Source organism: Populus trichocarpa, chromosome 2 (genome assembly GCF_000002775.5).
Source record: "Populus trichocarpa isolate Nisqually-1 chromosome 2, P.trichocarpa_v4.1, whole genome shotgun sequence".
NCBI classification, from domain to species: domain Eukaryota; kingdom Viridiplantae; phylum Streptophyta; class Magnoliopsida; order Malpighiales; family Salicaceae; genus Populus; species Populus trichocarpa.
In genome coordinates this window covers 22,807,878-22,920,086 of record NC_037286.2, presented here as the reverse complement: position 1 = coordinate 22,920,086, position 112,209 = coordinate 22,807,878, and the positions used below count along the sequence as shown (strand labels likewise).

General features: G+C 34.2%; 7 protein-coding genes across 14 annotated transcripts; 3 read left to right on the top strand and 4 right to left on the bottom strand.

Moving 5' to 3' along the window:
• Nucleotides 1–576: 576 nt before the first annotated feature.
• Nucleotides 577–4,758, bottom strand: LOC7462443 (protein TIC 22-like, chloroplastic). Of its 3 annotated transcripts, none has more exons than XM_024595488.2 (8): nt 4,137–4,758; nt 3,969–4,043; nt 2,569–2,625; nt 1,454–1,513; nt 1,282–1,362; nt 1,164–1,199; nt 835–931; nt 577–719 (listed from the first exon to the last, which is right to left on the bottom strand). In XM_024595488.2, exons 1-7 carry the CDS (start codon nt 4,644–4,646, stop codon nt 851–853), a joined length of 900 nt encoding a protein of 299 aa, XP_024451256.2. In that variant the 5' UTR covers nt 4,647–4,758; the 3' UTR covers nt 577–719; nt 835–850. The 3 variants fall into 3 exon arrangements, with proteins under 3 accessions (XP_024451256.2, XP_024451255.2, XP_002301750.3); XM_024595487.2 differs by having other exon boundaries at nt 839–931; XM_002301714.4 differs by having other exon boundaries at nt 577–931.
• Nucleotides 4,759–6,539: 1,781 nt separating this feature from the next.
• Nucleotides 6,540–12,364, top strand: LOC7488595 (uncharacterized). The gene is made up of 5 exons (XM_002302973.3): nt 6,540–6,701; nt 6,953–7,153; nt 7,362–7,586; nt 9,061–10,968; nt 11,414–12,364. Exons 1-5 carry the CDS (start codon nt 6,659–6,661, stop codon nt 12,112–12,114), a joined length of 3,078 nt encoding a protein of 1,025 aa, XP_002303009.2. The 5' UTR covers nt 6,540–6,658; the 3' UTR covers nt 12,115–12,364.
• A 1,343-nt stretch (nt 12,365–13,707) lies between these two features.
• LOC7488594 (cysteine proteinase inhibitor B) lies at nt 13,708–14,438 on the bottom strand. The gene has a single exon (XM_002301713.4). It carries the CDS (start codon nt 14,314–14,316, stop codon nt 13,909–13,911), a length of 408 nt encoding a protein of 135 aa, XP_002301749.2. The 5' UTR covers nt 14,317–14,438; the 3' UTR covers nt 13,708–13,908.
• A 1,172-nt stretch (nt 14,439–15,610) lies between these two features.
• Nucleotides 15,611–34,301, bottom strand: LOC7488593 (stromal processing peptidase, chloroplastic). Of its 5 annotated transcripts, none has more exons than XM_052450508.1 (26): nt 34,107–34,301; nt 33,816–33,987; nt 33,392–33,635; nt 30,987–31,228; nt 29,280–29,493; nt 28,197–28,244; nt 27,934–28,041; nt 27,652–27,840; nt 27,242–27,541; nt 25,444–25,545; nt 24,731–24,865; nt 24,111–24,335; nt 23,281–23,484; nt 22,991–23,161; nt 22,446–22,595; nt 21,297–21,434; nt 20,921–21,148; nt 20,680–20,832; nt 19,683–19,809; nt 18,712–18,862; nt 18,144–18,264; nt 17,978–18,058; nt 17,558–17,659; nt 17,297–17,447; nt 16,717–16,869; nt 15,611–16,000 (listed from the first exon to the last, which is right to left on the bottom strand). In XM_052450508.1, exons 2-25 carry the CDS (start codon nt 33,977–33,979, stop codon nt 16,778–16,780), a joined length of 3,840 nt encoding a protein of 1,279 aa, XP_052306468.1. In that variant the 5' UTR covers nt 33,980–33,987; nt 34,107–34,301; the 3' UTR covers nt 15,611–16,000; nt 16,717–16,777. The 5 variants fall into 5 exon arrangements, with proteins under 5 accessions (XP_052306468.1, XP_024451118.1, XP_024451121.1 ...); XM_024595350.2 differs by having other exon boundaries at nt 34,113–34,301; XM_024595353.2 differs by having other exon boundaries at nt 18,712–18,844; nt 34,113–34,300.
• Nucleotides 34,302–41,766: 7,465 nt separating this feature from the next.
• On the top strand, nt 41,767–51,477 carry LOC7488589 (kinesin-like protein KIN-12B). 2 transcript variants are annotated; one of them, XM_024594304.2, is made up of 17 exons: nt 41,767–42,249; nt 42,735–42,875; nt 42,976–43,059; nt 43,161–43,286; nt 43,381–43,440; nt 43,535–43,588; nt 43,675–43,767; nt 45,244–45,339; nt 45,689–45,834; nt 47,126–47,275; nt 47,360–47,489; nt 47,575–47,926; nt 48,042–48,796; nt 48,899–48,997; nt 49,078–49,230; nt 49,302–50,102; nt 50,966–51,477. In XM_024594304.2, the coding sequence occupies exons 1-17, from the start codon at nt 41,938–41,940 to the stop codon at nt 51,281–51,283; spliced, it is 3,870 nt and encodes a 1,289-aa protein (XP_024450072.1). In that variant the 5' UTR covers nt 41,767–41,937; the 3' UTR covers nt 51,284–51,477. The 2 variants fall into 2 exon arrangements, with proteins under 2 accessions (XP_024450072.1, XP_024450073.1); XM_024594305.2 differs by lacking the exon at nt 41,767–42,249 and adding an exon at nt 42,482–42,623.
• A 5,744-nt stretch (nt 51,478–57,221) lies between these two features.
• On the bottom strand, nt 57,222–60,326 carry LOC7488588 (transcription factor bHLH77). Its single transcript, XM_002301707.4, has 8 exons — nt 58,964–60,326; nt 58,668–58,880; nt 58,503–58,568; nt 58,301–58,369; nt 58,135–58,206; nt 57,821–58,045; nt 57,648–57,726; nt 57,222–57,555 (listed from the first exon to the last, which is right to left on the bottom strand). The coding sequence occupies exons 1-8, from the start codon at nt 59,903–59,905 to the stop codon at nt 57,518–57,520; spliced, it is 1,704 nt and encodes a 567-aa protein (XP_002301743.4). The 5' UTR covers nt 59,906–60,326; the 3' UTR covers nt 57,222–57,517.
• Nucleotides 60,327–77,504: 17,178 nt separating this feature from the next.
• LOC7462440 (15-cis-phytoene desaturase, chloroplastic/chromoplastic) lies at nt 77,505–97,537 on the top strand. Its single transcript, XM_052450335.1, is given in 15 exon segments — nt 77,505–77,978; nt 78,068–78,200; nt 78,430–78,518; nt 79,714–79,771; nt 80,132–80,287; nt 91,857–92,005; nt 92,928–93,047; nt 93,962–94,175; nt 94,267–94,369; nt 94,868–94,915; nt 95,729–95,774; nt 96,302–96,489; nt 96,822–96,934; nt 96,937–96,983; nt 97,239–97,537. Coding segments are annotated over 15 exon segments (1,854 nt in total). The 5' UTR covers nt 77,505–77,648; the 3' UTR covers nt 97,299–97,537.
• The last annotated feature ends 14,672 nt before the right edge of the window (nt 97,538–112,209 follow it).

Here is a 112,209-nt window from a genome sequence, read left to right as displayed (position 1 = left end):
GTAATCACATTAGTTTTTTCTTGTTTCTAGAATTAAATTGACCAATCTTGAGCCTTAAACATTCAATTCAATGGCGTGATCGAGTTTCTTATGTGGCAGCCACAAGAGAAGAAAATACTTGGCAAAGATTTGTGTTGAATTGGTAGGATGAAAGATAAGATTCTACCTCCAAGGAGAAACTCCCATGTCTGATGGCAAGTACCCTGGAAGCTGGATTTTGGAGGTTCATTCCATAACTAGAATCTCATAGAGGAGAGCGGACCATGTCCCATAGTTACCTTATTTTGATAAGGATCAAGGTGCAATCCAAAGCAAAACCTGCACAAAACCTGGCCCAAAGGGGATGGCTTTGGATGGCGTTTTCCATTTGACAAAAAGCCTCCCCACTGCTCCTTGTGACAGAGGGCGTGCAATAGTGTCGCATTTGTGTAATGAGATTAAGATCTAAAGTTTCAGCTGCCACCCCATCATACCAGCTTATAATCAGCCTTCTCAATGGGGGCAACCATATAGATATGAGTTACTAACTCAAAAGGGGCTCGTACTTGAATATCAAAAGAGGAAAGCTACCGCTAGTGCTTAGAATTTTCATATCCACCCTTTTTTCATTTGCTAATACTCATTACATTTGGAGTTCAAATGCCTCATTCAACCAAATTAGATTCAACACACAGCAGCAGAATACATCAGTCTGCACCAAGTTGTAAAACATGGGTAAACTGGAAACAAAAGAAAGATGAAGAACAAAAATAAATTGATCAAAACCGCATATTTTATAGTCTGAATGCTTGGCTGTATAACTGTAAGATAGTTAACTGACAAGAAAACCATCACCTACATCTGCTGCTGCCTATTGCTTGGCAGGAGTAGTTGAAACATCAAAACCAGGAGGGATGAAGACAACATCATCCCAAGTTGTAGCAGAACCCTCCTGCAAAATTTTATTTCTTGTCATTTTAGCCTCAGAATTTAAAATCTTCCGTGTTATATTTCCAGAAGATAGGCAAAAGAATTGCTGTGACAGAAATGTGGATGAAATCATCCCAAATAAATGAGAAAGACTGTTATTGAAGCTCCTTTGTTCCTTGTATTCTATACGATCACCCACAGCTTGAAAATGAAAAATTAGTATCATGCCTGTTTTATTAGCTAAGTCAACATACCTTCATACACTTAATTATCTCTTCGAAAACAGCAACCTACAAAACAAAGTTGATAATACGAGTAAAAGCAGCTAAGAAAATGAACGATGCTAATAAAAGATGGCTAAGAAAGCAATACCTCGATATCCCCCTGCTTGAAGGCAGGATTTACTTTATGCTGCTCACGGGAAGCTCTTAAAAGTGATTTTTCTAAATCCTCCTAGAAAAACAACCAGGACAAGAAAAATGAATCCACTACATAATTAACCAGAATAGTAGTAAATAATAATAAGGTCATCTTCTTTACTAACCTTTCTAAAAAATACTGGACGATAGCTTCTGTTTTGACTTTTCAATACCAAACTCCTTGACTGAAAAGAAAATATTTAAATGATTCAAACTTTTATAGTCCAGAAATCTCTGAAAGAAATATGAAAGAAGGCTTATGTCCAATGACCAAAGGTAAGTTCAATGAAAAGAGAGAGAAAAAAAGAAAGTAATCTTCTAACAAGCCATGGCGGAGGAAGAGCAAAAGCCAACTCATGGCAACTCCAAGGCTTGACCAAGCATTGACCAGATTCAAATCTACTAGGATAAAAAAAACTATATAGAAACAAAAGGAACAAAAAAGAAAAAATCGTGTCACAAAGAGTAAAGAGGAATATCAGGACAAGCAAATTACGATTTTTCAATTTTGCAAACCTCAACAGACCCATTTCCCAGTCTGAAAGTGAGGAAAACCTCTGTGGCAAATGGACACCAAACTCCAGAGGTGAAAGCCATTATTTATGTGATCATGCAAATGCCAATAGAATGCTCACACAACACTCTACGGGTATTCATTATTGTTACTCCATGGACTCATCAATCTCAAAATGAAACCTACTAACTGTGGCAAGTGGACAAACAAATGTATATTTCACCGACTAATTTAGTTCAATATCTTCAGTCTCAACTGAGGAAAACTGAAAGAAATGGCTAGCAAATATGATCATGTACTTGCTAGATTTTAATCAAGAAAGCTTTAAAGTAAAGATAGGAAATATACTGGTACTGTTACCTTGCCATGAAAACATCAGATATTTACAGAACTAAGTTATCAGGCCCAGAGCAATCTACTTTACTTCGTCTAATTCTAACCATAAGAAACTAGTTGTAAGTAGTACAAGGATGAAGTTAGTTACTGGATTCTTACCCTATGAAGGATGCAATGCAGTTAATGCATGGCATGAGTTGTTCATTCCCAAAATTGATTCAGTTTCCTCAACAACAATTCATGGGACATAAATGCTTCATTTATCATTTACTCGATATAATTATTCACTTGATCACAATCCCAAATTTTTTATGCAGCATCATAGTTATCCAAATAATCAATATATCAGAAGGAGAACACTTATGAGAAGACGGGTTATGTCCTTGGAACCTGGAAAACTGGAACCCCGGAGAAGCAATCATCAGATAAACCAGCTCGCTCTCTTTCCTACAACAAAATAAGCACAATACAATCAATAAGTACATTTACACAAACAGAGACCCCTCATTTATAAGAAAAATTAAAAGAGAAGAGTAAGTTGGTAATTATAGATTTCATGAATAGCACACACAGAAAAGAAGTGTTCAAATGAAGGTCTGTATGTTTTGCATATAACATTTTATAGAGAGAAAATTTTACAAAAAGATTTACATTGATAATATTTAAAGATATTTTTGCAAGCAATGACAAAAAGAATATAAGTTATGCTTCAAATTTGGTTATGATGGTCAACTGGGTAATAATACTCATGGTGGTGATTGTATGTTGGTAATAAGATGATGGTGGTGGAAGCAGAGAAGGTGGGCTACAGTAAAGATATAAATAACAAAGTGATAATAGTGGTAGTGGACTGATAATGGTGATAAGATGGTGGTGGTAGCAATACTGATAACATTGCGGTGGTTTGATGAGATAATGAAATGAAGTCTGCAATGGCAGTGGTGCGGTGGTGGTGGTGATGCTAGGAGAGATAGTGAGCTGATAGTTCTTTGTAAAATATTTCTCCATCTTCATGAGGTAAAATATTTACCCAAAATAAACTATGTTTTCAAGCTGTCTATTGAAGTAGTATCAGTTAACCGATTTTCATTCCTCACCAGACACTGAAAAATGCAAATATATAAATTCTTGCAAAATATTATATGAAAAACAAATGCACTCCGCAATTAAAGATCATATGATAACATGCTTTTATCCTTGGAAAAAATATCAGCATAAATAATGTGGATTATTAAATACTTTTGTTTGGTATGCACTTGCATGAATATAAAACATATGCATTGAGATTTGACAAGGAAGTACATCATCTTAAAGTGAGCACCTGGGAAAGATGATCCCAATTTGAAATTGTGGAATACTACACTTACTCCAAGTGTTCTATGGATAAACAAATTCAAGTTCATCAGACTGGCTAATTCTGCTAATTATAGCATGCTCCTACTAAATAAATATTTTAATGAACAAAATTATTAATTCAAATAAATCAATTATACCAAGTGGTTAAACCTAAATGGATCTTCAACTTCAGCTGATTAACTCTAGTTGCTTACAAGAAACAACACATGATTAAGTAAACTAATTTCTAAACTTTTTTCTCCTAGAATGCATAAAAAAAAAGCTGATTAACTCTAGTTGCTTACAGACATGCAAACATCCACAGGTTAAGATCAAGATGGTAGCAAAAGTGCTGAAATGCTGGAAATTAAGTTTTACAGCACATACTAGAGCTTTCTTCTCATTAAGCAAAATCCAAGCAGAAGTAAAGTGAACAAATTTTACAGAACACCCACCATAAGTGCATTCTTGACTTGTGAAGGTTCCGGTATCAACCTAAAGGCCACCCCATCAACTTTTAACTGAAAAACCTGCAAAAGCTCACAGAATTAGAAGGAAAGAAGAAGAAAAAACGACAAATTGAACAGAAGAGGCCAAAAAAACACAAAACAGAAGAAACCCACCTTGTTTAACGCAACAGGAACAACTTTAGAGCCGCCTTTTCTCATTCCAGGGTCCATGCTCTTCATTTGCTCAAGGAGTGCCTCTGCATCCTCCTGTTTGAAACAAAACAACCCAAGAGACTTCCCCGTTGAAAGCCCAGAAACCAACACGAATTCTTCATTGGAATTACTCAAAGCATACACAGGCACGCCAGCCAATCTCTCTTCAATGGTTTCAGTTGACATGGAAGTGCCTGGTTGAATAACGGGCTCGTGAGGAATTCGAGCCCACAATGGGTTCTTGGAGGACAAGGGAGAGTTGGGGTTGAGGCGTGAGATAAGAGTGTCGAGTGATTGTTTTGCGTGGGTTTGGAAGTTGGGATTGAAGAGAGGGAATTGGTGAGAGAGGTTTTGGAGAAATGTAGAGCAGTGGTCTTGGAGAGTGGTAAAGGCATGGTGGAGGTCAATTTGCGGGGATTGTTTGGATGCTGGGAAAATTTGTTGGTCGTTGGACTTAGGGAGGAAGTTCATGATTTTCTCTGGAGAATTTGAGAGAGGAGAGGGGAAAACAGGGAGGGTTTATGAAGGCAGAAATTTCAGAGAGATAGGGGGTTCTGCTGCTGGGTTTTAGGTGTGGTTGTCGTTTTTCTTTTTAAATTGTTTCTTTTTTGTTTTATCTAAAAATATTAAATTAATTTTTTTAAAAAAACTTTTTGTATAGTTTTAACTTGAAAATATATTTTTTTTCTTTATAAAACATCATATACTTTTACTTGAAAAACATTAATATCAAACATACTTATATTATATTATTGTGTTGTGGTTATGAACTAAATACAACTTCAAAAGTTGAATTTATTTTTAAAAAATATAATTTAATTTCTTTTTCAAATTACAATAATAAAATTATGAAAATATATTGATTTTATTTTAAATAATTTTATTTTAAATTAACCCGCATAAATCTCATGCAAGTTTAATCGATAACTCAAATTTAATCATCAATATTTAAAAGAATTTAAAATAAAATATTAGACTAGACCCCAAATTAATTAACCACAAACCAATATCATTTAGCTTAATAATTATGATTTTATATTCGATCATTTTTTGGACAAGCGAAGCCTAAAATTCTTGAAAAAAGTGATGTCAAATATTATGAAAAAGAATATACATATTCATTAAATTAGGGAGTCTTATTATTTTATGGGATGATTATTTTTGTTTCGTTTCTATTTTTATAAAAAAAAAATTAAACTGAATTTTTTTTAAAAAAAAATCGAAACCAAACTGACCGGTTTCAATTTGATTCGGCTCGGTTTTTTAGGAAAAAAACCGGTTTGACTTGGTTTTTTCCGGTTTGGCTCGGTTTTATTCCAGTTTTTTTCGGTTCGGTTTTTTCAGTTTCAGGTTTATAAAACAGAAATCGAATCAAACCGGTCGGTCTTTTCAAAACTTTAATTGATTTAATTGGTTTTTTAACAAAAGCTTCGGATTTTTGGCTCAAGAAAACTGCCTTCATCGTATTATTTCACCATATTATTGTTTTGTGGGGGTGTTCTAGTTTGTTTTTAAAGAAAAAGAAGAGAGAAGCGAAGCCATGAAAATAAAAGATAGTCAGGAGATAACAAAGGTGTGTGGATATAGCGATTGGAACTCTTTTTGGGACTTCCAAAGTGTGTGTCGTGTCATGTCTGTGTTTTCATATGCTTTTTATATAGAGATGAAAGAATTCTTCTCTGGAGATAGGATCTTGGCCAGAAAGCCACCATAATATCGAACTGTGGATGTGCCGGACATGTGGTTTTCTCCGGAATTTGTTTGGGAAATAAGAGGTGCTGACTTTACAATTTCACCTGTTCACTAAGCTGCTGTAGGTTTCGTTCATCAATCGCATGGCATCTCAGACTGATTCCCAAGATTTACTCGCTCCGTATCAGACAGAAATCCAGAGGAATGTAGCACAGCAGCAGATATAGCTGAAATGTTTACTTCTCAAACAAGGAAGATGGACGTGACAGCTGAAAGATGATCATTATTTCAACAATCTTGTACACGAGCCCTTGTTGCTGCTAAGGTTTTTTTCTAGGCAGTGCGTGAATAGGCTATTCCAATTTCTTGTTTATAAGATGGCCTGTTGCCATGTTTGGCTGTTGCATAGCCCTGTGATGCTGCAAACATGATGCTTAGTCAATTTTTGAATCATTATTGATTGAGTGCTTTCTGCTGTGCATTATTCTAAAAAAAAAAAACTAGCTTTGAATTTTATTGAGTTAAGTGGAGTAAACCAAGAATGATTTTTTATTATTATTAATAAATGTGTGTTCGTTGGTATTGAAATATAATAATTTTTTTTTATAAATATATATTTTTAATGACGAATAGCTTATTGAAGATTGTTACGAGAATATCTTTATATTAAAAGAAATAAAAGGGACACACATTTATTTCTTATTTATAAAAATATCTGCTTTCGCTTATAGTCAACTGTTTTGTCTTTCTTATACTACACACATTCACACTTTCTTTCTCCAACTGGGAAAATGGATAGCCAAGACCCCAGAAAGAATCATACACATACACCAGGTTCCATTCTTGATTTTACCCTCTTGCTTTTCTGTTTTATTTATTTCCATGGATTTTCATTTTCTTTAGTATTAAATCTTGTGTCTTTTTTTGGGTTTCTTCAACTTTTCTGTGGAAAAGGATTTCTGGGTTGTGTTTTTTCTACTCACATTTTGTGGAAATTCACTTTCTTTGTTTATTTTGTGAAGTTGTCTTGGGGTGGTTGGTCCCTGTGGATGGTTGGTGATGTGGGTTTTTGCTGAAACTTGCAGGGCATGGGAGTCATGGAGTTCATGTGTGTCACAGATGTGGGTGGCCCTTTCCGAAACCACATCCAAGTGCAAGATGCAAGCGTGCACACAATAAGATATGTGGAACTCTTGAAGGATACAAGGTTGTTGACTCTGAGGAGACTTCCCTCTCGGCTCTTTCTGATGATGACAATGTTTCTGATGAAGAACCTGAAACCCCTAGTGAGAATTCTTGCTATAGAATTATGTTTTTTTTTCCCCATAAAACTTAGGAAGAGAATGGATTTACTGTTGTGGATGCTTGACTTCATTGTAGGGAGCCTTAGACTGCTCAAGGTTAAATTGAAATAAAGATTCGCACTTCGTCTCTGATCGGGAGAAGCATTGCATTTTTTTTCTTAACTAATACTGGTTAATTTGGCTGCGCAAGGTCCAAAAGGTTTGGAGAGAAGTAGTAACGAGAAGGGTAGTGGCGGAGTAGGGAACATATCAAATAGATCAGAAGACGAGGTCTTTAAGGATGCTGTTGCGGAATTTCCTGAAAGTGGATACAGTTCGGTGACGGGAGAGCATACTAGGGATGTTAAAGAACAGGAAATTGGCCTGGAGTTCAATAAAGCCACTGCTCAAACATCCAAGGATGGTTCGATTAATGGTAAGCTTTCAACGGGACCAGATAATTTATTGATTTGAGCTGTTTTTTCTGCATCTGAGTGTATAACATGATTGGTTTGTACTTGGATAGCTGCAATATTTAATGCTTGTCTGGAGGTGTCCTGTAATTTATTGTGACTCTCTCATGTAAAAGATGCTTCGATCTATTTTTATTTTTTATTAAATATGCTTCATTTCATAATCCTGTAAGTTCATCACTGAGTGCATTCTCAAGTATGATGGAGTCATTTTAAGTGATGGGTAGGATTGGGTCAAATAAGCCACTAGGCATCCATGGAGCGTGCTATATGGTGGTAAGTAGAATTATTTATTAGGACATAAGACAAAAACCTCAATTGAGATCTTGGATTGATAGGTGGGGTACTTGAGAAATTTCAGTTGTGGCAAACACCTTTTGGATTCAAGAAATTTAGATATGACCATTGAGCTCATTGGTGGATCTTGTTTGACAAGCTTCGTTTCTAGCTTTTGGCACAATCATGTGTCACTTGGAAGACTGGTTAACGAGAAGCCATAGGGGTTTTATAGTTGGATTGTATATATTTGGATTCCATCTGGTTTGCTGTGTGTAACTAATTTCTCTCAACTTTTGTTGTCATATTGTAACTTGGTTGTAAAGAGTTCTGATAGCACAGGATTTGAGTGGTTTGCCTAGGAAAACTAACAAGTTAAGGTGTGATTAAATTAAATAATGGAAGGGAATCAAATGGAGATATTTCTTTCTGAAAATTGTGTTTTTTCATGGAATATGTATACCTTCACGTGTAATTTAGGCATGTAAGAACTCTCTGGGGTGATTTTAATCTTATATCTTCACGTGTAACATGGTGCTGTGAGACATGCTTGTTTTAGCTTCATTTCACAGGGGAGGTAAATCATTTGTGCATGCATGTAGGACACAGGACAATATCTGTGGATTCCATTTGTTTTTTTTTAATTGAGTTAAAATAACTTCTGATGTGGGCTCGTTTTGGAAACTTTCTCTTGTACTCCACCATCGATATTTCTTACAAATTTTAATTTTTTGAACATCACTTCTGACCATAGATTTTCAAGACGATTCTGGGAAAACTCAAATCATCTTGTATTTCCTTGAATGTGAATAATTTTGTATTTACAGTGTGTTTTGAATATGATGCTTCAGTCATTAACTGTCCATATGACATTTATTTAAACCTACGGGTTTAGACGATTGTGAAACTCAATTATGATTTCTTGCTTTTACCCTTTCTTTTCCGAGGAAGGAAAATAATGAGATTCTGAGTGTATGTGCACGAGTAATTCCATGTGTGGATTAATTGATATCCTGCAGTCACTTAACAATGGACTCACTATACCCCCCTGCCAAAAACAAAGGGGGTAGACAGATTATTTGTGGATATAGGATTGTTAAAATTTATATCAGCGAGCATGTTGTCTATGTATGAAGATTGTTGCTTTATGAAATAATGCAGTTACCGGCCCACCTCCTAGCAATTCAGCCGACCCCATCCAAATGCAAAGTACTGAAGCTCCAGTATGCAATCTGTCTGGAAAAGCACAAGAGTCCCTAGATCATGACTCAAATTCTACCATTGGCTTCATGACTAGACCTTTAATAGATTGCAGAGATGAAGAATCTGGCTTTGAGTATAGCCATAATAATGAAGGTTCAGCATGTGACTCAATCCCCATCAAACTTGAAACACAAACAGATGCATCACAAGAGAATAAGAAGATTGGTGCTGGAAAGGATTTGTCAGAGTCTGATGCAAAAGGATATGAAGGAACTAAATTTGATGCAGGGGAAGCATCTGAGATGGTATCCAAGTTGCAGAAGATGGAGGATTTAACTTCAGAGCCTGTGCCTACTGCAGAATCCCTTAAATTGAAGGAAGGCCATGCAGATGTTTTAGCCTCTGGAATGTCTTTAAATGATCTCTCCTCTGAAGTTAAATCGGATGAACCTGTTGATTCTTCTTTTGATGCTGCTCAGACCAAGGGGGGTGGTGTTCAAGAAATGGACTTGACTGATTATGTCAATTCAACAGACAGCTATGATAATAAGGGAGAAGGGGATGAAAATGTACATGTGCTTATAGTTCCCCATGACTTTCCTGTGGTAGCCGATGCTGAGAACATGGTTAAAGGTTTTAAAGACCATGAAGGAGGGAAATTACCCCAACTTATAAATGTGGATTCATCTGAAGTATTTAATAATGTTAAGGATTCTGGCACTAAGGACAATCCTTCTGGTTTTAATTCAAGGCCATTGATCAAGGACACCAAAGTCTCTACATCAGATTTGCATGTTTTGGATGATAATGTTGAACCCAGAGGTGTGGCCAGCCAGCTTATTGTTGAAGAATTGCCTGATGAAGCAGAAGATGATGTGCCCCTTAAATCAGAAGTTGGTGTAACAGATGTTGTGGTAGGTGACCTGGAGAAGAGCATTTCTGTTCAATCTCCCGAAGAAGTACCTCGTGATCATTGTGAAACTTCATCTCTGACGAGTTATCTAGAGCACACTACAAACGCCATATCTGTTACTAACACCCTGGTAGTGCCAATAGATGCTGAAGTCAGGCAGACAAACTTAGATGATACTGGTAATCATGATAAAGATAAAATTGAAAGTTCCGAAATAGCTGTAAATGACATAAACAAAAGAAATGCAGTGGAGAATTGTGCAGAAAACAGAATACCAACTTCTGGACATGCTAGTATTCCCGCCGAACAAGTTGATCGAAGGAACAGCATACTTGGAGATGTCAATGCTGATGCTCATGAAGAGGGTAAAATAGAAAGATGCAATGTGTCTAAAATTGAAACTGAGGGTGATTCTGTACCTGGATTGGGGGAGGAAAATCTCCTGAGGGAGCCAAAAGCAACACCTGAATCTGCTGCCAATGTTGAATACCATTTTACCTCAGAGAATGAAATTAATGTGTGTGGGGGTAAGCTCTCAGAACATCAACACATAGATTTAGGTAGAGTGTTGGAGCTTCAAGATAGCAAAAAGGAACCTGAAAGCAATAGTATGGCCAATCTACAAGAGCATGATGGCAAAGTTAGTACATTTGCTGAATCAGATGGCCGTGGAGATGTTGAGGTATTATGGGAGTCTTCTGAAGACAAAATGGTGAGAGAGCCTCCTGTTTCTCCTCCAGAGATTACATCTTCCCTTCAAAACCCTTCCCCTATTGCAGATAGTCATGCCAGAGATTTCCTTGCAGTTGCATCTGGGAACACATCTGACTTTTTGCCTGTTGAAGGTGATAATAACTTAGTTACACAACAGGTTGTTGCATCTGCTACTGACTTTTCAGTTGATTCAAGTAGCCAAACTGATAGTTTGGAAGCTCATTGGGGTTCCGTTTCAGGTACGTTTGCAATTCAATTTTGTTTTAGTTAACTCAATAACAGATTACGTTGGATTTGGATCTACCATCTCTATCTTTCTACCTTTTGTAGGTGTGAAATGTAGGGAGTAATTGGGACCCAGAGCCCCCTAATATCTTGCATTTGCATAATATAAAGTGTTGTATAGAATCACCATAGATTAGTTAATTTTGTTAGGTGTTTTAAATGATAGTTCCCAAACAAACACTTGTTACAATTGCTACCTTGTTTCATTTTATTGGTTAAAATTGATTAGGATGAGCTCCTTGAGCATTGATAACATGTGTTGTAAGCATGTTTGCAAACCATTCTTTCCATGATGCTACTAGTTATATGCATATGTATTTTATTTTTATACATTAACAGAACAAGTTGTCTTGTTTTCATTAATTCAATCTATTTTGTGATTTTTAATCCTTGAAATAGTGCTTTCCACCCAATCGGATATACCGACTATTCTTGATGCTGAGACTTTGCCATCAAATGGTTCCCAAGCATTATCAGAAGCAGAGAAAGCCACCTTGAAGATGCTGAGAGCTGCTTCTGAGACACAACATGCTGATAAATCAGATGTTTTTGAGGCCCCTTCTTTCATGACATTGGTTGAACCTACAGATGGGATTAACCAGAAAGCCGATGCATCTGAAGCCCAGACAACACAGAACCCTCAACAGCCAAAAGCTGCTTCTGTACAAGCTGGTTGGTTTCCATCCATTACTAATGTTGTTAATGATTCTCCGGGGAGAAAGAAGAATGAAGAGATTATGGCCAAGGTCACGAACTGGAGCACGGGGAAACAACACCCTCCCTTGAAGAGCCCACAACATGCTCCGAAAATCCTTTTGGGTAAGGCAAACATGGAAACCAAATCCAAGTCTCCAGATGCTAAGGAAATCCCAGTTGACAAAGGTGACCCTGCAGCTAATAGTAATGGCACTTCACCTAAAACATTGAGCCCGATTCTGGTTCCTCAAGAGCCTGTGGGTGAGCCTGTCAAGGATGAAGAGAAAACATGGAATCTTCCAGCAAGGCACCCTGCAGATATTAAGAGTGAGAAGAAAAAAGTCAAGGGAAGACCACACTGGGCACAATTTGTTTGCTGCTCATCTGTAAACGAGGACAGTTAGAGCCTTTGGCTATAGAATATAGGAATGTTGATGCATGCGGGATGGTTCCCCACTGAACTAGCTATAGTAAAGATTTGTGCTTGTTGAACTCTGACCACCATCACAATATTATCCTACATGGTGCTCGGTGTAATTTTGAACTTCGGTGGACTTAAAAGTACATATGTATGGCTCATCAGATTAGTACTAGCATTGAAGAGTGTTCTAGTGCCGGTAGCGTCGTTTTACCAGCAGTTCTCTCTTTTCTTCCTTTTCCCTTGTTCCTTTTCCTTCTAGCAATGCGATATGACCCTTGTGGAGTCATGCCTGTGTTAACAATTATTGGTGGACATGATAGCGTCCTAGGTGCAGGATGCTGTAGAGGAGGTTTTTTCCAGATGATTTGTGATTTTATCTGAAGTCTTCAATTTCATCGTCATCATCATGGGATGAAACAGAACGAGACTCAGCAGTGTTTTTTATGTTCAATGTTTTCCTTGGTTCATATCTCTTTGCCTCTTGACTATAATTATAATTCAATAGGCAGTTCCTGATTCAGTTAATTTCCCTAATATTCTTTTTAATTCCTCATGACTTGTGTTTCTTTGTTCTGATAATCATGTGATGAGCTCCAACAGGCAGTATGAAGCTACAAGCTTGACTGGAGGAGACCCAAAATGCAGCAGCCTGCACAAGTCATTGCAGTGGATGCTGACCTTGGAAAGCGGCTGCATCCTATTTGAAGGATTGAGAAAAATTTTGCTTCAAATAAACATAATTATTCAACCTTCAATTTTACTTAATAATTAACAAATGTTTTTTCTTTAAATTTTTATAAAAAAAATCCAGGTCGAATGGGATACTCCGATAGGTATTCGAGTAAAAAGACATCCAACTCAATTCAACCAAATGCAGCTAAAAAAATCCAAGTTGAATAGAATACTTGATAGGTATTCGGAGGAGTACGACATCCAACTCAATTCAATCAGATATGAGCAATGATTACAATTTTAAAAAATATATTTAACTATATCGCTATTTTAGAGATAAAAATATATTTAATTAAAAAATATATAATAAATCAATTTTTAAAATAATTTTGAAGTTAATATATGTAAGACAAGAACATATTCTTCTATTGTAACTATCTCTATTTCCGTAGTATAAAGTTTATTCTAGAGTGTTTTTTTTTTCGTTTTTTTTATAGTAAAAATCTCTGTATTTTTTATTTTTATTTTAAAAATATGATAAAAATTATTTTTTAAAATATTTCTTGTTTAAAAACATATTAAAATAATTAATATAAAAGTATCATTTATATATTATATACTTTATAGTTTATAATATTGAGTGCAACATCCAATCCAATGCAATCAAATACGAGCAATGATAATTTAAAACTAGAATTTTTTTTTTTAGATTTTTAAAATACATGATTGGACATAATAAAAAACCGAGTCTGAAACTCGATGCAAATAGGTTAAAACAAAGTCGATTGCCTGAATTTCACCGGGTTTTACAACAGTGGTAGGATGCATGCTGCTAAGCCTAATTAAGATGCTTGGCTAATTATTTAAGAAAGAACAGAGAGATGGATAAATTAAGAAGAGAGGCTATAAATAATTATTTAATTTATTCATATAAATTTCTTGAGCACCCACAGTTAACATGTATAAACATGGTTATTACATACAGACTCGTAAAACAAAGACAAAAGATCAGATTACTTAATCTCTTCAACTCATGTTGTTGCAGTTGATTATCACAGTTGAACACCTCAAGATCTTGATTATCTTCGTTTTAGTTTCTCATTTTCTAAACCCTCAGTCCAATGGAAGGCTCAAAGGCAAGCAACTCCTTGGATCGGAGCCAAGGCTTGACCACAAGCACCGAATCAAACATAAGCTTCTCTTCACTCTGTGTGGTTGCCTCAATCTTTAAATAATACTTGACCCCAGAAACCACCTGCGTCTGTGCCTCCACCACTTCAGACAACATCAGCTCTCCAACCTCACCACCTTTCCCGTACGTGCTCCTGTGGTTGTTGAACTCCTTCACGGAGAACCTTCCCAGCTCCTGAATCTCCTTGTTAGTCTTCACATCACTCACCTTGGCTCTCCCGCCTACCATCCCTCCGCCGTTTCCACTCACTCCTGACACAAGAAGCGTGTAGAGAACGAGAAAAACAAACAAGGGTGCTGAGGACTTCACAAGTCTTGCCATAGCTAGCTGGTGTGTTAGTTTGATGAGAATGGTGAAAAGACCAGATGAGCTATATATATATATATATATATATAGAGAGAGAGAGAGAGAGAGAGGAGGGGAGCAGGCGTGGGTGTCTTGTAGCAATGAGTTTGTGGGGACGACGGAGATCAGAGGCTGACACGCAAATTAAGAAGCTGTACGTGTAGTGGGTGTGCATGCACCAACTGCGTGCCGCGTAATTGAAAGATGCATGAGCTAGGTGAGGTGGCTAGACGTAGTAGGGAAAACGACAGAAGGGTGGGTTGTTCTTTGCATGGTTATTAGTTATTACCTGGTTACATGAGTCAATCTGGTAATTTGTTGAACAAAAACTTCATTTGAATTGAGTTTTATTTCAAAAAAATCCACCGTTAAGTTGGTTACAAATTATGTTTATACAATTTTAGTCTGAATTAGGTTTTTTTTTGTTTTTTTTAAACAATGTTATTTCTATTTATTTTTAAATAATTATAGTTTGAAAATTGACCCGTAAATCTCAACTCACGATGAGTTCTTGAACCGAGTCGACCTCCTTTGGTTTTGGATGGGGGGAGGAGGAACTAGGAAGAGTGTGCGCGCGCTAATTCTTATCGTCTAGGGCTTTGCTGCGTTGTTGTGTTGTGGATTGTGTGACTCGTTTCCAGCTGGTATATGTTCTTCTGAGGGTAACGTTTTCTTTTCTGAAAATAAAACAAAAAAGCAGAGCGTGAAATCATACATGTTCATTTTGACGACAGGAATAAAAATAAAAGAAAACAAGAATCATGTGACCTAGCTCGCTAAATTTTCAGTTAGCAGGGATGGCTAAAACCAACAATCTTAGGTGGTATTTGGTATTCCCTAAAAAAAATTTAGTCTTATTTAGTTTTAAATTATTATTTTTCATGCTTTTTTTTTATTATTTTAATATGTTAATATTAAAAATAAATTTTTAAAAAAATATTATTTAAATAAATTTTTAAATAAAAAATAATTTAAAAAGTAACATTTATATCACACTGGAAAATAAGCCCTTAGTGTATATATGCCAACTAGGCCAATAAATAAATTAAAACATCATTTAAAAAAATTAAAAAACAACCCTATAAATTAACCTACCAGTCTTGTCCGAGTTCGACCAGGTCAACCAACTTATAAGTTGAAGTTGACCAGTCGGATCACTAGAACTTGACTAGGTTAATAACCAAACTGGTTTGAGAGGAAACCTGATTTGGCCCAAACCACGGTTCAGGTTAGTGGATCAACTAGTCAACCCACCGAGCCAAGCCAAGCCTGAGTTTAACAACAATTTTTGCATGAAAATCATACAGTATATAGACCCCATATCAAGTACACAAAATTGGTTAATTTACAATAGAAACAATTGGCACTGGTGTAGACTGTAAACTATAATCAATTCAAGCGGCTAATGACACCATGAACAGAATCTATACAAACATCTGTAAAAATTTTGGTATCCCAGTGATTGAAATTGCTAGCAATCAAAATAACCCTATCAACTTGCGCAACTCCACAACTACTTTTGTTGGGCATCTAATTTGACATACCTGAACCACTCGATAGGACATTCTAGACCGTTCTGAAAGTCCAGGAGAGGCTTTATGGGACAGCTCCATCAATTGTTGATCGGACCTTTAAATCAGGTAGAGAGCTGCCCACGATCCTGCAGATGATTTTACTTCTTGTTAACATGTAGAAACAAGAAATGCAGCATACTATCCTTTTATTATACCATGGAACTGTGAAGATGGAATTCTATGGCAATTTTCAGCAGCATGCTCAAACTTGAGGTGTTCAACACAGGAAGAGATATAATTAAAAAAAAATCATCATAAAGGAATGCAGGGTGGTACAAACCCTCCTCCCTGTCCTGATACACCTTCCCCTTTCTCCCAAGCTCAGACCCTAATTAACCCGAATCCTGTGACAGAGTGACAGACATGGATCGGAAGTTCGGAACCCTTACACCTTACATTCAACTTCGCTTGTCACTAATTCTAATATATGACCTTATATGATTAACAGAAGTAAAACCCTTAAAAGGTTTAACGTAGTCTTTTATTCAAGGCAGCTGGTGATAAATTACAAAGTGGGTTGACATAAACCCACATTCTCCACACAAGGAATATCATATTTCAGGACTCGGAAAAGAAAAGCAGAGAAAAAACATTGGTTCTTCTCTAACATTTCAACCAATGACATGATATATATGCATCTGCCTTGGCATGTTTGAAGGAAATTTCCAGACCTTTGAATCAAAATTATTAATTTCATTGCATGGGCCCAAGCCATACATGGACGCAACTTGCTATATCTGTTTGCAACAGGCCTTGTTGTATAAATAATTAATATAAGATTTAATGCCAATAAGAACCATACCTTCTAACACTAACCAAAAAAGGTTTCACTGCAATCAATGATATTAAATCATCCAGGAAGATCAGGTTGTTGGTCGTGTCATTGTAGACAAACCACGTCCCACAGGTATGCCTCCCTGCAAACCATCATCTGTTTCTTCCACTTCTAATGGAGCTGCAAAGTATGAGTTAATCAAATGGGGAGAACAATTTAAGAAAAGCTCTTAAATAAATGAAGCAAAAAGAGAGGACAAAAAAGAGAGAACAAAAAAAAAAGAAGGAAAAAGAGACAGATGCAAGCAGTTCAAAGAGAATATGCCACCAAAAATCCAAACATGAAATGGCAAAACAAGATAAGATGTTCCTTGTGCCTGATGTCCAAGAAAAATGACATAACAACTCATTTATGAATTAATGTGCTATTTTAAGTAACCTTGTTAATTGGCTTCTAAATCAATACAGATTTCAATTATTTCAATTCAGTTCATAAAATCAATGATCATTGCATTCTGTTTATTCTGGTTTATATTAAATCAAATACACTGTAAATAGGAGGAAACATTGGACAGGGAAATTGAATAATTTCAACTATGGCTGTTTACCATTAATCTCCTCTCCAGCTTGTGTCCCAGCAACCCCAATGCATGAATACAGAGAATCCTCATCTACTTTCAATTGTTCATATGCAAGGTATATGTCCTCAATTGTGGCAGCTTCATAGAGTGAAGTGAGATCTTTAATACATGAGACGTCCTGAACCCCAGAACCATAAAGAACAGGTCACATGAAGTCATACTTTGTTTCTAGTTGGAAGATGAGAGCTAAAGGATGGAAAGCTAAGCTTCAAACATATTGTTTTTCACCTTTCTCGGAACAGAAGAGGCTTGCAAATGAGCAAGCAATCCAAGCCAATAGGCATTGGACTTAATCTCAGCTTCATGTCTCATTAGCAGCGTCCGTCTTGCCTGTAATTGCTAAGTGTTAAAATGGAAACATGCTACACGTGCATCAAGACATAAGATACATGCGGATATAAAAGACAACTCTACTCCATTATGCAATTAGATATCCCCTATTAAGGAAAAGTAAAAAACAAATCCCAGCAGGGAAGTTAATTTAAGCAAAAGCTGTTATGAAGGGGGATAACAAGAACGAACTTCTAGAAAAGTTTTTCATCATTTCCATTAAACATGTTTGTTTCAATGAATCCTATGTTCCGAGTATAAATGCTGTCAATCACAGAAAAACACAAACAGCATTCTAGTAGTTGAATAATATCTAACCCTGTCCAACTCTCTCTGGGCAACCTTGTTGCTATGCAACCCTCTAAGAACACTTTTGCATGCATCAACCGCTTTATGTACCTGCATGTTAATAGAACCCAAAGCTAGTGAATACATCAGAACTAACAGAAAATATTAGATGGAATATAGGGAAATGAACCCCCACCTTGCCTGGAGTTGATGTTACTGATACAACATACCAACCAAGCTTAAGCCTATCAAATAGGCTTAACTCAAACGATACATCATATGTCAACCCAAGAGAATCCCTAACTGTGGTAAAAAGCCTGCACAAAACAAAGAATTGCTGCATGAAAATACAACAATTCATAGCTATGGTAGCTACAAATATTTTAGATTCAAGGCTGCATAATTTTCAAAACTAAAAGATTACTGCCTCATCTGCTAGTCAAGAAGTGTTAACAAAGAGTAAAATGGACAGATCATCCATGGTACAATATTGAATTTTATTAACTTCCCAAAGTAATTTTACAGCATTAGATGGGTACACATTTTTATTTGTTTGTTTGTTCTTAAGGTAGCAATCCTATGGAGAGGCAGTTTTGCAGAGTATGATACAACTAGACTAAATTCCCTCAGGAACAGTCCAGACAAACACTAGAAAGAAACAAACAATAACACTGGTTAATGCACGCATGATAGTGAATTGCTAAACTATGCAGTGATATCATATAGATGAAATGCTTTCTAAGCAAGCCTGTCAGGAAAATCACCGAGAATTTATGATCTCAGCCAGTAGCCCCATTGTTATGCCAAAGAAGAGTGGATGACAGCGAAGTTTTCCTTGCATATCCTTCTGAACATCCATCCCGTCTATCTGTTGTGTTTCAGATATTGGTTGTGCATCTGCAAAGCATTGGCCAGCTGAGATTATGAGTCACACTTCAGTTTTTTGGGAAAAAATAAAGTTGTTTTCCACTTTCTATGCAGAGAAACAGTTCAGAAGCGAGCCAGACAATGTTCACAAAGGTAAACCTGAATAAATTTACATTTTCTATAACATGTCAACCAGCATCTTTTATAAGCAGACAAGACTCGACAGTATTCAATCCAAAAGAAAAGCAACATGAAAATTGAATAGACACATTGGAAACCAAACCAAGTGGTTATCCATATAATCCATGCCTTCTGAAAAGAGACCCATTTCTTGCAATACTTTGAATGCTATATTAAAAATGCAGTGAATTAACTAAGACACGTATCCTATTTACAAGATTATCTGTCACAATTAATTTTGCACACAGATTTTAGAAGAGCAATTAAAAAAAAAAAGCCCGCGAATATAAGCTTAACATGGATCATGATAGAAGGGCTAAACAAAAAGGAATTTTTGCGGATATATTTTTTAGATAAGAGAAGATTGTAGTAACAGCAAAAAGAACTACAAAAGCTTGCTGGAGAATAAGTCGTCCTCCCAAATAATAAAGCAAAACGGATATCATTAATGAGCAGCCAAGTTCCACTGAAAATCAGCTAAAGAAACTCCCTCGAAGCACCTGAAAAAAGGAATACTATCCTATCCCCATCTTTCCAGCCATACAGCTTATCCAACCATTTGCAACTAAGTTCTTCCCTTTTTTATTTCTCATTTCATTCCATTATTCCCTCACAACTCTTAAGAAATCTTACAAGAATCAAAATACACATCAAATTTATTAATTTTACTTATAGAATGAAAACTGACCAGCTGAAACCGAAAAGCCACTCATTGACTTGAACAGGTCTGTTCCATCAACAGTGAAACCCCAACGATTTGGTGCAGGACCAGCAATATATGCACATGCTCTCTCATCAGTATCCTTCAAAAACACCTGCATAAGAGCACAGATACTCTAAGCGCTCTTGTCACATAAATGCACAATGACCCAGGTTACTTCCATAAACTTCAAAAAGAAAAAATCAAACTAGGAATCTGGTACGCATTAGGGCTTCATCTAATAAGCCAAACCAATTAGTACTTGCTTGCAGGGTTGGCTCAGTCACATAGATGAAATGCCCAAACTTGCTCGAGCTCAATTTGAGCTCCAACAAGCCAGCTCAAGGTCAAGCTCAGAACACATCAACTAGCATGTTTTAATGACCAGCCTCCACAAGCACAAATTTGGAACTTAGATGTGGGCAGCTCAACCGAACTTATTTAATTCACTTGTTGTTAATCTTCAATCAGAACTTATTTAATTCACTTCTTGTAAATCTTCAATCAGTCATAACCTATGACTGAATCTCAAATGGCAACCCAAAACAAGGATACAAATTACAAATAACAAATGAAAAGTTGAAGACTATAACCACTAGCAAATTAAATTACTAGACAATCTTCGCCAACATAAAAATACTCAGTTTCAATCCAACACTAAATCTCACCCTCAAAAGGATTCAGGACAACAATCACTCCAAAAACAAAATAAATTCAAGTTTTTAAAAAAAAAATCAGAGAGAGCTGTTTAATGAGTAACAATGCTTGCACGGAATGACATCCATGAGACTTGAAGTAAAGCACATGCTTGTTTGATTCAGCCTTATTTCTAAAACAAGCCGTGTTTACAAACCAGCCGAGCAGTGTCGTTAGCAAGCTCAGCTCATTGCAAGCATACTAACAATATTCTGCATGAAGATTTTCCTGGCATTTTAATTCTCAAATGTGAGAATTTTCAAGTAATAAAAATTGTTTTGATCCTCACTTGTTGAAACTGCAAATCAGAAGGGGATGGTCGAAACATGACAGGATTAAATTCTTGTTCCTGATCAGAATCTCTTGTTGCTCTAACTGTGCCCAGGTAATCAATAATGCAAGACTGAACCTCCTCCTCTGAGAAATCTCCAACAATACTTACCTGAAGAATGAAGACATGCACCTTTTAGATGATGAAATATCTGTTTCCCGATGTGATATGCAGGATTAACAAGCAGATAATCACACACCTCCATGTTTCCACCAACAAACTGATTCATCACTGCATCTTTTACGGATTTCAGTGTTAAATTTTGTAATGATTGTGGGGTTGGCTCAATGAACCGCTCATCCCCATTCAACATTGCTGTCATGAGCTTGTGAGCAGTTGCCCGTTCTAAGCTTTTGGGAATGGACCGGTAATATGACAAGTAGAGTTGCCTTGCTCTGTCAAATGCATCATCCAGCCAGACACTATTCTGGGATTCAGCAATTTCAGGTATCAAAATATCAGTATATGAGGTCAACAATGTGGCATCCATCAAAAGCAACCAAAAAAACCAAACACCACCTAAAAATGACACTAAACTTTTACTGGTCAGCATATATTGGTTATTGATGGGGTACCTCAAGTACCATATGAAGTAATTCAAATGCTGCTTGCATCCCATTGTCTCGCAGAGTGAAGCGGAACTCCATACAAATAAATTCCTCAGTTGACTCCAAAGAGCAATTTATTAGGTGATTCACACAAAAAAGTTCTACCTGAAGAAGCATATAGCACAGTAATGAGGGTAAAATGAACTACTGAGAAAACTTCCCAGCACGCATAAAAAAAATGATTGCATGCAGCTAACTTCACATAATGCAGCAGCAGTTCTAAAAAACTGGAAACCCATTATACTTAACACACTCACGCCTGATAATTGAAGATTTTGACTATGATTTCATCTTTAGAATATTAATTTCTCAGTCCCATAATGAATTATTAAACACAAGCATATTCATATACACAGATCACATTCTATATATGTTTTTCCTCCAAAATTCTTCATGTTTCATAAAGTATTTAACTGCAATAAATCCTAGTCTGCAAATGATTCCTTATCAAAGCTAATTTACTGATAAAAAACTTCAAAAGATCTGCTCTGTAAAAAAAGCGTATATATGCAACATGAAATCATATCTGAAGAAAAATGTCACCTATAATTCAGACAATTTATTTATTTATCTGTTTTGATGGCTTTGATAATATTCTTGACAAGCTATCTAAACTGCTGCTTAGTTTCACTATGTTTTGAGATCTCTCTTTATTGCTTTTCATAACTCATACAGCCTCATCCTGGTTTCAATTTTTTTTTCTTGATCTAAAAATATAGGGGAATTTGCCACAACAAAGGTCCGTGTTCAATTCTCAAGTGCGCGCTCTACATTAAAAACCATAAAGGGTAGGAGTGTCTCCAAATTCTCCCTTCCAAGACTGTAATCTAATAGGACCATGACTGTGTAATTTCCTTTAGCAAAAAGATTATCCAAGGTTTCCTCAAGTCTAAACAACCAGCCTGCACTACCATTTAACCTGATTTTTTTATGGCAGATCTTTCAGATAAAAATTGAAAATTCTAATAAGACGAAATAGAGGACAAGCACCGCTAGTAAAAATGATATTGATGACTTCTTTTTGACATTCATTTCATAATCAATAGTCTAACCCACACAATGAACTTTCTAATATTTAATTTTAAAAAGAAACATAATATATAGTACTAGACTTACCTGCTCTCTCGAAAAGCTGCCAACACGACCACCCTCACTGAGAGTTCGAACACCCACAACAACAGCTCCTTTAGACTCGGAACTTTCAGCTGCTCGGCCCCCACCCACAATAAGCCGCATGACACCTCCCCGGGATTCACTTTTGGATATCTGTACACAGCGTGGGATTAAACTAAAATTGAAATAGGTGGTGCTATATTAAGCATATTCCCAATATGTATATATCAAGTTTTTTATTACCATCCAGATGCAAAAAATGAGGATGAAAGATGGAACAGACAAGAAGTATTGTTTTGCTTTGAAGTGAAGATTAAAACCAAAATGCAACATGTCTTCATAAATAAATACCGCAAGCACTGTTACACTACAGTAACAGATCGTTATTAGGGATCACCTATATATATATATATATATATATATATATATATATATAATTGAGTGGAATTGCAAACACGAAAGGAATCCAAATTCAATGGCATATTAAACAACATCAAAACATCAGTATAATGAAGTGACCAGCTGAATATAAACATGCATAAGGATACCTTGTAATTTACAGCAATTCCATTTGAAAGACGACACTGAGTGATGCCTGTTTCTTGGTCATGCAATTTCGTATAGCCTGCATCTGGAAGTAAGGGAACAAAGGATGGCCTACGTTCTAACCTTAACTCCTCTAACTGTGTTGAAGATATCAATTCTTTTGGCACTTCAAGCTGCACATAGAATCAAATAAATGAACTTGTCAATGAAGTTTATTTCAATAACTGGCTGTTTATATAAAAACCAAAAAAAAAGTAAAAAGAACAAAGCATGCTAAGTTCCATGTGGACACCTCTGGCTCAGCCTCAATTGCTTCCTCCAATCCTGATTTTATGGCAGCTGTAATCTCACTTGAGGATATCTTGAACTCGGTTTCACCCAATCCATCAATATGCACTTTTGTAGGAACACATGCAACGATTGCTGCAGGAATGGGCGCAGTAGGTTTTCCAAAATCAGAGATAAATTCTAATAACTTGGCACCAATAGAATTGACCTATGAGAGAGAGAGAGAGAGAGAGAGAGAGTTAAAATAACTAGAAAAGGTCATGAAAAAATAATAATTTCACAAACAAAAGAGTGAATATACAAAGGAACCTCAAAATCCTCATTCTCAACTTCAAAAACTTCAGAAAGCACACCAGGCTATGCAAAAAAGCATTACATTCACAAAGCATCTACTACCAAAGGCAAATATATCACAATAATAACCACGAATATTTCCAATAAAACCTCATCAACAAACAAATTAAAGTTAAGAGACAAGAAATCAAGGCATTAGATAAATGTTAATGGCAAAATTTGTGAAGCATCAAAACCATTAGAAAAATTAAGTATCTTCTAGAATATAGTATTTTGGCACAATACTAACTATGGCTCTGTATTAGTCTCTATACTAATAATAGCATGGCAGTTCTAAAGCAAGTTCAGGCTATATACTGAAACATAAGGGGGGGAAAAGGCGCGACAGTAAGAGTCAAAATCAAAATATAAGCACACATGACAATGATGAAGTTATGACTTCCTGGATTACTAGCACACACGTTACATAATTTCATTTTACAGGAATAAGAGTGTGCACAACAGGCAATAATAGTTAGGGCCACTATGGGTGAAATTTACTTCTTCAAGTGTGACCATTCCAGCAACAGCAAACAAACTCTCATGTCCTTGTCTCTGATCCATCACAGTATGGCCAAGAGCATCACTCTCCATGATAAATTCCAAATTATCAACAGATGATACATTATCAATCATAGCTGCCAGATGTTCGCTATCTTTTAAAAGTGCATCCATATAGCGAGTTAATTCACCCTTTGTGACACCAAATTCTTTAAGCCTTCGAACCTGCATCAAACAAAATCTATAAAATATTTTAACCAGGAAAAGATGAGAAAAGGAAGAAGATCTAAATTTGATTGAGCAAAGTTGGTAGCAGCATCAAATAAGATTCAATGCTTTCTGTCTCCAGAATTTTTGCCAAAAAAACACAAATAGATGCATGGCCCACTGAAGACTACTATTAATAGTTGCAACTGCTAATGTAATCTTATTAAACAAAAAACCATGCCCTCTTCTACAGTTAGCAAATAAGGGAAATAACAACAAATAGAAAAAAAAAGAGCTTGTTATCTGATAATAATTCCAACCTGAATGAAAATAGCAACGAAAAAATTGATGCAATGGAATTGCATTAACAGTAGCAATGAGAGTGAAGACAGTAAGAACAGAAAAGTACGAACCTCCTGAACAGCAACTTTAATTGCATTTTGCCAATTCTTGGGTTCTGCAGTCACTGTAAGAGTTGTGACAGTGCATCCTTCCCTTCCAGAATCACTATGATCCAATTCAACTGAAGTGAATGGTGGATTTGAACTCTGAAAATTTTAACAAATTAACAAAAAATTTGGGAGGGCTAATGAAACTAAGAGATATGGACCTACACATACAGAAATCAATACAATATAGACAAATTTCCAGCTTGTCATTTTCTTTACCAGCAGTCTGCAAAATTACTATATGTTTGAGTTCAAATCTTAATTGTTAAATTTGCACCGACTTTCATCCTGACAATTTTCCAGCTTCCATAATTTTTTTACCAGCAGTCTGCAGAATTACTATATGTTTGAGTTAAAATCTTAATTGTTAAATTTGCATTGACTTTCATCCTGCTCATTGAAACAAAAGCATAGCTAAATTCATGATCGATAGTCAGAAGAAACCTTAAGCATTTGTCAGCAATAAAACCATCATCATTCATAATCTATGTTTACTAAAAGGCAATTCCCAAACAAACACGCATGTAAAGCAACAGAACAAATTAAAATTGATATATAAGGAAAAAACAATTAGAGACCAACCCAATCACAGGTTAAATGGTGACCAATAGGAAAGCAAAGGAAAGAAACAAGTGCGGCAAAAGGCTCAAACTATATATAACATGACCAGCAGAAACCTTGTATCTTGTATTAATTCGGAAGTGCAGTGCAGATAGAAATATTCTCTTCATCAAAACACTGCACAAGTCACCATTCGTTTGGACCTTGCTCACCGGAATCTGCAGCAAAATCCAGAGCATGATGTCAATCCCAAACCCGAATAAAGGGGGGAAAAAAACAATGAATCAAGCCCACTTTTCCAAAGGCTAGTATTTCTGCATGTTGAACATTGAATACTAGTCCCAAAGGGAGAAACACATAAGCAAAATTTTCCACATGCTGATAAAGAATTTAACAGCATATAACTGCAAGTGTCTTAGACACACCAGATTTTTCTTAAATTACAAGAAGGGAACCAGAGAAAACCTTCATGTTTTTTTTATGTTTATGTGAATGGAAAAGTGTTCTTCAAAGTGGCGTGCCATGAAAAGTGGCTAATGGGTACAGAATGAACAGCATGGGAAGGCGAGATTATTAGTAACCAATTGATTTTCTTTCCTTTGACTAAGATGTAAAAATGATATTCTCCTTTCAAACAGCATTACAAAGACTTGCTTCTATATATCATGCATCAGATTGAAATATGACATATATGAATGAATAGAATCTAGAATCCATGTCCTCTGTGGGGAGTTGACAGGCAGTTATCTATAATAACACTAAATCCAAGGCACACTTTATTAGTGCCAATGCTTCACAGTCTCACCATTCTAAAGTATGAAATAAAAAATAAGTGGCATAGCACAACACTAATGCATATAAACTTGGGTTATTGAAGGGTGTTAACAACCATCAAGAGACCAATTCAGAAAGAGACACAATTTATTACTGGAACAAACTCGTGAAACACACATAGGTGGTAAAACACTGGAAAAAAATAATCCAAAGATCATATATCATTTGGTTTGGAAAATTTTATTCATGTTCATAATAAACTTTGTTCTTTGTAGGTCATCAATTATTCGTTGGGATAAGCAATGGTCTTCTTAATTTTTACAATACCCAGCTTGAAATCAAAAGCAAGAAACAAATTGCAAAAATGATTCCCATAATAATCAATTTGCACCGACTTTGGTATAATTTGTTGCTCATGAGTTGACTTAAAATGGCCTGTTACAGAATTCAGAAGATGAATTCAGAAGATAAACTTTATTTTGTTTCTATTCTATCAGAAGTAACAAGGAAATTTTTATTTCAGCTCAACTGCCATTTTGTAGAATTCAATTCATTCCTTCAAAAAAGTTCCAAATGGAAAGTAGGGGAAAAACTATCACAAACTGCAGGGGGCAGAACATATGGAGACCCAGACACAACACTAAATTTTTAAAAAAAAAAAACACACCCGAAAGATCTAGAAATCAAGTGGAACTAAGATTCAACTTAACAAGCGGAACCATAAAACTTTAAATCAAAGCATGCAGTCCAACAAGTTTCTGAGATGATAAATAATTGATCTAGTCATAGCACTGTCTCAAGTAACGCGTTGAGACAATGCAAAGGAAGTCCTTCCTAAACAGAAACACCACTCAATGGCTTCACTTTCTGCCAAAATTCCCTTTCCAAGTAGCAAGAATCCCAACAACTCTTCAATTTTACTGTTTGTCATCACAACTTGCACATGAAGGTGGAAACAGTGATGCAGATAAAATGATGTTTTTTACTGAATTTGCTCTGAAGTTAGAATGCGGTGAGATACACACAATAGCAATCATCACCCCAAGAAGTAGGAGGATAAAACAAAACAAGAGCATCTGCAAAAGAACCAGCACACAGCAAAATGCTGCAAAACATGATCACTACTCTTGTTGTCCATACCTTGCAGAACATATTAATTGAGAAATTCTGAAGAAACTCATGCTGAAATATCTGTGGTGGCTTCAAATTTGCATTGCTTCCAGGAAGAGACCAATAATGCTCGACAGGAGGACGGACTGCATGCCTTTCCCTTTTAATGATTTTGGATTGGTCTAGAGAACTAGATGACTTTTCACGAGATGAACTTCCAGGGAGCCCAACTGAGACCTTAGGAGCAAGAAAACTAGCCATTGCACCAAATGCACTTGGAGAAGGAGCAGAAACTGTCTTGTTTTCCAGGCCAGTTTGTCCAAAGACATTCTGCACATCAAGAAGTAATTATAGTCCTTGTTTCAAGATAGATACATAAGTTACTAATCCAGACACTGATTAATTGCTACAAATTACGATCAACAAGTTTTTGGGCATACTTCAATTTGGTGAACCGTCTTTGAAATGTTATCAATGTCACCAACAATGTATAGAGTTGCATTTGCTGGGAAGTACCAACGCTCATGGAATTTCCTAATTTTCTCTGCATCCCACTTCTTAATCTGCTCTTCCAATCCTATTGGGAACCTTTTGCTCAGCTTGTTTTCTGAATGTAGATGTTGTAACAACTACATTCAAAAGAAAATCATCAAACATTGTTATTAAACAGAAATATTCAAACATTAACTAGTTTCAATTTATAAGCAACACTGAGTCTGTACCTGGCAGTCAACACGATATTCTATAGTATTCATCATCTGTAGTTCTGAAAGTATAGCACGCCTTTCCTTTTCAACTCGAGAAGCGAGGAAGCTCGGGTGGAAAGCTATCTGTTCAATGAAACGGATACATTAAATAAGACATTGTAATTGTCAAATCTTTACTCTGCATGCCATCATCCTAGCAAACATTTGTCTTCTTGACAAAAAAAAAATCCAAACTAAGGGAAGCATCTCAAATACAAGAGCAATTCCTTTATCTGTACCTCATTCAAGGCATCCAACACAGAGGGGAGTAGATCTCCATCAGCATCCTGGCAAGCACCATTTGCCATCAATAAATACCACATGGTGGAATTTAATCAAAACGTATTGGTGCAAGAGGCAAGAAAAAGATAGCAAGACATAAAGATAAGGTAGTTTATAATGCAAGCATTCAATTACAATAGGCAAGCATGGAGACACAATATTGCAAGACATACTAATGTATCTCCCTAATTCTCTCAACAAGTCACGCAGATACTCATTCTATAGTATCATATGTCTACCATATTGGGTACAGATAACAATCAGCAACTCCACCAAAATTCAAGTGTACTCCACCAAATTAATGAAACTTATCCATATGTATGTTAACTTCCATAACTTTATCAGATGCTTGGTGCACACTATCCCATGCAAAGGACATATTGAACAATAAGATTTTTAGAGTTGTTTTCATTGTGCAAAAATAAATAAACTCTAATATGTTGGGTGCACATTCTGAAGTCTTTTTTTCCTTCCAGCAAGGTGCAAAACATACTAACAAGCAACTTAGTTTGAATCAGATGAAGCACATCTACAAATGCACACAAACACACAAGTTTGTTCTAGTAATTAAAATATCTTCTATTAAACACCACATATATATATTGTCTAATACATATGTATATTCCTTAATTTGTAGTTATAATCCTTGCTTTGTAGAGTTAACAGTCTTTTGCTGATATATAAGATATCAACTATATTATAAATTTGCAATCATAATCCATGCTTTAAAGTGTTTAACTACTACTCTCTTTTTTTGGCTCACTATAAAAGAACATTGAATATTTTGATGGCTTTTATTTTTTTATATTTCTCCATCATGGCATAGAATTATTTATCTTCAAACAATACTTTTTTGAACCCATCAAAAGTTACCAAAGAGCTGCAAGGAAAAAACCAGATCAAAAGAATATCACAATAAAAGCACACAACAGAGTGAAAGGAAACAGTTGGAGCTTAAAAAGGTGTTAAGAACACAACAACCAAAACCATTAAATTAAATCAATTGTTAGTGTAGGAAAAGATTGAGAAAAGTGACAAACCTTTGTACAAGTTGGTGAATGAATGTGGAACACTGTATGGTGGAAATCAGTGTAAGCATTAGATCGGGCCCCTGTTCCAAGAAGTTTCTCACGTTTCTTACTTCCAAGGAATGCAACATGTTCAATCATATGTGCAATTCCTTGCTCATCATCTTCCTCGTCTATTGATCCTACATGAACTTCCATGTGTGCCTCAAACCTAAAAAATTGAAAGCTAGTTTTGTATATGAGAGAAGGAATGGTGAGTTTTGACCATACCAATTACCACCATCGAATTAAAACCCTTAACCATGGATGGTATCCTCTCTTTCCAAATACCACTGACTAGATGAAATGAGAAATTTTAGGGTACTGCATAAATGGGAGTTAAAGAATTAAAAGAAAAGATTTCAGGGCCCTCTAGATTTTGAGTAGAAAAATAAAGCAAATATGATTTTGAAAATCCCACAACTATACATCTCTTGCGAGAGAAGAATTTAACATTCAGTAAGAAGTTCTAATATCATTTGGTGAGCTAAAGAGAAATTCAATGAATTGATTTAGTATCATAACCATGCAACTACTATATTCTTCAGCATGGTCATGAATTCAATTTACTTTAACTTACACCTAGTTCAACACATTTCATGATAACTGGAATTGGCCTCTAATATGTCTCCCCTTCATAATGTTAGCTTTGCTCTTGTGAAATACGAAGTTAATGTATTGTCATAATGGAAGCTTTTGTTGGATGTGCTAACATATTTCAAATTTGTAATCCATTAGACTTCCATAAGTAAAACACCAAATGCTAGTTACATCTAACTTGCAAGAAAGGTTCAAACAATACGTTAGTTGTTAGCATCATGTGCTATAGAAGAATGAACTTATGAACATATGGAGAATTTAAGACAAGCATCTATAGTCAAGAATACATGGAGCAACCCAATTCCTCAAAGAGTAGAAGTCTAGGAAATTGCTTATTAAATTTTGAAAATAACCTTTCAATATCACATTAATGGATTAATGGATGGGTTATATATGTCAAAGAACCATCTCAACCTAATAGCTTAAGCTTTTAGGTAAGGTCCCAGGATATGATTTATATTATTCTCTAATACACTCCCTCAAGTGAAAGCCCTTTGGGCTTGAAACTTGCACATGCCCACATTACCTTGTACTTAATTTTTATCAAATAAATGGGGATGGTGAGATTCGAACTCGTGACCGCTTGGTCATCAAGACTCTGATACCATGTCAAAGAACCATCTCAACTCAATAGCTTAAGCTTTTAGATGAGGTCCCAGGATATGATTTATATTATTCTCTAATAATATATATACATATATAAGGATGCTTACTGTTCAATGATCCGAGGAAGAGCACTTAGTTTCCTTATTTGTTATGAATTGTTATTGTAGTTTATCTTTCCTCATTAATTGAAGAGTTTAACCTTGAATTATGCCCTAAAAGTCACCTTCAGGTCCTCTCACACGTCATTTGACAAGGACATGTGGTAATAAAATGTACAGGGATGTATGTAATGATATTTCAAGCATTTACAAGAAGTAAATATAACTTTTTTGAATGAACCATAGAACAAGCATCTAGCTCCTATCATGCGGTAACTATCTTATATAATAACCATAAGATTTTAGAATTCTTAAAGTGGCATGCCCTGGAAACATGATGAATAACATAAGTCACACAGGAGTGCATGAACTATACCTGTTTGGTGGAACTTTATTTGGTAGAATCAGATAACAGAGTCCATTTTTCAGTTGTCCTCTGTGTAACTTGGGGTGACATGGAAGTTCAGAATTCAAAAACTCAAGTAGTCTTGCTCTTTCTAATTCAGAATCTAATAAATGGGAATCTTGTCTCTCAAGAATACCATCTGGGCAGGCTATACTTGCTGCATGTGGCTCATTTGGACCCATTGATGCACATGGGACATGAACATGCTTTGCCTGGAAATTATGCAGACAACAATCAGCAATCTAGAAAAATATGCATACATCATATGCATGAAAAGACTACAATAAGTTAGTAGCAATTATCTGAGGCAAGCGTAGAAATTGGTGTACACTGGAATTGAACAGACATTGGAACGAACACAATTAGGGATAACAGTCATGCAATTTTCATAAATAAGGAAATACTCTTCAGATATGGTCATTAATTAATCCCTGATCACAGTGAACACACTCTAGTAATGGTGAGAGTACCAAACAAATCCAGAAAACCCATGCTTAAGCTCCACTTGAGTAAGCAAAAGCTTATGATTGTTGGATCAAAGCTGATCTAAAGAACAATTAAGGCAAGCTCAACCTTGGCATGAACTCCAAATAAATTTGTAGGAATCCAAACCAGCTCTAATTACTTACCTTTCTTCTCTATTCTTTTTCTTTTCTTTCTTTCTTTCCCTTTTTTTTATAGATTAATCTATAAACGCTCATCAATTAACTTATGCACATGCCATTGAATTCTAGAAGATATCACATGTCAAAGAATCATCTCAACCTAATAGCTTAAGCTGTTAGATGAGGTCTCAGGATATGATTTATATTATTCTCTAACATCACATAGAAGAACCACTGAACCAAATGCTTGATGCAAGATTAACCTTCTTTTCATTCTTTTTGTCCTCAGAACTAATGCAAAGTGAACCTTGAACATGCAAAGAGTGCAAGGAGTGTGCTCCATATCCAGAGTGCTCAGAAATACAATAAGAGCAATGGAATACTTAGGATTTGTATTGAATAACAGATAGCTTATTGGCAAGCTTAGCCTATTGTAAGAACAGGAAAGGTGGTAAGAATTTGAGGACATGTACAGATTCTATGGTGGTTTTTCTTCTTTCTATTGCCACTTTGGATTATTTGTAGTAGGAAGGAGGTTCATTAATCTCTCTCTGCTGCTTCCATCCGAGATTCTAAATTCTTCATTTCTAGCATATTGACCAGGTTGTTTATGTCAAAGCAGCTCTTTCACTGCCCTTTTTTGATGTGTTGATGTTCTGCATGATCCATAGCCTTTCCTTCATGCTCTAAACCAGTATTTCACTGAGCTTCCAGAAATTCAAAACTATTAGGCCCTTTTACAGCGCACATAGTGTCCACCATTCCCTAAGTTTATGGTGCAATGGAGTGTAAACATGTCATAGTATCACTGCCGACACCTTCAAAAAAGAGTTTTTGTTTTCTTTTTCAAGGATGTTGTGTTGAGGCAAGGAAGTCACTAAAGGTTATTCAGTTTTTGCAGCTTTGACACTTTAAGAGCACAAGTTTAAGATTTCTCCAACCAGGAGAGAACAATGCAGTTGAAAAAAAAGAGAGGCAGAATTCCTGTATTCTTATGTGATTTTCAAATAGAGGGGTATTTTTGAAATTTCCAAATCTGATGGATTTTCAGAGTTTAGGTTTTACTTTATAAGTCCTAAAAATTTTGTTTCAGTTTTCCTACACTAATTATGATTTTAGGAATTGTTATTTTTCTTATTCAGGAGTTCACACCCTTAAAAGAGTGGGAGAATTTGGAACTATATAAAGCTATTAGATATGTAATATTTCAATATGGAGAAAAAGAATTATGAATAAAACTTCCAACAATTTATGCTTCCATGGTTGTGAGATTTCTAAGAATCCTAGCTATGATGCTTAGGTTTTTCTCTTTGTAGGTGTACAAGCCTTACTTCCCTTTCTCTTTAACCCAAACCTTAAAATCCCCAATTGTCCGAGCCTAAACCACCATAGAGAACGAGGACAGAAATCTCAAATGCATCCTGCATCATAGAAAACACGAGATTCGAAAACATTCTGTTCTAAAAAAAAAAAGATTCTAAGCCTCTCTTTATTGAGACAACTGTTGGGATATAACAGCATTTTGGCTTATTTTTGTGCCATTCTGGGATCTTTTAATGATTCACAGTAACCGATAATCGATAGAACTAAAGAGCTTTATTTGTCCAACTAATAAACACACTTCATTTCTGTGATCGTGTTTTTGCCTCCTTTTTAATATAATCTTCTTCTTCCATCTAAAAGGGGAAAGGGGAAAGGGGGATAACATTTTGACACCTCAAAACAGAACAGATGGTCATCAAAAGTAGGAAGCAGGAGATGTGTACTTACAGAAGCAGTATCGAATGAATGGCCAGACAAACGAAAAGCAGACTTATCAATAAAGGCTCTAGGTATAGATCTCTTGATGCTATAGCGGCTTCTACGGCGGTTAAGGGAGCAAGACATGCACTTAAATTGTTCTGGAAAAGATGCCTCAACCACTCTCTCACCAAGGAACGAACTACAATGTTTCCAAGCATTATTCTTCTTTCTACTAGTACCTGATCTACCGGCAGCAAACTCATGTTTCCACCTTCAAAATAAAAAAAATAAAAAACTAGACTTGAGCAAACAGAACAATAATGTTCATAGCCAGCAAGAGAAGCAAGATAAAGCATAAATTTCATCAATTCATCATAAAAAACCCTCAAAATTGTACAAATTGTAAAATCTCAACTACACAGAACAGTTCAAGTTCCAGAAATGCGATTACCTTTTGGAGGAAATGCAATGACAAGATTGATGATGGCTGGCTTGGAATCGAATCAAAGGGGAACGAATTAGGTTTATCCGGTTCTTCCTTGAGAAAGTATCATCTGTACGGATTTGAGGCAAGCTCGTCATCAATACAGAGCTTGGGGCAGCTGTACTCGCCATGACTAAACCTATAGAAGAAGAAGAAGACGTTACAGGATACGCAAGTAAAACAACAGTTAACAACATTGAGTATCCATAGAAGAAAGCTGAAGCAGATAGAAGAAGAAGAAGAAGAAGAAGACGCTACAGATACCGTATGCTGCCGGCTGAAGAGAATTGATTGATTGACAGGCCTTTCTCTTGCTATCCTTCTCTTCGTCTCTGCTTAAGATTTTTTTTCCTCGGGGTGGGCTTGGGGTGTTCTGTGTTTTTCTAGCGCATGGCTCTGGCTCGTTAGTGTGTGTGTGTTATTTGAGACGGGTGGCTAGCTTCTTTTCCAGGCAAGAGAATTTGGAGTTTAGACCGTTTGAAGATAGAAGGATATGTTCGGCAACGTGGTTTAATAGTCTTTTTGAAAAAGAAAAAAAATAATTAATTTTTTTAGTATTTTTTTATTGTTTTGACATGAAAATATAAAAAAAATAAAATATATTTTTAATATATTTTTAAATAAAAAATACTTTAACAAATAATATTTCTTATATTCTCAAACAATGACAACTTGAACGAGGGTGAGTAAATTAAATAATTAATTGAATTATTCAAATTATTTGTAAAAATTGATTCCAAATTGATTAAATTAATTGAGTTGAATAGTTTTTTTAGGATAATTTCAGTTAGAAAAATTTAAAAAATAATTTTTTTTTATTCGGTTTTAATTTGAAAAATAAAAAAAAATTGAATTGAATAAAAAAACACTCATTATAAATTAAAAACTTGTTAAGCTAAAATTAATTAAAAATAGCATAACTAAAAATCCCATAAATTAAATTAGATTTATTCCATTTTAAAAAATTTAAAACTAAACTAATAGATTTGGTCCAATTTCGGTTTGGCTCAAAAATAAACAAAAAACTTAAAAAACAATTTGGTTGATTATTTTTTTATCCATATCAAATCATTTTATAGAGTGTTTTGGATGGTAATAAAGGTTGTTTTTTAACTTAAAAATATATTAAAATAATATTTTTATTTTTAAAATTTATTTTTAACATTATAGTAAAAAAAATCTGAAAAATAATTTTAAAAAATAATTTTTTTTCAAAAATATAGATAGACTACAAAGATAAACACAACCATAAATCTCACCTTGGATACATTTTTGTTATATCAAGTTCCTTTTTCTTCTCACATCATGTCACTTTTCATTGTCATTTTGCAAACTTCTTTACTCTATCTATATTTTTTATCAAAAATTATCAAAAAAGTTATATTTTTAAAATTATATTTTCTTATTTGATTCAGATTTTGTATTTTAAACTCTCTCTCATAATTTTCAGTTTGAAAGTTGATTTTTAGGGTGCATGTCTCTTTGATTTTTGGATAGATTTTCTCCTATTTTTTTAACTTAAAAATATATCAAAATAATATTTTTATTTTTTAAATTTATTTTTAACATTAGAACATTAAAATAAAAAAAAAATCTAAAAATAATTTTAAAAAATAAAATTTTTCAAAAATATAGTTAGACTACAAAAATAAACATAACTATAAATCTCACCCTTGACACATTTATTGTTATATCAAGTTCCTTTTTTCTTTCACCTCAAGTCATTTTTCATTATCATTTTGCAAACTTCTTGACTCTATCTATATTTTTTTTATCAAAATTTATTAAAAAAAATTATGTTTTTGAAATTTTATTTTTTATTTGATTCAGATTTCGCCTAAAAAAAAAAAAAGAATTTGTCATTTTTTTTTCTATCAATGAATAGAATGTAAAGACAAGTTAAGTAAGGGTTTACTATTCCTCGTCTATAAATATCCAAATTTTTATACCTAAAACCCGATAAATAGTTCTAACTGTATAAGAACAATAATTAATTTTAGCTCGAAGAGTTTGTAAAGGAACTCTGCCCTCTCTAACCCATTCGGCGCGTGCAATTTTTTTTCCATCAAGATGCTTTGCAATTTGTACTTGAATTCCTTTTGAATTGCTCTGCTCAGTTAATTCAATAGCCTTTTTCATTGCTTCGGGAAATGAATTCAATTATAAATAGTTGAATTTAAAATAGTTAAATTAAAAAGTCTTTGCAGAACGATTTATAAACGAATTGATAGAGTTTTATTTCTCAACTCAATTAGTAGTATCCCTATAATCCACTTCTTCCCCATACCACGAGTGAAAGGGAAGATGTAGAGACTACCATCAAAGCAGCCCAAACGAGACTTACTATATCCATGTGAATTATGTCCCCTATCTCTATGAATATGAAGGAATTTTGCTAGTATTGTTCAATTTTTCCCATTATTTTCACTAATAATAATATAAGTCACTAGTAATAATATTAGTATCGCTAGTGTGGAGTAAAAAAAAAAGATTTTATCCAATACCATTGATGAAACAATCCAAAAAATCCAATTCAGGTCCGTTTGCTTGCTGGAAAGTCATTTTCTTTTGGAAAATGGTTTTCTTGAAAAGTTGATTTCTAGAAAGTAAATTATTTTTTGATGTCTGGTAGTGTCATGAAAAATAAGTTAGAAAATATTTTTCAGTGTTTAGTTATGTCATGAAAAATTAGTTGGAAAATAACTTATTAATGTTTATTTTGAAGTTTATTAAAATAATAAGGAACAAATCTTATAAATTAAAAAGTTGAATGAGAATGAAATTTTTTTAAAAAATCTAATTTCATAAATTATCTCTAATAAAATAAATAATAAAAAAAATAATGGAGATCAAATCTAATAGATAAAAAAAATTAAAAAATGATAAAATTAAAATAATAATAATTACAATTTCATAAATTATCATAGTTTTAATGAGTTTATTTTAGAAATGAAAGTTGAATTATAATAATTTTACCGTTTAGTCATGTTGAGAATATAGGTCAAGACATATAAATGTTTTTTATTCAACTTAATTGTTTTATATTTAGAATGATTATAAACTATTACGGATTTGGAAATAGGATGATTGAGGATTTATATAATATTTTTGGGTGTTTATGGTAAAAACAAATAATTCATAAATTAGATCTAGGAATTCAAAAACTCGGCCCGAATTATTTGACCACCAGAAGCGCCCAGAAATAATTGCATACAACAACAATAATGGCATTACATTATTCATCATTATCTTTTTTCTAATTTATCAAATTCCTCTCAAAACTATACAACAAAGGAAAAGTCTATGGAGTTTCAAATCAAATATTTATGTTTCTCTATTTTATATAAAAAAAAAATCTTCCTTCTCTTTTTAATTCTAACATGTCTTTTTAATATTATTTAATTTTTTCCATTGATTTTGTTTATATTTTTTTGTTTTTATACGGAAATTTTCCAAAGGCTAGAATGGATGGTATTTTACGGGATCATAATGGCTCATAGATTTTGAGTTTTTCAATACTCAGGATTGGTGCATGTAGAAATAATTTAAAATATTTTTTATTTAGAAATATATTAAAATAAAATATTTTATTTTTAAAAAATATTTTTAATATCAACACATCAAAATAATTTAAAAAATAAAATAAAAATTTATTTTAAACAAAAAAAATTAATTTTTTTAAAACATGGTTTGCACCGCGTTTTCAAACACACCCTACAAAACTTCAAGCCATTTATATCTGATTGTTTGATTGCATGAAAACTTTGATGCAAAATGTAATTCTCGAATCCAATTAACAGAAAACACAAGATTTATTTCATTCTTGTCATGCAATTTGCCAAGCATAGGTTTAACCAGCATATTTTTGAAAAAAATTAAGTTTTTTTTGTTTTAAATTATTTTTTTAATATAAAAAATAAAATTTAAAAAATAAAAAAATATTATTTTATTACAAAAAAAACACTTTAAAAAAATCATTATTACCAAATAACCTCTAAAATCAAAACAAACACGATTCAGGGCATGATTTGATCACCGACACTATCAAACACCAAGCAAGTGGCCAAAGTATTTTTTTTTCATTTTTTTATGAAAATGCCAAAAAAATAGCTTAAATATGCAAGAATAATACCTTTTGCTTTTTTTTATATATATATATAAAAATACCAAAACAATGCTTAGAGGACTGACCATAAGAAAAAATTAAGAAATTCCTTTTCGTTTTTTTTTCTTTTAATGTACACGTAATGGCCAGGGTGGGACAATACACTAGCAATGACCATACTAAATCCTATATTTTGTCATCCATACAAGAATATAGAAATGCAAAATGACTTATTAAAAAAATTGTATGCGTAATCTATTTTTTATTAAAATTTAAAAAGCTTTTTATTTTAATATTTTTAATATACTAATATCCAAAATAAATTTTAAAAATTAAAAAAATATTATTTTAATATATATTTCAAATAAAAAATATTTTAAAAAACAATACAATAAAAAAAACAATAATAATAATAAAAAAAAGCGTAAGCATCTGACATGCTGGGCAACAAAGCGTCAAAATATTTATTTAGTACCGACAAGTAAACCAAATGAAACTGGAGAATGACCTCCTCCCGTGACAAATAGACAGTCAAGAAAAAAACAAAAAGAAGAGAGCAACGGTAACAGGAGGAGCGTCTTGGCACCCAGCCCAGAGTAGTTCTTTGAACTCCAGGAATCAACCCAAGACTCTGGCTCAATAATACCAATGTCTTCTATAACTTCGTGTTTTTTTTACTGTTGCTATCCAAACCAAAACTAAATCACCATGCACATGTTACTGCTGCAACAACTTTGGACCGCCATTAGTCGACCTTTATATGAACATCGTTGAGGTTCGTGATCGATGAAGGTACGTAGCCAGTACGCCATATACTCTAGAAAGGACCAAGGCACTTCTCTTTCTGTGAACTTGAGATGGTTAATTTGTGAGTCAAATGGATGGCCTTGGGAAGAGTTACTGTCTTGATACCGGAAGAAGAGGATGAAAGGTGAAACAAGTTTTCGTTTGAATATTTCTTAGTGTTCCAGGGTGACTGTAACTTGAGAGGGAGGCTTGGGTTTATGGCTGAAAGTTTGGGAGGATAAGTTCCTGATGGCTGAGATGGTTTCGAGGGCTGGTAATTTGATGATGGCTGCTAGAGTTTTGGAAACTGAAGGGTAGTATTTTTTAGTGTTGGTGCGTGGTTGTGGCTTCTAGGACCCCCCCAAAAAGCCTGGGTTAGGGTTTTAGGGTGAGCTTGTGGAATCTCTACTTTTGATTGCAAGAAAGAGATCCTTGACCTTGCTTGAAAAGGTGAAGATCCAAATTAAGTCTAGCTCTGCAGCCGGCTAGTGACAAGGGAAGCAGTGTGGTAGTATTTTCAAGAGAGTATTTGCAGCTGGTTTCGGTACAATAAGGGCTGAATTTTTTTGCTGAGATAGCAGTGGGTGTGATTATTTTCGGTTTTAATTGGTTTTACTTATAAAAATAATCAAATTGAAAATTTGTAAAATATAAAAAATAAAACCGAAATTGATTCAAACCGAACGGTTTTAGTTTGATTATTTTATATTAAAAATCAAAAACTATATTTTTTTAGGGGTTTTTTAGACTTTTTAATGAGCTTGGTTTCGGTTTGATTTGTTTTTTTGTTTGGTTTTTTAATTTTTTTTGTTCGGTTTAATTTTTTAATTTAGACTTATAAAACCAAAACTGAATCGAATATTATTTTAAATATTCTAATTAATTTAATAGGTTTTTTTTTTCATGCTTCTATGTTTTATTATTTTTTTTGTTTTTTTAATTTAATTAGTTTTTTAAATTTTTTTCTCGCACTTCAACTATGGCGGGCGAGGTTCCTGAAAGAAAGCCCGCGAGCTCATGACCTTTGAAAAATAGGGCCCCTTGATAGGAGTATGAATGATAGGGTCCGAGGGGGTGAGAATTTTGTTTGCAGTGGTGTAGAGATAAAAAGGAGAAAGAAGGGTTCAAAGAAGAGGGTTAAACCAGATTTTGGTTTTTGAAAGAAAATAGAAGTGGTTACAACCTCTTTCAATCTAGTTCTTGAACCTTTGAACCTTTACAATTAAACCCCAGTCAACCTTGATCTTTTGAAATTTTTACAATTTCACCCATTTTCTTCTTCAATTAGATTCTCGAATTTCAACGTCTTTTACAATATGGTTTTTGATCTTGAAATTTTGCTATTTAGTCCCCAATTGACCCTGAAACCTTTTAATTCTCTCAATTAAGCCCTTGATTGCATAATTACGCCAATCCAAAGTTCAATTAAGTCTTGCAACTTCTAGATTTTACAGATTCACCCTAATCTTCAATATTTTTTTTTATACAATTAGGCCTCAATCTTCAATGTTTTTCTTCAATAAGGTCCTTTATCAGTACAATTGAATTCATACAATTGAAAAACAATTACTATTATATTTTTAAACACCCCTAAATATGACTCTTTTTAGAGGTAAAGATAGATTATAATGTGTTTGATACAAGGACTTCTTAAATTCTCTGTATCAAGTAATCTTAAGATGTCAAAAAATATTGCCTATTTTGTCTATATAGGCAATAAAATGTTAAATCTTAAAAAATATTAAATCCTAGGAAATTTAACATTTGTAGGAAATTAATGTGTTTGTTTTCGCGTGATAATACGCTTTTTAATATATTTTTTAAATTATTTTTTCATTTAAAAAACAACAAAGTATTGTATTTTAGGAATTTTTTTAATGATTTTAATGGTTTAATATAAAAAATATAAAATATATAAAAAAATATTTTAATATATTTATAATTAAAAATTATTTTTAAAAAGCACTTTGTATCGTAGTAACAAACACAAATGCATTTTTTAGGGATTTTTTTTATGATTTTAATATAAAAAATATAATATATAAAAAAATTATTTTAATATATTTTTAATTAAAAAATATTTTTAAAAATCACTTTGTATCATAATAACAAATACACATACATTCCCTAAACTTGGAAATGTAATTTTATCTTAAGATGAGGGGAATCTCAAATTCTCTAGTGATGAGAATTATAGTTTTTTTTTAATAAAAAAACTTAATTGAATCTAATTTTTATCCCTTGTGGACTTGTATATCTTTATGTTTATAAACAATAACACAATTATTTTAAATATAATTAATCTGAATAACTAATATATGTTTTAATAACTCTATGGGAGTACCAACATTATTAATTTTAAATGTTTTTAGATGTAACTCGTTTTTTCCTTCAAACACTTATTACGTTATCAATTGATTTTGAAATAAATTCAAAATAATTATTTTATTTTCTATCAAAATTTGATCAAGTTTAATTTATAGTATACTTGAAATTTTTTCAAAAGCTATATTATAATATTTTTATACATTTTTAATTTTTATTTTTATTCATATCTGGGAGCGATAATGAATACCCATGGTCAAGTTTCATATTATTTATACCCGAATTCAATTACCAAACAACCATCCAAATTCAATTTAATTGAGGTTTCGAATATCTATCGGGTAATTATAACATGAATTTAAGTACAAACCGAATGCTATAATTTAAATTTTTTTAATATATAATTAGCTTAATATACATGTATTTTTTTAAAATTTTAAAGTTATTATTTAATTTGATGAGTAAATTAATATCTATACCCAATCTAAAATCGATATTTTACTTTTAGATTTTACCCGAACCCTGCCTAAATCGCCATCTGAATGGCGGGGACACCATCTGAACCGTACAAACAGTAATAATAAGCTACTCTTGCATGCACAGGATCCCCGCCACCTCAGATGCAACAAAATTCAAAAATCGCCATACCCCTCTCCCCTTCTCTTATAAAAAATTAAAAACTAGAAAAAAGAAATTCAAACTCCTACTTCTCTAACGGCTACATTTCTCTCTCTACGCTCCCTTCTTGTCTCTCTTCCTCCTACTCTCTCGCTACTCTGCCCAAACCCTACTCTCTCTCTCGCTCTCTCTTCTCTCTTTATAGAATCATAATCCACTCACTCTCTCTCTCTCTAGAAAACTCTGTAGCTAACCATGAAGCACTTTATGCTACCAAGAAACCCGATCTTGAGAGAAGCAGCAGCGCATAATGAGCAGTCCCCAATCCCTAGCTCTCACAAGACGAAACCCTCGCCGTCGCCATCGCGGAGGACCAAATCGTCTAAAGAGAACGCTCCGCCTCCAGATCCGAACTCTATTACTTCCGATCTAAAGCCTTTGCCGTCCCCTGCCTCCGCTAAGTTGAAGAGTCCCTTGCCTCCTCGGCCTCCGTCTTCAAATCCTCTCAAGCGCAAGCTCAGCATGGAGACCTCGCCGGAGAACTCGCTCTCCGATTCTGGCGTCAAGGTAATTTATGCTTATTGTTGTTGTTATTATTATTATTTTCCTGAATAAATAGAGCCTAGTTTTTTCCTTTTGGTTTCTGAGAAAATTTTAGCAACTGAAATTGAATTGATTTTTTTCTTCTAATTTTCTGTTTAAACAACGAGGAAATTTTAGTTCAGCTTTAAAATTTATAAATCCTAGTTTTCTATTTCTGGATTGTGATCTTAATGTATCTGTGATGATAAATCTTAGTATTCTATTGCTTGATTCCACTTATTTTCAAATTTTGGGCTGATGAGAAACGGCTTCAATTCACTTTCAAATCGTGTTGGTTACTGATAAGATGAAGGAACAGATTGGATTGGAACTTCGATCTGTTATTAGCCAAAGAAAGAGTAAGAACATTTGCATTAGGATCACTCGGCTTTAGCCTTTTTATTTTCTCGGGTTACATGTTGAATTTGAGATTAAACATTTTTCGGTAACTTAGTGTTACAATATTTCAGGTAATAGTGCGAATGCGGCCATTGAAAAAGGATGACAAGGAGGAAGGAGAGACGATAGTTCAGAAAATGTCTAATAATTCGTTGGCAATCAATGGACAGACCTTCACTTTTGACTCAGTTTCAGACACAGGGGCCACTCAGGCATGATCTCTATCTATGTGTTCCTTTGCAGTGTACTGATTGATGATCATGGTAATTAAATAATACTCATTTAAGTTTTATTCATTCTTGTTTTCCACAGCTAGACATGTTCCAACTTGTAGGAGCCCCTCTTGTGGAGAATTGTCTTGCTGGGTTTAACAGTTCTGTATTTGCCTATGGACAGGTAGCTTCCCAATCAGTTTTGTTAGTTCCTACCTTTTCTTTTATATTGCACAAGATGATGTTTCCAACTCTTCTTTCTACTCTTGAAATTGTACCGTTCAGACAGGGAGTGGAAAGACATTCACAATGTGGGGCCCAGCCAATGCTTTATCAAGTGAAAATTTATCAGGTGATCTACAAGGTTTGACCCCCCGAGTCTTTCAGCGACTTTTTGATCGTATAAATGAGGTGAAGCTTGATTCTTTACACACTCAAGCTGATTGAAGATTGTCTTATGTTGAAGATTATCACCGTCAGCACTCATCTTTCCTTTCCTTTGCAGGAGCAAATTAAACATACTGACAAACAACTTAAGTATCAGTGTCGCTGCTCTTTTCTCGAGGTTAAGTAATTCTAAATGCTCCTTCTGGTACACACTTGGCTCTTTAACCGTGCATTTTACACCACTTGATAATTAAACTTTTTTTTTTTTGCAGATCTATAATGAACAAATAACAGATTTGCTGGATCCAGGTCAAAGAAACCTTCAGGTAAACAGGACAATTTTGCATCCTAGTCTGTCCTTAATAGAATTAAAAATGGTTTTCTTAGATTGTCGGTCTGGTTTCTTTTCCAGATAAGAGAAGACATGCAAACTGGTGTTTATGTTGAAAATCTCAGAGAGGAGTACGTATTTACAATGAAAGATGTGACTCAACTCCTGATAAAGGTTTGATTTCAATTTTCTTTTGCTATGAAGAATAATGAGAGTGCCCATGAATTAACCTCAACATGTTGTTTAGACTACTTTCTACCTGCACTGAACATAAACTTGCTGTTATAATCACTGCTCCTGCACAAATTTATATGAAGTTCACAAATATTGATTGCGGCTTAATAGTTCTCAGATACAAGTTTCAATGCTCCCATGGAAAAACATGTTGAGGTTGACCTCATTTTACACTGTAGCAAACGAAAGATTTGTTGGTAGTTTAGGTTGTAAAAGGTAGGGGGTCTTTCCGCTGATGCTTTTCCTCTATTTGTTTCTCTTTAGAGAGTTTCTTGACCAGCAATGAACTCTTATGATTTCTTTTGCTTTCCTGGAAAGAGATGAAAATATGGCTGGAGCAAGGACACCTCTTGTGTTCCTTCTGTTCTAGAGCATAAATGATGGAAGGGAATGGTTAAGCATGGTTGTTTTTCACGTTCCAAACCTGGTTCAATTTTTCAACTCTTTTTCAGAAGGTGAAAACCATCTTCACCTTTTAAATTATATCCTAGGGTGAAAAACAGAAAAGTGAAAAATGATTGAAATCTATAGACCACATCATGTAATTTCAAAATCTCATGTACAAGGCTTAAAAAGTTTCAGAATGCTGTTGCATGGTTGTTTTTCACGTTCCAAACCTTGTTTAATTTTTCAACTCTTTCTAGGAGGGTGAAAACCATCTTCACGTTTTAAATTATATCCTAGGATGAAAAACAAAAAAGTGAAAAATGATTGAAATCTGTAGACTACATCATGTAATTTCAAAATCTCGTGTGTATGAGGCTTTAAAAGTTTCAGAATGTTGTTGCATGGTGGTTTTCACATTCCAAACCTGGTTCAATTTTTCAACTCTTTCTATGAGGGTGAAAACCATCTTCACCTTTTAAATTATATCCTAGGGTGAAAAACAGAAAAGTGAAAAATGATTGAAATTTATAGACTACATCATGTAATGTCAAAATCTCGTATATGAAGTTTCAGAATGTAGTTGCAGTCTTATACAGGGAAGTCTGCATTTGTGGAGAAACGATATTAAAAGGGAGTAATGAAGATTGGAAAATAGCTGAAGTTCAGTAAAAAGTGTTTGTATTAAAAATGAATTTGGGTTTTCGATTCACTTTATCATTCTAAGAAGGAATCTGGAGGTAGACTGTTGATGGAGTTGCTCCTACAGTGCACATGCAAGACTAGCCGTCAATATCAACCATTAATTTTGTGTTTCATATCCCTTGAAGCAGGATACACACTCTCACTGCAGTCTCTGTTTGTTATTTAATTTACCTTAATCACCTGCTTTCAGTCTTACATTTAAGGATGGAATTACCTCATATTCTTGTTTCATTTTTATTTTCCTTTTAAACTTCTTCCTAGTTTGAAATTTTAATTTTCAAAATGAACTCTAGCATTGTGTTTATGGCTGTGAAATAAACTACGCAGGGACTATCCAACAGGAGGACTGGCGCAACCAGCATAAATGCAGAGAGTTCCCGTTCACACAGTGTTTTCACCTGTGTTGTTGAATCTCGATGCAAGGTAGTACTTTCACTACTCATGTATGCATCTATGCTATTTATTCTTCATCCTATGGAATGAAGTATGTTGTCAGACTTCTATTCTTTTTCTTGGTTTTTTCCTTTCTGGTAGAGGTTCTGATTCTGTTGGTGGGATTCAAACTTTATTTTTCCTCTGAAAAAGATTTGCCAGCTGAGCAAGTTGGGATATTGTGAAGTCTGGTTACAATATTTGCTCATGAATATAGCAATTAGAACAGAAAGTAGCAACATGAACAAAAATTTGTAAATTATTGAACATGTTTCTTCTTTGTTGATTTTGTCTTACATTTTCTGCCAGAGGGATTCTAAAGTAAAATGTTATCTTATAGAGCATGGCAGATGGAATGAGCAGCTTGAAAACAAGCAGAATAAATCTTGTTGATCTAGCTGGATCAGAGAGACAGAAGTTAACTGGCACTGCAGGGGAACGGTTGAAGGAAGCAGGGAATATTAACCGATCTCTGTCACAGCTCGGGTATGGTCATATCTTAGCTATCACTTTCATTCCTTTTTTTTTGCCAAGTTTGAAGTTGTTGTAAAATCAGTGTAGCTCCAGAAAATAACATTGCTGTCAAAAAATAAATCTTGTGATTTTTATTCGGGTCTGATATTACAACATTTATGATATTGAGTTTACCTGAAAAGTAAAACATAAAATAATCTGGCACTTGTCTGAGCTCTTAATATAGTACTGCAACTTTGAATTGTAATGATATATGCATATACTGCCTCTGAACAGTTGTCTGAAGTTAATTTACCTACAAAAAAGGCAAAATCAACTCTCTTCAATTATTTGTTGTTATGCTACCATGTCAAGCATATACATATGATGGGAGAGTTTTTACAGATGGAAAAAGTTTTGGTGCAGATAAAGAATGAGCTCAATAAAAGAAATGAGATCTTATTGGTACATATGAACGTTCAAGAAAAAGCTGAACGTAATGCCAGTGTAGAACTATGGATCATGGATCATCCAAATTAAATTATTGTCCTTTTCTCTTAAGACAAATGAACCAGAGCAAATCAACATGAGGATTTAGTAATGACTATAAGAAAGGAGGTGTCATTTGGTTTGGTTTAAAGTCTATCCTGCTCAGTTCTATGATTTTTAGAAATTCTGAAATTGTGATAGTCTATTTCTAGCAAATTCACAACTAAACTCGCTGGTTTTGAAGCAAATGATTAAATTGACAAAATGCAAAATGTCATTTAAATTGGGATGAAAATAGTTAGCATTAGGAGCCTTTTCTCTCATTGTACACCCTTCATTTTGAGAAATTCATGAAAATGAAGATTTGCTTTGTCAAAACCTCAGCCTGGATTTTTATTTGTTTATAAAACAAAAGGAAGTGCACTGTAAATTAAAGAATAATGTAGGATGGTCTGGAGGTAGAAGTTTTAAGAGCTTCTTCTTCTTCTCTCTCTCCCTCTCTCTCCCTGATAAGCTATTAAAAGTTAAGAGCTAAATGCAGAATACTTAAATATGGGAATCTGTCAGAATACTTGAAGGAAGTTCAGGAATGATAGATGCAGGGAGGAGCCTGTCATAGAGTCAAATTCATGGTAGAATCATCTCATACACATATGAAGTCCAACATAGATGATAAAATTTTTGTTTGCCTTTTGTTCTCACAATCTGTTCCATGATGTATTTCCGAAAACGAGTTTGAGCTGCTTCAAAGATGCAATTTCTAACGAACATGTTCATCTTACCACGCATCAAGAGAGACATTTCCTCCAATTGTGATGAATTATTATATTTGCAGGAACTTGATAAACATTCTTGCTGAGATTTCTCAAACAGGAAAGCAAAGGCATATACCTTACCGAGACTCCAGGTTGACGTTTTTATTACAGGAATCACTTGGTGGCAATGCCAAATTAGCAATGGTGTGTGCTATTTCTCCAGCACAAAGGTAAACAATGCAGACACTGCTGTCTTAAAGCACTCTTTTCTTCTTTGCTCTCATAATGGAAGTTCATGTGAATAAAAAATGCAGTTGTAAGAGTGAAACTTTCAGTACATTGCGATTTGCACAGCGTGCTAAGGCAATCAAGAATAAGGCCATTGTTAATGAAGAGGTGGAGGATGATGTGAATCACTTGCGAGAAGTAATACGGCAGCTAAGGGTAGACTCTTATTTTCAATTATTAATATTCTTGTTTTAATAGCTGAGAAGTTAAGCAAATACATGACTCTGGATAAATGCAACAGGATGAATTGCACCGAGTGAAAGCAAATAGCAACAATCCAACAGGTTGGGATCCCCGTAAAAGTTTGAATATACTGAAAAGCCTTATCCATCCGCGTCCTCTATTACCTCAAGTAGATGAAGATGGTGATGAGATGATGGAAATTGATGAGGAAGCTGTTGAAAGGCTCTGCATTCAAGTAGGCCTGGGACCAGCAGGCTCTGCAGATGAGAATTATGTTGATGAAGGTAGATCTATCATCGAACAAGGGACTGAGGATACAGATGTTGACATGGAAGAAGCAATATCTGAACAAGCTGAGAATCATGAAATTCTGATTTCGAGTTGTGCTAAACCTGCTAGAAACACTTCAGGTTTTTTTAACGTTGATGTTAATATTTGTCATGAATTTACAGATTTAAATGAGAGTTTCACTGTTACAAATACTAGAAAGTCCAGTTGATTTACTTATTGACACAACTGATGCAGAATCCTGTGAGGAGCCAGTTGAGGAGAAAAGGTTTCTTAGTTCCTCTGCCAGTAAATTGATAACAGAAGAATCACCAAACGAAATGGTGGTGTTTGGGTCCTCATGCACTACTTCTGGTTCTGAAAATGGAAATTCCACTGGCATTTCTGCCACAGGTGAACCCAATGGTTCTCAAAATGAGACAGTGAATTGCATGTCTCCTTCTAGCCTCAGTATAGTTCCTTCTGAAGTTTCTCCTGTTCTTAAATCTCCAACTCCAAGTGTTTCGCCTAGAATCAGCAGCAGCAGGAAAAGTTTGCGGACTTCATCAATGTTAACTGCTTCCCAGAAAGATTCCAAAGATGAAAGCAAGCCAGGACCAGAGAACATACGTATTTCTTTCACAAAATCCAACTCTTCTGCTGCTCTAACTGCTCAAACCAGTAAGAGTTGTCTTGCACCAACTGAACATTTAGCGGCGAGCCTTCACCGTGGCTTGGAAATTATTGATAGTCATCGCAAGAGTTCTGTATTTAGGCAATTGTCATTCAGGTTTGCCTGTAAACCTGCAGAATCTAACCCAATTCCGCTTGTTGATGTCGGTGTGCAAACTTTTCCTCAAGATGATGAGATATTAGAAAGAGTATTCTTGTGTGCGAATTGCAAGACCAAAACGCAGCTAGAGGTGAAAGATGTCGATGACAGCTCAAACCTACAGCTAGTACCCTTTGTTGGCTCAGAGTCTATTGACAAACCCAAAACGCAAGTTCCTAAAGTACGTTTGGTGGCTTCATCTTGATGCTTTGGTTTTAATGGTTGTGCTTCCCTATTTATGCGTACCAACTGCATCATGTTTTATTATTTTGTCAACACACAGGCAGTGGAGAAGGTTTTGGCAGGAGCAATCAGGAGAGAAATGGCCCTGGAAGAGTTTTGTGCCAAACAAGCTTATGAGATAACACAGCTCAACCGTCTGGTAGGTTACCACTTTGGACAACAGCAATGTAGTTTGTTATTTTCTTACTGTCGAAATGATTTCTTGGTCATTGTTTACAGGTTCAACAATACAAGCATGAGAGGGAATGCAATTCCATAATAGGGCAGACAAGGGAAGACAAAATTCTTCGGCTTGAGAGCCTCATGGATGGTGTTTTATCTACTAAGGATTTCATGGAGGAAGAGTTAGCAGCACTCATGCACGAGCACAAGGTATGGCTGTTTTACTCAGATTTTCATATGTGCTTATTAGTTTTAATATATATCTAATTTTTTATCTACAGATTTTGAAGGAGAAATATGAGAATCATCCCGAAGTTTCAAAGATAAATATTGAGCTGAAAAGAGTACAGGATGAGCTAGAACATTATCGAAACTTCTGTGATTTGGGTGAAAGGGAAGTCTTGTTGGAAGAGATTCATGATTTAAGAAGCCAGTTACAGTACTACACAGACTCTTCATCCCCATCTGCTCTAAAAAGGAATTCACTGCTGAAATTGACCTACTCGTGTGAGCCCAGTTTGGCTCCCCTTCTTAACACAATCCAGGAATCATCTGAGGAGAGTCCGGAGGAGAAACTTGAAATGGAGAGAACACGCTGGATGGATGCTGAGAGCAAGTGGATTTCTCTTGCTGAAGAATTGAGAGCTGAACTTGATGCTAGCAGGGCGTTAGCTGAAAAATTGAAGCAGGAATTGGGTACAGAGAAGAGATGTGCAGAAGAGCTGAAGGAAGCAATGCAAATGGCCATGGAGGGACATGCACGCATGCTTGAACAGTATGCAGATCTTGAGGAGAAACACATTCAATTACTTGCAAGGCACAGGCGGATACAGGAAGGAATAGATGATGTCAAGAAAGCAGCTTCTAAAGCTGGAGTTAGGGGCGCCGAATCCAAGTTCATAAATGCTCTTGCTGCTGAAATTTCTGCATTGAAAGCTGAAAGAGAAAAGGAGAGGCGATATTTTAGAGATGAAAGCAGGGGACTTCAGGGTCAACTGAGGGACACTGCTGAAGCTGTACAAGCAGCAGGTGAATTGCTTACGAGGTTGAAAGAAGCAGAAGAAGCTGCTGTTGTTGCCGAGGTCAGTGCCAAATCATGATACCCTAGTGTGTTCTTTGTTAAGATCATTTTTCTTATCGTTCCATGATATGCATCTTTTAGTCTGAAAGTTTCATTTCACGTGCTTAGGAAACAAGTAAAGGAAGGCCCTTCAAATAGTCTTATTACCTTTTCTGGGCTTATCACCTCTACATAACGTGTCTTACATAGTCAAGCAATTCCAATTGCTGTTTTGCTAAATGATAAGTCAAACTGTTTTAAGATAAAAGGAAATTTCACATTCAAAATGCCCCAAACACCAGAAATGTTGCATGCAAACCTCTCGAATTAATGATGATCATCAGCTAAATCAGTTCTTCATTTTGCCTACTCAAGTACCTTCTACTCTATTGCATTGTGCAATTACTTTTTCAGTATATTCATTTACTTAATCTTGGTTTTCTTTTGGAGCTCGAATGCAAATCTCATATCATTGTCTCTTCAACATTGTGAATTTATCGCATAATTTTTAACATATGAAATCAGTTTTAGATTAGCTTCCTTTACAATTAACTCATCAATATTGGGTTTGTCAACACCCGTGCATGTCACTCAGCTAGATAGAGAAGAAGCTTCATGAAGCCTATAGGGGAAGCATGGTATATTTTGATTAATGCTGCTCAGTACCGCGAATATTAATGTGCTAGATATGGTCTGTTTCGAATTTGTTGGACAACGCTGAATAATGTGCAAGATAAGATTAGGCTATCCTGTGTTATAGTTTGCATGAACCAATTTAAAACCCTCATTTTGGACAGGATAGAGTTTCTACCTGAAATTATGAACTTCGATTATAGTTCTTAGCAATTATTCAACATCACTCTTTAACTAGAAATTTTCTGGCAGAGGCGAGCTATGGAGGCAGAGCAAGAAGCTGTAAAGGCGAATAAACATATTAATAAGTTGAAGAGAAAACATGAAGACGAGATTAGTTCTCTAAAGGAGCTAGTGGCAGAGTCTCGTTTGCCCAAAGAAGCAAGACGACCTGCTCACAGTGATTGTGATATGCCAAAGTATGATGCAGGCGAGCCTCTTAGCGAAGGTGATGAACGATGGAGAGAGGAGTTCGAGCCGTTTTATAACGTGGAAGATGGTGAAGGTGAATTGTCAAAACTCGCCGAACCCTCAGCATGGTTCTCTGGTTATGATCGATGCAACATATAGAAAGTGGTACGTTTTACTAACTCCCGTGTGATTTATTATATAGCTTGTACCGCTAGTTTTTGCCATTTTATAACGCACACACACCCCATTTGTTAGGGCCAACCTCTCGGCTCTCTTGTTGGGCCTTGTATTCCATTCAGATTCTTGCAGAGTTCATAACAGTTGAATGAATGAAGAATATATTCTTTTATTCACACCTACTTGCATATTAACATGTACCCACTTTTTTATTCACACGTAGGCACATGTTTATACGTACATGTATAATACGTATGTGCGCGCACGTATATCCTTGAATTGGTTGTTGCGTATTGAAATTAAATCTTTGCTCCATGTTGTGTCAATATGGTTTACGCGCATAGACGTTTATCCTGCCCTCCTGCATGTAGCGTCAATATAGACCAATGTCGATGCGTGAGACTCGCATGAACACACGCCGTGCTATATGGGAGTAACTTGCTTGCCCAAAAACGTGGGGTTGAATTGAAAGAAAGGAAGGAGACTGTTATTTTGTACACAAATGGGACTTTCGGATGTTTTGGTGTAATGGATATGGTGGGCCCCTGTTGCCTGGACACTGGGGCCTGTGCAAAAAGATCTGAAGGAACTAAAAAGATGTAGTCAAGCTCATAGATCATTTGTTTGTTTGGTTTGGATTATGTCAAGAGATAGGAGGCAATAATCTTCAAGAGAAGTTGTCGAAAAACAAAAGCAGACGTCCACAAGTACTTTGGCAGCAGCCCCTCCCTCATGGTATTAGAGGGAGGAGGGAGGAGTCTATCATATCATGGAGACCATAAAACAAGAAGCTTGTGGCCTTGTCCTCTGTGACATGAAACTCCCCATGGCTGCATATGAAACAAGTAGTGTTCGGATTCATGTTCCATTTAAGAAGATTAGAAACTTGCCTAGCCTAGCCACTCGTTACAGCCTGGAGGGGGAGATGGATTTGAAAGTGACAGCTACGTAACAACACTAGCCATTAGAGAAAAAAGAGAAATCTCTCGGAGCTGTTAGGAAATTAAACGAGCTTTTATGGTTATGTTTGGTGAAACGAAATGATACTGCTCGATGGCCTCTGTTGTCCACCTCCCCTCCTCCATCAAAGGTTATGTATACCAACCGAAGTTAAAGTTCGTCATTTTTGTTTTTAGATTATTTTACTTTAAATTAATATTTTTTTAAATAATTTTAGATTATTTTGATTTACTAATTTTAAAAATATAAAATATAAAAAATTAATTTATAATGAAAAAAACCAACCGAAGTTAAAGTTCGTCATTTTTGTTTTTAGATTATTTTACTTTAAATTAATATTTTTTAAAATAATTTTAGATTATTTTGATTTACTGATTTTAAAAATATAAAATATAAAAAATTAATTTATAATGAAAAAAATAAAAAAATTAATTAATTTTAAAATACAAAAACAATATGAGTTATAATAAAAACCCATGATTGTAGATTGACAGCCTGGTAAAGGGGGACCCCTTGCAATGATCATCAATAGTAAACCCCACAAAAAGAAACACATTCCATCAATCATACGTCCTAACTAGGGCCCCACTGGCACCAAATTTACTTGTTGGAAGTTTCATCTTGATGTGTCTCTTAGGTGTGCATGCAGTAAAGATTTGACACCTTTTACTGTGTTGTCACCTAGTTGAAAGAAAATATGCAGTGATGTTAACAAGAACCCGACTCCTTTTTTACTAAAAGGTGAGACAATGACGGTAAGATTCACTCCACCTGAGTATTTGGTTTTGCAATAAGAGGTGTTTCTATGCCTGGTGTGAAGAAGCTTCTTCAGATTTCACTTCTGTAAAGGGGGTTGGTGCCTGAAAAATCTATTTGAATTATTTTAATATATTTTTAAATAAAAAATATTTTGAACTTTAATTATTATTACAATTAAAAAAATAATAAAAATTTTCTACTAAATTTCTATATAATATGATTAGTTTTTTTCTTTTTTTTTAATCATAGTGGGTGATGTAACTAATGTCAGTAAGTGAATAATAACCTTATTTTTTAATTTGTTTTTTTTTAAATTGTGGTTAAAAATACATGAAAAAATAAGAAAAAGTAAACTCAATTTACAAAGATCAATTTACAATATATCAAATATTGAATAATAAAATTAGAAAAATAAAACTAAGAAAAAAAATCAAAGTGAAATAAAAAAAATTAGGTTTTCCTAGGCGATGTGCTGTTTTTAGATTAGAGATTGCTGCAAAATCAATGAGCTACACTTAATGCTCCGTGTCATGGATTTAAAATCATTTGGTAAAAGTCTTTCAATCTCTTCCATTATTTCATTTGAAATTGGAAGACAAATTCAGTTTCCAGTTAGTGAGTTTTCGTCAAAAGGACTCTAACTACATGATTTGATTTGTTTTGACTTGAGATGCACCCAATTACTCCATACTTACCATCAATTATATTACGCCCAATGAGATTTCAACAGATGATTCGCTTGGACATCACCATCCAAATGATGCCTGAAATCCTGGCTGGTGATATGAACTGCTTTTTCCACAATCTTCCTTGCTGGCTGCGATGGAGAACAAGAAACTGTATAACCCTAGCTAGTCTGTCACCGGCTTGACATGTGGATACGGTACTTCGTTGGTTTAAGGTTTAGACCAATCAAAATCTGGGTTGATTTAAGATTTAGACCTAAGAAACTGCTTCACAATATCAAAATGCATGTCAATGATTTTTTTTATTTTTAAAAATTATTTTTGATATCCGCACATTAAAACGATACAAAACATATTAAATTTTAGTAAAAAAAAAATTGAATTTTTTTGAGAATATCAAAATCTGGGTTGATTTAAGGCACAATTAACATGGGTAAAAACCTGATAAGAAGTTCATTAATTTTTTTTAAAAAAATTAAATTAATTTGAATTAACCCTATTGACCTGTAACATCACCATCCAAATAATACCTAAAATCCTGGCTAATGATATGATCTGCTTTTTCTGGTCCAATTTATTTCCACAATCTTCCTTGATGGTTGCGAAGGAGAACAAGAAACTATAACCCTAGCTAGTCTATCACCGGCTTGACATGTGGATACGGTACATCGTTGATTTAAGTTCTAGACCGATCAAAATCTAGGTTGATTAGTGACATGATCAACATGGATAAAAATACAATAAGAAATTTATTATTTTTTAAAATAATTAAATTAATTTGAATTTACTCTCCCAACCTATAATCTTTACTTTGAGAGTTAAATTTTAAAATTATAAAACTCTTTTTTTAATTTGACTAGCCAACAACAAAATCACAAATTTACTTCTTGTTATTAGGATTTTTCTCTACACAAGTAATTTTAGTCTAATGGTTTCTCTCCATCCATAGTAATTTTCATAGTTTCGAAACTCGGCCCAGCCCGGCAGATCGATCTGGAGCTGGAACTGGGCCGAGTTGAAAAAAATAGGAGAAATAAAAACCCGGTATGACCTGATTGACCTAATTGGTTGATTCAGTGACCCGGCAAGACCAGGTCAAAAACTCGATTGCAACCCGTTAACTTTTGTTTTTTTATTAAAACGACGTCGTTTTGATTAAAAAAAAAATTGACCCGGGCGACCCGGTCAAAACCCAGAACCCCGACCTTGGACCGGACCGAGTTTGAAAACTATGGTAATTTCAATTCATTTTTTCTTTGGGTTTCCCCGATATGGGTATCTAAATCCTTTTCTTTTGACAATTTAGCCCCTAATATATTATACTTGAAGGGGTGACATTGTCTAATATTGATTATGTTTTGAGGCAAGTTCAATAAAATCGAAAGATTTAGGAGTCAATTGATTATGAGATAATATATTCACATTTAAAAAAGGTATATACTTTTTTCTTATATTCATGCTTAGAACACAAACCCAAATAATAATTTTATAAGAATTATTAGTTCTTAAGACATTGCCTCATCAAAGCACACTCAGCTTTGCATTTAATCTTTCTACTGTGCAAATTAATGCTCAAATCAGCTCAAAGATCATTTTACCAAAAAAGAAAGAAAGATGACAACGCAAACTTCTTTTGCTAAAGTATGGAAATTGGATCTTATTCACAGCCTTGCATGATATGATAGAAGAAGAAGAAGAAGAAGAAGATGATGTCTACATCCTCAATCCACTACTTTACCTCTGCTTTTGATGCTCCTCCAATTTCTCCATATATATAAAAAGTCTGAATTAGTAAAAACTTGTTTAAAAGTGTGGTTGCGGTTATTTTTCAAAGTGTTTTTTACGCCGAAATACATCAAAATAATATTTTTTTATTTTTTTAAAATTATTTTTGAGATCAGCGCATCAAAACGATTCAAAATATACAAAAAATATTAATTTTTAACAAAAAAATTTAAATTTTTATGGAACCGCATTTCTAAACGGTGCCTAAAACTATCTTTGAAGGATATGAAAGTAATTTTTAATTTGATTATTGGATTGAGATTTTACTAGTATTTGAGGTAGTTTTTTTTTTCTTGTCATTTTTGTATTCAATTTTTAATTTGGTATAAAATATTTATTAAATTTAGATTTTATTAATTTGGTTGGTTTAGCTTATTATTCAAAAACAGTTTTGTAGGTTATCAATATTCAATTATTTGACCTTCACAGTTTATTAAATCTCTATAGTTTAGTACAAGATCTTCTCTATAGTTTAGCTGTAATTTTAAAATTTATAAAACCTCAATTTCCTATGCTTAGCGTCACTAGGGTTTTTTTTTAATTTTTAAAATACATTTAAATAGTTCATAAAATATATTTATACGTACAATATACTAAAAATAACATTGTACACAACACAATCTATTATGTATACATTATTTATTATTACTATAAAGATTTCCATCAATTTGATGCACAGTGAAATCCAAAACGACATTGGATTCTAGCTAAGAAGATTAAAATCAATCTTAATCATCAATTTGGACTTAAGAGGCCATTTGTCCCCACTTAACAGCCACTTAAACAAGTAAGAATCTATTTCCCCTTAAGTTACGCAATTTTGTAATAATAATAATAATAATAATTTCATCATCCCATAGCAGGACCAGATCCCACCCCTCAAATATTTTTCCAGCTAAATCTGAAAGCAATGTTATACAAGTTCCTTATCTTTATACTGTTTTAAGCATGCTTATTAAACATAATATCCCGGATTGATCTGGAATAAGGTCTAAGTCATTAATAAGATAGTTTAATCTATTTTTTTAAAAAAATTTAATGAACTTTTAACCGAGTTTAGTCTAAATCAATCCGTCAGGATAATCTAGGTTTAATAACCTAAACTTTTGTTTCGAGGATGAGAAAGTTGAGAAAGAAAGTTATCTAAATTTGGGAGTCCTGCAACTACTTCAAATATGAGATAATTATAAGCACTAATGAGAAAATAATTAGTCCTTATAATATTAAAATATAGGGAATAAATAATAATGTTTTAAAATAAAATGAAATTGACCAAGGGACTGATTTGTTAACAACTCTTAAGATATAAGGATTAAATAATAATAATAATTTTTGAAACTATAGAGAACTAATTGATTAATTTTGTTAAACACTAAGCTATAATTAACCTTTCAAAGATCAAACATGTGAGATATATATTAAAAACATGGTCTTGAAAAAAATAATTTTTTTAAAGAAGTTAAAAGGGTTTTGATTGGGTCAAAAACTCGTTTATATTTTTATCGGATCAAATCAAGTCAACTCCTTTAAAATTTTATAAAACTCATCTCGAACCCGGATTCTAGATCCCACCTACCAAGTGAAGCCAGGCTTGATGGGAGTTTATGTCAACTGAATGAATATTTGATAATATTTCTCAATGGTAAGGTATAATACACAAAGTTGGAGAAAAAAAAAAGCTTACAAAAAACCCCCTCTCAAACCTCCATCACACCTTAATTTGTTACACATTAAATGTAATTATAGGCTATATTGTAGAATAAATAGTTGGATAGCACCAATGACTGCAATTAGTTCTAGATTTTACAATGTAAGGAGCTCTATATAAGAACTCTCCAAAGAATCAGTTGCTTAAATCACTGAAAAAACATAAATATATATAAATATATAGATGATGAGTAAGTTGTCTTTCTCCTTGCTAAAGAGTGATGATGCAAACTGGAACCTGGCTGTACATTCTGAGGCAGGCCTCTCTCTCTGGGGAGGGGGGGGCCTCAGTGGAATCAATGACTGTTTATTGGTTAAATCATAGCTCAATTTTCATCTGAGTTGGTGGCACTGAGCCTGCATCATACAATTTATGGATTTCAGCTTTTTGGACTGTGAAGCTACCAAAACTTGATACTTAACCAGACTTTTCTTGAAATTCTGCTTACCTTGAAAGTCCTGCTGCTGATTCTGACCATATCCCATCTGCACAACACTTTGAAGATCATCTTGCCACATTGCTGAGGCCTGGAGAATAAAATTCTAGCTGTGATGAGAACATGCAGGTGTAGGCCATCCAAAATGGTATGGGGATTATCAGCAATGTTTCCTTATCAATTACCTGATGAGAAGCATCACCAAAGCCATCAAGGGCAGGCAACTGCATACTCGAGCTTCGCCGCAATGCAGCATTTAATGGGTTCATAGAGAACTGGGATTCTGCATTCCTGGACATGCCATCTTGTAGGGCTAACCCTTGCTGGGATTGGTAACCATAAGGGAATGCCGGCGTGGAGGAATCTAATGGATAAAGACCATGTGGCATGGATCCACGGGATTGGAAAATCTGCAACATGAATTGAATGCAGTGATCATTAGACATGAAAGTTCAGACTGGTTGTCACAGACACAGAACAGGTTGAAAGATCAGCTTACATCCTTGGACAAGAAAGTTTCCATGTTAATTTCCATCTTCGGGTTCACAGTTGCCATCTTCATTGACAGAAACTGCAAATGGCATCAGCAAGTGATAAAATCCAATCAGAAATTAACCATGTAAACATTAAATTTAAGGAGGGAACTATGCAGACTTGAATATTACCTCAACCTGGCGCTGTAATGACTGCACATAGTTTATAATCTCATCAAGCATCACTGCTTTCCCAGTAACCTGCAAATCAACAACATTCAAGCCAAAATTTAGAAGATTTTACCCCATCTAATTTCTATAATTTCATTGCAGGAAAAGTGCTTTATAATAAATAAATAAATAAAACCCCACAAATTTAGCATGTTATAAACACCTTATTGCATCCAGGAACAAGATCCTGAAGAAACTTCATTCTTTCGCTGATTTTTTCTCTCCTAACCTGGCCATTCAAGAAGGGCAAAAAATTCAAGGACATGTTAATACAAATCTATCAGTGTCCGAAAAACAGATGACAGAACAAAGTTTAATCAATCCGTACTCTTTCAGCAAGACTGTGGCTATCTGTAGCCTGACCCCTTCTGGCTCTGACATGGATATAGTCCTTTGGTGGCTCTGGCGGGTTTGAATTGTCTTTTTTCTGTTTGTGATTTCCATTTTCTTCTTCCATGGCCTTTGCTGAATCCTTGTCACTCCCATTAGTGTCCTCTGATTTGCTTTTTTTTGCACTCGATTCATCATTCTCTGCTGCAACCTGAGAAACGAAGCTGAACCATTAGTTTCCCGAAGTAAATCTCAACAGAGGTCTGCACAGAGAAACAGAATTGTGTACATTACCTTGACATCAGAAGCAGAGGGAGAGGGAGAGGGAGTTTCTTTGGCTTTTCCTCTGGGAATTGATTTTCTTTTCCTGGAATTGGCATCAGTCTGGGATTTCATGCTCAATTCCCCACCCGGGATCTGCTCGGACACTGAAGATTCCTCCCTGGAATCTCCATTCTCTGGTGTTGAAGGTCTTGACAACCGACTGAATTTCTTATCAGAATTCAAATTCCCATCCTGGGGTGAGCTCTTATTGCTTTCTTGAACATTTGCTTGCGATCCAGCGACCTTCATTGAATTGTTACTCGAAACTCTCGACAGCTTACCAGGTTCTACTCGGGGCATCATCCTATTGATCAATTCTGATTCATTCAATCCGAATTGTCCATTTAGGCCTCCAAGATTGTTGCTTCCAAAGCAAGAATATCGAGCAGCCCTCTCTACAAATCCAGGGTCAGCAGGAAATGGTGCTAAACTTGGATGGTTTACTAAGCTGTTTCCAAGAATTGGCAGATTTCCTCTCATCTGTGAATCCATCATTGAAATACTCAGCTTTGGAGGGGAATTCAATGGGGTACTATAACAAGAAGTGTTGGTGCTGTTGTTATTGTTGTTAATGTAGGATTGTGGAGACATGTCGCCGGAATTGCAAATGTTTCCTAGTCTTCCAATAAGTTCTCTGATCAAAACACTGTCACCACCAACGCCAGCATTAGAAATAACGTTGGCATTGACACTGGATGCCACTGGAGATGAGACAATGGAGCTCAAAGCAGACTCAAAGGGATCGCTCTGATCCAATAAGTTGTCCCAATTGGGATTGAGAAAGCAATTGGCAAGTTGCCCTGAACTGCAATTCAGCTCATCGGTTTGCATTTCCATTCCAAAACTGCAAGAATTCCAAATGGGAGCTGCTGTGTTGGCTCCCTCGCTCATAAACAACTTGTCTTTTTCCATGAGAGGAAAGAAAACAACAAGCAATTATCTTGACAGCAAGAGAGGAAAAACTGAAGGGAATCTCAGAAAAGTTTAGAGGACCCAGATGAAGAATTAGAGTCAAAACTAAGAACCAAGAAAGAAAACTTATAGAGGAGTGGAAATTAATTTGCCTGACAAAACAAAACAAAAAAATCTATCTTGAGGGAGGTGTGTTGCTATGCTTTCGGACATATAAAGAAGCGAAGGTGAAAGTAGATTGGAGTTAAAATGACATGTAATGATGATAAGAAGAGTTCTTGAAGGTTGCTCAATTCAGAAGTATGGAAAAAAAACAGAGAGAAAAAAAAAAGTGGCAAGGAGAAAGAATGCGGTGTGGATGAGCTCAAAAAAGCAGAGAGAAAAGTAGAGTGCGTGTGGAGGAAAGTGGAGAGGAAGCAAGAAAGATAAAGGAAATGTCTGTTTGACCTTTTTTCTATATAAAAAAGAAGAAATTATTGAAAACATTATGATTTCAAGGTTACTGTATTTCTTAGAGAATAGTTATGATACATAGGTTAAGACTGTATTATGGAATATAATTGCGGTTATTTTTTAAAATAATTTTTATTTGAAAATATATTAAAATAATATTATTATTTTTTAAAAAAATTATTTTTGACATCAGCACATTAAAATAATCTAAAAACACCAAAAAAATATTAATTTAAAGTAAATAAAAAAATAAAAAAATATGAATTTTTTTCAAAACGCTTTTAAAATGTAAAAACAAACAGGTCTGTCCACTATAAACCTAGTTCAAGTCCTGTTTTATATGGATCGGTAATTTATGTTTTTTATGTATTTTAAAAACATGAATTAATTGAAAAAATATTAAATTAAATTTTTTTAGTTTTTTTTAATGATTTTGATGTGTTAATTTTAAAAATAAAAATAAATCTTATTGCATATTCAAGCAAATTAAAAAATATTATATACCACAATACCAAACATTATCTGATTTTTTTTTTTACTGAAATAATGTTGTAAAAACAAAACAATATCTTTAAAAAGAAGTATTCAAAACCTCGATCAACACTCGCTAACCCGTGAATTAACTTACATAACTCGAGATTTGAGTCTTGAATTGAGTTATAAATCAAGCTGGGTTTATATTAGATGTTTTACTATGCACCCATTATGACAAAAAAAAAAAAAAAAAACTACAGTGATGGTAAATATTACTATTTATTTGAGCACGTTCATGGTTTTTGTCATATATTAGATGTAAGATGCTGGCATTATTATCTCTTGAATTAAGATCTAGTCTGCGTGCGCCATTAAGCATGAACACACTAATCTCTGGCTAGAACTCCATTGAAGACAGTAGGGGAGGTGGGAATGCTGGGCCTCGAACGTCAAGCTAGGCATTGCCTGTCATCTATTTATTGAATTTTCAATGTTTTTGTCCGAGTAAAACTCACCTCAAAGGAGATTTGAGCGAGGGAGAGCAACAAAAAGCCTTGGTTTCTATGCTGCACAGAGGAAGGTGGGTGTGGCTTTCTGCTGGCACAGAACACCTCCACTGTTTTGTTGTCCATAGGGTGTTAATCACCAATGATTAATGCAGAGGGAAAAAGGATGGAAGAGGTTTTTTTTAATATGCTTTTATGTCTGGGTGATTAATTATGATTGATTACTTTAGGTGATATCTTTATTATTTTTGTTCTCTCTGTGGTTGTTAGGAGTTGTTTGGATCTAATGTGAAAGGATGGTAGTCTTCAGATCCAGAATAATTTTAAATATTGCTATCTTTTTTAGGGGTTTTCCCTTTTCTTTCTTTCTTTTTTTCTAATCAAAAGGATGCAGTACTTTGACAATTTCTTTTCCTCCTGAGGGGTGCAAAGTGACAGTGCACAAAAAAATTAACTAAAAAAAGAAACTCTAGCGATTTTGGACATGCCCATATGGCTTGTATTTTGGCCATTTCGACCCGGCCTAAATGATCCCTCCCTCATCCACCCGTAAATCATCTTGGGTTGTTTAGTGTTTGCTTTGGGCACACACCTCAATGTATTTTTTTTTCAAGTTTTAAGGAGTTGCACACCACTAACCGATGCACGCACATCTCGAGCATACAAATTCTCCGTACAGGCATAACTAGCACCTCCACTAACACACAAGCACCTTGCACACACAAATTCTTTACACAGGTACAACGAGCACTCAACGCACCACAAGGTATCTGCAACACCACTCATCATGAGATAAGCTGGCGTGATCAAGGTCTATATATATTTTTACTCACAAAGTAAAATAAAAAGCTAAGTTGGGTAAGTAAAAGTCATTCACAACTCATATTACTCTTACTCCTTATATTAATTTTTTATCATATATTTACTGATTTAAGCATTAGAGAATCTCTTATTCTAACAAAGGACTTGTGTTGTAAGAAACATGAAGCCTAAAGAAAAAGTCTGCACACTTTAGCCTAAGAGGTAGCTCATGAAAAGACCAATTTAATTAATCCTTCTAGACATATCATCCAAAAGCTACTTAGCTAGCTCTAAAGCATTCATCAATTTAATAACAATAATAACAAGTTATGTTAGCTATGTATAATGTTAACTCAAAATCATTGAAAGAATGCATCTTGTGCCTATTGTTTTGGCCAATTGGAATATCTTATGGATAAGTTGAACATAATATTATATTTTTGCATGAAGTTTAAAGACTTGACTACATTATCTTTCTCATTCGTTTAAGATATTCTTTTATCTGCTTATTATATAATTGATAAAATCATTTGAATTTTCTAAAATGATGTGAAATCAATTTTGGTTGCTTTGGTAAGGAGAGAAATAATGAATGTACTGAGTAATTTAATAAAAAAAAAAAGAAAAAAAAAAAAGAAAAGCTCATCATGTTCAGTTTCGCTTAAACCTTCTTTGTTACAATTAAACCTTTTTTTCCCTTCTAAAAGGGTGGGAAAAGAAGAAGAAAAAGTTATTTTCTTTCTCTCTTTTTGGATTCAAGGAAGGACTGAAATGTAGCTACCACCTAATTGGTGCTATCTTCCTACCTCCTTTATTCATGGTAAAATGCTATCAAATGTAACCACTACTCTAAAATATGGTTGTTAAGCTTAGTTTAATTTAATGAGTTGATTCAGAAAGTTTTTAATATGAAGTCTGATTCAGATCAAGTTTCAAGTTGAATAAAAAAAAGATATTGACTAGATAAAAACTGATTGATCCAAACAAATTAACTTAACTAAACTCGGCTTAAACTCAACTTGGTCACTCAAAAAGATTTTAATAAAATAAAATAAAATGACATTATTTTAAATAAAAATAATTGACTTGTGTTAACCTGGTGATCCACGAACAACTCAGAAACAACTCAAATTTTTTTGAATCAATTTATAAATTGAATCTGACAACTATGTTATAGAGAGTAGTCTTAATATACAAATATTTTAAACAATTAAAATTCTTCTTGAACTCTTGAAATTAGTTTTCAATTCTTCTTACAAAATATCTTTGAACTGGGTTTAACAATTATACTTTAGAAATTGCTCGGTAGTCTTAATTTATTAATATTTAAAATTCTTCTCAAATTTTTAAAATTAATTTTCAAGGGATTCTCACAAAATATCTTTGAAAAAACCTCTAAATTCTAGCTCCCAAATAACTTTTAACTCTTGATTCATCAATGAATGCAGCAGCCATGGAAGATAACACTTAAACAAAAGAAAATTGAAGACAAACAACACAACACTCGATCAAAGTATCTCTCTAATAATTCATAAAATACAAGTATCAATTTCTTTGAAACACGAGAGATGCTTCTCAATGTCGGCAAGGGAGGCTGAATAAAATTTTACACCTCTTGGAACTAACGTGACCTTCAATCATTGAGGACACACATTCATATGCATCTTCTTCTACTATTTTGACCACAATTTTAATACTCCTCGGGGCCAAGTTTTGCTTCTCAATTGGTCAATGGGTTCAAGTTTCGAGATGAATTGTTTTTTAATCCCCAATAAAAACTAATATATCTGACACTCTGCAGTTGTTATTTATCGTTTGTGCTTGGTTTAATGTTAATTAATTCTGTCTGAGGAAGTCTCTTCCAACCAAAACTTGAAAGATATCATATGGGGCAGGATGGTTAATGATGGGTAGAAAATTACTAGACATGTTGTTGCCGAGGTCCGAATAAATTTTATTTTTAATACAAAAAAAAGTGGTAGATTAAGAAAAATTCAAATCTCATGCCATTAGTTAGTTAAATTAGTAATTTAAATATTTATGAAAAACAAAATAAAAACAAAAAAACTAACAAAAAAAACAATAAAAAAACACACTCGAGCCTAATTGGATTATTAAACAATCAAATATTAATCAAACCGAATAAAAAAAGTGAGCCAAATTTCAAAAAAAAAAAAACATTAGCATAAAAAAAGAAGGGAGACCAAGCAAATATAAATGAACCTCTAAATCTAGTCTGATCTAAAAAACTTGCAACTCGTTAAATCATGGATCCGAGTTTAATCAAAACTTAAATATAATCTGATTTAATTTTGAAGGTTATAATCGTTGAAAAAACTATTAATAAAAAACTTGCAAAAGAAAAGGAACAATAAAAAAAACAGGGCTAAAATCTGACATGAAAAAACTTAATGAGAATAAATTCTATAAAAAAATTATCACAAATAAAAAAAAATACAATTAAAATAATTAGGATCAAACTTGAAAGATTAAAAAAATCATAGGGGGTAAAATTAAAAATTATTTGTAACGTGATAGATTATTTATAGATTAAAAAATAAAAGGGTGAAATAGAAAAAAAATTGTTGAGGGCTAACTCAATATAGTTAAATTGAAGAAAATAACAAAACAGAAGTAAAAAAAAGGATAAAAAATAAAACAACGTCAATTAAGAAAAAAACATGGCATACCTCTTAAACTTAGTCAAATTTCTAAAAGTCGCATCCATAAAATCTTTTATCAATTTAATTTTAAATGATGAGATTGGTTGAAAAGTATTAATAAAAAAACCTACAAAAACAACAAAAAAAATAAGGATAAAATTTGATAGAAAAAACCCAATGAGGATACAATTCAATGAAAAAAATAAAAAATAATTCCAAATAAATAAATATCAATTAAAAGAATAAGAATCAAATTTTAAATATAAAAAAAATCAAAGGTGGTGAAATTGAAAACATCTGTAAAAACTAAGGAAACCCAGACAAAATCCTAAACATGATCAAATCTTAAAAAGTTTGCAACCCATGAAACCTTGGATTTGAGTACTATCAAGAAGTTTATTATAAACCAATTTAAAAATATAGATTTAAAAAACTCGTCAAAGAAAAAAATAACAAAAAAAAGTCTCAAGCAAACCCAGCAATCAACTCGGGTCAACAAATCAGACACATGACCTAGGACATGAAATTGGAATGACCTTATAAATACAAAAGTGAAAAAACACCGGAAAAAAATAAAAAATTTGCTTTAAAAAAAATAAAAGTCAATCCAGGCTAATCATTTAGATTTATTACTCGATTCATGAGACTAAAATGACCCATTAAAGGTAAATCCGAAAAAAATAAAGAAGTAAAATTCTTAATCAAACAAATATTTAAGGGATGAAATTGAGAAAAAAAATTAATGAAAACAAAAAATGACAATTAAAAGAATTAGGAATAAATTTGGCATAAAAATTAAATGAAATTAAATGTTTTGAAAAAATCAAATGAAATTAAATGTTTAGGGATGGAATTGTAAAAAATAAATCCATTAAGAAAATGATTAAAAAATAGCAATTGAATGAATTAGGACCAAATTTAACATAGAAATTAAATGAAAATAAATGCCTAGGGGTGAAATTAGATAAAAACAAATTAATCAAGAAAATGATTCAAAAAAAAATAAATATAAATTAAAAAAATGAGGACCAAATTTGTAAATAAATTAAAAAATCAAATGACCATGGATAAAATAAAAAATAAAATCCAATTAAAAATAATCAATGCAAATAAAACAAGTGAAAATAAGAGAAGATGGACTAAATCAAAAGAAAAAATAAATTGAAGGGTTGATATGAATTTCTGCATGGCCAGCACGCAATCTAGGAAAGAAAATGAAGGAAAAGAAAGAAAGAAAAGAAAAGCAATTTTGGGTCAAACCACATTGAATCACCATACACGTGCCACCCAGAGAGGAAAAAGACACTGAGACAAATCAAATAGTATGTTGGAATTACGGTTCCAACTGTTGGAGCAAGCTGCATGCACTCTCAGAATGCGGCGGAGTGATTGACGCGTGCAAGGCAAACATCAACAGTTTTTTTTTTATTTTTTTATGCAAAAAAAAAAATCCCTCATGACTAAACAATATTAACAAATAAACCATGATGAAATTACAACTAAGCCTTAAAGCCAAGGTTAAAAAATTTAAATTGTAAGGGTAATGTAGTAATTCAACTGTTCTATAAAATATGAAAATACAAAAATACCCTTGCAGAAGGCATTAGATTATTTTATTCAAGGATTATGTTAGTAAATTTACTGTGTATAACAAAATGCAATCACCGAAACAACATCGCATAATCTTCAAAAGACATTTATGTCATGGTGAAAAGACCACCTGACCCAGAGCGAATGTTAATGATAAAATAACCAAGGGGTAAATTTCAAATTGATGTTCTATAATTATTGTGTTTCAGATAAGCGACATTTAAACATGTCGTGTTTTAGAACTATACTAACTTAACATATTATACTTTTAAAGTGTGACATATCATAAAATCTAAATATTTTTTTTAAATTTTTTTTAATTAAATTGATATCACGGTATACAGCACTACATCAATAATTATATATATGTCGCAGATCTGAAATGTGAAATCCAAAAGTGTGATATTTCTTGCTGCTGTGTTGATTAATCATTTCTTTATACATTAATCGCCCGATCCGTCCAATAGCAACCGACTTTTCCACCCTGATGTCTTCTGCATGCTTTATTTATTTTTTAGTCGAAGCAAAACCAAGGAGGAGGAGACATGGATTGTGCATAACTGTAACTTGAATAAATAATTTCTTTTCATGGAAGGAATATATTAAAATAATAAAGAAGACGAGGGAGGGCTGTCCGTCCTTTGCATGGGAATATTACGTAGGGGTTAAGGTTAAGATGATCATTGTTACATGGAAGCATTTAGCCGACAAGTCGGCAACCCTCCCTGCTCTCCTGGTATTACTTTATATATATATATATATATATATATATATATATATATATATATATATATATATATAAAAACATTAATCTAATACTAAAGTCACCTCTTCCTTGCCTGCACAAGAGCTGAGAAAAAATGGTAAGGGAAAAAAAATAACAAGCGAGGAAAGCGAGTGGAGTCCCTCAAGGTTGCCATGTATTTTATTTTAGAAATGTTTGACTTTTCCCTTCTTGGTTGCTTGGGGTTGGTGCCCTTGCTCGTCGTTGTAGCAAAATGTAAATAAATTTTCTCCCATTTCTTAAGAGAAAATAAAAATAAATAAATAAACTTACTTCATGCTCAACCAGAATATTAAAACGATATCGTGTTGTTGTTTAACACATTAATTACTAGGATTTTTCACTTTCAGCCTAATAAAAATAAAATCATGTTCCCAACAAACATATTTCTAGCTAGCAATCACGCAATTACATTTCAGGAGGACATTTAAGAATACGCATATCAAACTCCCTAGTAAAATATCTTAGAAATTTATATATAAATTATTTAAAAACTTGATTTTTGACATAAAATCTCTCAGATTAAACATAAAATATTTTTTAAAAAGAACATTTTATACCAAAATGCCTCCATTTATAACGAAAATGCACATATAAAGTTCAATTTCAGTGTTTGATGATTGAAATATAAAAAAACAACCTCCAGCCTAGTGAAGCACTTGTCATTATCATATAATATATTCAACGTGTTTGAGAATGTTGTAGTGGTTATTTTTTAAAGTTTTTTTTTATTAAAAAATACATCAAAATAATATTTTTTTTTATTTTTAAAAAATTATTTTGGACATCATCACATCAAAATATCTGAAAACATTAAAAAATATTAATTTAAAGCAAAAACAAAATAATTTTTTTCAAAAACACTTTTAAAACTAAAAATAAAACATACCCCTCATCATTGCCCATTGTTATCACACTGGGATGAGTCTCCAAGTATTACTTAGAGTGGACCGTTTTGCATAATTCAAGATTAGTTTTTGGGTCTTTATATTAACTATAATTAAAATTGATCAGTGTTTCAATGTATCGCGGGTTACTGTACATTGTGAGTGAATTTACTATAGATTGCATTGTTCTATACTGGGGCTACGGACATCTAGTGTATGGGCTGCCTTGCCTAGGGCGCACAACCTGACCCGCGCGCCACATGACAAGACCTGGCGCTTGGGTTGCCCTGCTTATGCATTGGGGCCACAAATAATAATATTTTTTTAGTATTAATACTTTCAATGATAATAAAAATAATAATCTTTGTACCACAAATAATAATATTTTTGATATTAATACTTTGAACTATAATAAAAATAAATATTATTACTTTCAATTATAATAAAAATAAAAATATTTGTACCGCAAATAATAATATTTTTGATATTAATGCTTTGAACTATAATAAAAATAGTAATATTTATAACACAAATAATAATATTTTTAATATTAATATATATCTTCAAGTATAATAAAAATGATAATATTTATGGCACAAATAATAATAATAATAATTTTTAATTTTATCCTTCAAATCAACTATATGGTTTTTCTTTGGTGGTAATAACATGTTGGACTTGGACGCGTCAACGCCCAACCCCATGTTGGATCTGGACGCGACCGCATCTAACTCCATTTTGAACCTGGACGCATCCACGCCCAACCCCACGTTGGGTCTGGATGTGACCATGTCCAACTCCAAGTTGGGCCTGACACGTTCGCGCCCAACCACATGTTGGACCTAGACGCGTTCACGGCTCCACGCCCATCCCCACGTTGGGTCTGGACGCGACCGTGTCCAACCCCATGTTGGGTTTGGACCCTACTGCGTCCACACCTAACCCCACGTTGGGCTGGACACGACCGCGTCCACCTCTATGTTGGACCTGAACAAGTCCACGCCCAACCCCACGTTGGGTCTGGACGCGATCGCGTCCAACTCCAGGTTGGGTTTGGACAAGACCGCGTCTAACGCCATGTTGGGTCTGAATGCGACCGCGACCAACTCCATGTTGGACCTGGACGCGTCCACGCCTAACCCTATGTTGGGTGGGGATGCGATTGTGCCCAACCATATGTTGGACCTAGTCGCGTCCACGCCCAACCCCACATTGGGTCTGGACGCGGCCGCGACCACCTCCATTGTGGACCTGGATGCATCCCCGCCCAACTCCATGTGGGGTCTGGACGCGACCGCGGCCAACTCCAGGTTGGGCCTGGATGCGTCCCCGCCCAACCCCAGGTTGGGCCTGGATGCGTCCCCGCCCAACCCCATGTGGGGTCTGGACGTGTCCACGCCCAACCCCACATTTTGTTTGGACGCGGTCGGGTTTAGATGTGACCATGTCCAACTCGCTTAACCCCATGTTGGACCTGGACACGTCCACGTCGAACCTCACATCGGTTTTCTTAATACAATAATGTGTTATAAATATTATTATTATTTGTGTTATAAATATTATTATTTTTATTATAACTCAAAGTATTGATATAAAAAAATATTATTATTTGTGTTATAATCATCATTGGAATTCTTAATATAATTATTTATGTGATAAATATTATTATTTTTATTATAATTCTAAATATGAATATTAAAAATAGTATTATTTGTGTTATAAATATTATTATTTTTATTATAATTAATAGTATGAATATTAAAAATATTATCATTTGTATTATAAATATTATTATTTTTAATATGATTAATAAATTTTTAAAAAAATATTATTAATATTAAAAAAATTTATTTTTTCTATTATAAATTTTTACAACATTTTTTATGAATATAAAAAGTAAACCCGCCAATAGTGCAGGCATCCATCTAGGTCGAAAAGAAAAGGGCTCAGTCATTCTTCAACCTTCTGAAGTCCAGTCCAATCCATTCCAAGCCATTGATGTATTGCGAAGGCGCACACAGATATACAGGCATGCATGTTTTCCTTCGAGCTTAGCTGCTTTTCAGAGAGAAAGTGGCCTCTGATCGATAGACTTTTTCCTTTTCTTCTTCTTTCTGTTTTCAGAAATGGAAGTCGACGCCGTAAAGAGTCTAAAGACTTCCATTTTAGAGTGGGTTCTTCTTTTCCATCATATGGCTAATTAATACAATGAAAATAGCATGTGTGCCAAGTTGCCACCAGTTGGCTCGATATTTTTTAAAATTCTTAAATGAATGGAATTACTTTGGTTTTTGTGAACTTGTAATTGGTAAATGTCTTGGGATAAAAACAAAATGTATGTTATGACAGAGTTCAAGGTCTTGATTACAAGTCTTGAAAGTGTAGGATGAAGTCCAAGAAATCTGACGAGGCCCAATTGAGGCGTGGAACCTTTGCTTAATTGTTTTAAGGCCCGTTTGTTTGCTGGAAAGTAGTTTCCTTTTGGAAAGTGAATTCCGGGAAAAGTGAATTCCGGGAAAATGAATTCCGGGAAAGTATTTTCCGATGTTTGGTAGTGTAATGGAAAATAAGTTGGAAAACACTTTCCAGTGTTTGGTTATGTCATGGAAAATGAGCTGGAAAATAACTTATTAATGTTTTATTTTTCTCAAGTTTATTAAAATAATGAGGAACAAATCTTACAAATTAAAAAGTTGAATGAGAATGAAATTGAAAAAAAATATAATTTCATAAATTATCTCAAATAAAATAAATAATAATCAAAATAATAGAGATCAAATCTAAAAAATTAAAAAAAAATGAAAGGTGAATAAATTAAAATAATAATAATTAACATTTCATAAATTATTTCAAATAAAATAAGTAACAATCAAAAGAATAAGGACCAAATTTAATAGATAAAAAATTTCAATAAAAAAATGATAAGGAAAAAGCAAATAGCAATTATAAAAATAAGGACCAAAATTAATATAAAAATTAAATTTTAAGAGATGGAATTGAAAAATAAATATACAAAACAAATTATATATAGCAATCAAAAGTTTGAGGATCAAATTTGAAATAATCAGCAAATAATGACATTTCTAAATTTTTCACAACTTCCGGAAAGTGTTTTCCGCCCAAATTTTCCAGGAAAACACTTTCCTGAAAACCAAGCCAAATTTTCCTTTGACTGGAAAGTGTTTTCCGTTGACCAACTTTTCTAATGACAAACAAACACAGGAAAGTTTGGAAAGTGGTTTCCCGGAAACCACTTTCCGGAAAACAAACACAGCCAAAAGGGAAAAAACTTTCCTGAAAACTAAACCAAATTTTTCTTTGACTGGAAAGTGTTTTCTGTTGACCGAAAAGTGTTTCCGTTGACTGGAAAGTGTTTTCCGTTGACCGGAAAGTGTTTTCCGTTGACCAACTTTCCTAATAGCAAACAAACACAGGAAAGTTTGGAAAGTGGTTTTCCGGAAAGTGAATTCCGGGAAACAAACATGGCCTAAATTTCAAGAATCTCCTTTCCCTTAATTCCCTCCATTTTTATTATACTACAATTAGCCTGTTTTTTCAATTGAAACCACTGTTAAAATGAGGAAGAACAAGAATATAGAAGCGCAGTCTTCTGGAGAAAAACAAGAGCCCTGCAAAAGGGACTGCTGTTGTCTCTTCCTGGCCATTGTTTGAGGATTTCCAGAGCCTTAATTTCTTATGGATTTCAAGGGTAGTCTAGTGGATTTCTAGGTTTTTACACTTCCCTTTAATCACTCTATTTTGTTCAATATCAATTTACCATACTGATTGTTAGGAAAATTTAGGATGGAAACAAATATGAAGTTGGCTTAGAGGCGTGAAAACACTATCTTTAAGGTGTTTATTTGTCCCACACAGAGACAATACCTCCAGGATAAAACTAAGCCCTCTAAACCTCTAAAAGAATGAGAAGATAAGACCAAGAAAAGAATATGTCTCTTTTTTGTTGTTATTTCTTTTCTGTATAGTAACATGCTTTTATAGACTTGAAACATATCGATGAAACAGTATGACTGTTCATCAAACATTATGACTATTGATGAAACACTATGGTTATTCATCAAACATTATGACTATTCATATTAAGTTTCAAGTTCCAAATGATATTATAAATATCCATATAATAACATTAGGAAGCCAAATAGAAGAGTTTGTTCATCATGGCTTAATTTACTACACAATAAAAACTCACACTTAGAAATATTAGGAGGGAGTGTTTCTTTTCAATATAGGATAAACATCTTTTCTTTATTTATTTACAAACTACACCAACACTGATTTCATAGAAACGATACTCTTTAGTAACTCTTGACTGTTCTCTTTCATTTATTGACTGCATTCCTCGTTTTCTTAAAAGTTCTTTTCTCTTCGCTTGCCTGTTTGGGGCGGCAAAGTGTCTGCATGCATCTGACTGCAGTCTATTTTTATTGCAGATGCAAGCAACTAGTAGTGCTGTTTATTTACACGGTTTGCTGCATAGTTTCAAGCGCTTCAACTGCAGTTTTCACCGCGTAGACAAACAAGTAGTCAGATCTTCTTTCAATATGGGCCGTGTCAAATTCCTATCCTTGGGTTACGTGTACAGTGATATTTGCAGATTACTACTTTTGAGCCAGAAAGGTTTTGGCCTTTGCGCCAGCCCTCACACAATGGTAGATGGCTACGAACTTCAACTAGAATGGGAACGTCACAGATTATTAGACTTAGAGCGTGTTTGGTATTGTGGTTGCTATTGTGGTTGTAGTTTTAAAAAAGTTGTTTTATAAAAAGTACTTTTAGTTGAGGTTGGGTTGGAAAAATATATGTTTGGTTAAAACTGTGGTTGAAATTGAGGTTGAACAAAAAGTAGTTTAATGTGTTTGGTTAAAAAAATGCTTTTCAAATTGAGGTTATAAAATAATTAAAAAATATTTTTAATTTAAATATTATAGATTTAACTACTATTATTACATCATGAAATAAATAATATTGATATCATTTTTTTTTATTATTCCATTAAACTATATGCAATGTCATCACATACGAAATTTATCCAACAATGACTATATTTTTCATGGTTTCTTAAGCACGCAACAACAAAAACTGAATTTTTTGTTACGTCATCAAGCGATATCTTTCTAATTTTTTGAATAAAACACAATTAAAATAAAAATAAAAACTGAATTTTTTTTAACTGGGTCGAACCCGGCAATAACATAATTGGAATTGCGATCAAATTTCACAAATGCTACGTCATCATGTGATATCCTTCTAATTTATGTAGTGTTATTAAATAATATTAAATACTAGTTTTTCGAGTAAAACTCAATTGTTTTAAAAAAAATTTACAATTTCATTACGTACAAAATTCATTCGACAAGAACTACAGTTTTTATAAATTTTTGAGCGTGTAATAAAATTAGGTAAAATATTATCAGGAATAAAATTGAGATTACAATACGAGTAAATTTAATTCACCTTAAACTAATTTTTAAAAAAAACAATATTGTTCATGTTCACATGAACAATACGAGTGAAATCAATTAACTATACTGGTTTTTCGAGGAAAAAAAAACTAAACTTTCTGCCATGTTTTTCAAAAAAAAAAAAAAAAAAAACAACACTGTTCACTAAAGTGAACAGTGCAACAGTGGAGCATGGCTCCACTGTGGAGCCATGCTCCACTATTCTGCTTTTTTCCCTACGAGAAGCAGCAAAATGCTGCTTCTCATGAAACTCCGGTTTCATGTGGGTCCTACCCACCAAAAGCAACTTTTTTTGGGTTACCAAACGTTAATTAACGTGGCTGCGGGTGAACCTCGCCCGCAGCCACGTTCCCAAACAGCCACTTAGAAGTGGGCTTCACCTAGATTTTCTCAGTCTCAGCTTTTATCTAGAAAGAAAAGCCTTTTTCATATTTCTAGGTTGCTTTGATGTTCCAAAAGCTGGTGTCAGAGGATAGAATATTGGGAGTAATTACTGATCATATGTTGGAGAAACAGGAAAGCAAAGGCCGTCCTCCTGGTCTAAACGCACTGAACTTCTAAAGGTTAGAGAAACTTTGGAATTGAGAAAAGAGTCCTGCTAGCTTGTTTTTCTTGGTTTGGCTTGTTTTTCTGGCATCTTCACTTCCCAAGCATGAGCTAAACTCTGCTACGATCTGTTCATGAACTTGCAAGTGCAGCTTGAATGTAATTTAATTATGACGTTCAGTGTTTGAAGTCATGAACATTTTTAACACGGCATAAACACTTAACAGGAGGAATGGATAAAACTAAGAACACATAATTAATAATTAATTAATAATTAATGATGGTTGATTAAAGTGGTTTGGTATTTATTTATTTTTTTTTAAATTTTGAATTTCAATTTTGTGTATGGCAATATTTTCATCCTCTCACGCATTAACAAAAAATATTTAACATATATCTAAAACTAAAGTTTATGACATGAGTTTTTAATCAATTTAATTGTAAACAAATAAAAATAACTATATTATAAGAAATTATGATTCAAATTTTTTCATTTACAGTTTTTTTCACAGTTTTTTTTTTTAATGAGACACATTTATGTTTTAGTTTTTGTTAATACATGGTAAGATATTATTAGTTGGTATTTGAATCCACAAGTACATATACAAAGGAATCCAAGTAAAGGCCGTTTGTTTTTCACTTTTCACTGTCAAAATTGCATTAAGGTGAATTTCAAAAATGTATTTGGTAAGAAAAAAATATTAAATTAATATATTTTTAGTTATTTTGATATATTGATGTTAAAAATAAAAAAATTTAATTTGAAAAATATTCATGTTAATATATTTTTAAGTAAAAAACATTTTACATTACAATACCAAACAAACTATAAGACTAAATGTTGTTTTTTAAAGCGTTTTTTATTTGAAAATATACTGAAATAATTTTTTTTTATTTTTTTTTAAATTTATTTTTTATATTAGCACATTAAAACAATCTAAAAACACAAAAAAATTAATTTAAAGCAAATAAAAAATAAAAAAATTAATTTTTTTCAAAAATATTTTTAAAATACAAAAACAAACAAGCTATTAGTTATTTATAATTACATCAACTGCATTTTATAGGAGCTTATATTTTATAGCATTCTGTGAAGATGCATGGTTTTGTTATCATTTTTGAGCAAGAGAAACAGAGAAAATCAAAAAAAATATTTTTGAGCTAGGTAAATATTTTTTTATCATTTTTAATGGGTATATATACAATTTTCTATTTTCATCATTTATCTATTCGCTTTTCAAAGTGAATTTATAGAATAATGCTAGTAAAAATTACTTACAAGTACTCTTGAAATTATCTTTTCATTTAAATACTATTTTTTAAACAATTATAGTTTGAGATTTTTTATCGCAACCTTATGAGTGCAATTTGATGGAGGATTTTCATATAATTTTTTTTATTTGATTAGTCCAAATACTCAAGCGAGATTTTCTTTCCAAGTATAATATTTGGCCAAATTCAGAGAATTAAAATTAATTTTAACCAAATCTTATTTGGAAATGATTTTATATTTTAATTCTCTAAACTAATCTCAACAACCCAAAAAATGAATGCAAAATGCTGTAAAAAAAATCTCAATGGCATCACAAACTGAGAGATTGGAGATTCACATCCACTCCCACTGTATCAATAAAATATTGATCTAACGGTTAAAACATTGTTATATTTTTGTAAGAGTGAAAATACAAGTTCGATCTTTAAAAAACGTATTTATTAGGAGAGACAGTCACGAACCTCGAACTGAACTAGTCTCACCATTTAAAAGGATGTGAGGATACCCAGATATGAACAAAAAAAAATCCAGTCCCAATATCCAAACGCGTCCTTAAAGAGAGTTTGTAAGAAATGGTAGTAGAGATGGACTGTTGTGTCCTAACATTTCCAGCTACCCATCACAGAATATTCCTAACGGTGACCAAACAAATTCTCAATTCTGAAACCTGACAGAAGTCTCTCTAATTTTGCTACCTGGCAATTTATTTTACAGCGGGACTGATTTTTTCCTAGATTAATGATTTAATCTGTTAATCATCAAGATCATGTTTATTTTTATGTTTTAAAAATATTTAAAAAAAATAATTTTTTTTATTTTAAATAATTTTTTTTAAATTTTTTTGATATATTAATATCAAAAATAATTTTTTAAAAATAAAAATATTATTTTGATGTATTTCTAAGAAAAAACCCTTTAAAAAACAATTATTGCCACACTTTCAAATCAATTATAATTAATTTATTTTCTTAAAAAAAAAACTTAAAATATCAAATTGATCTATATTGTGGTGGCTTTCACCTTTAGGTGCTTTTTAGAAGTGCACTTACCTTGAAAAAAAATATCAAAGTAATGTATTTTTAATGTTTTTTTTTATGATTTTCATATACTGATATAAAAAATAAAATAAATTATTTTGATATATTTTTAAGTAAGAAGTACTTTACACCATAATACCAAATACACACTAAAACAACCAATTTTAACCAAGTTAATGTATTCTTAGTTCAAATAAAAACATGACCTAAATTGGTTTTCAAGTTTTTAATTTCCCGGTATATCCACCAAATCAAATCAAGTGAGGGATAAAAAACCGCTAGTAGTTGCTGGTATGTTTGGGAATGTGGTTGTGGTTATTTTTCAAAGTATTTTTTACTTAGAAATGCATCAAAATGATTTTTTTTTAATTTTTAAAAAATTATTTTTGATATCAGCGCATCAAAACGATTCAAAAATACTAAAAAATATTAATTTTAAACAAAAAAATTCAAAATTTTTTGGAACGCGGGTTGGACCGCGTTCCCAACCAGTACCATAGTAGGATGTTTTTTTTTTTTTTTTTGCTATTAACTATTGATGTTAATATTAGAGTTATTTTGAAAACATTTAGCAATAAAAAATCATGCTATAAATTGAGATTTTTTGTAATCTACAATCTTATTCTAAATTGGTATTTTTGACAATAAAAACCAATAGTAAAAAATTCAGATATGTTTTTGGAATTTCTTTGTAAAATGCTTCAAGTTTCCATAAAGATTTTCCCTTTCTTTATTCATAAAGATATAAAAAATTAATTCATTTCATTTTTTTAAGATATTTTTCTATAAAATATGATTTTCTACATTTGAAAAGTACCTTTATTTTCCATCCATTTTCCTTCTTATTTATCCAAATATAAAGAAGAACGAAATTCTCCCCGGTCCCCTCCCCTTCTATCACAAGTGACTCCAAAAGTCACTACCATACCAAACAAAACCTTAAATACTTTACGGACAAAAAGTACATCAACTGTTTTTTAGCTCCACCAGGTACTATCTATCTAGTTGCTTCCCCAACTCTCCCTCTCATTCTTGTCTGGACCGATTTCTTTCCATTTCAAAGGGTAAGTGGAATTGCCTCTTCTCTCTTGTCCCATCTCTCTCTCTTTCTCTCTCTCTGCCTTCTTAATTTGCTATAGCAAAACTGGGTATACAAAGAATCACTTTCTTCATAGTTAGTTTCAAACTGCATGAAAAATTGAATTTTGAGCTTCTTCCATCAAGAAAGAAAAGAAAAGGAAAGAACATGGATTATGGGTTTCATTTCTTGACTTTCTTGAATTTATTGCTTTTGTTGTCCCACCATCTTTTTTCATCTTTTTTTCTGTTTGTTTGCAGGGCTGTTGTTACTGTTGAATTTGGTTTTGAAGAAATGAGTACATTGAACTTGGGCTGGCACTATAAATCATTTGATCCTCAAACTGCCTTGAGATGTGGCGCTTATCCTGCTTTTTCTCACCAAGCTAATGCACTAGCTTTTAGAGGTAGTGAATCAATGGGCCATGCTTTGAAAATCCCTTTTGGAAATACTTCTGCTAGAAGAAGACTGATGAATCATATCCACCCTCCTTTGCGGGTGCGCAGTTTTCTACACTACAGGGTATTATGTAGTTTTCTATTGTTTATATAAATTTGGGGTGATGTGATCTATTGCTTATGTTGCAGGTTGTCTGTGTAGACTACCCAAGACCGGACCTTGATAACTCGGTGAATTTCTTAGAAGTTGCCTTGTTATCTTCATCCTTTCGCTCTTCTCTGCGTCCATCTAAACCATTGAAGGTTGTCATTGCTGGTGCAGGTGATGAAACTCTATCCTTCTCTTTGGATGAGAAAACTTTGTGGGTTAATAATTTAGACTTCGATTTATATAAAAAAATTTCATTGACATATTCTCATCATATTTAATAATATTGAAGCTCGTAATTTCATAAATTTTGTATATATACTCTTAAGAGATTGTGCAGTTCTAGAATAAAAAAAAATGTTTATCGTTAATGTGTGATTAAGAAATTTCCTTATTGTTTCAGGTTTGGCTGGTTTATCTACTGCAAAATATTTGGCAGATGCAAGCCATAAGCCTGTATTGCTTGAAGCAAGAGATGTTCTAGGTGGAAAGGTTTCTATTCTGCTCTATTTTTAGCCTGCTCTCAAGTTGGCAACATACTTGTGCTTGCTGATTTTTCTATTCATTTGTTAATTTTCTTATTTTTTCTTGTCCTGTCATCATTGTCATCATCATATAATTCATGGTTTCTTGTTGAGCTTGATGATGCAAATGTTAATAATCTGAAGAAACACGCTGTGTTCTTGCACTCAATATGTGGTTGTCAACTTTTTTATGCTGATTTGATTAACTTTTAGATTTGACTTGTGGCTTTTAAAGTGCTTTTAAAGTACCTGGCAAAACTCTGAGATTTGTTGTCCCTCTGTCCACTCCACACAAGGTAATTGTGTAGATATCTCTTGTGAACACTAAACGGGTTGTCCAGAAGTTTCAACTCAGGCTGATGCTTCTTGAAGCCTAGAGTACACGATGTCCCTTGGCCTTTTATGTCAAGGCTATTTGTTTTGTTTCTTTGATCAAAACAAATTTTTGTTGGAGGGATCATTATTGTAAGATGCAAGTACAGTGAATGACAGAATTGTCATGTTGGTTGGAGGGGAATGACTTTTGTAATATACTCCAAGTAGATTTTTTAGTGAAAAATATGATCTTAGTAAATTTGTCTTTCTCAGTCAGAGGAACAACTTTTTGGACCAGAGAAACTCTTAATCATTCTGTCTCTGGAGCAGAGAGAATTATATTGCAGTAGATGGATCTGATCATGCCAATAATAAATGGCAACCTAGAGCTACCATCATAAAGATAACAACAAGCTGTGCCATGGAAGGAGAAATCTTCTTGTTTGTATTTCCATCGGTTGTTTCACATTAGTATCTTAAACCTTTGGCAAGACGTTGTAACACATTATCCAAAAGCTACTGGTTTCTTGTGCTCTTGTTGTAATTGTGTATAAACATGTTGATATCATTTATTTTTTTGTTGGGTCTATTATCGTGTGCTAAGTGGTTTTGTGTACAGTCAATATGAGGGCCGTGCTGAATAATCTCATATTGGTTTTGTCTAATGTCTGATATGGTCTTGTCACAATTATGAGTCTCTTTGTATAATTGCTTAGGATTTTAAGATGGATGCTCATGCACATTTAAACGATGTACAGTAGGTTTTAGTAACGAAGTAGGTTACTTTGTTCATTAGATCTATCTCTTTGTTATTTTTATCCACTAATGTTTAGCCTATTTTCTGGAAGGTGGCTGCATGGAAAGATGACGATGGAGATTGGTACGAGACAGGCTTGCATATATTCTGTAAGTTCTCATTACTAGTAAAAGAAAACTGGGGACAAAATTTTAAGCTCACTTTTTTTCTGTTACTTCATATACCTGTTCATTAGGTAAGATAGGTTCGAATTCCTTCATGAGTTCTGCTTAATGTTAATTTTATAATGTTGTTTCCATTCATCATTATCTTATTTGCTCTGTAACGTGTCTTCATGGAAAGTTTTAAACATCTCCCTTCTTTATGGTTTTTCTGCATCTAATCTGGCTATTGTAATCTAGTTGTTGATTTTGATGCTTCATGAAGCTGTTTCTTTCTTTTCCGTTATAGGTGTACCTTTGGTGATTTTATTGCTGCTCTTACTGATTCTTTATTTTGTTGCTTGTAAGTTGGGGCGTATCCAAATGTGCAGAACCTTTTTGGTGAACTTGGTATCAATGATAGGTTGCAGTGGAAGGAGCATTCTATGATATTTGCAATGCCAAATAAGCTAGGAGAATTCAGTCGATTTGATTTTCCTGAAGTTCTCCCTGCACCATTAAATGGTAAGCAACTTGTCTGTGAAAATAAAGAATTAAAACATCTTTTGTAAACCTGTTATGTTTGATATTGTTTCTTCAAATATTGAGGTTACTTGTTTAGTAGCAAAAGGTAAGACGGACAAAGAATGCATTGTGAATTTCTTGAATCAGTGAAGCCTTTATCATGAAAAGGACTTCTTAGCAGATGGTTGGTGATAGTCAGCCTCAATAAAATCATCATGTTCTCATAATCAACACATTTGAAACAAGATGAACTGGTAGAAAGATCAGAGGTCTGGTTTTCCAAGCTTTAGGGTTTTGAAGGAGTTGAAACAAGAAAGACTTACCTCAAAATATACAAAAAAAGAGGTTTTCCAAGCCAAATTCCAGTGCAAAGTTGTGTGTTTGGATAGATCCCAATTTGAACCCCTAGAGGCCCTATTTATAGAGGCTTGAGAGTCAATAGGAGGTTTAAAGGTACTTTGATGGTCCAAGAGTTAAAAAATCCCTCAAAATAAAAGTTGATTAGAAATAAGGAAAGAGTCAATAAAATGAAGTCCAAGTCATATTAGTAATAGGAAAACTTGTCAGAAAGGGGAATAGAAGAAACTATTGTTTGCCTGCCAAGGTAGTCAGCCAACTAATTGAGGGCTGACCAGTGTGATGGCCAGCCAAATGGGATATGTTTTGGGCGTGTTCCTTGCTTCAACTTCTGCATGTGAGGGTCTTCAAACAGCTATAAATCTCTCACAAGGATGATATTTTTTAATTGTAATAAATCATTGGAAAGCTATGGATGTCTAATTCATAAAGATGATCAAAAGACTGAAAAGAGCTCAAGTTTGACTAGTAGCTCAAGTTTCCTTCCTAGAGCATTGTGACCAAACATAACACGAAATAATTCCATTTTTAGTGAGATTAGATTCTTGTCCAACCTTAGCTTGATACCCTTTGGTTTCATTTTTTCTCATTCTTCTTTCCAATTCTTGTTTTTTAGGAATTCGTATGCACAATCCTTCCTCCTTTTGTTTAAGAATAGGCATTTTTATGCACAATCCTTCCTCCTTTTAGCTTAGGAATCTCCATACACCCTTCAGACTTTCAAAATAGTGTTCAAAATCAATTTTCCTAATTGTCCTTACCAAGTATTCATTCCAAGTAGATTCCATGTGGATGCTTCATTACCAATTTTAAAAATAAAACACCTGTTCTGGGGAATATGCCTCATAATACAATAGTGATTGGCGTAACCTGCTAGAGGTATTGCTACTGCATATCATACAATCAATGCATTTTATGCTTGTTTTCTGTGCTGTTAAACCATTCCACTTTTTACATGGTATGGGTAGGTGAATCATAATCCTTACATTGAGTGATTGTACTTCACATCAAAAAGATGTTTATTCTTATCGCATAATAGTATTTGTTGTAACCCATTTTTGGGTCCCCACAAAATATATAAAAAAATATATAGCCAAATGAGGTTAGAAAAATAACAGGAGGCAGAAGCGCTCAGAAAATGGTTGGAAAATTGGTCGATAAGGTTAAAAATACAAAGATGGAATTTTTGATAATATATTTTTGAAGGAGGAGAGCCCTGTTGACAAGGAAAATTTGAAATTTGAGGAGAAAAGCCCAAATTTAGATGTTTATGGACTTAATTTGATTTTTAAATGAATTTAAAGGGGATTTGATTGCAAGAAAAATTGATTTTTAAGTCAATTTGGGCTTTAATTAGAAGAAATTTAAGTTCTGGGGCCAAAATATATTTTTTAGGAATTTATTAGGTCAAATCAGGGGCTTAATTGCATAAATATTGAAGTTTAAGGGCCAATTGGGGACTTAATTGAAGGAATCCGAAACCAAGGACCAAATTGAAGAAGGCGCGTAAGTATAGGGGCTGGAATTAATTGATTCAGGGGCCTAATTGAAGAAATTGGAAGTTTATTAATCAATTAAGGGCTCAATTGCATAATTCAAAGGCCAAGGACCAAAGTGAAAAACGCGGCCAAATATAGGGACGGGGTTCGAATTCGGCAGGGATGCAATTGAAGGGACAAAAGATAATTGAGGGCTGCTTTGCAAATTGACGCGTTTTGGCGTCTTGTAGGATTTAAATGAAACGGCGCGTTTTATCCAAAACGACGCCGTTTCATCCATTCAAAAAAAAAAAAAAAAAAAAAAAAAAAGGGAAAAGGGCAGAACGGTGTCGTTTTGAACGACACTGTTCATCTTTCTTCTTCCCCCCCGAACATGCAGCGGGGAAGAAGGGAAAAATGGTGCTTTTTTTTGAAATTTTTGCCGGCCCCTCTCTCTCGCCTGGAGCCCACCGACCGAACACAATGGCCGACCACCTACCGCGCACCACCCACCGAACCTCGGCAGCCGCGCCCAATGGCCGACCAACCGGCTGCTCCCCGTGAGAGCTGTAAAAAGCAGCGCCCTTAGCCTCTATAAATAGAGCCCAAGAACGCTGAGGCAGGGGAGGGGGGACGGAGAGAAAAAAAGAGAAGAGAACAGAGGGGAGGAGCAAGGAAAAAACGAAAAAACAGAGGAGAGAGAGGGGAAGAGATAGAACGAAGGAGAGAGAAGGAAGAGAGGAGAACGAAAAAAAAACAGCGAAGAGTAACGGGAAGAGAGGAAGGACCAACCCGAAAACAAAAGAAACCGAGAAAACAAAGAGAAAGGGAGGAACGGAGAGAACGAACCAAACCGTCGGAAACAGCCGCAGCGCCGCCGGGAGTCGCTGTCCGTGAACAAGTCGCCGCCACCAGCTTCCGCCACAGCACCGCCAGAAACGCAGGAAGCCACCGCCACCCCGCGCCAGGTAACTCTTCTCCCTCCCCTGTTCTGTTATTCCTTTATTTCCTTCTCTGCATGCAGAACGAATAGCGTTCTGCATGCAGGGGTGGGGGGAAATTAATTCCCCCCGCCCGTTTTGAGTCTGGGCCAGGCGGGTCCTGGCCCAGCCCTGTCTTCTGGGCCGGGTCTGGCCCAGAAGAGAATATTTTTATTTTGGGCTGAGATCGGCCCAATCCATTTTGGGCCAAAATCGGCCCAGCAATTTTGGGCTGAGTCCGGCCCAGTCGGTTGGGCCGGACCAGCCCAGCCCATTTAATATTATATATTATATTATATATATATATTATATTTTGTATTATTTATATAGATATATATATATGAAAAAATTACAAAAATTCTTCAAAAATTATTTCAAAAATATGTGATTTTCTGTAATTTTATTACTGTATTTTGATTAATATTGGTTGGTATTTTATACTGTAAAGATACAAAATCCGGTATTAAAATATCTGGTTTTCATCAAAACATCAAAGATTTTCAAAATAAAAAATGTCTTTTGCTTTCAAAAATTTTCTAAATATCTTTGAAAATATTGTTGATTTTTCTGCATTTTATTTTGTCAAAGTGGATTAATATTTGGTTGTATTTTTATACCGTAAGGATACAAACCCAGTATTAAAATACCCGATTTGCGTCAAAGCGTACAAAAATACATATTTAAAAAATGTTTTGTTTTAAAATACGGCCTAGTCTCTCCAACGTATATATATAAATATTATAACATCATATTTTCACACAACAAAGGAAATTTCAAAAAAACAATATATGTATTAGCATGCATTTTGGCTTTAATAACCAGTTTATTCAAGCCATGAGAACTAGGCCAATATTCCAAAAATTCTAAAAAATCTTTTTGTCCTCTGTTAGTATATGGGATTACGAATTTATACGTAAAACGTATTCCTGAAATTAAAAATATGTTTTTTTACATAGACGCTAGAACGGTTAGGTTTTACCCGATAAGATAAGGACCTCCTTATTAAGGAGGACTTTTCTTGAACCATAGACGGACCAACAACTAGGAAACACAACGAAAACACCTTAAATTTTATCAGACAATTAAACGATGCAGCTTACCTTAGGTAGGGCGTATTTGGGGTGCTAATACCTTCCCTTTACGCAACCAGTCCCCGTACCCGATCTCTGAGACCAGTTAGGGTTCCTAGTGACCAAAATACTAGGTGGCGACTCCCACACCATTTTTCACTGCTAAGAGACAACGAATTCCTTGTCTCCCTACATTGACCAGATATATATCCCCCATATTACATTTTTTATGGGTGGACGATCGCCGCGACGTCGCTCACGTGCGACAGAATGGCGACTCCACTGGGGACCTTGTGAACTAAGCTTTGTTTTTGTCTGATTTGTTTTTGTTTTCGTGTGTTTTTTGTTAATAGGCCTTTCCTTTTGTTATCCGCTTATATGCTTTAAATATTTTCACATATTGTTCATGCATTTGTATAGAACTGTCTCATACATCTTATAGAACTGTCTCATGCATCACATACTTTGATTATTGAGAAGCACACACAAGCTTTAAGTTAAGTGGGGGACTAGCAGCTTACCTTACGACTGTTAGTCAAGGTTTAAGTTTGTGTAAACCCCAACTCTTCGCTGAGTGCTTAGACTGGTAATAGTTGGTACATGTGACCATCTCATTGCCTACAAGCCCCCATATTGCCTCCACGAGGGCAATCACTGGGACAGCAAGAGACCCTTTTTAGAGACTGAATAGCCAACCTACCCTCGTCAAGCACAAAAGAATTAGAACCGGCTATAGGGTGTATGCTCCATAAAATATATTTTTGCATAAGACAAAACCTAACCATAAGGCATTTTGGTTTTCAGGTCTTTTCAGCTCACATTATATATGCATCATGCATTGTTCTTTATCATACATTCATTTACATTTTTTCACGCATACCAGACCGTGAAACATAGGTCCCACATCCAAAATCCACAACACCCGGTCTCGAGCAAGAATGGAGAACGAAGAAAGAGCTCACTTAGAGTCACATTATCAGACTGAGTTGGAGTCTGTGAAAAATGAAGTTTCTCGACTGACCAATCTGCTTGAGCAACTCTTAAGAGCCAAGAACGGGGAGGGAACGTCTACCCAACCACCTATAGGAGCACCGTCAGTTCATGTCCCGGGGGTATCTCAGAACTTGGGGGCAGATTCAGTGACGGGGCAGCAATTTGCGCCTGCCATTCCCATTCAGCCCCCTCAAGATCACATCACTGTAGAGGGGCCTTCCGATAATAGGTCCACTGGATTTATGAACAATGACAAGATATCAGCCTTGGAAGAAAGGTTAAGAGCGGTCGAGGGAAATGACTGGTTTGACCCCATGCGAGCGTCTGAAATATGCTTGGTGCCAAACATCACGGTACCAAAAGATTTTAGGATACCGGAGTTTATAAGGTACACTGGGTTGGAATGCCCAAACACTCACCTTCGATCTTATTGCAATAAGATGGCTGAGGTGATTCATGACGATAAGTTACTGATCTACTTTTTCCAAGACAGTCTATCGGGGTCGGCGCTAAGTTGGTACATGAGGCTGGATAATATCAGGATTAAGAAATGGAAGGATTTAGTGGAGGCTTTCCTTAAGCAATACAAGTTCAATTTGGAAATTGCTCCAGATCGAACAAGCCTTATGTCAATGGAAAAGAGAAGCCAAGAGTCAGTAAAGGCTTATGCGCAAAGATGGAGGGACGAGGCCACTCATGTGCAACCTCCTTTGATAGAAACGGAGATGGTGACTTTGTTCGCCAATACATTCAAGGCACCCTACTATGAGCATTTAATGGGTAGTTCAGCTCAACATTTCTATGATGTTGTACGCATAGCTGAAAGAATAGAGCAAGGGATTAAAGCTGGACGTATAGTTGAGCCATTGGAGACAAAAGGTTTTATTGGAAGAAAAATGGAAGGTCACATTTACGACTTTGAAGGTGGGTCCAAGGGCAAGATAGTGGATTCGCTTAACCCACAAATACCTACCTCTCATGTTGCCCACATAAACTTTAACCAACCATTTTCCTCTAATCGAGCAAATAACCAGTCAAACAACCAAAACAACTACCAAAGACCAAATACAAGGTACATCTCAGAACAACTACCGCCATTACCCATGCCTTTGAAGGAAATGTATGCCAAACTATTGAGCATTGGACAAATAGCTCCTATCCCTACATTACCACTACAACCACCATTCCCCATCTGGTATAAGCCCGAGTTGACTTGCGAGTACCATGCTGGTATTCCCGGACATTGTCTTGAAACGTGCTACGCTTTCAAGAGCATGTTGTTGAAGCTCATCAAGATAGGATAGGTGTCGTTTGAAGACACACCCAATATCAATTCAAATCTATTGCCTAGTCATGACAAAAGTAATAGGGGATAAAGGGTTGGAAAACCTTGGTCAAGAATCGTCAATAATGAAGAAGGCGAGATCGAAAGAGAAGACAAGGAAACGCAAATGGGGAAGGAAGATGAAGCATTGCCTCAGTTGACTTTCCAGAACGGGTTGACCCAAGAACTTCTCGTAGTTTTCAAAATGTAAAACAACTTTATTTGCCTTAGCATGTTTTTGTCATTTGCTTTTGTCAGTACTTTTATTTTCTCTGTTGGGCAGTCAGGGCTCATGTTTTCAGCCATATTTTATGTTTGTCTTTGAGCCTACCTTTTTTTTAATAAATGATGAGATTATGCACTTTTTGAACAAGTTTGAGTGGTTATATCATAAAATGGTTTAATATGAAATTTAAGAAAAGCTAACCCTAAAGTACATCCCTACCTCTGATGAATGATTAAGTGGTCACTTTATAATCATCTGTAATAACAATGTGCATTTTGAAAAAGAACGGAAAAAAAAAAATCATCATTATCCCTTCACGCACTAAAAAAGTTTATCATTGGCTGAATGAATTTATTCTCTATAAAAGCCCAGACTAGGATCACACCCCTACACTGGGGGCAAAACGAGTTGTTTTTTTGAAAAGTTTTACGAGTTTAAAATTGGTTGGAAGCCCATAGATTTGAAAACCAAGCTAAAGCATTTGACAAAAGCATGACAAAGAGGCAAATACAAGTCATACATTTTGAGAAAAGGACTACTTGAAGAAAGTCAAAGACTTCTTCTCAAAGATATGATAGGCAGCACGAGAAATGAATCCAGCATACGACTTCAAAAGCAAGCTCATATCAAGAGAGAGTTTCATGAAATAGAAGAAGATGATGGGGCCTATGTTTCAAAACCAGGTACAAATGCATGCATGACATCTAATCATAAATCATTGCATATATGTTTTTTGGATCATTACAGGAGGAGACCTTAATGCATTCCAACAAAATTGGAGATGAAGAAAGAATCATTGAGTTGATTCTAGAACAACGAGAAGAGAAGATAATAATTTTCAAACCCTGCCATCAGGAGGAACGACATCGAGCAATCGGTTAAAGGGAATCGCCAGATGGGATTCCAGGTTGACCGATTTACAAAATAGATTTTTTGGTTTTTGATTAAAGAAGATCGCCAGAAGGGATCTCATTATTTCAGCTTCGAAAAAAGGAATCGCCAGATGGGATTCCAAGTTGTTTGAGATCGCCAGAAGGGATCTCGTATTTCGATATTGGTTAAAGGAGGTCGCCAGAAGGGACCTCATATTTCATATTGAATAAAAGGAATCGCCAGATGGGATTCCAAGTTGTTTGAGATCGCTAGAAGGGATCTCGTATTTCGATATTGGTCAAAGGAGGTCGCCAGAAGGGACCTCGTATTTCAGCTTTGAATAAAAGGAATCGCCAGATGGGATTCCAAGTTGATGAAGGTCGCCAGATGGGACCTCATATTTCATGTTGGTTAAAAGGAATCGCCAGATTGGGATTCCAAGTTGATTAAAGGAGATCGCCAGAAGGGATCTCGTGTTTCGCTATTTGGAGGTCGCTAGATGGGACCTCGTATTACATGTTGGTTAAAAGGAATCGCCAGATGGGATTCCAAGTTGTTTGGATAAAGGAGATCGCCAGAAGGGGTCTTGTATTTCGATGAAGGTCGCCAGAAGGAACTTCATGTTTTAGCTTTAGTAAAAGGAATTGCCCGATGGGATTCCAAGTTATTTGAGATTGCCAAAAAGGATCTCGTACTTCAACATTTATCAAGGAAGGTCGCTAGAAGGGACCTCGTATTGAAACTATTTCTTAGAAAAGCATTGGAGTTTACTAAGAATTCTTCCCCTGGGTAGGTCACCCATTATAATGAGACCGCACTTCATCATTTTTCCTGGGTTAGTCACCCATACAATGAGACCATCACTTTTCTTGGGTTCGTCACCCATACAATGAGACCATCATTTTTCCTGGGTTAGTCACCCATACAATGAGACCATCATTTTTCCTGGGTTAGTCACCCATACAATGAGACCATCACTTTTCTTGGGTTCGTCACGACCATCATTTTTCCTGGGTTAGTCACCCATACAATGAGACCATCATTTTTCCTGGGTAGGTCACCCATACAATGAGACCATCATTTTTCCTGGGCAGGTCACCCATAATAATGAGACCACTCTTTCCTTTTCCCATTCGGGCAGGTCACCCGTCATAATGAGACCACACACGTGTTTTTGTATTTGGGTATGGGTAAAGGAATCGCCAGATGAGATTCCAAGTTTTTGGGGTTAAAGGAGATCACCAGAAGGGATCTCGAGATGACTAAGTTTTGATCATAGTTTTTGGGTTAAGGAGGATTGCTGTAAGGACAAAGTTTCAGAGCAATCGAGCTCCGACTAGATCAGTTTCGGGAGCTCAGTTTTGGTTTATCTTTATAAAACTTACTGCGCAAAACCTCTGCTCCGTAAGCATTATAAAGAGGGGGCATCTGTTGTAACCCATTTTTGGGTCCCCACAAAATATATAAAAAAATATATAGCCAAATGAGGTTAGAAAAATAACAGGAGGCAGAAGCGCTCAGAAAATGGTTGGAAAATTGGTCGATAAGGTTAAAAATACAAAGATGGAATTTTTGATAATATATTTTTGAAGGAGGAGAGCCCTGTTGACAAGGAAAATTTGAAATTTGAGGAGAAAAGCCCAAATTTAGATGTTTATGGACTTAATTTGATTTTTAAATGAATTTAAAGGGGATTTGATTGCAAGAAAAATTGATTTTTAAGTCAATTTGGGCTTTAATTAGAAGAAATTTAAGTTCTGGGGCCAAAATATATTTTTTAGGAATTTATTAGGTCAAATCAGGGGCTTAATTGCATAAATATTGAAGTTTAAGGGCCAATTGGGGACTTAATTGAAGGAATCCGAAACCAAGGACCAAATTGAAGAAGGCGCGTAAGTATAGGGGCTGGAATTAATTGATTCAGGGGCCTAATTGAAGAAATTGGAAGTTTATTAATCAATTAAGGGCTCAATTGCATAATTCAAAGGCCAAGGACCAAAGTGAAAAACGCGGCCAAATATAGGGACGGGGTTCGAATTCGGCAGGGATGCAATTGAAGGGACAAAAGATAATTGAGGGCTGCTTTGCAAATTGACGCGTTTTGGCGTCTTGTAGGATTTAAATGAAACGGCGCGTTTTATCCAAAACGACGCCGTTTCATCCATTCAAAAAAAAAAAAAAAAAAAAAAAAAAGGGAAAAGGGCAGAACGGTGTCGTTTTGAACGACACTGTTCATCTTTCTTCTTCCCCCCCGAACATGCAGCGGGGAAGAAGGGAAAAATGGTGCTTTTTTTTGAAATTTTTGCCGGCCCCTCTCTCTCGCCTGGAGCCCACCGACCGAACACAATGGCCGACCACCTACCGCGCACCACCCACCGAACCTCGGCAGCCGCGCCCAATGGCCGACCAACCGGCTGCTCCCCGTGAGAGCTGTAAAAAGCAGCGCCCTTAGCCTCTATAAATAGAGCCCAAGAACGCTGAGGCAGGGGAGGGGGGACGGAGAGAAAAAAAGAGAAGAGAACAGAGGGGAGGAGCAAGGAAAAAACGAAAAAACAGAGGAGAGAGAGGGGAAGAGATAGAACGAAGGAGAGAGAAGGAAGAGAGGAGAACGAAAAAAAAACAGCGAAGAGTAACGGGAAGAGAGGAAGGACCAACCCGAAAACAAAAGAAACCGAGAAAACAAAGAGAAAGGGAGGAACGGAGAGAACGAACCAAACCGTCGGAAACAGCCGCAGCGCCGCCGGGAGTCGCTGTCCGTGAACAAGTCGCCGCCACCAGCTTCCGCCACAGCACCGCCAGAAACGCAGGAAGCCACCGCCACCCCGCGCCAGGTAACTCTTCTCCCTCCCCTGTTCTGTTATTCCTTTATTTCCTTCTCTGCATGCAGAACGAATAGCGTTCTGCATGCAGGGGTGGGGGGAAATTAATTCCCCCCGCCCGTTTTGAGTCTGGGCCAGGCGGGTCCTGGCCCAGCCCTGTCTTCTGGGCCGGGTCTGGCCCAGAAGAGAATATTTTTATTTTGGGCTGAGATCGGCCCAATCCATTTTGGGCCAAAATCGGCCCAGCAATTTTGGGCTGAGTCCGGCCCAGTCGGTTGGGCCGGACCAGCCCAGCCCATTTAATATTATATATTATATTATATATATATATTATATTTTGTATTATTTATATAGATATATATATATGAAAAAATTACAAAAATTCTTCAAAAATTATTTCAAAAATATGTGATTTTCTGTAATTTTATTACTGTATTTTGATTAATATTGGTTGGTATTTTATACTGTAAAGATACAAAATCCGGTATTAAAATATCTGGTTTTCATCAAAACATCAAAGATTTTCAAAATAAAAAATGTCTTTTGCTTTCAAAAATTTTCTAAATATCTTTGAAAATATTGTTGATTTTTCTGCATTTTATTTTGTCAAAGTGGATTAATATTTGGTTGTATTTTTATACCGTAAGGATACAAACCCAGTATTAAAATACCCGATTTGCGTCAAAGCGTACAAAAATACATATTTAAAAAATGTTTTGTTTTAAAATACGGCCTAGTCTCTCCAACGTATATATATAAATATTATAACATCATATTTTCACACAACAAAGGAAATTTCAAAAAAACAATATATGTATTAGCATGCATTTTGGCTTTAATAACCAGTTTATTCAAGCCATGAGAACTAGGCCAATATTCCAAAAATTCTAAAAAATCTTTTTGTCCTCTGTTAGTATATGGGATTACGAATTTATACGTAAAACGTATTCCTGAAATTAAAAATATGTTTTTTTACATAGACGCTAGAACGGTTAGGTTTTACCCGATAAGATAAGGACCTCCTTATTAAGGAGGACTTTTCTTGAACCATAGACGGACCAACAACTAGGAAACACAACGAAAACACCTTAAATTTTATCAGACAATTAAACGATGCAGCTTACCTTAGGTAGGGCGTATTTGGGGTGCTAATACCTTCCCTTTACGCAACCAGTCCCCGTACCCGATCTCTGAGACCAGTTAGGGTTCCTAGTGACCAAAATACTAGGTGGCGACTCCCACACCATTTTTCACTGCTAAGAGACAACGAATTCCTTGTCTCCCTACATTGACCAGATATATATCCCCCATATTACATTTTTTATGGGTGGACGATCGCCGCGACGTCGCTCACGTGCGACAGTATTCATGTTGAATTTCTTCAACAGTGCTCCACATCTTTTCCCCCCCTCCAGATTTACGTAATAATTGCTGGAAATGTATTGGCAGGGATATTGGCCATTTTGAAGAACAATGAAATGCTAACTTGGCCAGAGAAAGTGAAGTTTGCAATTGGGCTCCTGCCTGCAATGGTTGGTGGACAGGCATATGTTGAGGCTCAAGATGGTTTGAGTGCTCAAGAGTGGATGAGAAAGCAGGTATACTTTAGCTTGCCAATATCAACTATGTAGATGCGTAAGCAGCTCATGTACATAGGAAGTCCCTAGCTTATCACTTATGAACTTAATCTCTTCATCAGTTGAAACTATATTGGGAGATGTAGCTTTTTTAGATAGGCCAGAAGTAGACTTGCACATATAATTTAATACTGGAATTTCAAACAAAGTTTCTTTTTTTATTTATATTAAATATTTATGTTGAATATATTTACTATATGTTTATTATTTATCAGCTTTTGTGCCTAGAAGATGCACTGATAAAAATCCATGCTAACATTTATATATGTTCTTTAAATCACGTGTTTTACTATTAGATTATGCGTGTAAATGCTGCATATTATGAAATCATTTTGTAGGATCTTCTAGGGTTGTTAGATACACAGATTTGTGTTTAGAGGTACAATATGTGCGCGAACCTTACCAGGTGATGCTTAACTTGCTCAATGAAATCTTGCAATGGAAAATAACAGTGCTGGAAGATGAGGTTTATGTGATATGGTTGTTATGTTTTCTGTATCCTGAGGTGAAGGCTTGAGATCAGAGAACAACTTCCCTCCTCTCTACCCTCCTTATAAGAAAACGAATTTAAGCGAAGATTTCATTCTTTAAAGTACACAGGATATAATCTTATAAGTCCTAAATAAATTTCACATGACAATTCAGCATAGAGAATTGCATAACCAGGAAAGAGAGAGATCATGTTTTGCTTTTCAATTCATTCTCAAGATAGTGATTTTATAATTATCCTGATCAATCAACAGAGAGTTTGATGATTTTAGTTTCTGAATCAAGCTTTGGTTTATTATATAGAGTTCTCGTTAAATCTTATCTAGTATATTTGAAGTTGGAATATAACTTGAAACATAAAAATAACCATCTGTTTTATCTTCTTCTTTGCTAGGGTGTGCCTGATAGAGTGACTACTGAGGTGTTTATTGCCATGTCGAAGGCTCTTAACTTTATTAACCCAGATGAACTTTCAATGCAATGCATTTTGATAGCTTTGAACCGATTTCTTCAGGTATGCTAGCTACTCCTTCCTACCATTTCCCCTGGATGTTGTATGAAAACTTTATGTACTTCATGTATTGGATAGAAAATGAAACACGGCTTTGATCTTTAAGAGATTTTTTATTTCAAGTACAATATGATTGGAATTTAGAGCTAGTTTTTACCTATTTTATGTGTGTACATGACAGCACATAAGGAAATCCACAGATTTGCATCTAGAAACCTCGAGTTATAACTGCAATGATTCCTGACAATGAAAATTTTTTATAAAAGGATATTAAAGTTCATTTCCCCCCTTTCGGTGCCCTGATTAAATTTAGTTTCGGTCATGTCATATGCTATTTGTAAGCAGCAAGCTGCTGATCACCCTATATCTCCTTCTTTATTGTTTGTCATTTCTAACACTTTTCTATCTGTCTGGCAACAATATGATAGACGAGCAGGTGCTCAGAAAGAACATTTCTGCTCATTTTCCAGATTAAGTAATCTCTTTATTCATGCTTGTGAATACATGCTTCTATATATTTATGGGGTGCATGCATATATTTATGATTGTTTTCCAGGTTATTATTTGTATCTGAATGAATAGAAATCACTTATGTTGTTTCATTTTGATTTTCAATTATTCATGTACAAGGGTTATCATAGAAAATATAAACTCTGGGATATGATGATGCTAAATAAACACACTGATGTCCTACAACTAAGCACATGAGCTCATCATTGCTCATTTCTAAGTTTTCTGAGATCTCTTTGGACAAAAAAAAATTGATTTCTCTTTTAATTTCTTTCGGCAACCTACAAATAATTTGTTTGGGTGTATTAATGTGTCTAGTCATGATTGAACATACAGCTGTTGTATATTATATAAGCTACAAGAAATACATTTTTCTGAATAGACAGAATTGTGTTAATTGCCAACAGGAGAAACATGGTTCAAAGATGGCTTTCTTGGATGGTAATCCCCCGGAGAGACTCTGCATGCCAATCGTCGATCATATTCAGTCGCTTGGTGGTGAAGTCAAACTCAATTCACGGATAAAGAAAATTGAGCTAAATGATGATGGAACAGTGAAGAGATTTTTAGTAAATTCTGGGGACGTGATTGAAGGGGATGTTTATGTGTTTGCGACTCCAGGTATACTCTAATCTTTCCTGTTGCAATACATACCTCGTATACTTTGTAATCTCTGTTTTCTGATATTGTTAATGTATGTTGCTCCATCCAGTTGATATTTTAAAGCTTCTTTTGCCTGATAACTGGAAGGAGATTCCTTACTTCAAGAAATTGGAGAAATTAGTTGGAGTTCCCGTTATCAACGTTCACATATGGTTAGTGATGGATTCCATTACCATAAATAAGCAAAATAATGAGAATGCTCTTGTGTTCTTACAGAATACCGTGTTATATTGGTAGCTTTCTTTGTTAACTTTCTAGCTTTGACTACCTGTGGTTTACTATAAGTGGTAGCACCTTTTTGCATTATGCAAGAAGGTGGCGATTAGCCCCGCAACTTACATTAGCAGTCAATTTAGCTTCCCTTCCCCACTAACTAGTAACAACAAACATCTAATATCATGATATGTGTTACTTATGCACCAGCTCAATGGGAACACTCTTATCAACCATATAATTGTGTCATCAATCATTTTTTCTCAATTTCACAACACTTTCTTCTGCAAGAAGAGTATCACTACATTTTTTAACTTTTTTTATTATGGTGCTCTTTAATTTTTAAGTTGGAGTCAATGTCTCTCTCTATATGTTGACGCATCTCGTTGTTAAATAGTTCAAACCTGATGTTTCTCTAACAATTATCTTTATTGCAGGTTTGACAGGAAACTGAAGAATACATATGATCACCTACTTTTCAGCAGGTCCTGCATCTTCATTCTGTATCAATTTATTTGTTTAGAACATATATTTATTGTTAGAAACCAGTCAAACCAAAAGCTTAAGCTATTAAGTGAGGTTTCAAAAATAATTTATATTATATTCTTTTATACACCTCCTCTAGTAAGTCCTCTAGGCTTGAAACTTGAGTAGGCCCCCGCGCTCTAATTGGTTAAAGAACCACTCAACCTGACAACTTAAACTCTTAGTTAACGTCCATGTTTTACCTTACATTTCTATTGCATATAAGACACCACACACACACACACACACACACACACACACACACAAGCATATTATGCTTAATGCATCTCTTATTGATTGAGTGACTTCAAAGCTAGTGATTTTGTGATAACTTACTGATTTGTTGATTTGACTTCAATTTTGGCAAGATGCATTCTGCATGTAACAATTTTGAGACGGGAATTTAACAGTACCAACAATGATATTGATATTGGTGCTAGCAAATGTGTCTTTTCTTCTGTTCTTTATTTCAATAGAATGATGTTAGGGTTCATAGAATTGCTCTTTAAGAGTCCATTGTAGAACTTTCTAATGATTGGCATCAGAAGAATTTTCCTGATAGCTTCAATCATATTTTCAACTGGATTTTTGGAGTTTAGTGTTCAAACTATTCTGATACATTCTCTGCCCTAGACTCAAGTAGAGTTTTTCTTTCCTTTATAATCCAACTATCTGTTTGTCTTCTTTTTAGTAATTATATTTCTTCTCTATCTTTTCAAAATTAGAGATGCTCTATTGCCTGACGCGTTTCATCTTTCATTTATGTTGTGCAGAAGTCCCCTTCTCAGTGTGTATGCTGACATGTCTGTGACATGCAAGGTAAAAGTTGTATTTAAATGTATTTGTTTACACTCACTCACACCTGACACATGCATATACATGTGTTATAAAACACACAAAAACACATTCTGAGTTTTGTAATATTCTCATGTAGATTGACATAATTCACGGTAGCAGTATCTAGTCTTCATAGAATTTTAGTTAACAGGTTAATCAATTTTTGGGTTGCAAATTTTTTGTTATGTACCTACAAAATGTTGAATCCTCTCACTTTGGTCCATTATGATTGGAAAACAGCATACCATTTGGGGTTTAATGAAGCTTTGGGAAGCTGTTAGCTAAAAGTTCTAACAATTGCTACTTGCTAGTGTTATGTCGCAATTCAGAGAAAGTATACGAGTTTGTTTTATTACATCAATTGATGATATTCAGAGATGGAGATTTATGGTGGACTGGCATGCCTCTTCATCATCAAATCTTCAGACACTAACTCTGTCCCCCCTCCCCTGCCCATAAAAAGCGTATACTGAATGTAACCGACAACTCATTATTTACTGTTGATGCAGGAATATTATGACCCAAAGCAGTCAATGCTGGAGTTAGTTTTTGCGCCTGCTGAAGAATGGATTTCACGGAGTGACTCGGAGATCATTGATGCTACAATGGGGGAACTTGCAAAACTTTTTCCTGATGAAATATCCACAGATCAGAGCAAAGCAAAAATAGTGAAGTATCATGTTGTTAAAACTCCAAGGTTAGACTACAAAGCCTTGCATTTGGAAATACTTCCATTAAACGCAATTAAGCAAATCATGAACTCTGTTTGAAGTGCTCAGTGGGTGATGGAAGACGGATTCTTTACCCTCATGTGACCGAAAATGCATTTAAGTTGAATAACGGACTTAGTGGCATGTAATTTTACCTTTTATTTTCTTGCAAAAACATAACAATGTCATCCAGCACCCTATGTTAGAACTTTATGTCACTGCTATTGATTGGTTTTCCAATTTTTAATTTACATGGAAAACTTTAACTGGTACTCAGTCTTCATTTCCCCACTTAAGACCTTTCTAATGAATGTCTCAGGTCTGTTTACAAGACAGTCCCAAACTGTGAACCTTGCCGTCCCTCACAAAGATCTCCTATAGAGGGTTTCTATCTATCTGGTGACTACACGAAACAAAAGTACCTGGCTTGAATGGAGGTGCTGTTCTATCAGGGAAGCTTTGTGCGCAGGCAATTGTACAGGTACCCACCGTTGGACTAACATATTCTTTTAAGCTGTCTGTTTCAATTTAGGGGATGGCTGAAGCTGTCCAGATAGTTACTGTTGTCAGCACAGAATCGAAAAACATTTTATATATATAGAAAGGTTGTGTTTATGGTCTTGACTGTGCCCATAAAAGAAAGAATTCATGCATCAACAAGGAATGGAAAGGATGATGAAAAACGACTAGGGAAGCATTAAGCCTAATGTTTTATAAAATGTATTGGCTTCTGCAGGATTATGAGTTGCTTGTTGCTCGGGGGCAAAGAGAGTTGACTGAGGCCACCATGAGTTAACAACACTGGAATTGGAGGGGCATTGTTTTGGCATTTGTTGAGGATCTTCTAAAGAATCAGGGCAGGTGGCTTGAAAATTTTATACTTGAAGTTGTTCATATATCTTACATCTTGTAAAGCTCTTAAATGAAGCGAATATTAATACATTGAATATAATAAAAGATAAAAAGTAAATTTAAACTGCATTTCATGAAAAGAAAATTATTAATGACATGTGAAATTAATTTATTTTATTAGATCATACTCGAGCATTTTTTTTTCTTCCAAATCTTATTTAAAGTTTATTTTTCCCTTTCTATTTTTTTTGTTATACAAAATAAATAATAAATGAATAAATAAAAGGAAAGGAAAAAAGGACGAAGGTAAATAAATAACAAATTAATTGCTAAATTTATATCCAAAGTTGTAGCAGGCAAAAAAGGATATGTAGTTATTGATAGGGTTGAAATTAATTGACAAATGTTTTTTTTATAGAATTTAATTACATCGTTTTATCTTTATAAAAAATTAATTCAACCGAGTTATCTTACTTAATTTTATTTTTTTGTCATTTTTGTCCCTCAATGTTTTCAATGCATTCCTTTGAATTTATATTTATTTAGAATTGAACTTGGTTGATGCTTGATTTGAAAAATTTTAATGAAATTTTATTGATTTTTTTTCCTTCCAAATCTTATTTAAAGTTTATTTTTCCCTTTCTATTTTTTTTTTGTTATACAAAATAAATAATAAATGAATAAATAGAAGAAAAGGAAAAAAGGACGAAGGTAAATAAATAACAAATTAATTGCTAAATTTATATCCGAAGTTGTAGGCAAAAAAGGATATGTAGTTATTGATAGGGTTGAAATTAATTGACAAACTTTTTTATAGAATTTAATTACATTGTTTTATCTTTTTTAAAAATTAGTTGAACCGAGTTATCCTGCTTAATTTGTTTTTTTATTTTTGTCCCTTAATTTTTTCAATGTATTCCTCTGAATTTATGTTTATTTAGGATTGAACTTGGTTGATGCTTGGTTTGAAAAATTTTAATGAAATTTTATTGATTTAAAACAATTGAAGTCATGGAGACTAAATTTGAAGAATAGAAAAATATTTAGCCCTTTTTTCCTGAAAAAATCAGGGACTAAATTGTCTGAGCAAGGGAAAGACCAGATCTATTTTTTTTTTTTGCTATTTTTTTTTTCAATTTGATCATTTCCCATTAAATTTATTTAGGGTTGAACTCAATAGTGTTTTTCAGCTACCAAGGTATGGGGATTATGTGTCATTAAGGAAATACTCTATACTTAGCTTGCAAAATAAAATTTAATTTTATTGACTTAAAACAATTAATATTTGATGGACCAGTTTGAGATATAAACAAATTATAGGGACTAAGGTCAACAAGCAATGGCAAACAAGTTGGTGCATTCATTGGACGCCACAACGTGTGAAGGAGGTTGCCACTCTTTGACAACACGTATGGCTTCCTTTAGTGTCGAAATTTCACCTTACTTGATGGTGTTAGAAGCGTCTTAGTGAGCCTTTGCAGGTGATGCGATGTGTGTAGAGGTTGGAGGTGCATAGAGGTTCCTTTTTCTTTTCTTTCTTCTCCTTCTGCTTTTCTTTCTCATTTCCCTAAGGTGTCATGTCATTTTATTTATATGTCAAATTTGGTCATCAGTTTTTTTTATTGCTATTGATTTTATTTTGGATCCTTTTTTAAAAAAATTTAATTTCATCCCTCTATATTAGGTTGATTGAAAATTGAACTTCGTGATTTTTCTCAGTTTTCTTTTTATGAGATAATCTCATTCTTATAACCCGAATCACAGGTTTGAAAGGTTGGCCCGAGTTGACTTCAATTATTTCTTTGGTCTCATTTAAATTTTTTTTTCTACAATTGAATCATTTAACATTGGGTTGGTTAAGGATTAAATTTTATAATCTTTTATTTATTTCTTTTCTATGGGGTTATTCATATCCCATGAACTGAGTGACGAGTTTGACATATTAGCTCTAGTTAGATTATATCTTTTTTTCCTTGTTTTTTAAATTGAATTTTCTCTTTCAATTTCTCTTTTTGACATTGGGTTGGTTTGAGAATTGAGCTTCGTAATTTTTTAAAATTTTATTTATATAGGGTTATCTTAGTCTCACGATTTGGTTTGCAGGTTCGGCAAGCTAACTCAAGTTGGTTTTTTTAAAAAAAAAAAATTGATTTTTTCTTTCAATTTTGCTCTTCAGCATTGGGTTGGTTGAGAATTGTACTTCAATTTTTATTTTTTATTTTTCTTTTTATGGGGTTATTCCTTTATCATGATCTAGTTCGTGTGTTTGACAGTTTAATCCTTATTGACTTGGATTTTTGTTGTTATTTTTTAGAATTGTTTTTAATTGAACTTTCAATATTAGGTTGGTTGATAGTTGGCTTTCATAATTATTTTTTTATTTGCTTGCATGAGATTATCTTGTTCCTATAACCCAGATCACTCTTTGTAATTTTTTCTTCTTTTTTTTTCAGTTTACTAAAAACTAGATTTCATAATTTGTTTTGGTTACCTTTTCATAGAGTTATCACTATCTCATGAACTAGGTCACAGATTTTACGGGTTAACCAAAGTTAACTTAAATCGTTCCAATATATCGTCGTCTAAATATTTTTAAAAAAATTTCATACGATAATAAAAAAAAATATCATATAATATATAACGGGTTTTCTTGTTCATGGTTATTTTTTTACTAGAAAACACGTTAGTGATGTCTTTATATTTTTTTTAAAAAAAAACACTAATCTGACTCAAAAATTCAGTGTCACCTAACAGGAGTTCAATCATCTTGGTAAATAAACACATCGTTCATTACTCTTTCTGTCATGGTTATAAGCAACATTTACTTCGAAATATTCAGATATATAGGAATGTTTTCCCCTAAAAAGAAAACGTAGCTGCTCGGGCGTCTTATATTGACGAGAGATCATAAAAGGGCACAATTTCCCCCACCCACCTTACAAAGTTGAATAGAAAAACACTGAATAATGTCCCAAATTCATCCATCAGCCCTTCTTGGAAATCTCTCTTGAATCTGCTTCTTTCCATGCAAAAATCCCCTTCTTTTCCAAGCTGACTACGTTCAGTCCCTTGCTTCATTCTAAAGGTAGCCAAACCTCTCTTTATAGGAATCCACACCAAGGCATGAATCATCTTTCAATGCAAACCCTCCGGTTTCCATATTTTTGTGTAAATCCGGTCTGATCTCGTCTGATGGGTTAATATAAAAAATATATAATATAAAACCTAATTCAGAATAGGTTTTAATTAAGTTGAATCGATTTTAATTTTGACTAGACAAAACTTTGTTGAAAATGGGAATTATAAAAAATAAATTGATATTATTTTAAATAAAAATAATTGATTTAAATTAATCTAATGATCGACTTCATATGACCCGAGTTTTTATCTCGGCTCGTAACCCACCACATATAGGGTGACAACTATTGTGTCCATGTTCAATTAATCCTTAAATTAACTTAAAATTAATATATAAAGTGCCTTTTTTATTTTTTATGATTCTTCCTGTACAGATGGTATCCTATAAATACATCGACATAACTTTGACACTTCAGGTTTTGCTCTTACTCGTGAGCTTTCTTCCTCTCGTGATTTTTCTCTCTTTAGAGTTTTCTTTTCTTCTTTCTAAACGTATTATACATATACGATGGCTGAGGTCAAGCTATTGCAGAAGAACATCACCGAAAGCCCAGCAAAGAAGAAGAGGCATGGCTTTACAAGAAAATGTGCTTCGTTGGTTCAAGAACAACGAGCCAGGATTTATGTACTTCGACGCTGTGCTACCATGCTTCTCTGCTGGTATATTCAAGGAGATGACTAGCAGCTGGGTGCAATGTTTTTTCCTTTCCTTTCCTTTCCTTCTCTTTTTTTTTTTTGGCAAACTACTTTCTAGCTTTCAGCTCTGTGAATTAGGCCAGTCTGGTTTTGTTTTGTGGTCTTCCAAACTGATTCTCCGCAAGTGTCATTCATTTTTTGACCCAAATGGTGAAATCCAATGGGTTTGTCGGCACTGGAGAGGTTAGTTATGAACCACGCTCTTGCCTTTTAACCAAGCTGTGCATGAACTACGAGCACTAAAGGGAGTAATATGTTGTGATTTTTGTATCTTGTAAGAGGTTGCAAACAATGTTGTCTACAGCCTTGTAAAGAGCAGCTATATATAGACATGGATGTACAACTTTTAAGCTTTTTCCAAGAATTATAAGGAGAAAATGTGGACAGATGAAGCAATTGAAATAAGAATGGGGGTATCCATGCAGTGTCCAAGTTGTGTTCTGTACGTAGACCTTTCTCTATAATATTTATGATATTGTAGACCTTTCCTACTGGTTCATATCTAATCTGGCACGACTAGATATTTTATTGAATTTAAACATGCCCTATTGATTCATAAATACATCTATTACTAGCTTATCTATATAATCTTCTTGGTTCAGATCCCCGTATGATAATATCCATTCTTAGAAACTTCTACTTCTACATGCTCGAATATATCATCTTCTCTCTCGAAATAAGGAAAGTGACTTAAACATAAAATCTTAATGGGACAAGATGGAAAATATTATGATATCCTGTGCTGGAAGAGAGCTATTTGGCTTTTCCATGAAGGATCTTGCACTGAAGCCATAACTGATAACAGTGTTTTGCTAATAGTCTTGCATTGTGAAAAGTCATCCTTCTAGATGTCTTTCTAATGCCATATTGAATGCCCAATTCAGAGCTTGTTTAAAAGAATTATTTCAAGTCAAGTGTTGGGATCGAGCCATCAAGTTCATAGAATTTCCTTTATCTAATGACCATGGCTCATGGTTCCCTGTGATATAGACAGACGCTTTTTTTCGTTCACTTTTATAAGATTTCAAAATATAATTTATATTATTCTCCTATTGAGTTATTGAAATCATGATCTGCGTCTTGGAATTCTGAAATCATTGTTTTAATTTTCTTTTCTTTTCTTTTTACTAAAACCTGCTCTATTGTAACTCTATCACAAACTCCAACACAGTGGTTTAACTGAGCAAAACGTATGCAGAAGTGCATTGTCCTAGAGGACATAGAGAAGGTGATGCAGGAGATTCTGTATGTATGCAGAAGTGCATTGTTAACTAGTGAATGCGCAATTTACACAAAGCTTATATGCTGCAATCTGTGGTTTCCGAATCCACCCCTTTGATCAATTGATTTCAAATTTCCGTGGTACTGAAAATTCTTGAACACGTTTTCTTTTTCCTGGTAATAGCTGTTGTGATTTGAAGGTCTTCGAGAGCTGCCACTTTTCTAGCAAGGTTAAATTACTTCGACCTTTCGCACTGTGCTTGGTGCCTGGTGTCTCGTATGAAAATGTCACATGGATGCTTTTCTTTGAATTTTCCTATTCTGCTCCTGTTTTATCAACTCACTCTGTTGCCGGCATCTCCAGATTTGATTTCTCGAACTGGTATATATGGTTTGAAATCTACAATGCTCCGTTGGAAAATGATGTGTCCTTAATTTGTGATGCAAGCAATTTCTCTTGTACTCCAGTAATAGTGTTTTGGGCTATGAAATGAAATCACTACGAAGTTTATGTGGCTTAATTTTGCAGACAATTCGATCATGGCACATCATTGGGCGCCTTGGTGGATGCAATTCCATGAATATGCAAGTAAGATTTTCTTGAACGACTGAATTGTTTTGTAGAAGATTTTCTTGCCGTAAGAAAAGCTGAGAACTGAAATGGTTGATTGTATTGCATGGAAGGGTTATGTACTGGTTGAGCTTTGTTAAGTTAAAAATTTTCCCCAAATGAAGAGCGCTCGGCATGTAATATAAACATCAGAGTTGCCATTGTTGTTTGCTGGCACTAAAGTTTGCTTCTCCTGTGTCTCATACTTTGCATCTGTCACAAACAACTTCTGAAAAAAGACCGAATTCTGATACCGTTCAGGGAGCAAATGTGACACCAGCCACATTTTACAACAGTGGAGATTTTGAGATTCAAGACCATATTCCTATCACACTAAACCTAGAAAGCTTATACCTTTCTATAATATATAGTTGAAATGGTCGGACCATATCATATTACCTGTAACTTGGAGTCGTGGAACAAGATGATCCCATCATATTTTCTTCAGCTAGCTTGGGGTAAGAAAAGGTCTCGAGGGTTAGGTTTGTGAGTATATTTACTGTAGTCATTTTTACTCTTGCTCTGGATTGTAAAATTATGATTTTGCCTTAATTTATTGACAAAACAAAGATGGCCTTGGAAGCAGCGGGGTGTGTGTGTGTGTGTGTGTGTGTATGTTCATTTGCAGAGTAAAATGACTAATATGTTTTTTGGATTAAAAAATAATGGACTAGCGGGAAGGGACACTTCCAATTTTTCATTTTAGGTGCACAACAAAATTACTGAAATGTCCTTACATTGAAATTTTCTGTCTGTTGTCTGTCGCACGTGAGCGACGTCGCGGCGATCGTCCACCCAAAAAAAATAAATGTAATGGGGGATGGGGGGATATATATCTGGTCAATGTGGGGAGACAAGGAATTCGTTGTCTCTTAGCAGTGAAAAATGGTGTGGGAGTCGCCACCTAGTATTTTGGTCACTAGGAACCCTAACTGGTCTCAGAGATCGGGCACGGGGACTGGTTGCGTAAAGGGAAGGTATTAGCACCCCAAATACGCCCTACCTAAGGTAAGCTGCATTGTTTATTTGTCTGATGAAATTCAAGGTTTCGTTGTGTTTCCTAGTTGTTGGTCCGTCTATGGTTCAAGAAAAGTCCTCCTCAATAAGGAGGTCCTTATCTTATCGGGTAAAACCTAACCGTTCTAATGTCTATGTAAAAAAACATATTTTTAATACCAGGAATACGTTTTATGTATAAATTAGTAATCCAAAAGACAAAAAGATTTTTTTAGAATTTTTGAAATATTGGCCTAGTTCTCATTGCTTGAATAAACTGGTTATTAAAGCCAAAATGCATGCTAATACATATATTGTTTTGAAATTTCTTTTGTTGTGTGAAAATATGATGTTATAATATTTATATATATATATTGGAGAGACTAGGCCGTATTTTAAAACAAAACATTTTTTAAATATGTATTTTTGTACGCTTTGACGCAAATCGGGTATTTTAATACTGGGTTTGTAAAAAATACAACCAAACATTAATCCACTTTGATAAAATAAATGCAGAAAAATCAACAATATTTTCAAAGATATTTTTAGAAAATTTTTGAAAGCAAAAGACATTTTTTGTTTTGAAAATGTTTGATGTTTTGATGAAAACCGGGTATTTTAATACCGGATTTTGTATCTTTACAGTATAAAATACCAACCAATATTAATCAAAATACAATAATAAAATTACAACAAAAACACATATATTTTTTTATAATTTTTTCAGAATTTTTATAAATTTTTTTCATATATATATATATATAAAAATAATACAAAATATAATATATATATATATATATATAATATATAATATTCAATGGGCTGGGCTGGTCCGGCCCAACCGACTGGGCCGGACTCAGCCCAAAATTGTTGGGCCGATTTCGGCCCAAAATGGGTTGGGCCGATCTCGGCCCAAAAAAAAACTAAACATTATCTTCTGGGCCAGACCCGGCCCAGAAGACAGGGCTGGGCCAGGATCCGCCTGGCCCAAGCCAAAACGGGGCGGGGGGAATTATTTTCCCCCCACCCCTGCATGCAGAACGCTACTCGTTATGCATGCGGGGAAGGAAACGAAAAAAAATAAACGCGAGAATGAGGGGGCAAGAAAAGTTACCTGGCGCAGAGGAGGCTGTGCGTCGCTGGCGGTGCTGCGGCAGAGGCTGGTGGCGGTGGCGTAGCTCACGGACGGCGGCTCCAGGCGGCGCTGCAGCTGTTCCGAACGTCCGTTTCCCTTTTCTTCCTATGTTTCGGTCTTCTCTTTTTCTTCCCTTCCCTCCCTTCTCTCAGTCTGTTTTTCTTTCCTCTGTTTTTTTTTATGTTTTTCTCTCCTCTCGGTTTCTCTCTTCTTTCGGTTCTTCCTCTCTCTCTCCTCTGTTTTTTTTGTTTTTCTCCTTCTTCCCTCCCCTCTGTTCTCTTCTCCTCCTCCTCATTGCTGCTGTGTTGGCTGTTATTTATAGAGCCAAGTGAGTGGCTTTTCGCTGTGGAGCATGGGGAGCAGCCGGCCGGTCGGCCATTGGGTGCGACTGCCAAGGCTCGGCCCCCCTTACCGGTTTTCTGGCAGGTGCGTGGTGGGTGGTCGGCCATTGTGTCCGGTCGGTGGGCTTCAGGCGAGAGAGTGGCCGGCAAAAATTCAAATTAAAGCAACCCTTTTTCCTTCTTCCCCGCTGCGTGATCGGGGGAAGAAGATGAACAGTGTCGTTCAAAACGACACCGTTCTGCTCTTTTTTTTCTTTTCTTTTTTTCTTGAATGTATGAAACGGCGTCGTTTTAGAGAAAACGCGCCGTTTCATTTAAATGTGGCGCCAGAACGCGCCACATTTCAAATCAGCCCTCAATCATCTTTTTTTTCTTCAATTGCATCCCTGTTAATTTCGGTCTCCGCCCCTCTTGTTGGCCGCGTTTTTCACTTTAGTCCTTGGCCTCTGATTTATGCAATTGAGCCCTTAATTGATCAAAAAACTTCTAATTTCTTCAATTAGGCCCCTGAATCAATTAATTCCAGCCCCTCCATTTACGCGCCTCTTCCAATTTGGTCCCTGGTTTCGAATTTTCTCAATTAAGTCCCCAATTGGCCCTTAAACTTCAATATTTATGCAATTAAGCCCCTGATTTGACCTAATAAATTCCTAAAAAATATATTTTGGCCCCAGAACTTAAATTTCTTCTAATTAAAGCCCAAATTGACTTAAAAATCAATTTTTCTTACAATCAAATCTCCTATAAATTCATTTAAAAATCCAATTAAGTCCATAAACATCCAAATTTGGGCTTTTCTCCTAAAAATGCAAATTTTCCTTCTCAACAGGTTTTTTCCTCCTTCAAGAATATACTGTCAAAAATCCAATCTTTGTATTTTTAACCTCATTGACCAATTTTCCAACCATTTTCTGAGCGCTTCTGCCTCCTGTTATTTTTCTAACCTCCTTTGGCTATATATTTTTATATATATTTTGTGGGGACCCAAAAATGGGTTACAACATTGTCAATGGTTTTTTTTTATAATTACCAAGTCTCAACATGGGCACTTTAGTATTTAGACATACATATATAATATTAATTTATTTAAAAAATTTGGTTGCACATGAAATATTCATGCAGACACGCGTTAGAGCTTCCACGTTGTTCGGATGGCGAGCGGTCATCCATCGGCCAAACTCCGACTTTCATAATAGTGTTTTAATCCTCCTGCCGCCGCCTTCATTTCTGGACGGTGTTTGTGGCAAAAAAAAATATCATGTTATATGCTAATAGCTGATTGTTTTTTTTTTCTTATTTCCTCTCTCCTTCTCGGTTTTAGAACCTTCTATTGTATATTTTTAAAGCAGCCATTCAATTTTTATTTTTTTAGATTTGATCCTTATTTTTTTATTGTTATTTCTTTTATTTTAAATAATCCATATAATTGGAATTTCCTTTCAACTTAACCCTCATTTGATTTTTTACCTTTCACATTTAGTTTTTATTCTTTTGATTGTTAAGCATTTTTAAACTATTCTCATAATTAAATTACCTTTTCAATTACTTTCTTCAATATTTTATATCATTTTCTTAATTAAATTATTTTTTCAATTACGCCTCTCGATATCTTTGTTCATTTTATTTTATGTCATATTTAACCCTTATTATTTTAATTCCTATTTGTTTTGTTTTTAATCTTATTTTATTAGAACTTTCTCTTTCAATTTTATTCATCAATATTTTATAATTTATTGAGATTTCGTTAACCTTTCAGGTCACTGTTTTGAAAGATTGAATCGGGTACACTTAGATCTTTTTTTCAGGTTTTTTTTTTTTACAATTGATTTTTTTATTCTATCATTATATAAGATTATCCCGATCTTGTATGCCATGTCACAAGTTTAGCGTGTTAACCCTGCTTGACCCGGCCCAATAATTATTTTATTTCTTATTATCATCGTCGTTGTCATTTTCTTATTATATTATTAAATTAATCAAAATTTAACCTAATTTTCAAGCTTCCTTTACTTTTTTAGAAACACTACTATCACCTAAATAAGTTTTTTTACTTGTTAAAAAAAATAATCTAGCCCACTCTCATCCTTAGCGAGATTTAACCTAATTTTCAAGTTTCTTTTATTTTTTTTTAAAAAAACACTACTATTAAAAAAAACACAGTATGACGCGTGCCACCAATCTCATCCTCGACGAAGAGTGCTTAGGCAATTACTACTCGAGTAAAGTACTAGAGTTGGGTAAAATTGGACTGGTTCTTTAGGTAGGCACAGTGTGTTTGGTATTGTGGTAACTTTTGTGGTTGTGGTTTGAAAAAAAGTTGTTTTATAAAAAGTACTTTTGGTTAAGGTTGGTTTGGTATTTATATATGTTTAGTTAAAACTGTGGTTGAAATTGAGGTTGAATAAAAAGTAGTTTAATGTGTTTGGTTAAACATGTTTTTCAAATTGAGGTTATAAAATAACTAAAAAAGATATATATTAATATTGGTTTTTAATTTAAATATTGTAGATTTAACTACCACTATTACATCATTAAATAAATAATATTTTATATCAAATATTTTTAATTGTTCCATTAACTTATCTACAATTTCATTACCTATGAAAATCATCCGATAAGGACTACAGTTTTCATGATTTTTTGAGCGTGCAACAAAATCAGGTAAAATATCATCAGAAACAAAATTGGAATTGCGATCAAATTCTGCAAATGCTATGTCATCATGTTATCTCCTTCCAATTTATGTAGTATTATTGAATAATATTAATTACTAGTTTTTTAGTAAAACACAATTAAAAAAAATTGAATTTTTTTTCAGGTCGGGCGTGGTTCAATGAACAGTGAAGTCACTATTTACGTGAAAAATGACCCGTGAATTAATTTACCTGGCACTGTTCACGTGAACAGTGCCAAGTGAATTAATCCAATTAATCCACTCCGCACTGATCACTTCAAGAAGTGAACAGTGCAGAGTGAATATTCACTCTGCACATTATGAACTCGGCTGGAGGATTCACCTCAATTATCTCAAAAGCTAGCTTAAAATCTGATTTGAAAGATGGAAGAACATCCTCCTAGTCTCAGATGATGATGATTGCCAAAGAAATATTAAAAACTCCTACTTGAGCTGAAGGAAGGAAGCAAACAACAAATTGAGTGGGCCCTTGACTTTTTTCTTTCTCTTGGCAACAAGCGGGTAATGAAAAGTGAAAGTGAAAAGTGAAAAATAGCAATTTTTTTGCTTCACCAAAATCAGCGGTATAAAATTTTTAGTAGGACCCATCTCGTATTCGAAATGTTTACCAAACGGTTATAAATTGTGGCTGGAACAAAACACAGTTCCAACCACAATACCAAACGGTAGAAGGGAAAGCTGTTTTAAATTTCAAAAATACCCCAAAATGATATATAAGCATTTTTATAACTTTGTATTTCTATTAATAGTTAAATATTTTTTCGTTGAATTATTTTTAAGAATTCTCCAAACTTGATGGCATGTAGTAAAATATACACTTGTTAAATTCAACTTGACTAGAAGAATTAATTTAAAGATTTTAAAATTCAAAACTTAACCAAAATTGAGTTTGAAATTAAAATAAAAAAAATATGGACTCCATCATGCTAATTTATAACTTGATTGATTTAATAAAGTTAGATGACTCGAATCTAAACAATATATTAAGAAAAATAATATTGTTATAATAAAAATAATTGATGGGAGAAAAATCATTTGGGAGACGAGAACCCATCATTAATTGATGATCCTCTTTGAAAATAAATACGTAAAAAAATAATAAATAAAAAGATGGCCACCACGCTATCATGTGTTCATGTTCATGATGACTTAAGTCAATAATGTCTTGTACAAGAAGGGAGCAAAAGGAGTTTATGGGCATCAATACTTGACAAGAAAGTCATTTCTACAGATTCTTCCGTGGATTTTCACTTTCCTTGTACGAAACCACGACACAAGGAAACGCTTCATTTTGATAATCCCCATTCACATGCATCTTCTACTCTTCACTCAACCCTTTTAAAAAAAAAAAATATTAATCAAATATTATAATACATAATGTTTTTTAAAAAAATTAATCAGCTTTTTATATAGTTTGCTGGATTAATCAAAGTAAATCTAAATTAATCTCAAAATAATATTATTTTATTAAAAAATTTAAAAAATATATTTTTTTTATCTAAAATGTTTGAAATTAACTTTATTCAGTTTTATTTGAATTTGATCGATTCAATCAGGTTGGTCATACCCTAAGTTTGAAATGAAACTTGTGGGCATGTTTGAGAGTGTGGTTGCGGTTGTTTTTCAAAGTGCTTTTCACTTGAAAATGCATTAAAATAATATTTTTTATTTTTAAAAAATTATTTTTGACATCAGCACATCAAAATGATTTGAAAAAACAAAAAAAATATTAATTTAAAGTAAATAAAAAAATTTTATTTTTTTTCAAAAACATTTTTGAAACGTAAAAACAAAAATGACCTTAGCTTGTTATAAGATAACAAGTTATCATATTAAGAACTCGTTTGGCACTGTAGTAGCCAGGGGCGGAGCAAGACAAAAAAATTAGGAGGGGTCAAATTATAAATTAGAGGGATCAAATTTTTTTTTAATTATTTCTATTAAATATTTACAAGGGAGGGGCATTTCTTTGCAGGGGTCGGGGCCCCTGCCAACCCCTCCTCCCTCCGCCACTGGTAGTAGCAATTGTATTTTAAAGGTTTTTTGTTTGGAAACGTATCAATTAATTTTTTTTAAAAAAATATTTTTAAAACATAAAAATAAACAAGGTCTGTCGAGTCATATCGAGCATAGATTAATTGCAATGTGTCTAGCTAGTGTTGATTACTGAAAGGAGACTGTATTTGTTGTGAAGTTGAACCCTAATAGAGTAGACTACACAATGGGTTTGGTTAAATTTATGTCAAGATATCATCGTTACCTTTTCTAAAGCAAAACATGACAGCAATATTTTGATAATCTTTTCACTGTAAGAAAAGAGAGACGGTGATCGTCGACATTTGTCAATTGTCACTCTCCACCTTATTCATATTAAAATACTCCTTGCATGTGCATGGTGCCCGGTGGCCTCCAAATTAATAATTATAATAAATAAATAAATAAAAACTTTGTTCATAGGGAACAATCTGAAACCTAATTACTATAGCTCTCTCAAGCCTCTACTCAACAACAAATCTCATCGAGAATCAAGCAAATTTGACAGGCATGGATCCACGCACGTTCTGAGAAAGAAGTTTATACTATTGATTCTTTCGTTAGACTTAGTTGATATTTGTTGTTGTTTCTCACCGGGTATTTTTTAAAATTTATTTTTGATATCAATACATCTAAACGATACAAAAATACTAAAAATTAAAGAATATTGTGAGCACCGCATAAATAAATAAATAAAATCTTAGTATCAATTGTATTTTAAAATTAGATTGGTCTAACAGGTTGATCTAGAATTCAGATAATTTAAGATATGTATTAGTTGAATTTTAAAAAAAATAGTAAAAGTAATTAATTAAAATAATTTTTTTTTATTTTTATTTTTTAAAAAAAATAGATAAACCTTTCCGGTCAGATTTCATTTTACAGCTATGATATCAACTTACTCGTATCAAACTATTAATCACGAACCATACTAGCTAGCTAGCTAGCATGATCTTGCAATTCTATATTTATTTTTTAAAAAGGAAAGGAAGAAAACAAGAGCTTTATTTTTTTATTATAATGCAGTGGTCACAAACGATCAACACGTGTCCTTGCGAGATATATATTTAAAAAAAAATGAAAAGAAGAAAACGAGAGCCTTGTTTTTTTATTATAATGCCGTGATTACAGACGATCAATATGTGTCCCCACAACCATATTGAAACGTTCCTTTCGCATATCTCTATTCTCTTGGAATGTCTCAATCAAATATATAATTTTGTTTTTCATCTCTTTGTTCGTTTCCTTGTCTTTTTATTAAAAAAAAAACATGATTAGGAATGCGAGATGTATATTGTAGAAAACTCGTTTTATAATATGGTACTATGAATTATGAATTTTGATCGTTATTTATATAATTATTAAATTAATTTTTACTGAATTAATTTTTTCTTAATTTAACTTGAAATTCAGTTCTGATCAAGTTTCAAATTATAAGTTTCTCGGGTTAGTATATTATACAAGGTTTAACAACTATATTGAGTACAATTGCTAAACTTGATCCGAAGTGGGATCTTATCAAAGCTTAGATCATGACTCAACCCTCAAATCAATCGGTCAACCCGAATCTTTTTAAAATGATGTAGTTTCAAAAATAATTTAAAAATAAAAAAAATGTCAGGGGGCAAAAAAGATTAAAAGCAAAACTCTAATGAAGTCATTTTATAAATTTAAAAAATATTGGAAGGGGCTTGATTATATCTCATTCAAGTTTTATCAAGTTATAAATTAATATGTAAAATCTTTTAAATTTATTTAAATCAATTTTTAATCTATTAAAAAAAACATAACCCAAATTAATAAATCATCAAGTTGATTTATTAAGTCGGGTGAAGTTTAATAAATACAATGCCAATAACAAATCATTAAGCATATTTTCAAAAGAACAATTTATAAAAACAAGAATTTTTATTATAAGTTCAAGGATTTTTTTATTCACAAATTTTTTTAATAAATTGGTATAAAACACTGTTTGTTTAAAATTCATTT

Excerpts from the sequence above, each read along its gene's own strand:
- LOC7488593 (XM_052450508.1), bottom strand. The coding sequence starts at position 33,979 with ATGGCGAGTACAGCTGCCCCAAGCTCTGTATTGATGACGAGCTTGCCT. Across the intron at positions 27,841-27,933 it reads AATATCGTGTTGACTGCCAG|TTGTTACAACATCTACATTC; the intron begins GTACAGACTCAG and ends TTTTGAATGTAG. Across the intron at positions 24,336-24,730 it reads TTAAAGTTGCTGTTCAGGAG|GTTCGAAGGCTTAAAGAATT; the intron begins GTTCGTACTTTT and ends TGTTTGATGCAG.
- LOC7488589 (XM_024594304.2), top strand. The coding sequence starts at position 41,938 with ATGAAGCACTTTATGCTACCAAGAAACCCGATCTTGAGAGAAGCAGCA. Across the intron at positions 42,250-42,734 it reads TCTCCGATTCTGGCGTCAAG|GTAATAGTGCGAATGCGGCC; the intron begins GTAATTTATGCT and ends ACAATATTTCAG. Across the intron at positions 43,768-45,243 it reads TGACTCAACTCCTGATAAAG|GGACTATCCAACAGGAGGAC; the intron begins GTTTGATTTCAA and ends TAAACTACGCAG.
- LOC7462443 (XM_002301714.4), bottom strand. The coding sequence starts at position 4,646 with ATGAACTTCCTCCCTAAGTCCAACGACCAACAAATTTTCCCAGCATCC. Across the intron at positions 1,514-2,568 it reads CCGGGGTTCCAGTTTTCCAG|TCAAGGAGTTTGGTATTGAA; the intron begins GTTCCAAGGACA and ends TTTTCTTTTCAG. Across the intron at positions 1,363-1,453 it reads GTCCAGTATTTTTTAGAAAG|GAGGATTTAGAAAAATCACT; the intron begins GTTAGTAAAGAA and ends TTGTTTTTCTAG.
- LOC7488594 (XM_002301713.4), bottom strand. The coding sequence starts at position 14,316 with ATGGCAAGACTTGTGAAGTCCTCAGCACCCTTGTTTGTTTTTCTCGTT.
- LOC7488595 (XM_002302973.3), top strand. The coding sequence starts at position 6,659 with ATGGATAGCCAAGACCCCAGAAAGAATCATACACATACACCAG. Across the intron at positions 6,702-6,952 it reads GAATCATACACATACACCAG|GGCATGGGAGTCATGGAGTT; the intron begins GTTCCATTCTTG and ends TGAAACTTGCAG. Across the intron at positions 7,587-9,060 it reads CAAGGATGGTTCGATTAATG|TTACCGGCCCACCTCCTAGC; the intron begins GTAAGCTTTCAA and ends GAAATAATGCAG.
- LOC7488588 (XM_002301707.4), bottom strand. The coding sequence starts at position 59,905 with ATGGAAAAAGACAAGTTGTTTATGAGCGAGGGAGCCAACACAGCAGCT. Across the intron at positions 58,046-58,134 it reads AAACTTTCTTGTCCAAGGAT|ATTTTCCAATCCCGTGGATC; the intron begins GTAAGCTGATCT and ends TTCATGTTGCAG. Across the intron at positions 57,556-57,647 it reads TCAGCAGCAGGACTTTCAAG|GCTCAGTGCCACCAACTCAG; the intron begins GTAAGCAGAATT and ends TGTATGATGCAG.